The sequence below is a fragment of the Agelaius tricolor genome, unplaced genomic scaffold (assembly GCF_023055355.1).
Source record: "Agelaius tricolor isolate 1412-34295 unplaced genomic scaffold, bAgeTri1.0.p SCAF_9, whole genome shotgun sequence".
Taxonomy (NCBI): domain Eukaryota; kingdom Metazoa; phylum Chordata; class Aves; order Passeriformes; family Icteridae; genus Agelaius; species Agelaius tricolor.
In genome coordinates, this window is record NW_027269269.1 from 5,808,906 (window position 1) to 5,953,084 (window position 144,179).

The 144,179-nt window shown below is 40.7% G+C and overlaps 2 protein-coding genes across 8 annotated transcripts; one reads left to right on the forward strand and one right to left on the reverse strand.

Moving 5' to 3' along the window:
- The first annotated feature begins 5,820 nt into the window (after positions 1–5,820).
- On the forward strand, positions 5,821–50,642 carry RDX (radixin). 4 transcript variants are annotated; one of them, XR_011680254.1, is made up of 16 exons: positions 5,821–6,078; positions 14,212–14,282; positions 23,007–23,090; positions 28,000–28,095; positions 29,403–29,677; positions 30,918–31,001; positions 31,454–31,600; positions 33,060–33,156; positions 33,763–33,926; positions 34,542–34,672; positions 36,773–36,933; positions 37,893–37,985; positions 38,835–39,077; positions 40,055–40,215; positions 44,987–45,968; positions 49,946–50,642. XR_011680254.1 is itself a non-coding variant. In XM_071434123.1 (15 exons), exons 2-15 carry the CDS (start codon positions 14,271–14,273, stop codon positions 49,980–49,982), a joined length of 1,785 nt encoding a protein of 594 aa, XP_071290224.1. In that variant the 5' UTR covers positions 5,821–6,078; positions 14,212–14,270; the 3' UTR covers positions 49,983–50,642. The 4 variants fall into 4 exon arrangements, 2 of the variants coding, with proteins under 2 accessions (XP_071290224.1, XP_071290225.1); XR_011680255.1 differs by having other exon boundaries at positions 44,987–45,146; XM_071434123.1 differs by lacking the exon at positions 44,987–45,968.
- Positions 50,643–58,463: 7,821 nt separating this feature from the next.
- Positions 58,464–102,877, reverse strand: ZC3H12C (zinc finger CCCH-type containing 12C). 4 transcript variants are annotated; one of them, XM_071434125.1, is made up of 6 exons: positions 102,607–102,877; positions 81,705–82,471; positions 70,262–70,401; positions 67,351–67,585; positions 66,335–66,441; positions 58,464–65,610 (listed from the first exon to the last, which is right to left on the reverse strand). In XM_071434125.1, the coding sequence occupies exons 2-6, from the start codon at positions 82,397–82,399 to the stop codon at positions 64,211–64,213; spliced, it is 2,577 nt and encodes an 858-aa protein (XP_071290226.1). In that variant the 5' UTR covers positions 82,400–82,471; positions 102,607–102,877; the 3' UTR covers positions 58,464–64,210. The 4 variants fall into 4 exon arrangements, with proteins under 4 accessions (XP_071290226.1, XP_071290227.1, XP_071290229.1 ...); XM_071434126.1 differs by lacking the exon at positions 102,607–102,877 and adding an exon at positions 101,772–102,165; XM_071434128.1 differs by lacking the exon at positions 81,705–82,471 and having other exon boundaries at positions 102,607–102,875.
- Between the last annotated feature and the right edge of the window lie 41,302 nt (positions 102,878–144,179).

The window sequence follows — 144,179 nt, forward strand, 5'->3', positions numbered from 1 at the left end:
CAAACGAAGTGCCTTGATACATTCCTTGCTTTTTATGCTTGTGAGGTGGAAAAAATTAATCTGGGGGATATCTGCTTCAGCAATAGAGCTGCAGCTGGTTTTAATGACACATGCTTTTGCTAATATCAGCTCAGCCTTCTTGTTCCTGAATTCCCTCAGAAGTGTAGAATGTCTGTGCAGTTAAAACCTTGTACTCAGAACTGGCAGATTAACTCTGAAATAAGCCAGTGATTTCGGTGGAGGCATAGAACATTTAAAATAAGAGAGGAATTGTATTCAGTCTCTTGCTATCTCTTTACATAATGTTAATGCTGAGACTTTTTGGGGTTTTTGCTATTTTTTAAAGCAGTTTCATGATTAAGGTTTAGCTGAAAACAACTTTGGCAAAAATGGTTTGAGGAAACTTGTGGAACATCCCCTTCAAAGAAGCAATGGAGTGTTTCCTCCAGGCATTTTTGCATCTTTTGTGATGCTACTGGAATGCCATCAAAAATGTCCCATATCTGGAAAACACAAACCTATTTAAATTTTCACTATTCCCCCTCCCTCCCCCGTCAATACATACAAGTATTCCAAAAAAATTCCCATACTTAAAAGAGGCTGGATTTGGGGAGAAAAAAAAAGTGCTTCTATTTTGAGGTTTTGACATCTATATTTTTGTAAAACTGGGAGATGACAAAATATTGAGGATATATTTTACCTGAAAAGTTGTAACACTCCTTCTATGGTTTTGCTTATTTCTACTTTTTAATAAAGAAGCAAGCAAATGCAGTAAAATTAGAAGGGACTAGGACCTTAAAATAGTCCACTGATGGATTCCTAGTAAAAAGCTCTACTTTTTATTATGATTTTATTTATTCACAAAGTTTATGGCTGTCTCTCAGAACAGTGTACATCCACGTTAGAAGAAACAAACAAAAAAAAACCCCACAAAACACAAACCCAACAATAACACAACCCCCGAAAGCATTTGCTTTGGCTCGAACAGGTGTATACATTTTTCAAGTTTTCAAACACTTGCATCCAATTCCCTGGTAATCATATTAATTTTTTAGGTTTTTTTGCCTGCAGAAATAGATTCTTCAAAAAAGTTGTCTGGATTGGTGCCTTTAAGTGCTTAATACCTTATATACTATTTTATTTTGTTATAACATTATTTTGCTGAAGTGCATGTGTTTATCAATGACTTTGATTTCCAGTGCAATGGACATGACACAGCTACTGCCACAATCTATCTAAATAAACACCACCACTAAAAAAACAGTGCTGTCACTACAGAACAACTTGTACTTGTCAGAATAATTATAACTATGAATGAAATAAAAATATTAAGTGGACGCAAGCAGGAAGTGCAGCTAAGTGTCAGCTGTTAGATGACAACCTTATGTATCAGTGAAGGCATGTTTGGGTGACATGACACAAGAAATCAGACAGCTTGCCCCAACCTTAACAGCAAGCAGCTTTATTTGTTAACCTGTCTCTTGTGCACCTACCGAGTTGCAAAGAAAAAAAAAAAATTATAACATTATAAAGGTGATTGAAATAATAGATGGAATGTAAGTGCTGCATAACACACACTTTGGAATGAGCAAATTATTGCCAAGTGATATGAATGCTGATTCACTTAGAATGAATTGCTGATTGCTGAGATCCATATTTGGCACTTAAATAAACACAGTATTCTACAAGTGATTCTGCTACTCCCTGTGTATTAAGATTTGACTCTGCAATAGGTGGACACCACTATGGTATCTTTGCTGTAGTACCAGGGACTAAATACCAGGGAAAAGCCAAAAATCTGTTGGTGGAAGAAGTGTGACAGACCATCAGTGATAAAGCCTTTGGGCTTCTTACTCACCCGGGTCTTAGGCTTCTCCTGAGCACAGTCAGCAAGAGAAACAATGTTCTTAAATCTTACACTGGCAGGAATTGATTGGGCTGCTGGACAAAGCTTTTCAAACAACCCTTTGTATTTTCAATGGGAAAGGTGTGTGCTGGCCAGCCAGGCTTCACAGTCAATAATAGAGGCTAAGTCTCCTCAGCCGGGTGATCAAATCAAGGGGTGAAAGACAGAGCCAGCTGCCAACACTGCAGCTCAGCAGATTTCCCTGCCCACTGTTGTCCAGGTGTTTTGTCCAGGCTTTCAGGTGCTGATTTATCCTTTCTGTCCACTGTGTGTCTCTGAAGAGGGAGCATCCACCTTCCATATGGCTTTTGGTACACTAGGTCTGTCCTCCCTCATTCCAACACTCGTGCAGGGGATTACCCTGGACATGGACTCCTGGACTTCTTCACTGGAGCTGAGGATTCTGGAGGTGCTGCCCAAGTGCAGGATCTTGGCCCTGGAGGACACCTAAATAAGCTTCAGACACCCATGGTATTTCAGAAAGGGAAAATCCAAATTCCCCAGGATCATGCCATATTTTGCTTTTTGAACTTGATCAAAGCTAAGACTGTACATATGCATGCAACAAAGGCAACTTGGAATTCTCAGTGTTGCTACTGGAACCCTTTCATTTTTATTGAAATCTGGTATGTTAATACCATGCATGAAAAATATTTTTTGGAATTAGATACATTTAGTTTTAAATGACAGACAAATTTAACAAGAGACATAAAAACTATTACTTCAGACATTTATTGTAATTTCACCAAATATTTGAAGTATCTGTGAACTGGATTAATCTGATGACTACAGAATACTTTGAATTCCGTTTGTTTCTAGCAAGGACTTTAAGGGGTAATCTAACATACTTTTTGGAAAAATAATTACTATTAATGTCCATTATCACAATGTATCCTTTTATTGTTATCCAAAAACTAACAAAAGAAAAAGCAATTTGGTTTTAGACCATGCAATTAGTAAGAGTAAAATTACCCTGCAATAATTTTAGACAATGTCAGGTCTGCTTCTGTAAACATATTAATAGCTGAGTATGTGTGTGTTGAGTCATATGTATAATTATTCCCAGAATGGCTGCCTTCCAGGCATGGAGGCTGAGTCCATGTATAACTCTTCACGTTAGGGGCATGGTATGGGCAGCACTACACTTCTATCCAGGCTGCTGGCATAAATCATAATTGAATTAGGTAAGGTCAAGGTGCTTTGCATACCATTTGAAAATAAAAAAAGAAAATCAGAAATTTCTCATGGTGGTGGTTTTTTTTTTTTAGTTCTCCTTTCCAAAATGCCTTTTCTAGTAAATGCCCCTTGAACTGTACATTTGGCTTTAATAAAAGTAGATTCTAACACACAAATGGGTATTCACTGACTGATGCTTTATGCTTTTGCAGGTGCACTGAAGAAGAGAAACCTTGGCCCAAAAAACATTACTTTCTAAAAGGATTCTAGGATTGATTTCTCAGATCAGGCAATAGAAGTTTAAAATCTGTTTTTTAATGAAGAGCTGGGCTTTGGCATTACTGCTGAAAGACAAACTTTTGTCTTGCACTTAGGGCATTCTTATCATTAGCTTTATCTTTATAACCTACCTCTTAAAGAACTGTGTAATGTGAGTTGATAGGGGTATCTGAAAGCCCTCTTTATTGCCTGTAGTTCTTTCTGTAGATTCAGTTTCATGGCTACAAAGAATATGATCTCTAACTACACTTCTGTTTTTACTGCCCTGTTTTATCAGACAAACTGCAATTTTACACCTTGTTAAGGAAGCAAGGTGAGAAGAAAACCACATTATACTGTTGACAAGGAAGATAAGACTATTATTTACCTTGACATTTCTGAGCAATAATATTCTTCATGTAACAGGATAAGAGATAAAGCATATCCTGCAGTGATAATGCACAAACTGAAAGGAACTGGCTTCCACATGCTATCAACACCAGTAATGAAACTGAGCCCTAGTGCAACAATCCTACATTTGAGCCAGTTCAGAACGGACTATTTGAGAAGAAAGCAAGCCTTTAATTCGGTCAACCAAAGTAAACACATTTTATCTGTGCACTGCAGTGAATCATAGCCAATTTATTTAAGTGGCTGAATGAAACAGGGTTTGTTTTTCTGCATTTTGTTTGTTTGTTTGTTGCATTTCCCTTGCTCTGACCTGCAGGTAAAGGCCATCTGAATGGGGAACAGTACAATGCACACTAATGGTGGCTGATCCGTGAAACTGTGTATCTGCAGACACTGCAAGATGCCTTAGAAATTTAATGTACTGCAAAATACTGTTTGACACGAGGATGTTCTTTACAATGAAGAACAACAGAGACAAGAAGGAATTAGCCACTGTCGTTTCTTCCTTGGAGCAAAACGGCACAGACAAAGCTGGAAGTGAAATTTTAGCCCATGTGAGGAAATTAAACATACCTTTAATAGACTGAGATGTTCAGATTCTGTGATGATGACTTAAGATAAATGCCAGTTTGAAATAGACAACAAAATGAATAAATTAAATAAATGTCTCCCAAAAAAGTAATTATGTTCAAGTTTCTATCAATATTTAATATTATAATAGTTTGTATTATGTGGTCATTTACGTTATCAGAATGTTCTTTAAATTTTGTCAAAAAATTTTAAAATATTTAGTCAGTGAGGCTCCCACAAATTCTCTGGGAGATTATTCCATCTTTGCCAGGCTGCTTTCCTTCTCTTCCACATCTCAACTTCACCACAGAATGTTCTTTTTATTCTTTTTGAATCAGCTTTAAATTGAAAATTCCTCATAGTCCTTCCCCCAATCTCTCTTTATCAGACAGCCAGAGGGTGAGGTGTATTAATAGCAGCTGCATGACTCAGAGTTGGTAGCTCGAGTGGATCTCTTTGCACTGAGCTTTGCTGCTTGGCCTCCCTGCTTGGGTTGCCATTGAGCTCCGGGAGCACCTTCACTTCCTTGCAAAAAAAATAAACTGAGAAAGCACAGTGGGGGCTGGGATTGCCTCAACCTCTCTGTCCTTCAGAAGGATTCTCCTCACTGCTATTTTCTTCTACATTCCCATTGTGACTGTATACAAAAAAAGGAGAAAAATATCAAAAAAAAAAGTGTGATCCCGTCCATCAGCGTGACTGTTTCACACGACTGAGTGATGGAAAAAAGAGAGAACGCCCATCACTGCGATGATACGAAGGAGAAGAGGGTCAGCGCTCTCCACTCAGACTGCATTCCATGCTCTTTCCCTGAAGGCATCCCTGTTCTCATGAGCCATCACAGCTCGACCCTTCCCAGCCCTGGCTCACCGCTCACCCCGGTGCTGCCCGCCGCACCGCGGGGCGGTGGCATCGCCAGCTCCGAGCCACCCTATCTGCCGAGACACCCGGCCTCCCGCCGCACCCGGAGCACACGCCTGCCTAAAAGGCGGCACGATGCCTGGCGGGGCTTTGGACGGAAAAAAAAAAACCAACCAAACAAAAAAAACCCAACCAAACCACGCCGCCAACTCCCCCTCGCTGGCTGAAGCCTTTTTTGAGATTGTCCTTTCCCGCCCGCGCTAACGGGAGAGCTGCTTCTCCTCATCCCCTCCTCACTCAAGCGAGCAGGGGGTTTCTGGCGGGCGGCTCTGCCGCTGCAGCAGCTGCCACAGGCTCTCATGACACCGGCAGGGCTGCGCGGGGTCCCCGAGCACCGGCTCCGCCGAGGCGCGCGGAGGGGCGCGCAACCCGTACGGAGGGGCCTGCGGTCTCAGAAGGAAAGCGCTCGCCCCGCCGTCCCCTCACGGGAGCTCCGTCCCCCACCGCCAGGAGCCGCGCTCCCCGAGCTGTCCCCGTCCCTCACGGGAGCCCCTCGCGGCCGCCGCCCCCGCGCCCCTCCGGGCACCGGCTTCGCGCCGCGCGCCGCGCATGCCCGCCCGCCCGCGCCGCGCGTGCGCAGTGCGAGCGCAGGAGCCACATCTGATAGGGGGGAAAATCCGAACGGCGGCGGCGGCCGCCATATTGCGGAGCTGTCACAGCGCCCGCCGCGCTCCGCGCCGCATCTCCGGCGAGCAGCGCGGGGCCGCCCCGCAGCGCCTCCTGCCCCGCTGCGAGGGGCGGCGGGGGGGACACACCGCCCCGCCAGGAGCGGAGAGCGCCGCGCCCCGAGCACCCTGCCCCGGGGGCTCGGCGCCGCGGAGGGAGCGAAGTCCCAGGTGAGGCGGGGTGCTGAGGCGGGGGGTGCGCGGGCGGCCGCCAGCGGGGCCCCGGGAGGGCAGCGCGGGGGCGGCAACCCGAGGCGTGAGCCCGCCCGTAGCCCTCGGTGGGCGGGGGGCACCGGGCGACTTGTTGCGGCGGCGGGAGCGCGGCACCGCGCCGCTCGTGTGCGGGACACCGCCTCCGCCCGGGAGCGGGACCCGGCTCGCCGAGCCCCCGCTCGCCCCGCTCTGTCGGGGGGCCCCGGGAGCGCGCCCCCGGCGTGCCCGCGCAGCCTCCGCTGCATTATTCATGTCCCCGAGCGGCGCGGCTCGGCAAGTTACACCGTAGTAGACATGTGGCAGTCGGGTCGGGCCAGCTGAGTGCGGCGGTGTGGGAGAATAATAAGGAATTACTTCATAAACAAGTGCTGTGGAGCATCTGTTGCTGTCTATTGTTTTCGACAAATGCGCGTTTTTAAGAGTCCTTAAGTACTGACCGACGTAATGGGCGCAGCGGCCCTGAATGAGCCTTTGTGCATTGTTTTTTTGAATGGATTAATGTTTTGTAGAAGTCGTGGGCATTTGTAATTAACCTTGTCGCTTAAAGTTTAGCGCAGATAAGGGGTTTTAGTTTCAACTTTGTGGAATTCACTTGTCTTTTGTCAGTTTCTTAATCTGAACGCGAAAAAAAAAAAAATCTCTTTGGAGTCCATGCCAGCACAACTAATCACTTTGGTTGTAAGGTGCTGTTAAGCTGTCTTTTCCAGTCTGTCTAACACCCTAGACAAGTATTTCGTGTTCCTCTTTCTAGTACAGGCTTTTAAAAAGATTCAGTTTTTCAAACTGAGTTACGGGAGTGGCATTTTCTGAGTTTTATGTAGTTCAGCCTCTGTGGCCGGTTCGGGTCAGGCTTCAGATGTATCGCTACATGTCTCTCTGGTTTGTTTCCATCGGCGATGCCTGTCGCCGTGTCTGTGCCACGGGAGCGTTTTTGGGGACGCGTGTGCCTGCGCAGCGCCTCGCACATGGAGAAGATTGTGGAGATGCGGTTGTTGCTGTCAGCCCTGGGTGCGTTGGCACAGCGCTGCTGGGCAACGTGTGCTCCCAGGGAAGATGTGGAGTTGTTGTACGGTAACGTTATGGCTGCTGCCATGAAGTTGGTTTTTAATCGTTAAAGATGGCACAAGTAGCAACTGTTTGTTAGATTATAGGACTTGCCTCTATTGATCTATTGATTTAGCATGAGGGGCTGTGAGAAAAATAAACTGCGAGTCAGTGCAGTGTTCCCAGATAAGCAGCCTCCCAGCAAATGGCAATTGCAAGGCAGTGGCGTATTTCCAAGCTTTGTACTCAAGTGACACAGTTGTTCTACTAGCTTGGGAAATTGGGAGAGCAAAAGCGGAACATCTTTAGAAAATGCATGAAATAATGACATGGTGTGACATGTCTGGAGCTGTCCAGAGAGTTTTTGTTGAATGCTGACTCAAAGAAAAGGGGTGAAAGTGTGTGTAGAGATGACAAAAAGAGTTCTGCTCTGTTTCTGCCATTGCAGGGCTATGGTAATAGTCCTGCCAGAAAAAGGTTGTTTCACAGAAAATTGGGTAAAGCTGTAAAGAGAGTGAGGATTTAGATCCACCTACAAGCTGCAAAACCAGGAGGGTAAGACATGTAGATGTTATGACGTGAGAAGGCATTTCCTGGCAGGGTTCCTTTAGCCTTTGCCAGGATAGGTGAACGGCCTTTTTTCTTCAGCAGCCTCGCTCCACTTTTTGAGAAGGGCTGCCTCTGTTGCCAGAGGTGAAGAGGAAAGTTGTTGTAGGCATGATGTCTTTCTCTTGGATGTGTTAAATACATCAAAGCTGTCCTATCGCTTTATATTGCATTATAAGTCTGTGGGAGTAGAGGAGAGGGAGGATTTTCAAGTTTGTAAATGTAAACAAAGCTTTTATACAAACTTCTGGATAAAGAACTGATTGTGGAAAGATACTGATCCATTAAAGCAGCACTCAGTGTATCCTGCATGCTCAGCAAGTTTACTCCAGAGCTGAAGGAGCCTAGGTGAACTCTTTCCTTTCAACACCAAAGAACTGCATTTGTTGGCTAACTGTACCAATAGGCTAATACTTAGCTGTACTTTGAATATAAAAAATGTTTCTTTGCTTTCTTTTGCCTTAGATATTTATTAATCACTCTGTGAAGTGAAACCTTCAAGTCATGTAGTACAAAGAAAAAGAAATATGACATTGGCCCAAAAAGGCAGTTAATCTTTACACGAGTACATTGCAGTTTAAGAACTCTAGCTAGTTCATATGGAGAATGGTGAGTGGCCAGTTCATAGGTTTCCTTTATTCTATGGAACTGGTTGTAAGAGACTTAACAGCATCATTCATAAAATATAGTACTTGACTTTGAGATGAGATATACCCAAAATTCTGGGTACATGTCCTATTTCTTTGCTAACTGTATGTTTAGAGAGAGGATTATTGCACTTGGAAGCTACAGTACTTCTATCAGTTTATATTCATGATTTCCATTTTTGATGGTGCATCCAATGGTAAGATTGGCCTTCCTATCATTGTAGGACTCTTCAGAATCCTTGAATTATTTCCTATAGTACATTTGGGGGTACTTGAAGTTAAGGTTACTAAACTCAATAAATATTAAGTGTATGTAAATCATGTAGCATGTCTAAAACATACCAGTTTATGAACTGGCAAAACTGCAAGTAGTGCAGAAATATTCTTTGACTGGTATGAAGTTGCTTTTAATTGAATACTGTATTGGCAACTGCCAGGTTTTCATTTTACTTCTGAAGTTGACAGGAAGTCCAGTTTAGAAGAAATGCTAACTCTTCAAAATGTATTTTCCTATAGATACATTGAATACATAAGTCGTACTAGTTCTATTGCAGTTATTTTTCAGACACAGCAAGCCTATTTTGGGTGTTTCGGGGAAGGTTGGGGGAAATAGTGGTTTTAAGAAGGGAAAGATACAGTATATAAAAAAAAGCATGTAAAACTCTGTATGTGGTATCTAGCACTGATCAAATCTCAATTTTTGCATATTAGGTGTACAATTCAGGGTTAGATTTTTGGTTGGGGTTTTTTTCTTCTTCTTTTCTTTTCTTTTTCTTTTTTTTTTTTTTCTTTTTTTTTTTTGGTGAGATAAATGTCTTGTTTTAGTTCCCGCCCTGGTTTGCTTATATTGCAGACAACTGTGTAGGCGGTCGCTCTGTCCGTCTGAAAAAGATGTATGCAGAAGTAAAGTCTGTGGCAAATGAACTTCTTTATTGGATTGCAGCAAGTGTGTCATTAGGGAGCTGTTAGTGTGAAAGATGATTGCCCTGCAGACATTCACAGACTGCTTTGGAGTAGAGAGATATTTTTGTAGAAATCTGAGACCAGTTAGTCAGGTCCAATGGCCTGTGAGTTGCCTATTGCTTCCCCCGCAAAGATCTAAAACTTTTAGGTACCACAAAAAATGGAATGGGATAAGACTTTGAAAAGAAGTATATTAATTTTAAATAAGTTTCTGTTAATAAATGAGTGAATCATGTTGCTGTGGGTAAAGCTCTGTGGTCCCTGACATCTATCTGTATTTAGGGAAACAGATGGTAAACCTCTTGCTCAAGCTTAGGAGGGATGCTGCTGGAGGGGCTGCTTCTGAGAGAAGGCCCTAAGCTATCAGACAGGGATCCTGCTTTTGAGTGTTGCTTCTCTACCAGCCAAGCATCCTGCTCAAGCTTTCTGCCTGCAATCCCATCCTCACCTGACCTCAGACCCATGGCTGTGTCTATGAATGTTTCTTTTGAAAACAGCTGCTGCATAAATTATTTGACAGAATTTTGGCATCAGGCATTTTAGGCACCATCATTTTCTGAAGAAAGCTTTCATTGTCATCTTTCAACAATTGCTTTATTTGTTGCTTTCTGTGGCATAACTCAAAACTTGGATGATACTGATTTAAAAATTTCAACTGCCTTGTAGTGAAACTAATTGAAATCACAGCTTTTCATTTCAAGAGAGTTCTTGATGTTCTGGATGACTTTTTTTAGCTGTTTGTGCTGTGGAGCCTGCTGATACTTTTGTTGCTTTGGTCCAGAGTCCACATTACTGCATATACTTCTGAAAGTCCTGAGTGTTATAGCAGTAGGAAGTTGGCAAAGTCACAGCCCTGTTAATCCTGACTTGGAAGAGGGACCTTTAGGATTTTAAATGCTGAAGTGATGAGCCTTTATGCCTTGTAGGTCACAAGCTGGTTTCAGAATGCAGGAATCAAAAGGAATATCATTCCCAATCCCAGCTGGCTGGGGTCTTTTTTGCTAGGGCTTTTTTTTCCCCACTATTTGCAATGCCATTTCCCATGAGTGTTAAGATTAAAGTAAGTGTAAGTAATTAGTTGCTTCAAAGTTAAGAATTTGGCATCTGCTAAATATAAATTTATCTGAACTGGCATTAGTAGCAAAAGTGAACTGCCACTCCAGTAATAACAGTGGAGATACACAATATTTTGCCTGGCTGCAATTTTTGGTTTCTTTTGGCCCAGTGTTTCTCTCATGTTTTGTTTTTAATGTTAGCTGGTGCCAATGATTGGGAAAGATAGGATGATTTTTGGTTTCTATTCAGTGCTTATTTGATGTCAATGTTTGCAGTTTTAAGATCTTCTTGATTTCTATATAAATATAATAGTTACAATGCATTTGTGTGACTGTACTGTTTCAAAATTGCACAGTGAATATGAAAACATATAAAAACTGAATATGAAAACATACTCAGGCTGACACAGGCTGTTTTTTTGTATTATATATTGTAAGACTGACATAGGTTGGTTTTTTGTATTATATATAAAATGAAAACAATGGAAATAAGTTCAGCACAGTTGGCTATAAATTTATACTTGGCTAAATTTAAAAAAAAGAAATAGATTTTTTTTTTACATTTATAAAATATACTGCATGCAGACACTTCAACAAAAAATACATGGGATGCTGTTTGTTTTGCATAGATTTTATTTTTTTTCTGTTTCTTTTATACTGTGATAATTTCTTAGGCCCATGAGGTCTGTGGGACTAACAGTGAGACTTCATTTTTATTGAGTTTTACTTAAGAGGACTCTTGCTTTTTGCTGTTAACTTTGTTCTCTTGCATGTGAAAACATGTCTCCCAATTGTGGTTTGATGACATAGGATTAACCTGTAAAACTTTGTAGTCACATTTCTGATTTTAAAAGTTAACTTAAGGTTTTAAAGTAAGTTTTCAAATAAATACTTTTTGGTTTGTTGGTAGTATTATAGCAAAATGTTTGAGTAAATCCCAAAGCAAAAATTTGGGACATGTTTATGAATGAATTTGTGGTGATAAAATGTATGAGGGTATGACAGTCATTGTAGAAATTGCTAGACACGTTGTCTCTTAGAAAGACCTCAGAAAGGAATAGTTTGATAACACAGATCTTGGTCCTGTGCCATGTGCTGTCACTGCTCTCCTGGAGACTGGATTTCCCTTATCAGTCATCTTACCATACCCCTTCTTTTCAGTGCTCTGTAACTAAAGGCACAGGAAGGTAGCTGTGCTACTTTCTGTTCCTTTTGGCACTGTTGAGTTGGCACGCTCACAAAATGGTGGATGAGAATCTAATTTAGCTTTTGCATCCTTAATTAGCTGAGTGTAACTCTAGGGCTTCAATCTGCCTTCAGTTTTTCAAGCATTGAGCCTCTGCTGTCAGAGGTGAGCACAGGGATTACTACAGCTTGGAATCCTGCTAACTGTTAGCAGATATTGGAGCCAAGCTTGTTTTGGTTTCTGTTATTCTCTTGAATTTTTCCAAGGTGTACATTAGGGAAAGAAGGGAGAAGAGGAGGCAGTCTCTTCTCTGAAAGGGAAACATGCTGTTAAATTTTTAACAAAAGCCCGAGTTTATCAAAAGCCAACTTTTTCTTCCTCCCCGGGAAGCTTTTGTGGTTAAAAGCAGAGGGGGGGAATAGAAGAAAAGTGTATTCATAATGTTCAAGGATATATTTAACAGTATCTTAGAACAGTAGTCTTACTGCTGATGTCCAGGTGTTAGAAAGATAAATGACTTGCCAGTAGAATTGCCTTGTTAAAGTTTGGGGCTTGACACTCTTCAGCCATCTCAGACCCAGGGGAAAGTTAGCAAAGTTTGGAAGAAAGATGTTCCATTGATAGTGGGCACAGGGAATGCAGAATTCACGAGCCACAAGGGCGTTTGGCAGAACTTCCAAGATAAGGGAAAAACAAACAAAGCCAACTCGGCAACTGTGCTGAATCAGCTCCAAGTGGAGAAAAAGTAATTCTGGCAGGGGTGACTGTGACCACAACTCAGGGCCTGCTGGCTCCCTAAGCCCATGACTCCAGAGGGGAATGGCTGAGCATGTGGAGTGATTGGCAGAAATGAGAGAATCATTGAACCAGTAGAAGGTAAAATGTTGTTCAAGAAGAGAGCCATGTGACCTGTAGCCAATAAAGCATGACTTCTTTGCTTGCTAAAATGTATGAAAGGTGTGAAGTTTGGATGATGGGGGTGCCAGCCTTTGGTGGGTTCCTGCCCAGCTCCCTGCTCTGAGTAGATCAGAATAAAGAAATGGAAATGCCTTGGCTCAGTGCGTGAATTGGCACTGCACATCAGGCAGCGAGCCTGCATTTGGGACATGACTGATACTGTCCAGTTCTCTAGAGTATCTTCTGTAATTAAAAAAATCTGCTGGAATGTAATTGTCTTTACGCTAGGCAAACAGAGTATTATTATACCTTTAGAGTTGGGCTGGATTAGTTATAGCATAGTTAATGTAACTTTAGGACAGTGTTTTAATGTTTCCAGGCTGATTTTTTGTTAAACATCAGTTTTGTTCCATATCCGAATTATGCCATTAGATCTCTGTTTCTGTAATCTTTAGTCTTAACATTTGTTTTCTTTACCAGCCAACAACAATTATGCTTCTTAAGTTCTGTTTTCATCCTTTATCTGTTTTTTTAGCCCATTTTCAAACATATCTCTACAGATTAGAAGAAGAAATAAAAAATAAAGTGCTAATGCACCTTAAATTGCTGTGCAAATGTTTCTAATATTTACTGTATTTTTATTGCCAAGAAGCAGAGAAAATTTTGTTCTTTAATTTTTTTTGTAAAAATACTTTATTTTTCATTTTTCCTTATGAATGAAAGATCAGTTATACAAAAGCTTGGTTTTGATAACTGGATCGCTCTCAAGTATTCTGTTTTTCTCTTGCTTTCTTTTAAGCACTTCTAAAGATTTTATTCATCTGTTGTAGCTGTGGAGTTATAATACTGAAATCTCGGATTATTCTGACTAGCATGTCACAGTCATTTTTCTTCGTATAAGAGTAATTCCAGTTAATATTATTTTTGAAAACAGTGCAGTCTGTGATGCTCCTTGCAAACCAGCAACAGTCTGATTTGTGGAAGTCATTACTGTAAATGTGTGCAGGAAGGTGACTAGCTGCTTGCTCTAAGTTAGAAGGAGTTGAAAAGGAGGTAGGATGATATCTCCCAATAACTTTGCAAGCATATTTTTTCAAGGCATAAAAACTTTTTTTGGAACGGAAAATAATAGTGAATACTTTCATCACCACATAGATATAACTTATAGTCTTCTGCTTAAAAAGAAAAAATCAGTGTTATTTTAAGCACAGCAGAATTTCTTCCTCTTTTTTACTGTTGGTGTATTTGCATTTATTTTAATTTGGAAAAAAATACTTTTGTTCTTTTGCTGAGAGAAGCAAATTATTTTATAAGTAGGAAATAAAAGTTTTGATGCTTTAAAATTATTAGAGCGGGTTTTTTGTCTTTATGATGTTTCTTGTAAATAATGTTAGAGGTTTTTAATAGTCAATGGTGTATGATAACAGAACCTTTAAAAGAATTTGTAGCACTTTGGGGAAACTGTTGTCTCTTTATGGTAACATTACTGCATAAATGTTCTACAGAAACTAGGAAGGATGTTACTGCTTAGAGACGTGTAGATTCTGGCTCTGGCTAAATTAGTTGCTGTTTCTAGATGTCACCTACTGAGAAGTGTGTTTTGTACATGTAGAGCTCTTGTATAGGAATTTGTACTATTTACTGTGATTATTGATTCATTTAAAAACAACCCTCTTAATTTTATTTTTGGCAGAAGGGGCAAAGAGTTTTTGGAAGATTTAAGTGAACAGGAGACTACAGAAAACAAGAAAAATGCCGAAACCAGTAAGTAGCAGATTTATATTCATCTAAAATCTAGGAAGGTTTTTATGTTTTAGCGAGATAATCTTAACTGTTCTAATTGTTTTGACTCTGCCCTTTCTAGATTTCGTAAGATTTGATCTTGTACAATTGAAGCTGAGACAGTTTAGTACCAACATGTGGAAAAAAAGATCCAGAAAGCTTGGTACTGTAAATTGCATGGAGGACAATTGGAAATGGGAGCAGTACCTGAAGCCCTCTTGGCTGGCAGGAGGAATGACTTTTCAGGAATTGTTGACTTTGCAATGAGCTACTTACAGTAGTTATTTGAGGTATAATTTGAGCCTGACTCAGTATCTGTGAGAATCAGTGGAAGGGTTTGGTGCAGGATTTGGCAGGGGAAGACAGAGCGTGTGTAAAGTGTCTGCACTAAGTTAATGATTTTACCATGGTAGAGGGTATCACATAGAAAGTAAGTTTGAATGGAGGAAATAAGCAGAGTTTCTGCTCTCCTGTTCTGCTCATTTCAGCTAAGATAAAGATTCATCCACTTTCTACCTGGGGGAAAAAAAGATCTTCATCTTCTGTTTTGATAATAATTCTAGAAGTCTTTGAGGAGATTATTAGTCAGTAGGTTGATTCTTTTTCTGGTAATGTTATATTGCTACCTTAGGGTTTCATCTGCCATGTGTTAAATGACTTTTGCTTGTCTCTTCCACTTGTATCCAGTGAGAAAAGCATTCAGAAAGGGAACTGAATTGTCAGGTTGTTTCTACTCAACTTGGCTGGTTTATGTAATAGCCTTTGGGCTTTCTTTGTTTACTGATGTTTCATTTTGGTAGCAGATTAGGAGCAGGGCAGGTCTGTTGCTAAGAATAAATGTGTCTATGTGCATGTGCATACACGTATATCCCGATATGTAGATGCATAAAAGGTTTTTGCTATTAATAAGAAATTGCCCCTGTAAGTAATCAGTTTTGTGTGCCAGTATTTGGAACTAGTACAGCTCGATGAATAATGTGAGCATGGGACTAAGGGCTCAAAGTTCTGTTCTGAGCTTGGCAGTTGATCTGATGACCAACTGGTCATACCTTGTTTCTGTAATTTCTTCTTTTCCTGCCAGTGGATTAGGGGCAGTTTCTTTGCACTTTTTCGAGCTGGAAGTAGCTGTCTCTATCCTGCTCATTGGTGGGAGAAAGCTGCACTATAAAGGGCAGGAAAATGAATTAGCAGCATACTATTTTCTGACCTGTTTGAATGCTGGCTATGAGAATTGAGTATACTGCCTTTGATGGAGCTTCTCAACTGGAAAACTTTGTTTTAAGAATGAGGCAAAAAGTCATTGTGAGCTCATGCAGTTTGTGAGGCCTTCGGCTCCATGCAGCTGGAGACCCATGGAGCCACAGAGGTCGTGACTAGGGAAAAAAAAAAGCCTGGGTGAGGTAACTTCTTTTTAAATTCTGGGACTGGAACCATGAAATTTAGGCAGGCAGGGTTCTTGCTATTTTAAGGACCAGAGAAAATTGAAGGAAATAAGAATTTTAGGGTTGCTCACGAGGAGAGCAATAGCCTTAGAACTGAGATTGCAGTGGTGTTGAAAGAGTGCACAGTCCACCCTAATAATGGATATTAGCTACCAGATCTTGGCAAAGAAGCTGGCCTTGTGCCAAAGATATATTTTTTTTTATAAGGGACTTTTTATGAAGAGTTCATGTGTCTCTTGATGATGTGGGTGCATGTGAAATCCTAGAAGGAAGCCAAGTGAAAGGAGCCATTATAAATGAAATGAAATTGATTACATTTCTCAGTGTCTTCCTGTAAACTGCAGGTTGCTGTAATTATATTTGGTAATCAGTGAATGAAGAAATAGCACACTTGCCAAAGGTTAAATAGTATTACCTATAAAAATCAAACCTCAGATTTTGTTCTGGTTGCTTCTTAAATGATAAGTGGCGTTGGAGCTCTCTTCCTCCCCCCTCCTCTCTTTTTTTTTCCCCCTTCTTTCTTCTTTGGAGACTGTAAGAGCCTAGCCATGGTTATGTTTAATGAATCTGACGTTGTTCTTTGAAGAGTCTTGCTGTTCTGCTCAGATTTGATAGTACTGGACAGTAGGAGGTCTCTTGCTATGGATATTTACTGGAGCTCTTGGGAGCTGTCTTTATGGACAATCCACAATAACCAAATGCACTTCTAGTCCAGAAACTATTTATGCCCTAACTCCTTGTTGCTTATTTTTGACAGTTGTTGAAATAAGACAGTCAGTGTTCTGTAGCTTTATTGCTGGAAATCATTTAACCTGAAAACTAACGAAATATCATGGGTAAAAGCTAAGAAAACCCAGTTAACATAAGTGGTGAGATTTTTGACAATGTTATTTTATCTCTTCTGTATTACTGTGACCTATTTAGGTTTTCTTTTTTCACACTCTGCTGTGATGATCCAATTGATAGTTTTCAGAAACATCTGGTAGTCTTGTAAATATGTAAACCTGTGCAATACAACTATAAACTCTTCCTGGGTTTCTGGGATTAATTTTTTTGTTGAGAAAATAACAAATAAATAAGCCATAAATCAATTTAAATGAAATCAGTACCCACAGAAAAGGCAATTAAATAGATTTTGGTTTCACTTTTTCTGGTTTCACATCGTAAAGTTATGTATTATTCCAGACAAAATAAAGTAAATGAAGACCAGTAGAAAGTCTTAGAGTATTGGAATTTTATAGCAAACATCTTTCATTTTTCTTGGAAGTCTCAGTCTGAAATAAGTTTCATGCCACTGTGAATGATTCTTATACATGGCAGTAAAAGGGCATGGATTTTGGATTTTCTTTTTTAGAGGATAGTAGGTTAAATAGTTTGGGGGAAAAGGTGGTTTTGAAAGGGTAAAAGCAACTTTAGTACATTGTCCTGGAATACTAAGGTAATATGTGACTGAAAAGTATACATAATTGAAACATTTTCATTTTTGATTGCTTAGTAGAAAGTCTGCTCCTTCCTTTTGCCTGGATTTGTGACAAAGTGGCTTTCCAGTTTTTCAACTGTTACTCAGCATCTACTCTGATTTTACAACCAAATAGTTTGTTTCTAAAAGAGACTTAGTGTTCTCAGTTCTACCTAGCAGTGTGAATTTTAGTTGCATGTAGCATGATGTGATCCATCTGAATAAAACTGATGACTTCTTTGTTTAATTACGTCTTTGTTGCTGTAATCAAAATTTGAGCTATTGCAAGTGCTGTTCTCAGTATGCTTAGTTCTCAGCTTGCTAAAGAACAGAATATTTGTTGACTCTTATTTTCAGTGCTTTCTTCCTAAAAGAATAGATACAAAATGTTTCTCAGCTCTACGGCCTTCTCACAGATCTGCACTGAAAATAGAAACATAGAAGCTAAAATTAGACATCACGGGTTACATAACTGTTAATCATTTCATATGCTAAGAAGATTAGATTTAATTGACTGAAATATTGTATTTATAGGGTGTAGAAAGAGTTAAATTATCATCTGGTTTTGGTGATAATTTGCAGCACTTTTGTTCAAGACTGCAAGGCATGAAAGCAAGCAAGCATTACACTGGGGAATAACACAGATAGATGTCAAAGTTACTAAGACTAAAAAGGATTTTTTTTTGGTTTATTCAACATTTTATGATATTGTGTATTCAGAAGGAATAAATAACAAATTCTGGAATAATGTTGTGGTTTAAAATTCTAATATTTGCAAGCTCAAACTAATTTCTGTAAGGTGGTTGAACCGAAATAGTATATAAATTTTTTTTACTACAGTGCTGTTGTTACACAGGAAAATCTTTGAGTCTGTGTAATGCAGTATTTGAATTATGGCTTGAATTTATGATTTATTTCTGTAGTATAAATAGACAACTGATGTCAGCTTGGAGGACTGCTTTCTTGATTCGTCTATTAGTAAAATCTGTTTGGCATTATTCTGTAGCCTTCTGTTCTTAATGCTGTTTAATCCTTACCTTTTTACCTTACCTTCTTCATAAAGTTTTTTTCTTTCATCTCTTCTTATATCTACTTTGATGTTAGTATTGAGAGAGTGCTGTGCAGTCTGTGAAGCAGTGGGACTAATACACTGCTACTCTTAACACAATTTAATATGCAAACTTGAGATTGTAAATGGCTGAACCGGTGTGAGGGAGCTCTTTGAACAAACTTTTTTTGCCATATGCAATTTTCTTACAAATCAGACTGGTTTTTGTGGCTTTTACAAATGACTAATTTGTATTGCATTCATTAAGCCAAAGCAAAACCTCTGGAAACCATTTCCATGTTATTTGAAATGGCCTTTTTTTCTCAGTATTGGTATTGACTCAGTTTTGGAGTTCATGATGAAGTGCCATAACTAATATTTGCAAAGGATGGCTGAAGTACAGTAAGATAAAGTTTTAGATTATTAAGCTTACAGCCAGGTTTTGTGCGTTTTTCATGGACTGTATCAGTTTGAGGAGAGGTTCAAAGCTTAATGCGGTGACGGTGTAATAGTCCCATAAATTGTGAAGGGTTGAAGTTAGGTACTAAAAGAAAATGTAGACATACTTTTTCAAGTCCTTAAAGGTGAAAGAATGCATGCAATAAAAATATAATTCCCTTATGAAGTGCTGGCTTTTATTAAGCACATCTGTGTTTGTTATTCCAGATATTTTCAATGACTGTACTCTTTATTGGTTTTGATAAATTATTTAATAGATAATTTGCTGTGGAATATTTTCTATAAATGGTATTTTGTGAGCTGTGGCAAATATCCTCATATCCCATTAGCAATATTTGTTATCAAAACATCAGTTGCTCCCTTGGCAAAGAATAATCAACGTGTAATTCTTAAGTGTATGTTTTCCCTTTCCTTTGGCCATGTTTATTCATTCTGAAACAAGTCTGGTAAAATACAGATAAACTCAGTCTGCTGCTGATGCCAAGGACCTGGACAAGCTCGAGAAGTGGGACAGTGTGAACCTCCTGAGGTTCGACAAGGCCAAGTACAAGGTGCTGCATCTGGGTTGGGCATTCCCCCATGTCAACACAGGCTGGGGATGAACAGATGTGGATGAAGTCCTTCCTGCTGAGAAGGACTTGGGGGTGCTGGAGGATGAGAGGCTGGCCATGAGCTGTCAGTGTGCTCCCACAGCCCAGAGAGCCAAACGTGTCCTGGGCTGCATCCAATGGTGGGCAGCAGGGCCAGGGAGGGGATTCTGCCCCTCTGCTCTGCTCAGAGCCCACCTGCAGGGCTGCACCAGCTCTGGGGCACCAGCACAGGGAGGACATGATGCTGATGAAACAGGTCTAGAGGAGGATCACAAAAATAGTTTGCCGAATGGAGCATCCCTCCTTATGAGGAAAGGCTGAGAGAATTTGGGGTTGTTCTGCCTGGGGGAGAGAAAGGTGCAGGGAGACCTTATTGTCACCTTTCAGTACTTAAAGGGAGCTTATAAGAAAGGTGGAGACAAACATTTTATCAGGGCCTGTTGTAATAGGACAAGGCTAATGGTTTCAAGCTAAAAGGATATAAAAGAATCAAACTACATAAAAGTAAGTAAATTTTTATGGTGCAGGAGGTGAAACTCTAAAAATTGCCTAGAGAGGTGGTAGATGTCCCGTCCCATCTTTGGAAAGGTTCAAGGTCAAGTTGGATGGGTCTCTGGGCAACCTGATGTAGGGGAAGGTGTCTGTGCTTGTTGCAGGGGGGTTGAGCTAGATGACCTTTAAAGATGACCTAAATAGTTTCCCTTCCAAGCCAAACTATTCTGTGATTCTATTTAATATGCAAACTTGAGATGGTAATTGGCTGAACTGTGTGAGGAAGGGACCTGTCAGATTCTGTAACAAAGATGTGGGATCCTGGTGAGAGCAAGTTTGAAAAGCAGGCACTGAATGAATCTTGTGGTATGCGTAGTGGTAACCTTCCAATACTTGCTACAGGAAGCCTTCATGCATTTCTCTTGTCACCATTGCAAGAGCTCCTTCCTGTTTCTGTATTTGTGTGGTAAAGTTGGTTCAGATTAGTGACTGTCCTCGTAATTTGTGGTTCAGATAATTTCCCCACGGAAAGAGCATTGTGTCAAAGTAGCCAGAGATGCAGCAGAGGTTGTGTGAGTGGCAGATCATTGCTGAAGCTCCTGGACCTTCTTTCTCTGCCTGTGTTTTCTCAATTCCCTGCCATATTTATGATGTGGAAACTTCCCCAATGACTCTTGTTAATGTAGTTTGCCAGCTTTATTTTACAGACAATGCAACTGGTACCAGAGGTTTGATTTTTGTTGAGAGGGTGCTCTGTTATCAAGGTTTGAATTGGATAAGTAGACCTTCAGGGCTCTTCAGGTTTTGACAAAAGTAACTTTATGTTCCATGCCCAGAAACAATTGAAGGTGTGAAACAATGTTACAAGTTTGTAGAAGCCTGGTATTTGTATGCCAAAAATCAAAGTCAGTTCAAATTCCTTCAGAAAGAAAATGTAGTGTTAACTTTTGTCTCTTCTTCAATAATTCAAACCACAAAAGGTAATTTTTTAACATTACCATCATTTAATTTGCAACTTTTTTATTGGAACTGAATGTGTAAATATTGATTAGCAGCTGAGTGATCTGTTAATTGGAAGTACAAAGATAAACAGAAATGCTGCAGGCTTAAGCAGTTACTGTAATGTGTAGAAGTGGCTAGGTACTCTTAATGCCTCTTTGTACCTGTTGGAGGTGTAGAAGCTCTGTACGCTTAGAGCACTCAGATTTTTTGGGGCAGTAATATCCTGAAGCAAACAGAATTTAGAGCTGTATTGAGTTTGTCTCTGTATTACAGCTATTATTTTACTGTTTGCGTATCCTAGTTCTTGTGAAGGATAAACTCTCAGGTAATATTTCTTGCATTTGTAGATGACATTTGTAGTAAGGATATTTATATAAGAAGTTTTTGCTGCTGCAATTAGTTTTGAACTTGCTGTGCTTTGTAGATCTGTGATGCTTCTTGTTTTGGCAATGGTGCTGTTATATAACAGAGCACTTTGGCATTTAATAAAATTATTTTTTGGCCTTATTCTTTGTACCTTGCTTACTTGTGACTGCCCTAAAGAAGGTTTCATTTTTTTCAGTAAAAAACTGGCTTTAAAAGTTAATTTTTTGTAATTAAGGGGCAATCCCTCATGCTTAAACTAGTGTAACTGGCAGTGAATTAGAACTACCATTTAAAATTAGTTATTTTGTTAGATGAATTATATTCCATAAGGGCTTTTTTTCTTCTCTTGAAATAGAGAGACTGAGAATTTACAGAAAACATCTTTTTCCCTCTTCCTGACACACACCCTCTATTTTTTTGAATTCTTTTTTTTGCAATAAAACTAAACTATCTTTTACTCCAAAGTCTTCAACTCTTGTTCTTTATCAGTGCTTGCACACAGAGTAAAGTTGGCTAAGCCCCCTCTATCATTCTTGTTTGCAAGTCTGTAACCTCGATGTCCTCAGGCTCCTGCTATTCTTGTCTTGTATATCCCCCTCGTGTTTACCTTGACAATGAAGGGAGCAGTGATCAAGCTTCATCTGTTGCATGAAGACAAACTGCTCTGCAGTTTTATTTTCCCTACCTTAGATCTCCCTTCCATGTGTTGTCTTTCCTTCTTTTCCAGACAATCACTTCTCAAAGTATTCCACCTGGTGGCAAAATTAGGGAAATAGTTAATGGAAATGGTTTCCACATGCATAGATCAAGTAGTGTAAGAACCTGTAATACAAGTCCTAATTTATTCCTCTGCCCTTTTTTACAGTAGAGAGAAATTAGAATATATCTGTGTGAGTTTGGTTTTTCTGCATTTATAGGAAGATATATTTGACCTTTTAATACTTATATTCTTATGCACTAAAGATAAATAAAATGTGATTGATACCCTGGCAGTAGGAGTTGGAGGACTGTTCTAACACTGAGCAGACCATGCTGTGCATTTAATACTTTGTTCTGTTTCATGGAAATTCTCACTTCTGTATGTACCAGCTGAAGAGAAATTGGCAAAGACTGTTGTACTTCCAAGTAAGGCTTCCAGTTATCTCCTGCAGTATTTGACTTCTTGTTTTATAACAAATAAACCCAGTGATTGTCAGGAGTCATTTGGAAAATGGTCCTCCCTTTCAGGAGAAGGAGGTTCATTGAATGGTGGAGATTTTTTAGTTTTGTAGTAAGGGAGTTGAAGGAGGTTGGCACTAAGGAGAGCTAACTGCTGTAGTTTTTCTTTCCATTGGTGAAAACCTGCTTCTTATCTGTCCTGAGATGTACAACAAGGTCTAGTCCTAGAGCTTGGTCAAAGTGCCTACTTTGACCACCAAACTGCTTGATTTTAGAAATGGTAAGCAGAAGGCTGCTTGTCTTTTTACATTGCTAGGCATAAATACCTTAAAATGACATATATGTGACCAAGAACTTTTTCTTTTGCATGCTTTTGAGAAGCCCTCTGAAAGATAGTGCACAGTAGCTCAATATCCCAATGTTCTTCAGCTGTTCAGTAGTGATGTCAGCTTTCCCATAAAATTAATTTTGAGCTTTGTTCTCTAATTTAACCTTCCAATCTATGGGTAAGTACTATGCTGATTATGCTTGTAGACTAAATAACGATGAGAAAGTTTTTAGATTGAAATTTTCTGTTTTTCTTACTGCTATGTTCTGTGTGTACACAAGACCATTAAAATGTTGAACTTAAAGGCTATGGAAGCATTACACTGTTACAGTATGATTTAAATGTTTCCTTTTATTCTGTAGATCAATGTCAGAGTAACCACCATGGATGCAGAGTTGGAATTTGCCATCCAGCCCAATACAACAGGCAAGCAGCTCTTTGACCAGGTAACTTACATGTCTCTATGTATGTAAGTGCAAGCACATAAGAGTATTGTGGTTATTAAGGCATAGTCTGAAAAAGTGGTAGTGTTCTCATGTACAGACTGCTTTCCTTATGTTATCTAAGCTAGGCTCTGAGTTAGTGTGAATTTCCTCATTACTTCTCCTGGAACACATTGAATTCAAAGACAACTCTCTAAATACGGTACCAGTGAGCCTTTGGATAAATTGCGTATGGGACTGCTTTGAAGTTAATTGTGGTTTTTATGTCTAATAATATTATAATTGCTACGGCAATATAGTTGTTAGAATTGCGTATTTTAGAAATATGTATGTAACAGTAAGTTCATTAATGAAAGCTAACACAATTGCTTTCCAGCAATAAATACTGTAAGATGGTTTTTCACTTCCCAAATGGTAGAACTAAATACTGTTGTCCTGTGAACCAGTTTGGACTTTATGTTTAAAACAAAAAGAAAAGGAAGAAAGGTTTGCATACCACAAGCACATTAAGGTCATAATTTTCAACTATTCTATCACAGCTACACACTGTCACTTGATGGTGTGTTATACATCAGTCAAATGGACCAAGTGAACAATTTCTTAAACAGGGCTGTTCTTGCACTCATGTGATGTTAGTCTTCAGAATCTTGAAACAAGTTTTTTGAGCTGTGTTGTGAGGTGTTTGAGGAAACCTTAAAAATAGTCACGACCTGTCAATGTGTTATGTTGTTTTCCAACAAGATACCAATAAATATGTTTTATTATCTAGATCCAAAATGTATGCCTTTATTTAGGAAATCTGGAAATATCTGAAATTACCCTTCAAAAATAGTTTAAGTAGATCAACAGTTCTGCCTAGTAGTTGTTTCTGTCCATTCCACTATAGATGCTTGAAATACGCAATGATGAGTACTAAGAGAAAGTAACACATCAAAACAGTTCTTTAAACTTTTAGTTGACCTTTTAGAGTCAATTAAATGTCTTATTATATAAATTGAAAAGAAGAGAATGTTTATTGTTTTAATACTGAACTTTTAGATGAATGAAATCACCTTTGCAGTTTTTGTTTGAAATGACTGACTCTTAACACTTACAGCCTGCCCTTTTCTCTAACATCAGCAGCAGTATATGGGTATACCTATGAAGTAGGTCTTCAGCCCCTACATAAGAATAAACTTCATGACTCTTAAAAACACTTCTTGAAAAAAGAGGCTGTCTTGCTTTTTGTCTAACCAGCATCACCATCATCAAATAAAAGTACGGTATTCTGTGGCATAGAAGGCTCAAGCTGTTACTTGTCTTTTGCCAGTCTTTGCTATCTTATGCCATTCACTGTTGGGTGGGGTGACATTCTGCTGTGTAATGTCTTGTGCCCAGGTAATCAGGCTCATCCAAATTGGAGCATTTGCAAACAGCAAACAAAGATACAGTTTTGAATTTGTTGTCATGCTGTCTTCTTTGTTCCTCAGTTCTCTGTGTGGTGTTTGACATCACACCAATTCTTACCTCTGGAGCTTTAAACTGAAAAAAAAATTTAGGTCAAGAAAAATCAACCAGGGTAGTTGTGTGTGAGAAACACTTTTTTGTCTGATCTTAAATTCATGTGTGAGTTCCACCATGTAACATCAAGAGCTGAACTGTATTGTGAAACCAGCATGAAATTTCCAGACAAAAAGTTACCTTGTTTCTCTATAGAAAGAGAATTGAATAGCACTGTTACTGAAAGGATTGGCCCTCAAGGTTTATGCAGAAGTGGTGAATATGACAAGCAAGTTGGTTATTGTTTGCAGAAAATAACCTCTCCATGGATTCAGCTGTTATTTAGTGCTCCCCTACATTTTTGGTGAATGACCTTTCAATCTTTTACCAGCCAGTGTTCTTTTAGGCTTTTAATTGGCATTTTCTGGAGTTGTTCATTTGTTTCCCATTCCATATGTACGTTCTCATCATCTTCATCTGCTAGCAGGCAACAATGCAGCATTTGAAATCTGTGGCTATCTCTTTTCTCTTCCATTGTCAAACTCAGTAAACTTCTTCTTTATTGCACAAGCTTTTTTTTTTTTCCTAATTACTTGCATTTCAGAAGGTGTACTAACATACTTATCATTGGTCCCTCTGTCTATCCTGTCTCTGGTCAGAACATGCAAGAGGGGATCTGTCCTCCTCTAGTCAACCAGTTAAGCATCTGTAGCTTCCCTGAGAGAGGAAGAACCCTGTGAGGATGTTTCCACACACTGGTGGTAGTTGTGGGGGAGCTGTTTTGTTTTGTTAGCACTGTGCATTAGTAGCTTTTCGTTGACTGTAGCTGCCATTCAGAAGGAATGCGAGGGTTGTCTCCTTTATTTAATGTTGTAATTTTCCTTTATCCTTTTCCCATTGTCCTTTCCAGATGTCTCCAAAGCCTTCTTTACAATCTTGTGGAAGGTGACGATATGAAATCCTTGTTGTCTAATGTGTATGTTGTGATTTGCCCAAACATACATTGTTCAGGTTGCTTTTCTTTTCCGAGAAGTTTTTATTGCCTATTAATAGTCAAGTTGTAGGATGTGATGGTGGATAAATCTGTTTTACAGATGGGATGAACACTTGCCTGAAGCTACTTAATAGCATTTTGGGCCAGAATCAAACTCCTAAGTTTTTCATTCTTTACTTACTTTTCATTAACATGCTACTGCAGTGCAGAAATGCATGTATTATCTCGGTATAAAGTTTCAGAAAGGTTATTTCTTTCCTTTGAGCTGAGAGGCAGTGTAGGCAATGCTTTTTCCTTATTTGTGGGTTCTGCTGGTTTTAGTGTTGATTTTGCAAACTTGTGTAGCTGTGCATTGCTGTACCCAGGTTGTATGTATTTAAATCATGTGCATCTCAGGGCCATAGTTAGTGGGTTGAGAGCAAAATGTTTTGACGTGAGCATAAGCACTTATGCTCATGTCTCCTTATGCCTTATGGGCAGAGCTGTTGAGCATCTGCAGTTCTGTGCAGAGAGCTGATAAGGTACAAGGGCTCAGCTTGGACAGCTGCAGGGTAAAGAGCATTCTCAGTCATCTGATAAAGCCATAAGTAGTTTGATCAGTGTTGTATAGGAGATCTGTGCCAAAAGAAACAGCAGGTCTGAAATTCCTGAGTTGGGGCATCAAATTTAATGCTGCTTGGGACCATACTAGTAATATAGACCTGTTCTAAGCATTTCTTATGATCTAAAGTAAATGATGTGGAAATTCTAGAGGAAATAACCATACTCAGTCAAGGCATCAAACAGGTTGGATCCACAAACATTGTGCGTTTTGTGCTTTGGAGTTTGATGGTGAAATGATAAAGGAGGAAAAAAGGTGCACACTCAAATGGTTGTTAAGTGATTATTCAAATATGCAAGGCAGCAGAAGTAAGTTTGCATAGTTACTTTATGACATTTTCTAATTTTCAAAATCTTAATTTTGCAACCCGATAGTACTACTTTAAAATGGAGGAGGATCTATGTGTAAAATTCTATTTACTTCACATGCATCTGAATGCTTCCATAAAACAGCCTTCAGTAAAGCAGCTTGGCACCATGGTCCAACCTGAGGACATATGTAAGTACTACCATACGTGATCTTTGGAGCCAGAGTTTACAGTCATTTATTAATCTTTGCTGGACCCTTCTGATTAATTGCTTATTAAATCCACATATGCTTTTGCTGTGCAAAAGACTTGTAAACAGTTCCACAGTTTCATTATACTCTGTAGTAAAAGTGCTTCTTTTTGTTTGCTTTGAGCCTGCTATGTCATGATTTCTGTTGATTCTCTTGATTCTTACGTTATAAGAAATAATGAACAATCATTCCCTATTTTCCTTCTACATGCCATGCAAATTTTATAGACCTTTATCATAGCCTTCCTTATTTCTCTGTCAGTAGCCCTAGTTCGTCTTAGCTATGCCAAAAATGTTCCAAGTCACTGGTCATTCTTTTCAACATTTGTGACACATTTCCATTGCTGCAGCATCCTTTTTTATAAGTTGATGCGATCAGTCCTTATGTAGAATTAGAGATTTGTGAATACCATACATGTGCATAGTAATGTAATAGCTTTCTTGCCTTTTTGCTTTACAACTAGAACTTTGTTCACATAATTTAAATTGTTATCTTTTATGTACAGTGTTTTGCTTTTATTGAATATGATCTTTTATTGAGGTTCATCCTTTTACTGTTACTCACAGATCTTTCTGTAAGGTTTTTTACAGCAGATTTTTGTCACATCATTTTCATCCTTTTTTGAAGTCCTGGGAGACGTCCCTTGTGGTTGCACTACAATTCTTGTGAAATTGAAAACAGCTTGTGATTTTTGTCCATCTTTTTAAGTGGTGCATTCCTAAAACAGCCTTTCCTCTAGTCAAGGACAATTTTGTTTTTTAGTAGTTTTTGGTGGTAAACCTGATCTGAAATCTTACATGAAAGTCATGTATGTTAAATTAGGAGATCATCCTTACCCCTTTTATCATTAACTCTTAGAAGATGGCAGAACTATTTGAAGGAAGCAGTTCATCCTCATTACGTCATGCTTGTTCACAAATATTACTCTTTATTATCATTTTACCAGTTGTCTTCTGCTGAAGTTTACTCACTTCCCCATAGGGCTGCAGGTCACTTCCCAGATGTGCTTTATAACCTCAGGGTCCTGTTACTACCTTCTGTTCCTCAGGTGCTGATCTACACATGGGCTGCACGCTCCAGCTGATAGCTTGGAGCGTTTGAGTTTATTTAGAACTCTGGGGTTCTCTGAACTTGATGTTTTGCTACTATTTCATCTTTTTTTGTTCTTGTAAGACTTGATTACATTTCAGTTTGTTCACGTAGCTTTATTAAGCTACTCAATGCCAGTTAAAAAAATGTGTTGTAGTGATGACTGATGATTATGGCTCATTTATCTTTAGGTGGTGAAAACTGTTGGTCTTCGTGAAGTCTGGTTTTTTGGGCTGCAGTACGTGGACAGCAAAGGCTACTCAACTTGGCTGAAGCTAAATAAAAAGGTAACAATTCCCTCATATTTAGCCAAGTGTACAGTTTGAATATGTTGTATAAGCTTTGCTGATTTAATATCTTAAGTGAGGTATGGCTGGCTTCAAATTTAGTTGAAAAATTGCTTTTTGTGTGCTTTAAATGACAAAATAGTGTTAAGTTAGATTAGTTATAAAGAATATGCAAAGCTGCATCATTATTTAATTTGAGGAGATAGTTTCCAGTACTGTGGAATGCATGCATGCATTAAGAAAAGTTGAATTCATATGATTGTCCCATTTTCATGTAGCAGAACATAATAGAATTATTGTTTTACAGTTTGGGCGTGTGTATGAAAGTATTTGAGCTTCAGGAATTTGTATGCATACAGCTATGAATCATTAAATAAGGCAAAATAATCTGCTTCTAAAATTTAGGTATCTGATAGGTAGACTGTAGGATAATATTTTTTTCCCAAATGGCATTGAGTACCTTGTATCTCCCAGTTACTGGGAACTGGTTCATTTTACTTTAAATTGTATTTGTGAATTTGAATAGTCACTTCTTATTTTAATATTGGCTGTCAGATTATTTGTTAATGCCACTGTTTAGAATGGAGATACTTGTTTTTTATTTCAAACTAATCAAGAATACCTTTTTTATCTTCAGTATTAAGAGGCAAATTGGGTGGTTTTTAGGAGCAAGTCCCACTGTCTGCACTTATGTAATCTTTGCTTCTCCTCTGTGGAAAATCCAGTCAGTTAAGCCTGCCAACCACCAAATCTGTCTCCTAGAATTTCATATGTGTCTTGTTTCATGCACAATAAACATTGTAGTGCTACAGATACACAGAGACAGGAACAAAGCAGATATATTTATATCAATAGTTGAAACACTTTTAAAAGAATCCAACTCCATACTCAGGTTGAAGAAATGTGCTGTAGTTCTTGCTGAAGAACTATTGTTAGACCCTAATTTATTCCTTCCTGCAAATCATCCTTGGATATAGTTTTGATCTTTTTAATTTCTTGCAGCTTCTTAGTTTCCAGATCTTTATTGTGATACATAAAAATTCACACAAGCCTACAAAAAAAAAACCAAAAAAAACCCACCCAAAAAACTACTTAATCAGCCTGTAAGTAGTATTTCAGAATTGTCTGGTTTATTCAAATTGACAAACTTGTTTGCCCCATGTGAACCTTTCAGTGAGTTCTGCAGTGGGCTTGCATGGAAACTGTGGGGTTCAGTGTAGAGAAGCTAAAGACTTAAGTACTATTAAATCACATTTAATTTACCATTTAGTGCTCTGTTTATTTTTCTCTTTATTCCTCTCCCTCAGGTAACACAGCAAGATGTACGGAAAGAAAATCCTTTGCAGTTTAAGTTCAGGGCCAAGTTTTTTCCAGAGGATGTATCTGAAGAATTAATTCAGGAAATAACTCAGAGACTTTTCTTCCTGCAAGTCAAAGAGTCAATCTTAAATGATGAAATATATTGCCCACCAGAAACTGCAGTTCTTCTGGCTTCCTATGCTGTCCAGTCCAAGTATGGAGATTACAGTAAGGAGATCCATAAGCTGGGCTACCTAGCCAATGACCGGCTTCTCCCCCAGCGGTGAGTAAGATGGGTTTTGCACCAAATGGTGCACATAAACTTAACTAAAGCACATTTTTTATAAATAAAATATTAAGTGATAACATGCATTTAATAGTGGCTTTCTTAGAGTTCCTCTTTTTGCTAGTAAAATTTAGAGATCCTGATTTAGACTTTAATGAAGAAGCATCACAGCCACATGTTTCTTGACATGTATTTCCTGTCCTGTCCACAAACATCTGCACAGATTTAGTTTTACACATTTCCAAAGTATTCCAAAATAATTTAATGTTAGTGGAGGCCTGCTTCTGCCAAATTAAAATCAAAATACTCCAATTCAGAAGTAACTGAAATTAATTTGATACTCTCTCCTTTTCTTCAGTTTTCGTGTTTCTACACACTTAAATGACAATAATTTCCTGAAAGTAAGTGTACTGCAAATAAAATATATTGCAGTGCTTGAGTACAACACAAATTTGTATACTTAAGGTGCTCCTTTTCAGTAGACAAATGCTCAGATGATCTTTTAATTGTCCTTTAAAACAGCTTCTCCACAAACACCTGAAATGCTGGGTGCATGGAATTTGGAAAGCATAATAAAGTTATCATATGCGTTTGATTTCTTACTGCAGTACTATGCTGAAAGTTCCAGTAGGCCAAAATATAATTCCATCATTGCAGGCTCTTGTAGATTTAACATTACATAGCTTTTTGAAGCTGCTTCCCTATTGATTTTATTCATAAAGGAAAAATAAAAAGAACCCAAAACCACAAAAAAGAAACCCTCAACAAGGTTGTCTGCTGATTTGTTGTAATGTCTTACCTTTTCTTTCAAATGACAGCAGAATGAAAGCTTGGTTGTATCTTTGTACACCTAGAGATTAATTTGCAGCATTGTTGCCAGAAGATTCTATAGGTGTGCATTTTCAGCTGTTGTAAACATTGCATTTTATGACTTAGCTGAGGTATGCAATGGTGTGACTTTTATATTACAAAGAATATAGAATACCAAGAAAAAAGAGGTGACTTTCTCAGTATTTTAGTGTGGGAATTTGGAAATACAAATTCCCTTCTAATTTGGAAATAGAAATTAAAGGGAATTTGTTGAAATACAAAGTCTCTGTTTCTGTGCTGAAAATATGAGCCGTATATAGGAAGTCATCTTTTAAGTTTATTCAGTTAAAGCATATATTGTGCGATGCAACAAAAGAGGTTAAGCTTGTTGTCAGTGTCGTTTAAGAGCAACAATTTCTATTCACAGTGTGTTAGAACAGCACAAACTGACAAAAGAACAGTGGGAAGAAAGAATACAGAACTGGCATGAAGAGCACAGGGGAATGTTAAGGTAATTATGTAAAAAATGTTCACGACACCTTTCATTATTATTAGGGTGTATTTTGGGAGGTATTTGTTTGGCAAATGTTTCTTTTATACTGACCAAGGTAGATAGTTATGAAGGACTTCATGAGAGTTGAGTTTCCAGCTAGGTTGTTGGTTTACCTACATGATTTCTGGTAAGGCTGTCAGCTGGTAAGGCTGCCTTCATCCACAGTTGCCTGCCTCTAAAATACATTTAGTATTTGCTTAACTCATGGGGCAGAAAAACAAAGTGCAATGATTGGACTCTACTTTGATATTGGAATGTAGAGCTCTTAAAGGTAGATGAGTCAAACTATTTTAGAGAGAGATTTAATTCATAACTAATTTTACCCCAGCTGTTTTTTCTGTAGTTCCCTTATTCTTACATTGTACTTATGATTTGTTGTCTAAACTATCCCGATTTTTCTTCTTCATCAGGGAAGATTCTATGATGGAATACCTTAAGATAGCACAAGACTTGGAAATGTATGGAGTCAACTATTTTGAAATAAAGAATAAAAAAGGAACTGAATTGTGGCTAGGAGTTGATGCTTTGGGTCTGAATATTTATGAGCACGATGATAAGTAAGTGGGAAATACTCATTTTGCAGTTCTGTACTGGGAGTTGCTATCTGAGATTGTACAACCCCCACCTTACTGTGTGTTCAGTAAGATCTGGCAAAACAGGTTCTCCTTCTAATCTATGTAAGAGATAGAAAAAAAGAGAGAGAAGTTAACTGCCAGAATGTTTGAATTTTAAAGATTAGGGAAGCAAAAGGAGGGAAAGGAAGAGCAGTTCTATGGAAGTTTAAATTTACATTGCTTTATGTGAATTACTACGCTAGACCATCTGTATATGGTTTCTTCCTGTACTTTTCACTCAAAACATTCCCTTGGGTCAGGATGAAAAGGACATTTTAAAGCTAAGCAATGTATTTAATGAGAAACATTTGTAAGAGCCATAACGGGGAGTATAGATGTTGGAGCATGAAAAACTTAAATATTTAAAAGTGAAACCTTTTAGACACCAAAGAAAATAGGTCATCATGTGTCCTGATAAAGAGATCAAATCATCTCTTCTACTTGAAGAGGGAAGAGCTGAAATGTGGGAAATATGAAGAATTTGGAAATAGAACAACAGACTTGCTCTTTTCTTTCTTTACAAGCACTTGTTATTAGTAGTATCTCATGTCAACAGACCGTTCATAGTGATTTGAAGTTACATATGATAGGTCAAATTCCAGATGGGAGCAGTCAACTTTAGATGTATATACAAACAAAATTCTGTAAGCCTTAATTGCCATTAGATGGCAATATAACTCCTGAAAGCAGGAAATATTCAAAATGTTCTGATCAGATTGAGCTATGAGGCAATTTTTTGGTATTTCCTGTCTCCTGATGTTAGCAATCAAATACTTAAATATTTTCTGATATTTATAATTAAGATAATATGAATAAAAAAAAGTCTGTGCTGACAGAAAAATATTTACTGTTATGCAGTTGATGCATAACATTGTAACAATTTCTGAATTTAATGTGTTTTGCTTAAGATGCAAGGGAAATAAATTTAGCTTGCATTCTGAAAATGTAAGATCACAAATCTGAGCAAAACGGAAGTACAGCATGGCTGAAAGTTACTTTAATTTCAGTATTTGGAATGGCAATTTCTCACATTTCAGTAGTTACTCTTTCAAGTGAAAATACAGTTACCAATGCCATATAAGGAATGAGTACATGATCATGATGTTTAGTATCTAGGTAATAGTAGTAGAATAAGTCACAAATCAAAATTTCTATTGTTACGATGCCATGTAATTTTTTAAAATGTAATTAATTTGATGGAATATTTGTAAAAAGAAAAATCTACCAAAATATGCTTGAACTGTTGTTAATGTTCACATTAAAACATAGTGTTGTAAATGTAATATTCTAAATGTAGCTACGTGTAGTAGTGAGAATGGTACAGACAGAAGCCTTATTGAATTCCTGTGTATATAGAGTGCACATCCTTGCTGCTTCTAATGAGAACTTCTTCTCTCTGAAGGCTAACACCCAAGATTGGTTTTCCTTGGAGCGAAATAAGAAACATCTCATTTAACGACAAAAAATTTGTCATAAAGCCAATTGACAAAAAGGCCCCTGTAAGTAGTGTGTACAATATCATCACTTGCTGTATGAAGAGATTTAAGTCTGCAGGCACTTGCTCTGGCATTAAGGCATGAGTAAATATTGGTGACATTTACTACTTCTACTGATAGAATAGTCAGTAATCAAAAGAAAATGTTCATTTTGAAATATGGTATGTTTATTTTCTCTCTTTTCCTTCTCATTGATACTCCTAAATTGTTGTGGGGTTTTATGTCAACTAATACTCTGTGATGCATTGAAAAGACAGCATAAGATGGTAAATTCTCTACCTTTTCTTTTTGCTTTTTTAAAATTACAACAGCAAATTTCATGAGACTTTCTAGGTCAAATGACTTCAGAATAGAGTAGAGAATAGTATCACTGAAAAAAGAAATTAATATTTTATATAAACCAGCTAATTCCTGGAGTATTCAAGGCGCAATTTTGAATTTAAGTCTCTGACAGTAACTAGGTTTATAGATTATGGTGTTCATTTGCTCAAAATATCAAAATACTTGTAAGTTTTCATTTAACCAATGCAAGAATGCAGTAATGCTTTGAATCCTGTCTAAGTGTGTTTTTTTAGGCTAATGGATACACGGGAATAACTTTTTTCCTAGGATTTTGTTTTTTATGCACCCCGTCTGAGAATTAACAAGCGAATTTTGGCACTGTGTATGGGAAATCATGAATTGTACATGAGGAGGAGGAAACCTGATACAATTGAAGTGCAACAGATGAAGGCCCAAGCTAGAGAAGAGAAACATCAGAAACAATTGGAAAGGTAATTAAAAAACTTCCATGAAACAAAAAAAAAAATTCTACCTTATTAAGAAGTCATAGAATATAGTATATCTTAGAATTCTAGAAAAGAGAACTGCTTTTCTTTCTGCACTATGTAAGCAGGTTTGTGAATTGGCATGGCTCCCCTGTCTTAATATAAAAGCGTATCTTTCTTAAGCTTCCAGCACAGTAATAGTAGTTGTACTGTTGTTCCTGTTATGTATTTTGTGCAATTCTTACCTCTCTGTTGCTTGATTCGTAGGGAATTTTATACTCTATGAGTGAACCCTTTAAGCAAGTTCAGTGAAGAATGTCCTGGCTTACCTTGAATGTATTTAAAAAATACTGTTGCTATTTCTAGCCCAGATGAAACATAATGCCTAAAATGCAGATATAATTCTAGATTTACATGGTGAGCCATAACCAAGGTTGATTACCAGTCCTCTTCATAAATTGTTCTTCTCTACAGTATTTTGGAGCAGAAAAAGGATTAGAAGTATTTAAAATTGTCCTTCCTGCTAGCTGAGTAAACTGAAAAATTGGCTACCTGCACCCAAAGAGTATAATTTAATATGTTGGAGAGTAAAGAAAAAACCTTTTCACTATTTTTTTTCAGAGCACAATTAGAAAATGAGAAGAAAAAAAGGGAGATAGCAGAAAAGGAAAAGGAAAGAATAGAGCGTGAAAAGGAGGAATTAATGGAGCGCTTAAGACAAATTGAGGAGCAAACAATGAAAGCTCAGAAAGGTGAGGTCATAGATTTCTTAAATCTAGTGACAGTGTTTAGTTTAGCTGGGTCCTTCAATTCCACAATTCTTTTTCTATGTCAAAAGTCTGTTTTGGTACTTTGTGGGGGGGCTAAGTTTATTTTACTAATAGTGGCAAGAATTTAGTGGTGTTCTATTTGATATGAGAGATATTCTTTTTCAGTGTTTAAATGACAGTGTGTGTGCTTTTGTCTGTATCTTTCTAATATAAAACCAATTTCTAGTGTAGCAAAAGTTTTGATTTAGTAAAAAGAAAATTAATGCATACACACTTCAACTTGGAATTATGAAATGCTCAAAGTGCTGAACACCTGGAGTTGAAGGGAGCAGGGAAATTAGAGGGGAAGATTCAAAGTACTTTCTCTAGGATTTTGTTGAATTTAGCTTTTAATTTGGAAATTCCTTGTTCCTTCCTCCTTTCCTATTCCCCTGTAAGATTTGAGAAATTGTCAGACATGAGTGACAAAACATGTAGGTTTCACCAATCACAGTTCTTTGTGTTTATTCACCCTGTAGAGTCCCTGCCTCCATGATTTCCCAGTCCCTCCTCTCCATGTTCTTTTTTTTTTTTTTCCCTACTTCAGGTGTGGTTCACATTCATAAAAGTTTTGTTGCTCCTTTCTTTTCTTAACCCTTGGCTTCAAGCATCATAGAGACAATCTCTGATTAACTCTATGCAAATAAATTGCATATGCCTGGCACTGCTCTCCAGCTCTACCCTTGCATTTTTCAGTCTTTCAATGCAGAACAGGTTGGACACATCCAGACAAGTAACACTCTAATTGTGCTGTGGAATTGTTTAGGAAGAGCTATTTTGCCCAGGACAGAACAGTGTCAGAGTAATTCTGAAGGTTTGACAATATGCATTTTCTCATAACTTTGTGAGCAATATAGCATAATTTCTGATGCAATACAAAATGTTAATGTGTTGCTGGTCTTTTTAGCTTTCTTTGCGCATGTGGAAAAGTCTTTATATAAATGGTCTGTGTTAGTTTTGTGTTCTCCATCTTCAACTGAAGATTTGTTTGAGTAGTGTTTTTAAATAATTTTATTTTATTTAATTTCTAGGTACTGGATTTGTAGAACCCCACATACTTGTGATGCTGTTAATTTAATTTTATAACTGTAGTAGTAGGCCTGGGAAACCAACTGAAGAATAATGGTCACATTACTACGTAACACTAGAAGTACAAAGATGAAGCGTGTGTCACATATCTGGGGAGGTGCTTTTATAGTATTAAAGCTTGTGGTGAAGGCAAATGGATTGTTGGAAAAAAAGAATAGTTGTTTAGGTTTTCTATTGGAGGAGTCTATGAAAGCTCTGCCTAGCCAAGATCATAGCAGAAATCTTATCACTAGAACCAGCAAAGAACTTTAGAAAGACTTTTTTTCATAGTCATCTAGTTTTTCTCATTGGGGAGGAGTATAATTTTGTCTGTGTAAACCTAACCTTGCAGTACTTCTAGATTATTACTTCTTCCTATTTCACTTAAGGGTTCTGTCCTTTAGATTTCAATATTTTGCTACACAGGCAGCTGGACAGCTATTATCTCTCCCTTGATTTAAAATTTTCCTCCTCTGATATACAAAGAATTTTTTTGACATTTCCAGTGGGTCTTAAGTCATTTTGCTGGAGGCATGTGGTTAAATTTTCAGCTGCAATTAAGGAATCTGTCAGGCATTTCAATATGAAGAGTTTTTTTGGTTTTTTGCTTTCTTTAAGAGAATGATTAAATGTACATGAAGTATCCTCACAGTAGGAGCACGTGCATGTATATGTACCTGTATTTGGGTTTTTACTTTTATCAGTGGAGTGACACTTTTCTGAAACACTAGGCTGTCAGAAATGTCAGGTGAGATGAAGTATATCCAAAGAATATCTTAAAGTGGGGGAGAAACCAGACATGGAACAGAGCTCTGGGTAACGTGCTCAATAGCTTTTCTTAGCTTGAGGTGGTCTTGTAAATCTTGGTTAGTGTTCTAGGTTACTTTATTTTGGGCATGTTACAGCTGGTATCTGTGATACATTTGAGGAAGAGCTGGGTAGTGATACCTTGTCTGCAAACCTTCCTCTTGGCAGAGCTAGAGGAGCAGACTCGAAGAGCTCTAGAACTGGATCAAGAACGGAAGCGTGCAAAAGAGGAAGCAGAACGCCTGGAAAAAGAGCGTCGAGCAGCTGAAGTAGCCAAAGCTGCTCTAGCCAAGCAGGCAGCTGATCAAATGAAGAACCAGGAGCAGCTAGTAAGAAACTTTATTTTTTTCTTCAAAATAGGATTAAAATTGGAAAAGACAGTTGAAAATTTTGCCTTTACCTTTGATTATGTCAAATGAAGAAGTACATTGAAACACAAAAGTACTTGAGATACTGTTACAGAGTGTTGTGGGAACTGTTTTAGAAAACTGCATTAGACTTGCCACTACTTTGCAAGGCAAAAATAAAACTCTGGATCTCTAGGAGATTAAAAGATGACCACCACCTTTCAGACTGACAACACTTATTACACTCTCTTTCTAATAGTCTCAGGCTTATCCAGCTGAGAACCAGAGTAGCTTCCTTCTGCAGCCCTTTGGGAAGCTTGTTCTGTGAGGCAGGTTTGTTCTGAAGCTTGATGGTGATGGTAGAGAGTTGGTGACACTGGGATTTGTTGGGGTATTTTTGTTGCTTTTCCTCTCCTCTTGCCAGTGTTTGCAGTGTCTTCTCACACTGTGTTAGACTACTTCTAATTCAAGATTTGTGCATAATAATCAAGAAAGGCATGAAAATAGAAGAAATTATTTCTCAACTATAAATGAGCTCTTGATCTTCTGTAAACTTGGCACATAATTCTGATGGCGAGATTTAGCTTAATAGTACTGAGATTATGATCCAGATTCATAGTCTTAATGGTGGGACCATTAAAGTTGTATTAGACTGAAACAGCCTGAAATGCTAGTTTGTAATGACAGCTTGCTGTTTCCCAGCAAGCTTTGGAAGTGCAGAAGAGAAATATTTTTTTTCCTGGACGTATCTCTGTTAGGCAAGAGCACTCTGATTCATTCCCTCTGTCATGTACGCTTAAAATTTCTATTTTTCACAGAGAAGTGGTGGATGATAACTTAACTTTTCAAGCTGGATCATAGCAAAGGCTCTGCTTTCTTCTACTGCAAAGCCAGACTGATACCAAATTAAAACTTCTTCTTTGTTCTTTTGTTTGTTTCAGGCAGCAGAAATTGCTGAATTCACAGCCAAGATTGCACTTCTAGAGGAGGCCAAGAAAAAGAAAGAAGAGGAAGCATCAGAATGGCAGCACAAAGTAATGAACCCATGCTGTGTGAAGTCAGAACTTCAAAAGGGCTAAGGGAAATGAGTGTGGAAATCTCACTAGAAGTCCATGGGGTCAAATCTCTCCCTTTCTGTTAGGCTTCAGAAAAGTCTTTCTTAAAGGTTTTTGTCCTCCAGTCTACTGAAGCCTGCCCATGTTTCTGTTTAACTCATTTCTTGATATTACGTAGTCAAGAAGGGGGGGCAGACTCATCACAAAGGTATGGTCAAAGATTAGAAATTGCTTCCTTTTGTGTGATGGTGAAATAGGTTGGAGCTTTGTGTTAGAGAGGAAAACACCTCAGGAGTAAGGTGTATAAAATCATGAGATTTGATGGAAGGCTGAACTAAATCAGTTAACAAAGGCACATGAAATGCAGCTGGGCAAAAATTTAAAGCAAAATAGTATCTCTTCATAAAATCTATAATTAGCTATGGAATGTGAGTAGTTGCTGTGCGTGGGTTCCAAGAGGGTTTGAACAAATTTTCATAAGTCCTGGTTAAGTATGAAATTTGAAGTCATCACCTTTGATCTAGGAAATTCCTAAGTCTTAAATTTCAGGAGGCTAGGAAAGTTGGAAAACAATTGGTATGATTGCTCTATTCCTTCGCTCTTCTCTTGTCTGCTGCTGGAAATAGCTGGACCCCCTAGTACAGCTTATTTTGAGCCATGTCTGGTTTTTTCTCTGTGTCTCTATTTATTTGAAAGTTTTCAGTGTGTAAGCTAGTCATGTCAGTTATAAAGAACAGTTCCATGTGTCTGAGAACATCTCAAATTTTTATTTTTCTGACTCTTGATAAATCATTTAAAAAGATGCTAAGTACTGTTTACTGTATTTAGGCTTTTGCAGCCCAAGAGGACTTGGAAAAGACCAAAGAAGAACTGAAATCTGTGATGTCCGCTCCTCCTCCACCTCCACCCCCACCAGTTATTCCTCCAACAGAGAATGAACACGATGAACATGATGAGAACAATGCTGAAGCCAGTGCAGAACTGTCTTCTGATGGTGTCATGAATCACAGGAGTGAGGAAGAACGGGTAACAGAAACACAGAAAAATGAACGTGTTAAGAAACAGCTCCAGGTAATGAAGATTCATAGTTGTATCAGCACAGTTCAGGCTTTGGGGTTTCATCCTTCTTTTGTGAGAAATTTCACTGATGTTATGGTCTGCCAAGGAAACAGCTTCTTTATCATTTAATAGGTTTATTACCAGTTTACCAACCAATATCATTCACAGTGTTCTAGAAATGGAGTATATAGCAAGATTGGATGTAAGATTGTGCTTTATAGCTTTAAAGTGTAAGTATGCTGTTGCATTAGCCAGTAAATGTTTCTAATAATTATATCATTTCCAGAAGTCTGCATGTTAAAGCATAATGCTTTCCTTTTTCAATACCAAAACTAATTAAGTGGTATGAACTTGCTTGGTAGTATTTATGTTTGTTTGTAGTCACTCATAGGTGTTGTAGATGCAAAAACTCAAATTACACCCATTTTGGGTTATTCTTATTTCCCTAAAACTGAGCAATTCCTCCCAGGTTAAGTCTTATCCCTTGAAGCATAATAATCTCTAGTACTGGTAGCCCTTTTCCTGGTTACAAGATGTTTATTTGGGAAGAAAACAGAAGAAAAGGAAAGCTGCTACTTTGTCTGGCAGCATTGTCTTAGTAGCATGCATGTGTAGTATTCTTGCTTGGTCAGTCACTGACCAGATGAGGGAGATAAGTCTTTAGTTACAGAAACATTGAAAAATAAGGTGGTTTTCCTGCTTTATCCTGCTGGTCCCTTTCTGCTTGGATTTTATAGTGTATGAGGCTTTTTTTAATATAGTTTGATGTTTACACTCATGTAAGGAAAGAATCCTATGCTCTCCTTATCTGTCCTTCTGCATTCCTTCTGATAGACCTCACAGCTTGAGTTACTGAGGAGCACAACAAGCATTCCATAGGTTGGCATTCAAGAAATTCTTATCCAGATTGCAGAATAGTTATTATCAGAAACTCCAGAACTGTTAAAGGATTAGTCAAAGCACTTAAATTCAAATATTTTATTCAACAGGCTTTAAGTTCAGAGTTGGCTCAAGCCAGAGATGAAACCAAGAAAACACAAAATGATGTCCTTCATGCTGAGAATGTTAAAGCAGGCCGCGATAAGTACAAGACTCTCCGGCAAATCCGACAAGGCAATACAAAGCAGCGTATTGATGAGTTTGAAGCAATGTGAGAGCTGGTATTTTGCATATATGTTCCTCGTAAAGCTGAACCACCAACAGAGAAAAAAAGCAGGCCTTTGCAGATTTGATGGATTGCACCCCACTTTGCCAAAGCACTTAATACCAGGTTGACTACAGTGACTAGAAGACAAATTTAGGGGAAGCTATTCAACAGTAAGGCAGTCTGTTAACTCTAGGTTTTGGGTGGGGGGAGGGTGTGGAGGTTAAGAGCAGGGTTTTCCCCCTTGTGTTTTCAGTTTCATTGTTTGTTTGGGTTTTTCACCCCCCTTTGGAAATAGGTGTGAAGTATTTAATGACTTACAAGTGTATATATTGCTTAAACATTAAAAAAAAGAAGAATGGAACTGTACCTAAACTGGATAGGTACTGTTTCAGTATGAAGTTTGAAATTGGTTTTCAATGTAGCTACTCCATTAAGAGTTTAATACTGCCCACTTTCAGTTTTGGTTGTTTTTTTCTTGTTTTGTTTTGGGGGTTTTTGTGTTTGTTTTTTTTGTTTTTTTTTTTTTTTCCCCAAGTGAAATTCTTTGGTGTTTCATGTCCTGTCATCATTGATGGTTTTCTTTGCCTACCTGTTCACAAAGGTCTGGATGGCAGGTGGTAGTTCCAGGAAATGTTTTTAAATGGAACACTACCTGTGGGCAGCACATGGCTGCTAATAGGCTTGAGTAAGTATTGCTTTTCCTAGCTGATTCTTTTAGATGTGCAAAATGTTCCAATGCAGCAAAGAGGGAAAAAAATAAACAAAGCTTAATTTGCTATTTGCTTGTAATTATTTTATTTGCAGTAGGGAGACCTGGACCTTTCTGGCAAGGGAGCATATGAAAACATCAGTCCCAGGGAGGGGACAGTATCCTACCTCACTACTATGTACATGATGACTGGTCCTTCAAACACCATGAAAATAACTGTTTAAATTGATTGTCACTACACAGTAACATCAAAGATTGCTAGGAGACCTTACTCCTATAATTTTATTTTACTTTATTATGGATTTATAATGCTGAGTACTGTCTAACTGCCTTCTGTTGAGTTGAAATTGTAAAAGCATCTGGTGTATTTTAAAGCTGTAACCTGTCACTGGTATACTATATTCTGGGAGGGGTGTAGAATGTGTGTGTCAGTCAGTTTGGGTTTCAAATACAAAATGAAACTTCCCAGAATTGGAGTAAAAGTGTTTGTAGCTTCAGTTTTCAGTGAAGCTAGTATTGTAATTGTCATATCTGATGTCAGATTATTAAGTCCTTTCCCTCTTGAAAAGGAAACCTGCTCTTTTAAGAAATTTGCTTAGAAATTGAACTTTAGTAATAACTTTACAGTTAATGTGGACTTCAGTTACTCCCTATGTTAGAGTACCCTAGTAAATATTGACGTGGAAGAACCTAGGTTTCTCTGAGGATGGTTCAGCTTTTTTTCTGTTTGATATTATGCACTCATAAATTTACACTCACCTATTAAAATTTGCCATTTTATTAAACTTTTTTTTTTCATGCACAATAGGTCTAAATTTCTCATGAACAGTCCGACTAAGTTTGTTTTTTTATTTTGCGGTAAAAGTTTGGCTATGTGGGGTGACATCATGAAAATTAAATAAAGATACATTAATATATTTTTGGTTTGTGGGGCTAAACATATCTGCTTGACCTTGAAGACTGATGTGCAGATGCTGTGCACATGCTTTAAAATGCTGCTTGGTGGAAGTTGGTGTTTCAACTTGCAGTGCATTGTAAGAACAGTTTTTGTTTCACAGGCTTCATACACCGAAGCTTAAGCAAATTTCTGAAGTATTTAAACAGTTTGGCATGGCAGGTGAAATACTGTGCTTCCAGTGAGTTTTCATTTTTCCCTGAAAAGTGTGCACTAACACTGATCCATCAGTTTCAGTGTTTGGAAAAACACCAGTAAAGATTGTTGTTCATAAATCTACAACATGTAGAGTAGGACTGAATGGATTCGATCCATTTATAAAGCTGTGTGATTTTTTTTTTTTTTTTTAAATTCAAACAACCAGGAACAACCATTTGTAATACAGGTTTTCACAATGAACAAAGTGGTAATAGCAGCTGTCACCAGCAGTTGGGAACACTTACTGGTGCAGAAATACTAAGAATACATCTAATGATTACTCAGTGAAGTAATTTTCCACATGCTTTTTCCTTTAGCATCATGTTTTGTGTTGTACAATTAAGCTACAATTACATCTACTATTTTGGATAACATTCATTGGTTAACAATAAAGAGATACAGTTAATTTCTCTGAGGTCCATTGTTGTTATTTAATGCCCTTTTTTTTCTGACCGCTTTACTGAGCACAGTCCAATAGCCTCTCTTTCCAGAGCAGTGTCGAAATCTTGATCTTTTTGTTTCACACTCTGGTCAGAATGAAATTTAAAAAAATCAAATTGTACCCCTAGAGAATGGTATTTTGCTTAAGAAATTACCACATACACTTAGGAGGAAGCACTGGTGTTTGCAGTTCAAAACAGGATGTGAATCATCACAGCAAATTTGCTCTCTTGAGAACAGAGGGTAATTTGGCCATAGAAGAGCTCTGTGGGTAATGTAAGAACTTTCAATCACTGCCTACATATTGCTTAGCCCCAGGTTAAGTGAAATTTATTTTAATGTGTCAATATCTTAATTATTGTTAAACCTTGATCTCTTTGTTTTTTGTTGTTTTTTTTTCCTTTTGATACTGTACCTTATAGTATACAGTGCTGTCAAACACATGCATGGCCATGTGCTTTAAACAATGGCAAGTTAATGGGCTTTTTCATTTCTCTAATACACTTGATAAAGACAGGAATAGTCCCATCTAAATAGGTGTACAAATAATCTGCTAAAATGTTCTCACATGAATTAGACCTTGTCTCAGGTGCCGTTCCATTCTCTCTTGAATTTGTTTGGCCTTGCACTCAGTACAAGCACATTGACCCTATCTATTGCTCCATAGGGCAGAATTGCCATGAGGAATTAAAACTTGGTGCTTGTAAACATGCACATTTCTAGTTTGATATTTCCCTCTGCTGAAGTCTTAGCTCTGAGGTTTCTCACTTGTTAGCGAGGTTAGAGAGCTTCTGCATAGGTATGTAGCTTCCCAGTAGTGTGGTTGAAAGGGGAGGCAAGTGCTTTGAAAGATTATTTTTTCAAAAATATGCTCTTGAATTGGAGAAAAAAAGATGCAAAATAGAGCCACTATTTACAGACTATTACAATCAAACAGAATGCCTCATTGTGCAAGAAGATGTTCTGTCTTCTTGAGGTAGTGTGTTCTACAAATCCAAACCTACATTTTCTGTCACTTGTACCAGTTTGGAAAGCATTATAGTACTTTTGCATTTTTCTTAAAACATGTTCTTTAGGGTTTTTCAAATTACCTACTTCGAGCACCTCTGAGGAAAAAGGAGGTTTGTTCTAAATGAGGTATTTCAAACTTCTGAATAAAAAGTACCGCAATTATTTTCTCTAAATTTTTAAAGAAAATATAGAGATTAAAATAATTAATTAAAACCTTTTGCTTTTGAAGAGGAACTTTTATGCAAACATTTTCCATGTCTGTTTATTTATGGATAATCTAAAAAGTTGTTCTGCCCAAGACATCAGGGGTTTTAACAACGATGACGTATCCAAGTGGGCTGAAGTATTTGATCCTGGTGTTTGTAAATATACTTAGAGTAAAAGTGGCAACATGAAATTGAAAGCTCCCTTACGAAAAAACAAAGTTCACTTATTAATAGGAGTTGTCTCATACACATAATTCAATTTATCTTGGCTGGGAGATACATTTTTCAAGAGAATCTTAATACATGTCAATGTATCAGCATACAAACTGTGGTTATTTCTTTGACCCCCCTGGGGCACATTCTGCTGTTTGTGCTTGTAGGTGGAGAGTACCTGCTTCCCAGTGGGAATGCTCTGCTGCCTGGCTGGCTGAGGAGATGCTTCTGGCTGGTGGCCATGGGCACCTGCCAAGCACTGTGTCCCACTGTTCCATTCCCAAGCAGCACAGTCCAGTGCCTTTCCTCCCCACAAATTGGTCTGCAGGCAGGGGAGTTCTGCCTGGCTGCTCCTTTTCCCACTTTGGGGACCCAGTCAGCAGCAAGGGGCAACTTAAAGCTGAAGGACTGGTGTGATGATAGAGGGCTCAGTGAGGGGAGAAAACCCCAAATGTAAATGTGCACTACATGCCCTTACTGGCTCGTTTATTTACTTGTGTGAGGACTCCTTTTCAGTGTAGTCTGATGGCAGGTGTGTGACCAGTAATCTGTTTAACAATTTTAGTAGCCAATTTCCTGGAGCAAGTTGTAGTTTTCATTTCACTGAGCTGAGTCTTGATCCATAGGCATAGGCCAGTTGCCTGATTTTATTTTGATTCATGGAGTTTGTCACTTGTGTTCGCTTTACTGTCTGAGTTGATGATCTGCCACTTGGAGTGCTATTAAATAAGCTTTGCTTTGCTTTTTTTTTTTTTTTTCCACCCAAGAGATTGCTGCCAAATGTATATGTTTTGTTCAATGTGAATGAAGTGGACTCACCAAGCCCAAAAGACTTTCTCACCAAGCTATCAAATTTCTTCAGAAGAGACCACAACACTTGCAGCAGTGCCTCAAGAAGGGACAGATTATGCCCACATAGCTCACAGTTTAGGGAATGACAAAGTTAGCAGGAGGAAACAGAGCATTTTGAATTGTTGGTATTCCATGAGGTGTTTATATTGGCTTTTGTAAATAATATGTCAAGAGTGTTTCTGTTCACAGCAGTAGGCTTTAGGCAGCAGAAGAAACGAGGGGAGATGGAAATGCACATCAAAGGAGGCGGCCTGCTTGGTTCAAATGTTCCTAATGCACGTGTGCATAAGAGTTAATGTTTCCTGTGCTCTGGATAAGTGGATCAGGTGAAAAGAGATCAAGCTCAGAGGTAGGATAATTGCACTGCTTTTTGTGCTTATTTGTTTTTCTTTTGTGTTTTTTTTTTTGTTTCTTGGTTTGCTTTTAAGGTACCTTATTTACAGAGGAGGAGTTGCCATTATTTGAAGGCTTTTATAAAGCCTGCTGCTCAGCACTAAAAGGTCTTGGAGTTCTTAAGGCCATGTGCTCCCAGCCTGGCCTCTGTGTTATAGTTGTAACTCCCTCTGCAGTGTGGTAATTTTGCCCCAGCACGTTTCTGCAGGGCCAGGAGCTGTGCACATGCAGGGTTCTGCTGCCCCACTGCTTGTCGCAGCAACACGAAACCCATGTGTGCCCCTGTGAAACAGTAATCGCTCCACAGCCCTGCGGCTGCCTACACTCAGCTCAGTGGGATCTTATATCCACAGCTCCCTACAGCCTCAGCTTTCACACCTCTTATTCACCCTCCATTTCTTCTTTAAACTTGATACAGTATTTAACTTCTTCATCTGTGGCTTCAGTAACGTTCTGCTGAACTAAGCTTATGGTGAATGGTTAAATACTGTGTCAAATACTTTCTTAAAATATATCAATGAGCCGCACTTTTATTCAAATAGCGCTTCTGATTAATTAATAATCTCTGTGAATATGGTAATTGCAGTTGTGTTGCCAGAAAGAGATTCATTTGCATTGAGACCGAGGCACAGAACTCTTCTGCTGAGTGCGTTTCAGTCTTCAGCAAAGTCGAGAAATAGCATCCAGAATACACAGATGAGTGGATCCTGATCCCGACTGCCTTTATTGCTGGGAACAAATTCATTTATATCCAAGTGATTCAGTGTTTGAGATTCAGGTAACCTTGTTCACACATCAGAAAAAACTCTAAAAAATTTAAGAAATCTTCACACCATTAATCAGCACTCCACTGTTTTGTTTCATGTCCTTGATAGTGTTTCTTCAGTTTAATTCACCTTTTGAATTCTTGGATCTCTTCTCTTGCGAACAGTGTTTTGGACATCTGTCTCACTGCTCAGTGCCAGTTGTACTTTTCCATACCATTTGGAAATGCAGCTCTTTCTTCTTTTGCATTTGGGATCTTAGTGTTGTTTTCAGCAAAGCCAGTGAACTCATCATCTTCAAATTTAGAACTATTACTGCTGCTTCTCAAAATAGTATTTGGATTAATTTTGTGTGCATGTTCTCTTACCAGATATGCATGGCATATGCCACCTTATAGCATAAATAATTGTATTGACTAGTTAATAATTGCTGGTAGCTTTCTGGAGAAAATGTCAGAAAACAAATATGTTAATGTAGAATCTGAATCATGTGTTTATACCCATGAGGTTCAGCTTTGAGCCTAGCTCTGCTCACATGCACAAGGGAGTGTGTGGGAGAGAGAAATTCTGTGCTTTCACTGTGTAGCTCATCTGGCTGTCTGGACTAGGCAGGAGAAGGCATTGGAGCAGGATGGTTATTCCTGCTCAAACAGCAGAGCTGTCAGGCACAACTGCATGGTGCTGCAGCTTTGCTTTTCTGCACAGCAGTTGTCCTGGATGTAAAAATTAAAAAAAAAAAAAAAAGAAGCGGCCATGAAATAGTTGGCTTTTCCTGTGGAGTCCTAAATAAGGCTTATTTATTATTATATTCCTGTCTGGCTTGAACCTTCTCTACAGGTCACTCTTGTAAAAGCTGAACTCCTCTATAGCATAAGCACAGATACCTGAGAGCAGGAGTCAGGGATCCCATGGTTCTTCAGCCTGCCCTGTTGTCCTGATTTAGGGCAAGTTTGGGAGAAAACCTCCAAAGGGGTTCCTCTAGAAAGCAAATTCAAGTGGCCCCTCCCCCAGCTGGTTTGGGGAAATATTTCCTTGGAAAAAAGTGGAAAAAACTGTTTATTTAACAGGCGAAGCACTGACCAGCACAAAAAAAAAAAAAAAACAAAAAAAACCAGTATTAAACAATAAAACCTCTTGCCACTCCAAAGAGATGACAAACTCAGAAAGTCCCCTTTGTGGGCTGTAGCTCACTAGCTAAAACTAACTAAAAAGCAGAAGGAGAGCTCTGTCTTGCTGTCTGTCCATCAGTCTGCAGACAACCCAGTCCAGGAGCAGGAATGTGGAGTGAGTGCAGCTTCAGCAAACAAACTGCACACTTCTTCTCTCCCCCCGCTTCACTCTCAGAACAGTCTTAAAGGTGCACAACTTATTTCTGGGCTAAACAGACAAGTGGGAATACGAGCATCATAAAGTCACCCCAGGACACCTCTCTGTAAAAAACAGTGACAGGAGTGGGGGAAAAATACCTGTCTCTATTCCTTGTAATAGAGGGCCATGAAGAAAGAAATTCTGGAATTCTACTTCTTTCTAGCAGTGGCTTCTGTATGCTTTGGGATGGTCCTTTCATATGTGCTTCTCCCTGTCTTCTTTGAACTGGTTCTTGCATCTCACTTCTCTTTGCTGCTTTACTGCTTGGTTTTGGTTTTGGTTTGGGCTTGTCTTTGTTATGTTGTTTTCTTTTTCTTCTTGCTAACGTGTCATGTCTTTTATTTCATCTGAAGAACAGATTTCAGTTTACATCACTGACAGTTTCAATGCAATTAAAGAACTTTGTTTCAATATGAGAATGCAAATTAAGATAGGGAAGGAAGATGTTGCATAATTATTAGTTCAAAAACATTGTGAGGGTAAGTTTAAGCTTGCAGTCCCAGCAAAAAAATAGGGTGCACTTAGCTAACTAATTAGACCTAAGGTGAAAAATGGAGGCAGACAGCTAGGTATGACAAGGTAGACTTCTCAAACTAAATTCACAATAGAAAAGTACTTTGGTAAAACTCATGTGGCTTTTTATTTATTTGCACTTGCTGGATTATTTTGAGAGCACTGGAGAAGAAAATATTGAGTCATTCTTCAGTTATATTTTCCTTAATTACTTCTGTTGTGTCTTATTCCACCAATTTAAGAGTAAAAATGCTTTTTTTTCTTCTCCAGCAATTTTGTAAAATTATCTTTCACCTATGACACTGAAATTATCTTTGCAATCTGGAGGTTAATGGTAGAAACTATTTTCTGAGGGAGAGGTATCATGATTTGTTTTATGTTTAACTGAGCTTGATAATTTATATGTATGTATATATATGCACATATATATTAAAAATGTATAGATAGCATTAAACTGGAGATTTCTAATAGAGCATGTGGCATCAGGCCTTGTAATGGCTGTATTAAAGTGAAATGTACAAGTTGCTACTTATAGGAACTTTGGTCTTGAATAGTTTGGTCTTGAATAGCTTTAAAAATGAGACTTTTTAAAACTGTGTTTAAAGTACAATTTAAAAAATATCACAGCAGACAGAGTGAATATGGTTCAGTTTTGTTCTTGATCTCAGAATCAAATCTACTTATCTGCATGTTTGATTTTAGCCACCTGTGAAGGCCAGCTGTTCCTGGGGATCTCTTGGTACCAGGAAACATTTCACTGGTTTCATTGGTGCCTTCCCAGCCTACGGTTTCACTCACTGACAGAAACCTGTTTCTTCTCCCCACTCATGTCCAGGAATTGCTCTCAGACTTTTAAAGCACCACTCTTAACCACATGCCTTATTTGCTTATGGTCAAGCCCTGGAAGTTCTTGCTGACTTTCTGTGCCAGAAAAGGATTTATGAGGGAAACAGGCTGTGGTATAGAATTTAGATGTTCCTACATGTTACATGCTGTACCTGCACTTATAAATGAAAAAAAAAATCCTATTGAAGGCTTCTTTGTTTTGAATAGATGCTTATTCCCCATGCTTACTAATATCAAAGAAAATTTGGTTATTTTCTGTTTTTCCTGATTAATTTTGAAAAGTATTATGATATATTGCTACTTACAGCTGAAGTGTTTCTTGCTCTAAAACAATCAGAATGAGATGTTCACAACGAAGGTTCACATAGGAAGGTTGAATATAAAATACTGGTTATTCTTTGCCTAGTCATAATATATTTAAGGGAATCATTCTCTGAAAGGAAAACAATTTTCAAGCCACTTTAACAATGTTTTTCTCTACATGGAAAATATAAATTTTTGAAATGTGTCTCCACTCAAGTAAGTTTTGACTCATTGTGAAGATTTCCAGCAGAAAACTTTAAACTTTAGGAGAGAAATAAATTTGAGAGAGATTCTTTATGCTGTCCTCCTTACCTTTTTCTCCAAAAGGCTCATGCAAAGGAGCAAACCGAATAAACTAAATGCCAGAGCTTACGCAGCAAACAGCACGTGTGCTGTGCTAAAACAAAAATATGTCTGAAATCATACTGGCTGTGATTGAATGTTCTACAAATATGTCCTATATTTGGTGTATTTGTGCACAAGGCATTTCATTTCAGCCATCTTTGGGAGCAGTTTTAACAGAATCAGTGTTGCACTCACATGGGGTTTGTGTTACCTGCAAGAGCGGATTGGTCCTTTAAAACTACCCTCTGGGTGGATTTTCAGTTAGGTTCTTTGTAATGCTAAAATTTGATAGCAAAACTGAACTGCCATGTGCAAAAATTTGGCGTAGAAGAGTACGTGGAGAGTTGGACCTGCTCTTCAAGCTGAAAGCCTGTGAAGTTGGGTTCTGGGTGTCCCTGGGTGCCTTGGCCACAAGAATTGTGTGTTTCTGAAATCACTGTGTTTCTGATGCTCCCTTGTTGTGCTGACACCTTAGGAAAAAGCTTCAGTCAGAAGTTATATATGGAATAGCTGCAGGAAGTGAAGTATGGCTCATATGATGTTGCTGCATATTTCTGTCTATTGTTTAGTATCCTTTTGCTAAATCTATTTGATCTCTCTGTGTCTTTCTGTGCAGGTTACAAAAGTGCGATCTCTTGCAACCCTTAGGATAGGAGCAAGGTAAAGATCTGCAGAGGACCTGGGGTCTGCCAAGGCCTGCTATTGCACTTCTGTAAATCTGGACAGTGTACAGTGCTTTAACTTAGGTACCTGGTCTGTGAAGAGTTTTTGGAAGGACCAGGAAATGCTGTTACAACATTTCATTAGTGTTTGATTCTCTCATGGTCTCTTAATCTTTCCTTTGTTGTCTTTTCCCAGGAGAAAATTAGCTATTTGAAATATTTAAGCTGTTGTTATTTCCAGGAAAACAGGAAATAAGACCAATGTGTTAATCTTTAACTTGTAATGGGATGTGCTAGAGTAATGTGACCCTCCAGAGTGCTTGGGGCATCCTGTAGGCTTTGTCCACAAGTGATGTAGTGTGGGAAGCCTGACTTATATCCAGCCTGGGTAAAGTGAAATGACAGTAGATACTTTCCAAGTTTTATTGGTTTTCTACACAGTTTCTAATAGCCTTGATGATACCTGAACAGTGTCAGATAATTTTCTAATGTAAAAATCCCAGTTTAATATGTCTGTATATACATTCCCCGTGTAAGCACCCCGTTGCTCCTTGCCTTTTTGTATGCTGTCAGGATGTGCATACTGTGTATACATATCTGCTGGACTGTGCACCCTGCACAAGAGCCTGAATAAATGGGTTTTAACATTCATCCAAAGAATCACTATTCATTTGATGATCAGTGGTGCTAGTGGATTTTCTTTCACTTCTTGGAGAAGGTTTAGTTCATTTTGTAGCACCAATCCAAAGTGGAGTTTCCAGGTAAATATCTGGTGCTATGACCAGGTAAGCCAATGGGAGGCTTTATTTACAAAGATTACTCTTGATGAAGGAAAAGACAGCTGGTAATTAAGGAGCTGTTAAATGAGTAGATGGACACCCAAATTATTCTCAAATCCAGGTAGCAGCCCCGGGAATATACCAAACCTTGGTATATTCCTCAGAGTGAACTTCATGTTCCTTGCAGTGCCCTCTTGCACAGTGGCCTCCTGTATTGGGAACTGTGCCAGTAGATCCCTCAGAGGACGTGGATTGGAAGCAGCAGCTGCCAAAGCCTCTGGCATGTGCCCAAAATCATTGGATGATAACTGCCCAAGGAAGAAGCTGCCCTGGGGCTCTGCAAGCATCCCATGGAGCTGGGACCTGCCTTGGAGCTGCTGCTGTGCCTCCTGTAGGCAGCACCTCTGGCAGAGCCCTCCAGCTTGGCTGAGGGAGGAGGGGCTGTGTGTCCTGGGCCCTCCATCCTGCCAGCGTTGGGAGCCACATCCCCCACACCTCAGGGCTGCAGGTGGGTAGGGGGGGCAGTGGGTTGTGGCCAGGCTCCTGCTGAAACCCTTGCAGAGACAGGGGCTGTCGAGAAGGAAGCCTCCCCTGCCTCTCACTGGGACACCAGCACACCACCAGCTGAAACAAGCCCCTGGCTCAGCCCTTGGAAGACAAAGTTTGGGTTTAAGAGGAACATAAAATCCAAAGCTGTGGAGTTTTCAGGGTCTGATTTGCACACATAGGCCAGCACTGTGGTCTTGGGACTGGCTTGCTCAGCCTATGAGTGATTATTTAAAATTGTTTCTGCAGCCTCCCTCTCCCTGCATGACCCATGTAGGGGCTTAGAGATGTTCCTGCTGCTCAGGGGACCAAGGCACAGTGGCCTCCATGAGTTTCATGTCTAGCTAGTGTTTCTGCAACACCTGCTGCTTAGAGGAGCCTTTGTTAGGACTGTGCTTGCTTCAGGTATCAACAGTTAAAACAGTAAAACCCTTTTGTGCAAATATTTCTTTAGTACCATCACAAAATGTTCCTGAGGATTTTGTCTAGTGCTGCCCTGGCTGCCTAGGATGCTTTTTAGCTTCTCTGGTCAGTGCTGAAGTTCTCTGGTGGATGCCCTGCAGAGGGGGAATTGGGCAAGATGAAGTGTACCTTAGCAGCAGCAGGTTTAAAACCAGAGGCATGAAAATAGAGTTTCTGATACAAGGAAAGCTCTGGGCTCCTCTCACTGTTGATTGTAGCGTTGCTCAAGCTGGCCTGGTCTGGCTCTGACAGGTGGGATTGGCAGCTCATTAGCTGGAGCGTACAGGTTCACATCTGCTGCTAGCAGCCAGCAGGAGCTGCTCTGGGAAGGGATGGCAGCTCCCCCCAGCAGCTGCAGGAGGAGCCAGCCCGGGAACAGTGCCTGCCCTGCTGCAGCAGCCGCTTCGGATGAGCCTGAATGGCCGGGAATGGCCGCAGTCTGCCCTGCGAGGGCAGGGGACCGGGGCGCGGTCCTGCCTCTGGGCAGGAGCTTTCTCAGTCACCTCCGCGGCAGTCGGGATTTTGCCCCGGTGAGGATGTTGTTGGAATTGCAGATTGGTATTTACCTGTAGGTAAAGGTCTGTCTGAAATGTTGTAGCAGAGTTGTACGATGAAAAATGCTATCCAGCAGAGCAGGAGAGAGTGAATTCAATCGTGCCTGTGAATGTCTGGCATCAAAGAGCGGTGCCTGGTCTGTAAGGCAGGAAGCAACTTGATTGCCACTTGAAACGGTGGTGTCCTTCCTTGTCCCTCTCTCCTCCATGCTATTTCCACACTTGATGGCTGGCCAACAGCTTTGCTTCTCCTTGTAGTTCATCCTGGGTCTTTCCTCTAAATTCACCAGTGATCTTTGCATCTGTGCCTGCAGCAGGGTGTGGATTTGGAAGCAGCCGGGCTGCAGGTGGCCCTGGCCAGGTGGGCAAGCAGTCGATGGAGTGCAGGTACCCTGAGTCTCACAGCTGAGCCACCTCACTCCCCTGACTGCAGAGGGCAACGTTGTAAACCTGCAACCATTTGAGGGTTTCTTCCCAGTTTTTGTCGTGGTCTGACTGAAGTTCTGCTGCCGCCTGGCTTTCCGTGGTTGACGTGCACTGAGGAGAGTGGTAGCCTGCCTGCCTCCTATGGCAGCACTTGCTGGCCCTCAGCTGGGGGCGGGTGTTCCATTCAATTCGTTTTAAATGGTAAAAGCTGGGGTGAACAAGTTAACTTTCATTAGAAGTCTGATCCAGGTTTAGAATAGGGTAGCAGCCCCATTTCCAGGCAGCACACAGCACACTAACACTTTCCATTTTTATCATGCTGACGTTTTCCTTTTTCCCAAATCATTCTATAGATGTAGCCCGTGCCAACCGTGAGCAGCTTTGCTGCATCCCATGTGCGCAGTTTCAGCATTAATTAAATCGCTTTGTCGCAGAGGAACCGAGGGGAGCTCATTTAATCGGGTATTAAATAAATGAACAAACAAACATAACATCATCCCTCTCTGCAGTTCCTGGAGTGCTCCTTGCCATCATGACCATGATGAGACCAGGGCAGAACATTGGGGGCAGCTCAGTACTGAGGATTACCATGGTCTGCACCTCCCAAAAAGCCCAAAATGTTTAACTGGGTTTGAGTCCCAGCAGCTCTGTGCTTACAGGCACTCTGCAAACATGTGACTGATGCCAGAGTCCCCAACAACTGCTGGAGGTGGCTGCAGTGGGAGAGCAGCTAGCAAAACACTGCCTGAGACAGGCAGTTCTGTCACTGAATTCAGTTCACTTTCTTTTTCCCCCACCAGGGAAAATACACTTTCTATTCCTGAAACTGGTAAAACATAATCCAGGTTTGTGCATGCCTGAAAGTTTTGTAGAGCTACATGAAACCCAAAAATTCCTTCTCCCAGGCACCCTGGCCAGACCCCAAAGCAATTTTCCCCCTTTCAGGCCACTTCCCAAGGGCTGGAATGTTGGGTCACCCAAAGCACTGCTGCAGTTCTTGTTCCAGGGTGCAGTTGGGGATCTCTGTAAGGTGAGCCTGGCTGGCGTAAGGAACCTGCCTGGAGAACATTGCCAGCTCCTTATCCCCCACACTCCTCTTGCTTACGCTTCACCCAGCTCATGTAAATTAATAGCAGCGTTGAATTTCTGTCATATCTACCTGCTGCTCCTGGCAGATCAGCTGGGAAAGAAAAAGCCTGACTGTTGCTATAGAGACCATCAGATGGAGTGGCACCAGAACATCTTCTGCACCACTGCCACCGAGTGCTCACCTGTGTCCCAGCACCCGGCTGGTGACCATGCTGGGAGTGGGACACCCCTGCTCCTCAAGCCACCCCTGTCCTGCCCTGCAGAACCCCAGAGAGGACTGATCTCTGGGTCTTCTACAAGCTGGATTTATGCAGGTCTTCCTCAGCATGAAGCTTCTCCCAAGCTCTCCTTGAACAGGCTTTTGGGTTGGACATGTCCTCAGGGATGTGCAGGGAAATGCACAGCAGCAGCTCCTTCCTGGTGCTGGTTGTAGGACTGTGGGAGCCTGCTGGGAAGGCTGAGTGAGACAGGGTGTGTGACAAAGCTGGTTGGTGGAGGCAGCTTCAAGCCTTTCCAACACTTGTGCTGCTGGCTCTGCCAGGCCAGGTGTCCCAGGAGTGGGTGCTGAGGTTACTGAGCACAGGTGCTCTGCTGTGACACTGAGGAGCAGGGTGATGCTGGTGTTTAATGCATGTGCTCGGAATGGGCCCGGTTCTGTGCCAGCTTTTTCTTCACAGTTACAGCAAAGGGGGCACTTTATGCAGCGGGACACCAAATCTCTAAATGTCCTTTCCATTTCTTTCCATTTCTTCAGCACAGAATGAGCTCAAAGGTCCTGTGAGGCTGGAGGATGCTGCCCAGAGCAGCTCAGTGACATTTTGTCCTGCTTGGAAATGGTCTTTCAGGGAGCATCCCCGTGTGTTTGTGCAGCAGCCTCTCCCTAGCTTCTCCAGGCAAGGTCATGCAGGTTGCCAAGTTCAGGTTTCAGCTCCAGGATGAGTGACAGAGCCCTTTCATCTCCAGTGTCACAACACTTCAACCTGCATCAGGGGCTGCTGTGATGCCTGCCAGGCTCACGGGGCATTTTGTTACAGCTTTTGCAAGAGAAATTTGTAAACTGGTGACAGAGTCTCTAGGCCTGCCCTGCAGGTGATGTGGGCAGATCTCAGGGGATTTAGAGAATTGACTGAATTGGGGAAACTCACGGTCCTTGATCAGCCCAAGGGAGAAAGCAGATCTACAGAGGAGAAGCCTCAGGTGGTGGTAGAAGCACCATCCAAAGAGACCATACCAGATTATACAAACACCAGCAGCTTGATGTTTTGAGGAAAAAAAAAAAAAAGACTAGTTTAGCTGGTATTCTTGAAACAATCTGAAAAACTGAAATCTATCCTGTGCCAGCAAATCACCTATGAAGACACCAGCAAGTTTAGGGACATGGCAAATCACAATTGTGGCTTTGTAACTCCTAATTATCCAGTTTCTTCCCAAATGAGGAATGAGTGTAAGTGTGGTAGTGGCTGTGAGGTCTCACTGAAGACAAGAGTTACAGCTGGAATATGGATGTTTAAAGCAGTTCATTGGTCAAGATCAGCCACAGCACTTCTACTGCCCTTCCCTCAGGGTTTAACACTGCTGCTGCTGCTGCTGCTGAACACCCTGTGTGGAACAGAGTGGGTGATCTTTACAACCACTTGTGGCTGGAAGCTGGGCTCTGGGGGTGCTTGGCCCCCTTGCAGGAGAGAGAAGCATGATGGTCAGCCAGCATCCCACAGCTCAAGAACTGGAGCCTCCTACAGCTGAGAGTCAGGAAAGTGAGCAGCTATTTTTTAGGAAATAGCTTCAGTGTGCCAAAAAACTTAGTAACAGAGAATATAATATCAGGTGATAATCTGTCCATTCCATTTTATACTGGTCTTACAGTCCAAACTCTGGACATGCCCCAGGCCCTGCTACCTCTCACTCTTTGCAGGAACCATGAGCTGATGGCTGTTTTTGGTTATCCACCCAACCCCACCATCTGCTCCTCAGCTCTCAGGAGTTACAGCTCTGAGCTTTGGAACAGCACAGTGTCAGCAGCACTGTCAGTTTCTTCTGCATCTGAAACTGATGATGTGGCTTTTCCTTTTCTTTTGCCCTAAGCAATGCCTTTGAGAGAATAGGGACTTGCAGGGAAAGTAACACATCTTCTTAACTTGCTGGAGTGGAGGCTGCAGAGCAAGTGAAGCAGGACAGAGCATCATGAGACATTGGGAGACAGGGCCTTGGGACAGCTCTGCTTAGCCTGGAAATGCAGAAGAAGCAATTCATAGCTCTGAGCCCATAAAGTGAACCCATCCTTTACTTGTGCTTTGAGGGATTTTTGCCCTCTGAAATTGCGTTTTCTTGCCAGGTGAATAATATGACTTTTAAAAGTAATAAGGAATTAAAGGAGACGTTATTTGATTTTATCATCTACTGCAAATAGAAGGTTTCTGGATCCATCCTGTGGAGGCACAACAAAAATACTTTAGAGACTTTAAGCACCTGGCCAAAGGAACCAGCAGCTCTGGGCTGTGCAGATCAGCAGCCAAGGAAACCTACCTCAGACCATCAATCCATCTCTTTCCACCAGAGGTGTGATCATCCACTCAGATTCCTGTCTGCTGAAGCTCCAAGCACTGATTTAATGAAAAGTAGCTGTGACAATTCAAACTGTGTAATTCAGAAAAAATTATGTGTTTCCATGTGGAGACTATAAGGGCTCACCTGAGCTGGAGGCAATGGGAGCACCAGGCCCAGCACTGGCCCAGCCTGAGTTCTGACAAGAAGGCAACAGAGGTACTCAGTGTCCAGCAGCAGGTCAGAAAAATGCAATCTTTGCACTCACTAGAATGGATCTTAACCATTCTATTCTAAATTCTATTCTGCTCTATTTACCCCTGCACTATCCAGAGTTAGGCCACACTAACAATTATGCAATGGAAGACAAATAAATATGGAGGAGTACCTAAGACGAGAGTAGGTCCACTGGTGTCGTGAACGGCGGGAGAGATGCGACACACCATATGCGTGAATAGCAAATCCCGAAGTTTATTGAAACCTCACACATATTTATATTGGTGTTAATGAAGCTTATACATATTGCAAAAGCTGAGCTCATTATTGGTTAAAGCACACTTAGATCAACCACACCTACTTCTATCTTCTAACAATTATTTTGCTTCTATGTTTGCATTCTTCTAACTTCTCTACCTAAGATATCTACATTTTCTGGCAAGCGATTTTCTCCCCCGTCTTCCCGTTTCAGGGAAGGTCACTGTGACCTTTGTCAGTGATTGGACACTGGTTGCTCAGTTCCCAGCTTGTTTCCCCTATCCTTATCCATTGGTATCACATCGAAATGTCCTTTCTCAGCTAACCAATTATCCAAAAAACTCTCTACACACTGGCACAATGTCTAAGTCCAAAATTTGCCACTATAAATGAGTGATGTGTCTTCTTAACGCCAGAGCCTTTTTTCTTGGTAAGCAGAATGAAGGGAAAGAGCCTAGTAAGTACAAATTACTACATTAAAAGTGAACTGATAATCTATAATCATACATGTTTATGTATGGTCCCATGTGACACCCTTCTCTCTCAATTAGAGAGATGTGTATTTGATGGCTGGTCTGTTCAGAGGATAAGGAACTGGCTGGATTGGTGGAGCCGGAGGTTTGTGGTCAATGTCCAGGTGGAGGCTGGTGATGGGTGGTGTCCCTCATGGCTCTTTAAGATCTTGACAGCACCCTCAGCAAGTTTGCATGTGGCACCACACCGGCTGGTACAGCTGATATACCTGGAAGATAGGAGGCCATCCAGAGGGAAGTTCAACAAGTCCAGGTGCAAGGTAAGTCAGAGCAACCTTAGACACGAGTACAGACCAGGAGAACTTATTGAAAGAAGCCCTGTGGAGATCTGGGGTTGCTTGTGGATGAAAAGCTGGACACAAGTCAACAACGTGGCCTCATAGGCCAGAAAGCCACTTGTATCCTGCCTGTGGGCAGCAGGGCAAGGGAGAGGATCCTGCCCTTGTGAGAGCCCACCTGCAGTGCTGCTGCATCCAGCTCTGGGTCCTCTGCTCACCTGTATGAGCAGGTGCAGAGGGGCACAGAGATGATCAGAGGGCTGGAGCACCTCCCCTGTGAAGACAGCCCAGAGAGCTGGGTTTGTTCAGCCTGGAGAAGAGAGGCTCCCAGGAGGCCTTACAGCACCTTCTAGGATCTGAAGTAGGATTACAGAAAGGAGGGAGTTGGTCTCTTTGTATGGGCAGACAGGACAAAGGGCAACAGTTTTGAACTTAAATAAAATAGGTTTAGATTAGATGTTAGGAAGGAATTCTTCACTGTGACAGTGGTGAGGCACTAGAACAGGTTGCCCAGGGAAGCTCTGGATGCCCCATCCCTGGTGATGTCCAAGGCCAGGCTGACCATGTCCAGTGAAAGGCGTCTCTGCCCATGGCAAGGGGGTTGGGACTGGCTGATCTCTGAGGTCCCTTCTAAACCAAACCTTTCTATGATTCTATTTCTGAAACTGTTCCAGTTTACTCAAAGTGAGCAGTTTTGTTGCAGGTTTTGTGCACGTAGGAACACAAAGCTGTCTATAACTCACTGCTAACTGCTCTAGAGATTTCTTATGAAACAAAACCAGCCCATCAATGAGGAAAATGAATCTTTATTTTTTTCTCTAAAAGCAGAATCCATGTACATGGTTATTTGTATGGTTTAGAGGTGGTTTTAAGATGTGAACAGTCACATCACAGAAACAATACAGAAAAACCAGTGAGGGAATGAAGAGCCAGTTTGACAATTGCTTTATCAAGTAGCCCAAACATTATTTTTAGCTAATGGTTTTGCCACAGTGGACTTCAGGACAATATTAAAATCTCACCTACTCAACACAAATACAGAGATAACGACCTGGAAAAGAGCTAAAAAATACAATTATTGCTGCTGTACCTGCATTGCTTCCTCACAGGATACTCTACTGTATGCTGGGAAAGCAGTTCTTAAATTTCAGTTTCATTAAGAATGTCATTTAGATAAATAAAAAGTAATGAACCAGCCAATCTCACATGGTTAATTTATCCGAGAGAAAATCTCACATGGTTAATTTATCTTAGAAAAACCCAAAAGAAAATGGGTTGTTCTACAAAAAAAAGCAGAGAGGTTTTGTTTTATAAGGCAAAGAGTAGATTGTTATACTTTGAAAAAGAGAGGATGGATGTGCTTAAACATCTAAGTAAATGTGGTTTGTAGGTGTTCCCAAAGCCTGCAAAGGGCAATCCTGGCTGAATGACCTGTCAGCACCAGTGAGGTCTCCCCTGCGCTTGGGAGGAGGTGGCTCTCCAGCTCAAGGTCCAGCCCACATGCACTTACACACACGGGTCTGACTCAGGTTCTCTCACACCACTGAACCAGCCCACACCTCTGCTTCTGCTGAAGTCAGGTGTAGGTGTTGGTGTTTGGGAGACTGGGCCCTCCCATGTGTGTGAGGCAATGAGAACTATTGCAATCATTTAGCTTAAAGGGTAGACAGAGCGATGAACACTCCAAGCACAAGTTATGACAACCCTTTAAGACCTGAAAATGGAAGGTGGAAAATTATTTCAAGCACACTGATAACTATGAACCACACATGGTATTTGGTAGTGCCTCTATAAACATCTGTGAGACTTGATATGCACCAGCACATCTCCCTGTACTGCACGGCAAGGAAAACCCAGCACTCTGCAGGATGCTTCCCATGCAAGTGTGCATTTCCTAGGTGATTGGGTGCCTAGGTCAGCAGCTTCTGATGAAGCCTTAAGAAATGTATTCTAGAAAATCTGAAGATGAAATTTGAACATCTCTCATGTTACCGAGCAAAAGGTTAGCTGGAAAAACCATTTAATACAAGTGATTCTAGGTTCAGTTACATGATTAGCCTAAACAATGTGCCCAAACATATTTAATTTGAACAATATTCTTAAACTATGCCTCTCTAAAATTTACAAAGTATATAAAACATGTGATTTGACATTTATAAAACCTCAGCCCTTTTACAGAAAACAAAACAAGGCCATAGAATTTTAAGTTTAAATCTATTGGTTTTTCTTCTCAGCAGTTTTAGTTCCTATGATAAAAAAACTTCAACAAACAGCATTCCACCATGGCCTTATAATGCAAGGAATAAATTAGCGAGTCACACTGTAAATAAAAATAAATAATTTCTAAGGTTTTTTTTTTTTTAACGGTCTTTTTAATTGCACAGTATTTTAAATTTTCAGTAGCGATGAAAAGTCAGTTGGGTATTTTTCTAAATGCCCCAGAGAGTAGGAAAGCATTGTGTCTCATTTTTCAAGCTCTCACATTGAAAATACCTTGGTCAAACCATCAACTGATAAAGCTGGTAAATGTTTTGGTAGTCTCTTACTGTGGCAAGATGCTGCAGTATCTCTCCCCCAAGGCACTCAGTCCTCCGTGCTCTCCCTGCTGGGGCAAACGCCCCCCGGGCCCCCTTCCAAGTGAGGTACTCTGGTTTACACTGGCAGCTTGGATATTTTTGGGAAGGTGCTCCCCATTAGCTACAACTTTCACAGCAGAAGTTCATCAACATCTCAGCTACATCCGCACCCGCCGAGGCTGCAGGAGTCTCCTTCGAGGGCTTCCCCAGCCCCCCTTGCCGTCTCTTTTCGGTGTCACATGGACACATCAGGCTTTTGGCTCTCCCCAGAGCTACTCCGCAATGCAGGACCAAGCTACAATTCAGACATACCAAAGAAAATGGGACACCTGGAAAGGTATGATCTTACCTCAGACCATTAGCAGTATCTTAAACCCACCTGCCAAATATATGTGTGTATATATACAAATATATATATATATTACACATATTTGAAAAAATAAAAAACAACAAAGTGATTAATACTGTCATAGCCTGGGTATATTTAGCTCCAAGTTAGTTACCTACAGGACATACTTAAAAACTCTTAAGTATTTGCAACATGTTGTTGTATTGAAAACAGTTGTGAGGAGATGCCTAATGTATGTGCATTAAAAATACTGTATATCAACATACTATTACTGATGCAGTTGTAACAGCTTGGGATTTTATCTAAAAATACAGAGTTTCTGCTAAGTATCAAAACAACTCTCAAGTACTGAAGACAAAGGGAACTTTTGCCCTCTTCTTAGCTGAGGGACAGCTCTAACTTGAAGGTACTAAATCCTTCATTGCATCTCTGGCACTCAGCTGCGGCCAAGACAGCATCACTGAATTACCTCTGCTATTTAAGGATCATGGGAGGTTACAGCTCAGTTATTTGCATCAATGCAATTACATAGACAAAGGTAGTATTTGACCAGTATCAATCACTGCATCCATGTTTGTTACTGGTGTACTTTTCAGAAGTTGTTACATATACAGACTGATCTCATTAAGGAGATGTTCACACGCAATTCCTCCATCTGTTACCACAGCAAAACAAAAGGAAGTATCAAGGCAAACATTTTGTCCACAGTAAATTTTCTTTACCCAACATAAGCGAGTCTAAGGGGAACTAGCACATCATTGCACAACATTAAAATCCACCAAATTACTCCTGCTCTTGTATTTTTAAAGCATTTTCAGTGCTTGGGTGCAAAGCACAGAATATATCACAAGAATTCCCTAGGGATCACCACCCTTTGGGTGGTGTGTGCCCTGGCTGTGTGCAGAGGCAATGGACACTGGTAACTCAGGCCTGGGCAGCTCCTCACATGGATATCCCAGTGGCTAAGCCTGCTGAGCCCCTGCTCTAGGCCAGACTGTGACATGTGCATGGCAGGAGCAGTCTGTGCCCACACCACAGGAAAAGCCACAAAACACTTCTATTTCATATGCACCTTTCAGTTCATGCTTAAAGGAATTGAACTTTTGGCAGAAGTAAATACCTACATAAAAAATAAACGTAGAAATCCATTAAAACCACAAACACAATAACTGCATTATTAAAACAGCTGCATCTACACTATGGTGTAGTACTTCAGTGTAATTCAGTTTAACCAAATCTTAGCATACAACTAAGATGAGACCCATTTCCCAGTCCAAACCTCAGCGTCAGCGCTGCATCAATCTCTACATTAAAACATGCTCTACAGATGGTGACCAACCAAATCCAGGGAAAAACTGTTGCCACAGGTGAAGAGGTCTTCTCCCTGAACAGACAACGCAGGACAGATGGTGTAGAGCCCCTCTGGCCATGCCATGAGGACAGGCAATGGCAGAACCTGCAGCACTCCAGCAGTGGAAGCTGCAGGAGCACCACGTCCTGAATTGGTTTGCTGAACATGGTTCAGATTATTGGATATGTCTATAGCACAATGCTCTTTAGAAGCATTTACTGTATACCCAAACCCTACTTGCTGCAACACATGGTGTCACACAAGTAGTGAAAATGTCTTCGTATTCAAAGGTGCTTGGACATCATTTTCAGGCAGCATTTTACCTTTATTTTAGTGAGTTCCCACTACAAAGATTTTAGAAGGAAGAAGATGCCAATAGTCTATTTTTTTTTTGTTTTAGTATGTGAAATTGAGACAGACACCTAAATAAATACCTACTTTTACTTGCCTAAATCTATTCTATGTCTGAAATCTCTAATTTTTAAATAAGGGATAAAATGTTGCCCAAAAGACTAGTTATAATTTTACATTTGTGTTTCTAATCTACAAATCAAAATAGTTCTCAGTTAAAAAGATACAATTTGTATCAACAGTAAAAGGTACTTTCTGGTTCTTCAGGGCCTTACTTAAAACTCCAGCAAATGTACCAAAATTATCAGCTGTAATAGTGTAAACGAGTGACGTTTTTTTAACACTGAACATCATTGCAATGGATGGAAACCTAAAACTGTTGGCAACTGATCGTGTCATGGAAGTACATCTGACATCAATTGCAAAAACTATTTCTATTTTTCATATATATATATATATAAAAGCTTAAGAGGTGCTAGTAAAACCCATGACTTTAAACCAGAAATATCCCTTACTAATGCTAAAACAGACTTGGCTCGTCTGTTTCTAAAACTACACTATTTGTGGCAAGAATCAGGCCTACACAATGCAAAAGCGAAAAACTAACTCCAGGAACACATATGGTATCTTCTCTCCCCACAACCCTCCCCTCCCCAGCCAAAAAAAAAAAAAAAAAAAGTTTAAGTTATTATTTTGAGCTACAATATCATTACCATAGTGCAGATAATAAATGTTGCATATCCTGAACACACAAAACCTTTTCAGGCCGGCCTTGATAAATAGCAAGAAAAATCAAACAGTATCTTAAATACAAAACTTGCATTGAGATAATTAAATTCATTTAAAAACAGGTAAATACTTTATGAAAAGCATATTTTATCCAGTACAGTTGTGCAGCAATACAAAAGAAAAACATATAAAACAACTAAACAGGGCCCTACGATTTCAGGTCCCCATCTATTGACCAGAGATACACAGAGCTGGGTAACAACACACAGGAACTGAAACAGGGCAGCCTGGCTTGGGATGGTTCTGAGCATTTGCAGTTTCTCTTAGCTTCCAAGGGGCTGCAAATTCTCAGTACCTCTGAAAATCAGGCAATAAGGCTTTTAGCATATCCATAAATAATTAAAAAAAAATCTTTTCCCACTCTGTTTGCATCTGATCTTACTAATTGACTGCATCAACAAAAACATGTAACTATTTAGGCAAAACAAAGAAAGCAACGAAAAGTGCCATACTATAAATTACCAATATATTGTTACCCATTTCACTGTTAACTGGTAACTTAGTTATTTTTTTCAAAAAATGAAGTCAGTGCTGTAGGAAATCTTTGTTTTCTACAAACAGGTGATTACAGCACAAAAAAGCTCACAAAAACAAACAAACATACATCAGACATACACGTGGTGGTTTAAAAACTTCAGAAACTTGGCTTGAAAATTGGCTTGAAAATTCCCTGCCAGAAGTAGCAAAATCCTCATTCTGCAGGTTAATATCTCACAGCCCAAGGATAAGCATCCAGCAAGTTAAAAAACGAAACTAAAAATCCCAACAAAATGTAACAATGATAACAAAGTGCTGCATATAAACCCCTGATGCACCAAAGATTATAACCAGAGACCACAGATTTTTTTTTTATATATATATATATATATTAATTTAAACTGGAACATCCTCCAGATGTGAAAATAGCCATTTAAAAAATTTCAAACTAGAACACAAAACTTATCTGGTACTTCCAATGCATGGGGCTATACATACAGACTCCATGATACAGTATTTCACATAAACGGATTACTATATAACCTCCTTGCTGAGAAGGAGATCCCAAATGCTATTGTAGCAAACCTCCCTCAGCCTTAGAGCTGAGCTGAAAACTACGAGACACCACAAAGATGCGCCATCTCTCAATAACCTAGCTGAGATTTCTCCACTAAGATGGCAGCAGCGAGCTGCTGAGCGTCCGTCACGTGAGGGTTCTTCTTCATCACCATCCGCACGAGATCGGGGGGGAAGATGTTGCAGAGGTTAATGTAAACCTTCTCCCGGGTGTCTTGGAGCCTCGGGGGGTCTTGCGGGGGGATTCCACAGTAAGGGATGCGCCAGGGCTGCTCCTGCTGCTCGGGAAGGCTTTGGAAGGCGAACTGCTCGTAGCACGGCTGCGTGGGGTTGCTGGGCAAGGAGTACGTCTGGCGGTAGCTGTAGGCATCCATGCCGTAACTCTGCCTATCCCAACCTCCCAGCCCTTCCTGGCCAGAGTAAGGCTTCCTGTGTCTTAAGGGGGAGCTTTCGTACAAGCGCAAGTCTGAGATGCTGTCTATCCTCGTGGACACCAGGGCTCTCCCCAGGTGCAGCGCCTTCGAATGAGACGAGCCCTGAGGCGCGGAGTACTCGCTGGGACAGCTGGAACGAGCACCGACTGCTGGGTGCTGCAGATGCACAGCCATGTACGGAATGGGAGATTTGTGGTGGTGCTTTGGTTCTTCGTGACTGTAGCTCTGCACTCGAGCCAGGGGCTCGTGGTAGCTCTGCAGGAAGGGCTGAGCGTTAAGGCGGCCGTGGGCGTGCATGTGCTGGCACTTCAAGTTCTCCTCCAGCTGTGGGTCAGGAGAACTCATGTAGGAGCGGTCGCTGTAACCCACGTAGGAATCGCTGCTGCCACAGCTGACGCTCCCCTCGCTGCTGCAGTCAGAAGCTACAGAGCTAATCCGATAATCTGTGTCCAGGGAGAAGCGCCTCTCGGGACTACGCGGTCCCGATATGCCGAGATTTGAATACGCACTCAGCATAGAGTAATACCCTACGTCCACCGGAGACTCACATTTTGGATACTGGTCATAAGGCATTGGTGTTCCATGATTTTTGGTTGCCATCATCACTGTAGGATACTGTCCCTGTGGTCTTTGATCCTGAGGTGGGAAGTGAACTCCAGATGGAAGGCCGTTAGTTAAAGGTGCAGTACTTTGGGGTTTTCCAGCAGAGGAACTTGGTATGCTAACTAAAGAAGGTACAGACCTGGTTTCCAATTTGTTTTTGGTGGGAAGCTTTTCCTCCAAGTCCTGATAGACTTGAGTCCTTATACTAGGATCCGATTGCCTCTTTGGAGCAGCGCGCTTCAGCTCTGAAGTGCCCTCGCTTTTAGTGCTACAGGGAACGCTATTGCTTTTCACCAGTCCTCCTTCACTCGTGGTTTTGACTGCTGTGCTTCTAGACATGGCACGAAGTTCATCAGCTACGGATCGCTGAGGCTGATTTCCTCTTTCTGGATGATAGTATTTGCATTTGTGTCCATAAGTACATTTCTTCCCTATTAATACAAACATAATCAGATTTTAAAAACTTCAAACAAAATCTGTTAGCTGTCCAGTAACAGAAATGCCCCTCATTTGAAGTTTTACTGTTGATTTGAAAGATCTTGCAAACAAGATTGGCTTTGTGCAACACAGGGTGTGCTCTAAGAGCTTATCTCTCCTGTTTTGTGGGGAAAAAAGAGGTGATGGTAATGCCCTGCAGCTGCTACTCTGGGAATGCAGACCAACACTACCAGCCACGTTTTGAGCTGGATGTGGCACTGCCAGGGAGGCTGTACCTGCTGTGTCGAGCCAAGGCAATATACAGAGAGAAAACTTAATTGAGAAGTCCCACAGCCATAAGGCCAGCAGGTTTCCGCTCAGTCTAGATGCCTGTAGGAATGCTCAGTAGCTAAACTTCAGATAGCTCAATTAATTCTCTGGAAGAAAACCTCAATATCTCATAACATTAGAAAAGTGCTGATATGGATTTATTCTAATGAATGATTAATTAAGTTGCTCCTTTAGTTCAACTAGTAGACAGAAATGTTTTTTAAGTAGCACATGAAAAAATTGCTTCAGTTTCCACCATCAGCCCAGCATTTCAACCCATCTCAGGCTAAGACAACAACATTAAAACCAATGTCAAAGAGTTTTAAACAGTTTTGGCAGTGTTAAAATAAAGCAGGATCTTGGTCCCCAGTCCCAGTCCATAAAAATTTATGGATTAAATCAAATTACCATATGGACATGGTTGCTTCTTATGCTCCGGCACAATAGGCTTCTTCCTAAGAAAATTGTCCAGACTTGGACCGTGGCGGCCAAGAGGATCATCAGGAGGCATAAATCTACAAAGAAAGAACAAAGTATTATGGAAGCAAACAAGCCTTTTCATATTTCTTATGCAATGACCAAGAACCTTATAACTGTGCTACACCATAACCTGCCATCCTGATGTTTTTAAATCTGGGAACCTCAAGAGCAGTTTTGGAAAGTGACCTTTCTGCTGCAGGTACTGCCTTAGAGGTGGGTCACAGGAACAGACTGTGTGGACACCTCTAGACTGCTACAGACACCTTTGGTCCACATCAGCTGATGCTTTGTGGCAGAGCAGGGCTGCAAATAACCCATCCCGAATTCAAAAGTAAGGGTGCAATACAGGCAGCCATTTCTTAAAACACCACTACTAGCTTTGCAAAACTGTGCTCATGGCCTAGGATTCTTGCATCAGCATTCAGGCACCTCAACACAAGTGCCTGCTTAGGGGAGCACTGAGTGCCTCCCACTACACAAAGACACCAGCAGTAACTGCAGTGGATCTGTAGGCTGGGGTAGAGTTACTATAGATGGATCTAATCAGACAGTTGAACTACAGATCCCCTGAAGTTCATTCCAATTTGGGTTCTTCTATGACTCTAGGACTTAGGAGTCTAACCACAGGCACTCAGAAATGTTGGTTCAGTATATCAACAGAGCTGGAATATTATACCATAGCATACATCAAATATACATTGACATACACCAAAGAGGAAAAAATAGCATAAAAATACATAAATGTAAATAAATGTAAATAAAATGTTGCTACAAAAACAGTTTCAAGTACTTCTAATCAGAAGACCAAATTTATGATTGACTAGTCCTCCTGTTTTCCTACATATACCTAATGATCTGGGTGTAAGATAAAAAATTTGTATAAATCTTCAAACTGTCCTTTCCTCAATTATTTCAGTGGCACATATAAAGACAGAATGACTTACTTGTCATTAACAAAAGAATACATCAACAAGCGTTCATCTATGAACTTCTTCCATTCTGGCTTTTCATTAGCTAGATCCCTGTAGTTGTCATTGGAGACAATGATGCCATCTGACTCGAAGGCCAACTTCACTATGAATCGGTCATCGTAGCACACCACCCTTCTCCCCTGCACGCGCCGGGACGGAGTGAACACGAGAATCTTCTCCTTCTCCAATTTACGCAAGATTTCTTGATCTACAAGGAATAAGAATCAAAAGCCAAACAAGAAAGAAAAAAAAAGTTTGTTTAGCCTCTAAAGATATTAGACTTGAGGAAGAAAATCCAAGCATGTAGGACTAAAAATGTTTTATATGTTATAGTCCATATATGATATCTGAACTTATAGTCAGAAGTCAGCTGCCAATACTTTCAAAAACAAATCAAAGCCTCCTGCTCCACACCATTTCTCTAAGACCAACACAGGGCACCTTGTTCATGTTCCTGTGGCTCAAAAGAAGAGCCATTTTATCAAAATATCTGTGCAAAACTCCTCTGGCTAAAGGGGTAATTTTAAACACCACTGAATACAAAGGCTATACCCAAGTACAGCCACAGTTTTCCCGTAACTAAGATCCTTGGTAGAACCCAGCTAGAAACATCTTTTGAAAGAATTCCAGTAGCTCATATTAATGGGACAGTCTCATGAAAGTCTCTGCCCATCAACAGAAGGGGGTACCCACAAGGACTAGAAAACCCATATTCTGTACAAGCAGGTTCTCCACAAATATTAACAGCATTCCCCAGAAAGGCAGCTGATGTAATTTTGTAACCAACAGCAAAAATTGTGGTGGTTTGTTTTGGTTTGGTTTTTTTTGTTAACACCAGTAATAGTTTAGATTGTATCTTTGCTTGGATGGTTTACACATGTACATTTAAGTACTTATCAAAGCCAGACAGATTTCTCTTCAACCTTCTAAATAAGCATATTTAGCATTTTATGTAGTTCCTTCTTGTTCTACACAATCTGTCACTCACATATCCCAAAAATATTTTATTTTCCCTTTTTTTCTGTATAGAACCTGGAGTTCCCAAGGAGCTTTGAAAGACAGACCTCGGGCTACGAAGGAAGTTGTACCCAGTACTGGTGCACTACCCCTTATGTTGATTCTCCTACCTATCACTCTTCTTGGAACAGACAAACTATGAAGGAAATATACACGAATAAACTAGGCAACATCTAAAACAGCAGATGCTTGCATAGTGAATATGAGTCATGGCTATTAGCAATGGTTAAGATCTCAACTCAACTGTTTTGTAGCATAAGAAACTTGACAAGGGAACATGTTCCATCTGGGAAAAAAAAATTCCAACAGGGAGAAATACAGCATTAATATTACATATAAGCAATATATTTGATACAAGTATTTATTTGCTTAGTAGAAAAAGCACACATTTTAAATGAAATACAACCTTTTCGTATTCAACCCCCCCCCCCCCCCCCAATGAGTGATAGTGAGATGGAAGGTGATTTTTTTCTTCCTTGCTAAGAAAGAATAAAAAAAATCTGCCATGTGATTACTGGTGGGCACTGGTAAGAAAGACGAGGCTGTTGTTCAGTCCAAGAGGCTTCTCATGAATGCTGACAGTCTAGAACCATCCCCATGTTAGTCATCTAGGGCTTTTTCAGAACTCCAGCTGGCTGCGTATTTTAGGTGTGTATCTCTGGAAACAGAGTGTCAGCAGCAGATATTTTACATGCCTGGTAGCACACAGGTTTCCTGCATCCTTAGAGGAAAACAGAAGATGCAATATTTTTACAGAAGATACAATAACCTGCTCTGATCTTCCTCCCATTTTCAGGGTCCATGATGACACATGAAAAACTGATTTCTAGGTCAATTCTAGCCTTGCTGCTTTCTTGAAACACCTTTTGGGGCCCTTAGCCCTACACGAACTTCAAGCAGATGTCACAATTAGAAGTGGTCAAATTTTTATTTCTTAGCCAATGCTCTTCTCACACCCCAAACACCAGTACAGCAAAAGAGAAGGGCTTCAAGAGGAAGGCTCCACACTGCCAGTGGTGACAGGGTAACAGCAGCTTTCCAGATGTTTCCTTGTGTTAACATGCTGTATTCTAGTAGCAATCAAGCAAATGGAATGAAGTGTTAAGAGGATCTTTCCAGATATTTGAAAATGCACATGGCAGTCAAAACATGCTTCTGTATTCTTTTAGAAGCTATGGCTATTAGTCTCAAAAACTTCCCCTCCTTTAATGGTAGCTGTGTTGCCTCCTCCTGCTAAAATAAACAAATCCTTCCTCCTTTCTAACTTCTAGGGTTTTTTTAACCCCTAATTCCTTTCTATTTCAACTTTAGGGCAGTTGGAGGATGTCTCTCCAGCCTTCACAAAGAACTTGTTAATTTGATGAAGGAATAAATACTTCTACATCAGATTTTTTTTTCTAGGATAAACATATTCAAAATTAAAATTTTCAAAAGTTGTTTATTTGCTAATAGTAATGACAAAGAGGGGAACCATTCCCTTTCTGTCTGGATAATTCCCATAACCCAAAGCATGGGCAGTGACAGGCCAGCCTGGCAGAATCTGCCTCTCCACAAGAAATAATACTCAACAAATTACTAACTTCAAACCTCTTTGCTACTAATGCTGCACAGACATAGCAGATTTTAGAAAAGGCAATTACATTCTTCAAGAAGTAAGTAGCAATGGTATGGAAACTTAAGCAGATGATCAGAACAGGAGGACTTGTGAGGGCATTGCTTTGTCTTTTTCCTGTCTATAGATCACAATGAAATTACTGCACCAAAGATGCTTTCTGTTACAGCCTTTCATTGCTGAAGGTTTGTTCATTTGAGCAGTAGCCCTCCTGCCAGGCAAAGCACTGAACAAACAAGCAAAGATGGAGCTTACCTGTTATAAGAGCATCTGGTCTCGACTGCTCTTTCCTCCACGCTGGCACAAACACAGTCACATCCTTGTGGCCTCTTTCCAAAAACCAATCTACTGCCAATTTGATTCCTCGACAAGAAAATACTTCTTTGTTCCCATGGCTGAAACACACACATGGAAATTCTTTGTTAGATGACTTTTTCTATGACCATAAATGGAGCTCAGTAAAATGCAGATGTCATAGCCATGCTCTTCACTTGCTCCATGGTTTCTAAAGGCAGCTGAGAGTCTGTCTGAGCCTTGCCCAAACACAGCCATCATTTCCAAAATGGTGTGGGAGAGAGTTTCCAAACATATTTATTATCTGTACACAGATTTGACAAGCAAAGAAAAATATAAGTAGGGGTTTTTAAAAATCCTCATAGCCCAACCAAAAGTATGGGATGTAACAGGCAGCTCAAAGGCTTGGTGAGGGAAAGTAGGAGGTCCAAAATATCAACATGAGAGTGCACTGTGCTTAGGAAATGGTAGCAGAGGAGCATAGGTGTGCACAGCAGCAGGGGAAGGGAAGCAAAGCCAGCTGCTGCAGGAGCTCCACAAGGTCCTGTGTGAACAGGGAATGAGAGAGGAGAAGGCCTCCAAGCCCAAGGGGATGGCAGGCACTCAATGGGACAAATTAGACAAACTGGATAGACTGTCCAAAATCAACATTGGCAAAACTAAGAATGTGCTTAGTATGTACTTCAGAAGGAGAAATTAACGTGTATTTAAAACACTGTGCAGAGACAATTAATTGTGATCAGACAAAAGCACAACAAACTATGTGTCTGTTGTGCAATAACTGTCTGCGGTAAAGCAAGAGACGCAATGATGTCATTTTCCCAAGACAAGTCCTTGCCCTACTTCTACATCCAGTTTCAGGCATGACATTATAAAGACATAGATGAAATGGAAAGGATTCAAAAGAAAGTAAAAGGAGACCTATGGGGAAAGGCTGAAGGAAGCATATTTAGCTAATCTGGAGAAAAAAGCAGCTTGTGGAAGAACAAACCAATCTTTCATGTATAGGAAGTAACTATAATGGAGGACAGCAATCAACCAATGGGTGTCCATAGAAAGGTTCTGGGAGCAGGGAGCTGCAGGGTGGTTGCTGTGAGAACAATCTGAGATTGCCCCATGATGGGCACACCCAGATCTAGCCAGCTCCACAGTGCAGGAGATGGGAATGAGAGAAAACCATGGCATGAAGATGAGGAGCTGCTTCATGAGGAGCAGGTACACTCCCAGAGGGATTTGCACACTAAAGAACAGGAAAAGTGCAAGAAGGAAGGAGCAGCAGAGAAAAACTGTGACATTCTGACCCCAGTCCCCTGCACTGCTCACAGCTGCTCCAAAAGGACTGACTGCCACCTGCAGCTGTGACAAGGTTGTAAGAGTGATGCTGTGGTGAGGTAGTGAGAAGGACACATGCTTGGAGTGAAGCAAGCCTGGAAAAGAGGAGACAGTCTTTCCCCTAAATATTTGAATGTTTCTCTTTTTCGTCTCCCAATACCTGATTTAGAATTAAATATTTATATTAACTGGCTATAAATTAAATTGAATTCCCCAAGCTGAGTCTGCTTGACATAAAAAATTACATGATGAGTGATCTCCCTGTCATTATTTTGAGCCATGGGTTTTCTTGCTTCTGCTCCTCCTGTTTTCTCTCCCATTCTGCTGGCATGCGAGCCACAGCCAACCCACTACAGTCCCACTGGATAAGGACAGAAAAGTCCTTCACTAGAGCTAGGAACAGTTAAGCACTATGTTAGTAAAAGCTTTCTCCCTGATCTGTGGAACAGTGTGGCTATGGATTTTGGGATGTCTTCATGGGACACTTTGCAGAACAAGGTAGACAGCTCCTTTGAGGCCTGTCTAGGTTGTCTCTGCACAGGAGACAAACAACTGTTGTGACATCCCTCCCAACCCTGCAGCTCTGTGTAGCAGAAGAAACACAGGGGCATGGAAAGAAGCCATCACCTTTCACTTGGCTGGCTTGTCATGAATAGCAGGTATGCCACAATCTGCTTTTCAGAAGGGTAAAAGACAATGCTTTGTCTGTGATTAGTGAAGGGGACAATATCATGACAGATAGCAACAGGAATTTTAGAAGTCCCTTTCTCCTTGCATGTCTTTGGTAAATAAAATACCAGAAAGTTATTTTAAAACTTTTTCCCCCTCAGTAGGAAAGTAAGTACCTACTTTTTCTACCTTTCTAAAACATAGCACTGCTGTGTCTTTCTTGACATTATGAGAACTTGAGTAATTGTGCAATAGACAAAGTGCCAAAGAAAAAGTGAGAACACTTCTGCAAAAATGTTCTGATTTCAGAAGCCTGTGAAGGAGGTGGCGTACACTTGCCCCTGAGTCAAGAGAGAATGAGTCATGGCTAACACTTCTTACAAAGCATCATTCTCAGTAAAGGCTAGGTGGAACGTCACAGATCCCAAACAAAAGGAGAAAAAAAAAAGGAAAAAGGAAAATAAGAGCCCACTACCATTAACTGGATTTAAGTGAGGAAGTGTCCTACTTCCTCTTGTAATGAAACAGGAGACAGTACCTGCAAACATCAGCATATACTTTGATATTGCAATTGCATTATGCCAGGCATAATGATCCAAGCGTGTAGATTTTAGCTGCCATGGGGCACTCAAAGGATAGTTTAAGCCCATCCTCTCTACCTTTAGGGCTACACTAGGAACACTGTCAGGAACAATATATCTATCTACCTCAATATCCTATTCAACTATAGTTATAGGCCTCTGCAGTAACACATTCCCTGTTTTCTATGATCACATCACACAATATTGTATTACATCATAACAACACTGTAATAATAGAACACAGACCAGTATATTTTTCTAGGCATTGTTTTATACTATACAACTATTCTTGTGCTTGTTTGGCTGCAAGAGTGGCATCTCTCTGTATTTCAAAACTTACCAGGAGTAGGAAACCAAACCACACACAGATGTGACACACTTAAAGTGCACATGCACACAATACATAGCAAAAATGGCCAATAGTATTTCATCCATGGTCTAATTCCATCTTCCCTTGACAACACAAGATTGGGGCATTTGGTGCATATTCAATGCCCAGGGGGCAGCCATAAGGCCTCCTTTGCAAAGCCTGAGACAAGAGGTTACTGCTATGCTAGCAGGCTGGGTGCTATCATAAACATACTGTAATCCATTTTAAAACAGTCAGGAAGATGTTGTTCCAGCTACTAAATTCCACTGCAATCACTGTACTGTGATTACTCTAAACAATCTCCATGGTTTCAAGTGGATAAACCCACTTTTCACTCCTGACAATGAAAAAGTGGTGTGTTAGACTACGTTTTAGCAGTGCTATGTTTCTTTCTGCAAATCTGAAAAATAATTTCAGGAAAAAATTCCTGGACTCTTGGAAAAAAAAAAGAAGTTCTTGCTTATTGCTTTTCATCAGGTTGTAGCTCAGGCCACGCTTTTAAAGGCAAAGGGAGAACCAGGCAGTTCAGCTCCTTAGTTTTCTATTGCATAGTAGAGAGTATTAAAATTCTTTCATCCAGAATAGAAGTTTTAAATACACTTAAACTGTATGAAACAGAAGTGGGGAATGCATTACAATGCATATCAGCTATTCTGCACTGCTGAGCAAGTGAATTTATAACTTGTATAAGTCTTCACTTTTTTCTGCTCTTTTTAGACACGTGCCTAAGCTCGGATCTGAGCGGATACAAATTCCAAGGAATTGAAATAATTAGTGAGAAAGTCCATGAAAGAGATGTGCAATTAAAATTTGTTCTTTTGTTTTGTTGTTAGGCAGATTTGATGCTCTTCATTTTGTGATCTTTGTGCTTCATCAGCTTTATGATACGTCATATGGTGAAAAGACTGAAATCATGCTGCTGCTTCTGACTTTTTTTCCTTCTTATTAGTTGTGAAAAAGATGAGAAATGTTTGTACTTCTTTGTCAAGAAACTTCCTTTAAAAAAATCTCCTTCCAGTCATTAGGAATATGAGAAAGCTCACATCAGTCAGCTGTAGCCCTGGGTGAGATACTGGTTTACAGTATTTTGGTTCTGTTTGATGACTATCTAGCACTCTCAGTTGCAATATAAAGTTTAATTCTTTAGAAGTACCTATTTCTTTTTCATATCATGAATGAATGATTCCTTTTACCATCATGTTCATATTTGGTCTGTTGATAGTTGTGATTTTATTTTTAAATTAAAGAAAATAAAGTAGCATGTCTCCTGAGCAAAAAATCAATCAAGCATTTTTTAGGCTAGAAGAATTAGTAAAAAGTGTAAAACTTCTGATGAGAACACTTCACTTTCATTTTCTCTGTTACCTTCCTAGACCCCAAATTAGATTTCCTACTGACTCTCTTTGGAAAGACTTGTGGTATACACACTTAAAAGACTATTTAGAATACTTGCAAGACTTCTAGTGTCCTCCAATACAATATCCAAACCAACACTCAGATTCTGAAAGCTACAGAAAATATGCCATTGATGACAAGAAGCAAGGTCTATAATAACGTCTGCTGCAAACAGCTTTTTATACAACTGAAATCTGGACACATCCACACACCTACCATGTAAAAGCATATTGATTAAAAGCAAGAACAAAACCAAAACACATACCTGCCCATTACAAGTTATTACAGAGTTACCAAACTATTTTCTTCTATGATATCATGGGAGGAAGAGTGTTCAGTCCATAGCACAGACAGAGAGGAATTTCCATCCTGTATCATATTGGTGACTCATAACCCTGCAGCCTGATTTTGTATCTAGCCTCATCCCTTTTTAATTACTTTTTTTTGAGCTCTACTAATTCCCTAATCACATGAATCATTTGTCCCAAACCATTTCTCATTAACCTGAGCCTTCTATCAGTCCTGCATTTGCTCCCTCTATATATGTATATTTTGGTGCTGGCATGAAGCAGATAGAACAGGTGCCAAACGTTTTTTTTTTCCATTAGCCCAAATTACTTCAATTCTTTGAGGTGTTTTAAAGAAAAAAGCCTTGGAAGCTGTTGCATATTACAAGATACCTTTTCCCTGTAGGGCTTCCAGTGCTGGAGCACTCTCCAAGTGCAGCAGATGTGTCTCCAGCCAGAACTGCACGTGGGTCCCTGTCAGAGCACGAGCCACACACTCAGCACTTGAGGTCAAAACAGGCAAAGACAAGCTACACTCAAAGCTGCCAGTGACAAGCTCCTATCCATGTGATTGTTACTTGCTGGAAAAATATTTTTATCTATTCCTTATAGTGACTTCTCAAAATAAACTAAAAAAAAATAGATAGATAGTGGTACTGAAAGATGAATGTCTGAATCAAGGTACCAAGATACAACTACATCTACCAAACTCAGCAACACAATCTGAGGAGAAGCTAATGCAGCTATACCGTTAGTTTGTTAAAATAAATGAGCAATTAAATTGTCACATGAAAACTCCATGTGGCACAGACAAGACAACTGAGCCATCATCCTGACACAAAGGATGCAGTTGTGGAGAACCTTCTGTGTCAGGAGGATATCAGTGAACCTTTTACTACAGCCCAATGACCTGCCTCAGGGTTAACACCCGGGACCAAGGCTCAGTTGTCTGAACAGAGATATCTAGCACTGGTTGGAAACCCCAGTGACACTTTCTCCAGCTGAATGCCACTCCTGAATGGCACTGGGGGCTCTACCCATGACTGTCAGGCCTGGGGGTATGTTTCTGGTGCCACCAAGCACCTACAACATCCACAGCTGGCAGGGCATGAAAGGTGGAAGAAAATTGTTAAATATCTGTCTTAAAACTGGGACTGTATTTAACTAAAAACCAACTCCCCAAATCAGCATCTTCCTCTTCCCAAACAAAAATGAGTACACTGTTTATCTCATGCTGTGTTTTCCCTTGTGCAATGATGCACAATCAAGGACCACTTAAACACACAGGCCAAGGTTTTCCAGAAAGGGAAGCTGAAATGCATCACCTCCATGGCCTGAGAATCCCAAGGGTAAAGTTTTCAGAGGAATCTAATTGACCAAAACAAGATCAATTGATTTCAATCTGCAAATCAAACCAACACGATCAAAATACTTTGATTTCTTTTCCCATAAACTTCTGAAAATTGTTGTCTAAAACTAATAATAAAGCAAGTAAAGTAATCAAATAATTTTACATCAGCGTTATTCATGTTGCACTCTCTGTAGGCAAAGCAAACTTATTTTCTGCCAGTAAGTTTTCAGCATAAATTTTTATATATATTTGAAACATTCTATTCACAGTCAGCAAAGAAAGTCTGAAGGCAGCCAGGACACCCAGTGAAAACTATCAAGGTCCACAATAGCTCTAGGGGATTATCTAATTTGCTGTTCAGCTCTGATTTTAAGTTTACATACACAGAAAAATCAGTCTCATCTTTAAGAGCATTCTAACAAAAAACCTTGATGTTTAAGGCTTAAACTGTGGGCATCTTTCCTCTTCTGAAAAAAGATTAACTCAACACCAAGAAAGGTAGAATGACAAAACAAGACCAGACTTTAGGTATCCTATAGGAAGCTAAATAGCAATTCTTCAAGTCATAGCTTGCAAAACCTCCTTTCTGCTATTCAGTTGAAAGAGGGTGTTTTCTTTGTTTTTAAAACTTCAGCCAATTCATATTATTTAGACCATATTGTATCTTTAAACTTGATATACACAAGATGCATTTGATGACTCATTTACAGTTTAATGCACAAATGACAAGCAGTGTCATATGAAAGTTTAAGGAAAGCTTTCCAAATGTTACCAAAAGGCAGAAAAAAATGACTGTTGGGTTTTTCTGAATCTACAGCTGCTAAAACAGCTTGTCTGTAACAGGAGTAGTCACCAGACAACTGGCATACATGAGGGCTCTGGCTTGCCAGAGTAAGTTGTTCTGACCCAAGCCTTTTTCTGTGCTGCTCAAAAGAAATTAATGAATCCATCAGCTCATTAGATGCAACCAGTTCCACAAATATGAGCACCAAGTCACATAATCAGACATATCCTTCCTCCTTTGTGTTGGATTGAGTTGTTCTCCCAATGACAAAAACATCAGGTTATGTTAACATGTCGAATGGAAAAATAAACCTTTCTGATTCCCCCTGCTCTCTGATTTAGGAAGGTGAATCAACTCATTTTGCAGCCACCCAGTCACTAGATGAGACGCAGATAGGAAAGCATGCCTGGCAGTGGGATAGAGGCAAGCCTAAAAGTAAATCACTCTGTGTCACTCACCGGATGTTTTGTGAAACTACATCCTTAATTAGTCATGGAATGGAGACACAGGGTAGCACAGTGTTTGATCCTTCCAGAAGAGGACAGCTATCTCATTCTACTCGAATTACTGAACATCAGACTCCTTACCTTCTCCATAAAACTTTCCCTCCCCATCAAATACATCCTTTAAATGAAAATTAGTAGCTCTTATCTAGAATAATTCTAATAATAAATGTTATCATCATGTATGTGCATTACAACAACATGGCTGTAAGAATATAGATCACAGTTTAACCATTCCTGTGATAATGTGTGAGAAAGTTTCCAAGAACATCTCTCAAAAGACTATCTACAGTCTTGCTTAGGGCACAGGCCCATTTTCCTTTAGCAATTCCAGAGTGAACTCATTTGCCACAGCTTGGAAGAGTGAAGACAAAACCGTGACAATTTTTAGCTACACATAACAGGACCGTGGACATTTGCATACAGAAATCTGAAGAAGATTGAACTGCAAGTGAACTCCTGTCTCTCCTGCATGTAAAAGCTGAAATCTTTCCAGTATTTGAAGTGCTTAGTTACTAGTACCTATTTTCTTGGAGGGGAAAGGGCAGATCCTGTGGGCAAACAACTGGTTGCACAACTGGTGTCAGCAGCTGAGACTCATCTTTTACATACATGGACTGGCTTTCCTAATCAAGGACTGATTTCTAGAAAAAGGTGGGATGCACTGGACCCATCAGCCAGTTGGCAAAGATGTTTTTGTTCTGACCAACACAGCAAGGCATCAGTAATCCAGGAAGTTTCTGGAATGCTTTTGCGGTAGCTTCTTAACAATGGTGACTGAGTACCTAACAAGTGCACCAGCTGGGCCTCATTCTTAGAAACAAGGGAGAAAGAGACTGAGATGGGAAGGTCAGGGGCAGCCACTGCTGCAGCGACCATGAGAGGCAGATCCTGTGAAGAAAGAGCAAGGCAAAAAGCAGATTACAAGATCGGAATTCTGGAGAGCAGATTTTGGCCTACTGAGGAGAATCCCAGGCAGAAGAGTGCACAGGAGAGAAGATGGATTTTTCAAGGATGAAAGCTTGCTCATGCCAAGCTCAAGACTGGCCCACAGCAATGCACAGAAGTTTGGGCAAAAGTAACAGGACAAGACTTTCCCTCACTGACTTTTGGGAACACTGAAATGGAATATTGCCAGGCTTCTGGGCCCTGATGGGTGTTAAGGGAGCTGGCTAATGACATTGTATGGCCTCTCCTGGCAATTTTTGAAAGGTTGTGGTGATTGGGAATATTCCTAATGTCTAGAAAAGGGCGAATATCCCTTCCATTTTAAAGGGGGTAAAGAAGGGTAATTCAGGGACCTACAAAGCTAGTCAGCCTCACCCTCATCCCTGCAAAGGTGATGGAGCAAATTGTCCTGCAAACCATTTCTGCATGTATATTGGATGAAGATGACTGGGAACAGTCAGCATGGATTTATGAAGAAATATGCTTGAGCAGCCTCACAGCCTTTTATGGTGAGATGACTTCTTCAGTGGATGAGGAGAGCTGTGGACACACTGTTTATTGTGGCTTTAACAAAGCTTCTGACAGCTTTGTTCTTGTAGCAGCCTTCTCTTACCACAGCCTCACTGCTCCTACTTCCCTAGTTTGTCAAAGTTAGAGCAGAGATGGACTGAAATCTGACTGAACTGCTGGACCCAAAGGTGATTAGAGGTAAAAAGTCCAGTTGAAGGTCAACCAGTATCTGTGTACTCCAGGGACTGGCACGGGGGAATGCATTGCTTAACATCTTCATAATGACCTAGATAACAGAATAGAGTCCACCCTCAGCAAGTTTGCAGAGGAAGCTCAGCTGGGAGGAGAACACCAGATGGGTGTACTCTCATTCAGAGGGACCCTGGTCAGGGTAGAGCAATGGGCCAACATGTACCTCAGCAAATCCAACAGAGGGAAATGCCAATCCTCCAGCTGCAGAGGTCTAACAGTAATCATCCCTACAGGCTGGGGGCTGATCACCTGGAAAGCAACTCTGAAGTGAAGGACATTGGGGTTCTGGTGAACACCAAGCTGATCATGAGGCACCAATGCGCGTTTGCAGCACAGAAGGCCAAGAGCCTCCTGGGCTGCATTAGGAAAAGCACTGCCAGCAGGTCAAGGCAGGGGATCCTTCTCTACCCATGCATATGGAGTGCTGGGCTCAGTTCTGGGCTCCCGCATACAAGACAGGCATAGACAACACTGGAGAAAGGCCAGTGAAGCGCAATAAAATTAATCAAGGGACTGGAGCACCTTTTATACAAGGAGGAGGGGATGAGAGATCTAGGACTGTGTAGCCTAGAGAGGAGAAGGCTTGGGAAGATCTTATCCATGTGTCTAAACACCTGATTGGAAAAAATAAAGGGAACAGAAACTGATTTCTCACTGGTGTCCAATGACAGAACAAGAGGCAATGGGCACAAAATAGAATACAAGAAATGTTGCTTTAACATAAAGTAAGGAAACTTTCTTACAATAACAGCATTCAAACACTGGCCCAGAGAATACATTAAGTCTCCATCTCCTTAGAGACATTTAAAACCCAATTGGACATGGCCTTGAAATGACACAGCTCTGTGTATGGATCTCTAAAGGCCCCTTCCAAATGGAATGATTCTGTTATTACATTTGGTAGAAAACAAGTAAAGACTTGATAATTTGATTCTTAGATACAGAACAACCATTCTATGAATAGATTTAATCTATTTATTAAGGTCCTGCAGCATGCATCACATACATTCATAGTTGGTTCATTTGATGCAGGTGGTCAAGAAAGTAAATTGAACATACGAAGGCAGATCCTAAATATTTATGCTAATAGCTGAATAAACATTAAGGAAAAATTACAGATCTGGAGCTAATTCTGGAATGTGTTCAGTACAGTTTGTAGGAGAAGTTGAACCTAAGTCCACTCACCAAGTCTGAGCTGTGCTAACTAGCTAACACACAACCATTTTGGATTCATGTGAAGTACAAAAAAACCCCATTTTAGAAGTCACTGGGTAACTTGGTTGAGTACCACAATTGTGTTTGTTCAACTGGACATGCCTCCTCTACAGTTCAAGTTGAACCAAGAGATAAGGCATGACACATCCAGCAAAAAGAACTCACAGGAATATACCATATTAAATAAGTAATATCCTTGCCTTATGTGCTAATTCCTCTACTTAAAAAACCAAACCCCATCATACTGGCATAAATAAGTGGTATATTTAAATTTCATTTTAAAAAGCTTCATTTAAAGGGTAATGACTTCATTAAAAGCTAAAAAAAAGTCCCATGGAAATGCCAGGGGTTTTCTTTAGCCCAGGAAAGTCTTGCATATTCCTAAGGTAATGAAAATCACATCAAGTCATCAGAAAACTGACCTACTAAATCTTGCTGTTAGTAATCAGACAATCCTTATGACTTACTGAACCAGTTACCAATCAATTTATCATTTAATAATTTATATCTCTATAAAAACCTAATCTCTCAGCATGTCTCTCTGCCATTTCCTTCTCTCTTTAATCACCGATGAAGCATGAACCGCTCGCCTTCACAGGCAAGTTTCTTGTTATGCACCCAGATGACTGGGTCAGGATCAGTGAACACTGCAGGTAAATGTGCTAGCTGTGGGCATGTAAGTGAAAGTCATCTTTCACACACTAATCTCAACAATTAATGGCAATAAAACCTAACTCCAAAACTGGCAACCAAGACCAATCTTATGGGCAGATTAGTTCTCACAGATTAGCCAACTAAGAAGTATCCCTTAAGCTGCTTAATTCTACATCACTATTTTATAATCTTAAGGAATCTTACATTTGCTGTTACTTTCTGTACATAACTCCATCCAGAAATTGCCTGTAGCAATGGTGACTATCAAAAATTAAGGACTAGAGTGGTAGTAAGAAGGAGAGATTTGCTATCTGCCTACAAAGGGACAATGGCATTAACCTCTGGTTGTTCTAACAGTGAGTAGTACACCACTGAAGTCCTACAGACAGTAGCCTGATTGCAATATCAGCACTCTGTGTGGTTGACAAAGACTTTTAAAAGAGACCCTGCATACAGCTTAAGGAAGTCACACCAAACATCAGTGCTTGAACTGGGGGGCAAGAACTTTCTGTTTCCATTTAAATAGAAAAGCAAAACCTTCATGGTCACATACCTCATTGCAACATTGCTGCCATCAATAACTATTGGCCTCAGGTTGTCTCCATCCTCTGTCACATCCTCCTGCAGTGGAGACTCTGACCTCTGAGACTCTATGGAAGACGCTTCACGCATTACACTAGTGTTAGCATTAGTTACAGTCTGATCAGTCTCAGTTTTATTCCCAAGTTTGACAAGTTCTCCCAAAATATCGTTTATTAAAGCATCAGTACCAAGTTTATTTAGTACAAGTTGAACCTGCTCTTCAGAGTAACCCAACTTAAGTGCAAACTCCAGTTTGGTTTGATATTCTTTCACCACATCAGGAGGCTTTTTGACTTCCTTAGGTACTATCTGGGCCTCTTCTATCCTAAAGTCTTGCAAGATCTCATTTCTTTTTAGTATATGAGGCTCTAAGCAAGGAGATCGGCACAGCTGTCGATGAGTCTTAGGCAATAAATGTGACTCCGATGCAGAATTATTCAGTCTCTCTGAATCATTATCAGAATTTGTGCTTTCTTCGGAGTCACAGCTTGAGCTTCCAGAAGTCTCTTCAGAGGTCTCCTTTTCTCTGTCTTCTTTCCTAGAATTAACCTTATCCATCGTTGGCTTCTCCGCCATCGACCAAGGTACAATTGCATTTATTTGTGTGCCAGTGCTCCCCACATAAAGGTGGCCTAAGTCATGACCCAGATGATCCTTCAAGCCCATGAAGCTGCTGCATGCACTTGACTCCACTTTGCTGTTTTTCTTGTATTCCTGAATATAAAGTGTTCCGTATTCCTAAAGAGAAAACAAAAATGTTGCAACTGGTTACACGCATTGCTTGTTTTCTATTTTCTTGCTGCTTCCTCAGAACTGCATTTATTCTCTTGCAGCCGAGAAATAGAACTTCTTTCTTTTTATAAACATGGAAGGCTTTTTGTGGAAAAAACTTGCTAAGGAATATCTCTACTAAGAGGATAAATAACTAACCACCTGTCTTCTGAATGTATCAAATGTTTTACTTATACATTTCTAGAAATGGATTTATGAAAGAATATGAAACCAAAGACTCCAAGTTTACCTACTGTAATGTAGAGACAGGAGTAAGGTAACTATTTAAAAATAATGAGATATTTCTTCTAGCATAAGACTATGTTGTAACGACAACAACAAAAAAGTGACTACAAAATACTCTAGAAAAGGTTTTCAAACTAAATACCTTACAGTATGTTGAACAGAAAGAAATTAGCATAGTGCAAGATCCTCTGGCTTATTAGTAACAGAAAGCATGATTAAATAAAAACTTATTGGCCCTGAAAGACACTATCAGCTCAACTGAATACACTCAAACTATTTCTGAATTCCCTTATAAAGTGATAATTAAGTCAAGAAAGACTAATTGCTCTCAACAGAGTGTTGTACTACTAACACATACAGCATTTAGGGACGTGGATTGATCTAATGGCCAATAAAGCCAATGGAAGTCTTTGCACTAATTCCAACAGACCATTCATCAAGCCAACAAGGCAACAAAATCAAAAGCTGGTTTCAGCTCCTGCATTAGATTTTTGCAAGCCTTTAGATAACTCAACCTATACCTGTATAGATACGAGTTATTTAGGAAGAATGGAAGAAAGAAGTTGCAAATTTCTGGACTTCATATACTCGCCATATCGGATTTTCTTGAGGAATTTTGCATAGCCGTAGCTATACAGAAGTTAGTTACCCATTTCATCACAAACATTACTTAACAACCTACATTTAAAGGCAGATTGCTACCTCTTTCCCTTACTTTGTTCTTGAAACAGCAATCTTTGCTAACTGCTTCAATAAAGAAAATAAAACATAAATTATTTCTCATAAATAAAAATGGACCATATGGACCAATTGTACTGAAAGGTTACCATGAAAAAGAAGAATTTAAATTAAGGAAAGACTATGAAACAAAGAGTTCTTTCACACTTCCATCTTGTAAGGCAGAATATAAAGCAAGATATAGAGACAAAGGACTTCACTTGAACTTAAAATTTCTGTCAGCAAATACATTAACTCTCCCATCCCCCTACAGGTGAGCATTTAAGATTGGTGTGGTATTTTTAATATACAGTGTACTTTCCTCTTCTTGCAATAAGATAATAATAAAGATTTGAGAGTGTGCACCAGAGAAATTAATCCAGGTTTAAGATTAGAGAGAATCAAACAAACAGTCCAATCCATGGCTCAGTAAAAGTAGATTCTATAGGCAGGGAATACCAAGACATCACCATTGTGGTAGAGCGTTCTGGGGCACAAAAATCTTACTTTACCTGAACATTTCTAGTTAACATAAATAAATCTTATCTATCGTCAGTGCTTTCATCTCCAACACCTTAATCACAGCAAGGTCGATAAGGAAGAAAACAAAGTTTTATTTAGATCTTATCTTGTTAGAAGGCAGTAGGGCTGTAATTCTCAGGCAGTGTATTAATGAATATTGCTTTCTCTTAATGTAAAGCTTTAGGATTTCTAGCCACCCGGAGATAAAACACAACAAGAATTTAGGAAATGGACCTTTTCACATGGTGATTTATTAACTAAGATAATACACTTGATAGCACAGAGGTAGTAACAAATCACAATATTCCAATAAAAAGATACAGTTAAAAAACCAACACTGTGGCCTTCACAGGACTGACACACACACACCACACACAAAAATTAAAACAAATCGCAAACAAGCAGCCCCTATTGGAAGCCAGGCTGCCTAGCAACCAGCCTCTAGTTGCTAGGATGCGCTCCTTTAACATACCATCATGAATACTAGCACAGCCAAAGAATAATTTGGTATGAACAAAAGCCCATGAAAGAGAGCGGGACTTAAGTGCGTCTGGTTTCCCCTCGGAGAACAATGCAGCTGCCAAACCAATCTGGAAGCCCCGACATCATTGTTCCACCAACCCCACAATCTGCTCTGACTCGAGGAAGTCTAGTTAATGGGCAATACTTTTAAGCTGGACTGAAAAGTTGAGCTGGCTCATGTACCGCTGCTGTAGAATACAGGGAGATAATGGGTCACTGCCTAAATCCGTGTACTGTGAAATGTCATTTTAGTATTGAACTAAAAGTGAAGGGAGGGTTTTTTTGGAAGGGGGGGAAGAAGAGTTTGCATATTAACAGCATCAAATACCAAAAGCCTGAAGTGCATAGATTAGAAAGAGGATTTTTTTTTTTTTAGTGTTAGTTAAAATAATACTTAAGTCATTCTCCAATCACTTCTTTCTTGAAGTTTAAGTGCTTTACAGCAACTACAATCATAACACCCTCCAGTGAAATTCAAAGAAGTCACTAGCATATGAATGTGTCTGAAGATCAGGCATTATACGAAACGTACTTTAGATGATTTGCACATCAACTGCATATGAAAAATGACCATAGCCTGAGCTTGGTCCATTGTTAGGAATATATACATAATAAGCCTCACATCTATCTGCTTTAATTTTCCTGTCAATCTGCATCATTCTTCAATATATAATTGCTTGTTTTGCAAAGAACTCTACTGTTTTTCAGAAACTATTTAAAGAACAGAATAATAGAAGGAGCAGCTTTACCATCTCCCACAGATAATATATAGTCATTATACTATTGCTTTAAAAGCATAGTTAAAATTGTATTTGTACTGTAAATTCAAAGCTAAATATTTCTGAAATAGTTTTGCATAAGCAGTACACTATTCCTGGCATTTGGCCTAAAATCTGCATGCAAACTGGACTTATTTTCAGAAAAAAATTTTACAGTGCCTGGAAACTTCGTATATTGTATTTGTGGTCAGTAGCACGTCTTAGAAACATTACACTTTGGAGCGCCCATCATGATGTCCTTTATGAGATTCACTGACTAGAACCATGAAAATCAGATGTCACTACTGAATGCTGCTGATTATTTTGTCTTGGTTTGGTTAGTGAAGAGCAACACGCCAGGCAGTCAATTTGAATGAATTTGTATTCCAAATAAACACTAGTGTACCTATATACAGGACAACTACAGGAAGCTCATGAAAACCAGAAAAGGTCAAATTTATCTAAGGAGCAACAGCAGCTAAGAATTCTTTATTCACAAGGAGCTTTTATTACACACATATGGTTTTAAAGTATGCCGACTGATACAACGCAAAATAGCTAAGAAAAGCATCTACTATGAATTCTGATTTAAATGAAAGATAAACAAACAAAAATAATCCCAAAAATTCCAGTCATGAAAGTCTTCCCTTTTTTGTTATGCTCACCACAGCTCAGTAAAACAATTTGTATTTATGAAACAGTTGATAAAATGGGTAACTCCCAATTTAGACATACCTATGATAACATAAGTTTTAAACTGTAGCCCATTTTAAATGACAGTATCTCACACTGTGTTCATTGTTAAAGGCTTAAAGTACTGCACATACATTTATCAGGTATAAATATAACAATCCAGATGAGCACTTCAGTAGTATAATATAGAAGTATAATATTTTACCATTTCTTAGAAGTTGTCACTATTTTCCACTAACCATTAGCAACAATTAGCCCATCGGTTCACCTCCACACAAAACAGAAATATTTCTCAAAGGGACAGGGGCTAGTAGATCACCTAATCTTTTACTGTGTATTCAGATTTTCACTTACAGTTGAACATAAAAAGTCATTTTATGCAAATTTAGTTCACAGAGGAAAATAACAGAGTAAAGTAGTGTCATGTGGCACAGTATAACAGAAAATGTGTATTTGCAAAAGACCATCAACAAGTTTCTGAAGATACAGACTACAAGGAAAGAGTTCAACATGTTTTCACACAGGTAGACTTTTTCTAAGTCTCCTAAACACAAAATGTAAAATATTGAAATAATTTTGTTGAAACACTCACTGCTTGTCACAAACAGAAGTGCAGAGTTGATCAGAAAAGAGAAAAAAAGAACGTATCTGTTATCCAAATGATAAAGATACTGCAACAATGCAAATAAAATAATGAATATGTAATAAATACCTACTGCTGTAGTTTCTATGTATTTAATTACCATTGTATTTGAGCGAGTGCTGTTGTCTGCATCATTCTATCCAACAAAGGAGGGATGTCCCATTGAACAGATTGGTTAATGCTCTGGGGCAACAGATGTCTACTGGAACTGCAGGAGACCAGCAACTGGTGGCCTGCCCATCTTCTGAAAACTTTCAATAGACTCATGCATATGTTCACACAATAGGGCATGTGGTAGAAATGCAAACCTCTTTTTAACCCTTTTATATGCTCTCTTTCCCTCTCAACTGATATATGAAGGTCTTTGTTTTGGACTTTTTTTTTTCTACAGGATCCTTGGAACATAGGCTCATGTGTGAGCACAGAGTGTTTGTTCTTCAGCCTAACATCTGAACTCAAAATATAAAACAAAACAGATTAGAAACTTTATAAAAACAGCCGGACTAGATCTAACATACTGATAACTGGTTTTAAAAACTTAAAACCTTTGACTGTACCTGAGAGCACCCTCATGCTCAATCTTACATGCCAGTCTCTTCAGACAGCCTATAATGGAGCTCTTCCTACTTCCACAAACATGGCAAATTTCACCCATGGTGTGGTATAATGGAAAAGGTGTCTAATTCTGGTTTTCTTTCTAAGAGCTTTTTCTACTACTCACAATTTAAATAACAGCTTATTTGCGAAAAAGGGTAAATACCTGTAACTTAGAAGTTGAAACCTCTCCTCCCCAGTGGGCTAGAGAATTCATTCTGTTGATGGCTACTCCTACCATTTTCAAATTCTGGGAAATGCACCATTACTGATGCTTTCAAAAGTTCCTTAATAGAATGCAGAGTGAGTCAATGCTCTTTAATATACTTAATCTTAGCGCATAACTGTTTTTCTATCCCTCTTTTTCCAAGAGACACCCAAAGTGTGCAAATCTCAGCCGACACGCAGGCTAGCTTGTTGTCCAAATGCAAACTGATAAGGCTGCAACGCCAGAAAGGTGAACCGTCCCGTTTGTGCAGAGAGAAGCCCCCATACTCACGTTGGCTGGAAAACACACAGACATTGGTTTCTCTTAGCTGCTCCAGAAGCAACTCCTTAACACGATTTCAGCTGCAGACTTCAGGCAAGCAAGCAGAACAATGAATGGACGAACAGATGGACCCGCGATGTCTTTGCTTAACCTACTACTGAGCGGCCGCGGAGCCAATCACGGCCGGCAGAGCTCACAATTAGTTGGCTGGGCAGATGCAAGGCAACCTCCCCATCCTGCATCAGGTTCCGAGGTTTCTAAGATAAGCAAGTTGATGTCATTCTCAGGGTCTGCCCCGGGCAGCATGTGTATTAACGAGGGGTGTGCAGCAACAATAGGCCATACAAAAGAGACTAGCAGGCAGCTGCTGTATGAGAGCCAGAGTCATTAGGGAGCAGGCTGCCAACAAGAAACACCTGGCTTGGGCAGACTTCAGCTTCTCCTCATTGTTTCTAATTCATGAAACAAAGAAAAGAATTATTTTTAAGTAGTAAAAATTGTGAGTTTCTATTAAAATGTATCAGTCTGAAGGAATATAACCCCTTCTATTATGGAAACAAAATGTTCTTTGTCAGGAAAAATATTAAAGAAAAATAAATCTATCAGGAGCTATTGTAGTCCCCTTTTCTTGTTAGCAAAATTAATCATAGCAGTATAAAGCACAAGGATGTATGAAAGGAGCCCACACTAAACACTGAAATGCATTCAGAAACTGCTTTCTGAATTTTCTGACACTTTTCTACATTAGTCAATAATTGCAACAAACTTGCATTTACACACAACTCTAAGAGTACTTGTAGGTAATTTCAATGGAGCAGGTGAAAGCCTTTAAACTGAAACCACATAATATTAATATATGGAATAATGGATATTTTTAAGCAGTTGAAACATTAGAGCACTTGACAGAAAGGAACTACAAACCACTCTTTTGTTCTGGACTCCCTTACATTTGTTTGCAACACAACTGCTTTCCCCTATTATTTTTTCACAGATCTGTTCTAGATGCCAAGATCTCTCCATCTCTTCTCGATGACAGAATATTTCAAGAGAAGTCTGGAGCTAGGCTATAGCCAACTCTTTATTGTTTTTATTTTCAATTGAAGTAATCCACACAGAAACACAAACTCCAGTCCACATCTCCCCTCACTGCCCAATATTTCCACTGCCCAACACAGACATTTAGCAACATAATTGTAGCAAGGTTTGATGCTTGATAAAAAAAGGTGACAGACTGTGGACTTTGAAATAAGAATTTGCCATTGCTGATAACTTCAGCTGAAGACAGGTCAACACAGAAGGAAAAGATTCTGCATTTGCAAATGTTCATCTGAATGACTACTAGAAAAGCATATTTCCTGAACTTCAGCATCATTACATGACTAAAAGCAATAATGAGAACCACAGAAGCAGCTGTCTCCTCTGCTTGTGAGGACAGGCAAACTGCTGGGAAACATCTACTGTGATTTAACAGAAGGGAAGAATGAGAGTAGGTTTGTTACAACTGTTTCAAGTAACTTTCCAAGCTTTATGTGGATATTAAGGCAATTCAACACAGTAAATGAAAGTACATACTGTCATGCTATTACACCGATGCACTTATCAGGTTCCCAGATACTAAACTTCAAGGACGAAATCCCAACTATAGTTTGTCCACACTGTCCATTAAACACTCCTAAAAACAACTACTAACACCATAAATTTGGAGCTTTTAAGTCGGAGGCAGGAGGAGACTCCACACTAATTTCTGCCACTGTGAGCACAAAGACTAGAGAAAGCTACCCACAAGCACAGTGGGACGCCTGATCCCCAGCACTGGATTAAGCCTCTTTGCAAACAGCAAATAAAAGCAGTGATCTGAAAAAGCTAATCAGTCCCTGCTGTGGTATTTAGACTACCTCAGTTGCCGGTATTGGATAACGTTAAGCATATTAAAACTTCTGTAGGCAAAATTGGAAGCCAGTCCAGTTCACCTATGTCCAAGAACTGCACTTAAATGCAAGCAGGAACACTTGGCTAGTCATTTGTTACCTCCCTGATTAGAGCCAGGCATTTATTTTGCAATACAGAGATGCTTGCTTTGCAGAGACACATATGATACCCTTCGTATACATCTGTAACAGAGAACTCCATGGCAGAGAAGTGCTGTACTTATGGCTCTACAACCACGACTAGTGCAAGTGTATTACGCAGCTTAGAAAACTGCCTTAAAAATAATGCTGTAAGACATTCACTCGCAAAGACCTGCCCCCTCTATGTCTTCTACAGTAACAATAAAAATACCACCCTGTTTCATGTACCGCCATACTCTCCACACACCAAGTGCGTGTCTTCAGGGAACTAGGGATAAAATTTAGTTGCAGATTAAAGTTCATGCAAACACCATGCTGCAGCACTATGACTAAAATGAGAATGGATGCAGTCTGAATACTTACATTATATTGTTAAATTTACAGAAAATATTCTAGTAAGCTAGAGTTGGGTGAATTAGGATGACTTTTTCTAATTCTATCTTGTGCTCAACATCAGTTACTTAAACCAGACGCCTCTTCTGGAAGCATCTTCTCAGCTCTTCCCTAAAAGAAGGTGGGTTGTTAAAGGTTTACAAGGTATCAGATCATCCTATTAAATCACGCTTGTGATGACAGAAAAGCATTCATACTAAGGCTTATCAAGTACATGAGGCTTCCTTGTGGGAATGATGAGCTCACCTGCATGAAAGACACTGTATGAAACAGTGGGGCTGTGCCATCACATCTGTGAGAGCAGATGTGCCTAAGAGCATCACCAGTAGGTATAAAGCAAGCACAAGGCACAAAGCACAAAGCGACAAAGCAAGTTCTACTTTTTGTGCTAAAACCCCCAAATCCAATAATGAGTTCAACAGCTTCCTATTATTATACTCAAAATACAAAGAGGTAGTAAATTAAATCCAGACACAGCAAATGTAACAGCTCCTTCAAATTTCTGGTCTTGCAAGATGAGTAAGCTATAAAAACCTATATTTGTGGCTGCTAGGTATGGGACATTTTGTACAGTGCTCATCAGGTCCTTAGTGCCACTTGATTAAACAGCAGGCCAGCACAAAATCCTGAATTGCCTGGAGGTGATGGGCTTGGAGACTCCATGGTGGAAGGAAATTTCAGAATGGCACAGCAGAAGGGTATGGGATGCTGTAGAGAGACACAGACCAGGCTGTCTCTTGCTTTGGGTGAGGGGTGGGAAGGAGAGCATCCCCTTTATCCTCCCCCCCACCGCTCAGCGTGGTGTGAAAAGCACACATGGAAGGGCCAGAGAGACCAAAGGGGGGAGAGCTGGAGCAGCTGGGAAATTCAGACAGCAGAGGCTGAAGATATTAGGGAAGCAGTACTATAAGGCAGAAAAAACCCTCTAAAAACCCTACAAAAAAGCTGCTAGCTCCAGCCAAATCTTGTTGTTTCAAACACATTGAAAGCAAAGCCTTATTTAAAGAGAAATTATTTTATGCAAGCATACAAAATGGTCATTCTGTCATTCTGTAACTCCAGTGGTATTATTGCAGCAATTAGAAAGACAATTTGTCCCATTAACTTGTTTAATTATCTTTTATTTTACAACTTTGTGCTAAGCCTCCTGTAATAAATTATGTTCTTTGCAAGAACACACTGCAGAAGTTAAATCAATCATGTACCACTGCATTTATGAAGTAGAAATTAAGGTTATAGGCTACAGACAAAACTCAGCCCAAAAAAGGTGAAAAACTTATGTTTACTATTGAACTTGGGAGCTGCAAGGGAGATACTTATTTTTAAAATTACAAGGTGGCAATGCAAAAAAAATATTCCTTTCAAGTTATACGAAGAGATAGACTATCTTAAATAGAACACTTGAAAGAAGATCACCTAGTTTTGAGGAGTGGTAAGTGGTGCTCTAGACTGGATCTACTCACAGTCAAAACCAGACAAAAACCCACCACTCTACAGCCATACAAAGGACTGAATTAAATGACGCGTAAAGAATGCCAAGAATTCAGAAAAAGAACTGATATTATGATAAAGATGAGTAATGTTTTGCCTAGAGAATGACTAACCTTTCAAAACCACCATATTTTAAAATAAGGTTCAACTGTATTTTCAAATGCAGTGCAATTGCTCTGTAGAAAAATATGCACTTTCAAATGCATTAAAACAAAGTGGTGAAGAGTTCTTTCACTCTGAAAAAATACTCATCTTTCTCTAGTTATCCTTAAAATTAAAAAAGCAGAAATGCATTTTCCAGCAGGGCATCATCTTAGAAGAAGGCCAGAATGACTACAGTTTCTGGTATAATCCCATTAGATCATTGATATATTGGCTGCATGCAAGACCTGAGCAAACCATTGCAACATTTATCAGGATGTCCTCTGAGGTGTTGAAGAGAAGTAGAAAACCCCAAGTGTTATCATACGTAGCAATTACTTTTTTTGCTAAGCACGGGTGAAACAGATCCAGTCTTTATTTTTCTGTTGGTAGACAAAGGCAGTGACCATGAGTTGTTCATCACAACATGACAAAGCACCAGCCTGCAGCTGCACAGTTCGCCTACATAAGGAGCCCAAGAGGCTTGAGCCACACCAGCCAGCTACATAGAAAGCATAAAGCAGCATTCTGTGATGCCAAAAAGCACTGGCATCACCCTCACTACCACACTGAGATGTAGCACCTGAGATGAAATACATTTTCTGAAGCATATTTTAATCTTAAAATTAAATAGTTTCGAATATTTACCAAAAACCCCTCCACTATTTACCTAAGAGGATGATGATTTCCTCAGTACTGTTATTTACAGATATTCACTGTAGGCATGGATTCCTAAGATGCGCTCCTTTCACAGCGTGACAGAATCCCTGAAGTTGGAAGAGACCTCTGTAGGACATCAGGTCCAACTCCCCTCCTCCAGCAGGGCTACCAAGAGCCAGGTGCTAGACCCTCCCCAGAAAGCATCTGAACACCTCCAAGAATGGGCACTCCACAACCTTCCTGGGCAGCTGCCAGTGCTTGGTCATCCTCACAGAAAAAGTGCATTTCCTAATGTTCAGAAGGAATAGTCTGTGCCCACTGCTCCTGGTCCTGTCCATGGGCACCACTGAAAAGAGGCTGGCTCTGTTTGCTTTGCACACATCTTTCAGGTATTTATATGCATTGATAAGAAACCCACAAGTCTCTTCTCCAGGCAGAACAGGCCCAGCTCTCTCAGCCTTCCCTCCTAGAGGAGATGCTCCACTCCCTTCACCATCTTTCTGGCCCTTCATTAGACTTGCTCCATAACTCCATGTCTCTCTTCTGCTGGAGGGCTCAGATTTATCTCACCAGTGCCAAGCAGAGGGGAAGGATCACCTCCCCTGCCCTGCTACACAACCCCTGCTAATACAACCAGGCCACTGCTGGCTGCCTCCAGCACAATGACATACAGCAGACTCAAGGATTTCCCATCTTTAAGTGGATGCTCTGACTCAAATGTGGTTAAACTCCAGCACAAACATACGAGCCACTGTAAGCACACCTGCACAAGCACACCAGGGCATGCACACAGATGGACAATCCCACAAGTCTTGTTTCCAAGGGCAGTAAGTCACATGGTCAGAAATTCTTGGGGGTTTTTTGGGAATAGACACAAAGCTCTGCTGGAAAGTATTCACGGGTTTGCAAGCCTGAAAGCACTGAAACCCCCTTCTACACACTGAGGTGGCTGTTGGGCAACTGCTCTCATCAACACCATCTCATAAACCTCAAGCGTGAAATTCACTGTCTATTTCTGCAACAAATGGGGGAACAGTGCTTACTTAAAGATTGCAACTGCTTATTTTATTTTTTAGTTTTATTATTTATGAATTGAAGGAGACAAAAAGCTACAAAGTGTTCAAGGGAAAAAAAAGCTTCCACCAGTACATACATGTCAGATTTGATCTCCTCCCACTTCCAGAAAGAGTCACGTTGTCTGGATGCTTTCTGAGCATGAAAATTTGAACTGTCTAATTAACTTTCCCTGTGACAATACTGGGTGGCCAGACAATGCCTACAACTGTACAAAGTGTATACCATCATGCTTAGCAAAGTACTTTTATTCAAATTTGTTCTGTCAGAAGAAAATCCTCTTACAAAACTAACATGGTTATGTGAAAAAAAAGTATTCTCTTCATTTAAATACACTTAGCTAGTCAACTTAATATCTTTTATCTGTGCCACAGACTATTGTTAAGAATTTGAAAGGTTTGTCAGAGGAAAATAGGCTTCTCAAACTGTCTAGAGACATGGCCAGGTTGTGTTTCAGGCCATGTTGCTGGCAATAGAGCCCCATAATCTCCAGGGTTCCTGGACACAGTTCAAGGTGTTGGTTGGACTCTGTGTCGCCCTAAATGGCTTCACAGTGTTATGCTTATTTGAGACACAATTCCTATGCCTGTACCACACGGCTGCAGTTGTCTTTTTGGCCTGGAGCCTTCTGCAAGAGAGCTGCCAGCAGCAGATTTTCTGCACGACTTTCAGCCTTGCCATTTACTCTCTACTGGGATGAAAGAAGCAGAGAATATGTTAAGGTTCAAATTTTTACCCAGACTTAGTAAGCTAAGAATCAGAGAAGACAGAGATGATCATGTGGTTTGTAGAGACACACTTGGCACATAACTGTTTCTTACTTTCTGAGGAAGCTTTTAATAGACCTCACAAGTGGCAACAATAGCCACATTTTACAAAAAGTGGGTTACTGTAGCTGCAAATCAAAGTTCCAAATGAACTTGGATTCTTGGAATGAAAGAAAATAGCTGCACAGAGGTCTATCTTATTACCTGTCATTTAAGTATAGCTTTTCTTCAGATTTACTGTATTCCTGAACTCAGGAAAGACCATCAGAAAGTCTCCACACTGAGCTACATACAGGCTTTGAAATCCTAGTATCTTACATGTTAATAAAACAGCTTGCTCCTGTTTAATAACCTAATACATCAGAAAGAGACAAACTGTGTTAGTAATTTCACATAATTTTTCCAGCTATTTGTAGTCTCAGAGTCATTCTGGGCTCAGAAGTTTGCAGCTTTTAAAGTAGTAATTAATATTGCTGACCAAATTTTCTTGTATTTGGTTGAAAAGCCAGCTAGATTTTAGACCTGTGAATTCATGCACACATTTCTTTAACCAGGCTAACATTTTGAGCCCTTCTGAACCGCCAGTGCTCATACTTTGTTTTTCCAAGTCCTTGTCATGAAGTTAGATCTGATAAAGACATGCAAACGGGAATACTTTATTCAGAACTGGTGATGCTTTAACATTTAGTATTAAATAATTTAGTTTGGAAGGAACCTCTGGAGGTCAACTAGTCCAACAAACCCCCACTTAATTCAGGATCAGCTACAGTAGGTTGCTCTGTGTCTTTTTCTTTTGAGCATTTCCAAGGCTGGAGACTCCACAACTTCCTCAAACACCTGCCCCAGTGTGTAAGTATTCTCATGGTGACATTTTTCTTCCTCTTCAGCCAGAATTTCTCACTATACCTTGCCAACTGCTGCCTCTTGTCCTTTCGTTACATGCCTCCACACAGAGTACTCTGTCTTCTCCAAACAAGTTACAGAGCTGAAGATGGCAATAAGATGCCCCTTTGTCTTTTCTTAAATAAGGCTGAACAAACTCAGCTCTCCCGGTGTCTCTCCTTGTTACACAACGTACTCCAGCCCCCAATCAACCTGGTTGCCATCCACTAGACTGGTCCCTGTAAGGCAATGTTTTCTCTTGCCCTTTAGAGATCAAAACTGGGCTCAATGCTCCAAATACAATCACACCAGTGCCAAAAAGGTTAATGATCACTACACTTGGCCTGATGGTGATCTTCTTGCTAATATGCCCTATTTAGCCTTATTATCTATTTCTGCAACATCATCTTACACTCATCAAGGGACAAGGCTTTACAGTCCACAAAAGGATCCCATGTCAGCAGATGAACTAAACCCTATTTACAATGCCCACTGGAGGTGTCTGTTTTCAGTCTGCCCACTGCAAACATTTTCTCATCAGAGATCTCACAGGCATAATGATAAGTGCATTCAAGCTGCAGATGAACAATTCAAACTGCTCACAGAAGTAGCAACAAAGATCAGCTTTAACATGATGATGCTTATTTCACACTAATGAGTTTGCTTATCTGAGGTCTCTCTTGCAACATATGTATATATCAAAACCAAACTGATTTGTAACATACTAATGTCCAAAATTTATCAAGGCATTACATGTGAATTATAGTCCTACCACAGCCTTATAAAACTTTGGAGCAGTCAGTTTTATGAACAAATCAGATGGCAGACTACCACCAAATACTGTACAAAACCTTAGGGAGAGACCTAAGTACCTTTGTACTCTACCAACACCATTAAAACTTATCAAACAACAATTATTCTCACTCCTGAAAAAAACTGGCTACATAATTTCACAATGCAAACACACACTAAATCTCAGTGAGATCTGTAGTTTAGCTTCTCCTAAATGATCAGGCAAGGGTGGTTTACCAAGTTTCACTTATAAGCAATGCTCAATTCAGAGATGACAGCAAAGATCTCACACAAAACTCATGACTTTGAATGAGTCCTGGCAGTAAGGTCAAGCTCCAGGAAGTGAGCACTACCTAAACACATTTAGCCACACAGTCTTTTGCTAGAACCAGATGAAAATCCCATCAATGTATGCATGATACCAGGTGTTATTTTCTTCCACAGAACAGCTAGAGTAAAAAGCCATGAAAAGAGAAGTGAACAAGTGGCTGGGGAAACAGCAGCTGAAGCAAAAAATTCTGATTTTAATCTTTCACCAGAAAGCATGGGCTGTATATGCTCAACAACTTTAAGAAACCCAGACTGTAATCCCAACAGTGACAGTTCCAGTAAGTCTAATGAGTAGTAAGTCTAATGAGTCCAACTCCCAGCTCGGCAAGGATGGCAAAAGCCTAGCTGGCAACCCAGCAAGAAAGGCAGTACAAACCCCAGAAGCAGCTGCTACAGAGACTTGTGAACCCAGCTGCACAGCCCTGGGCACTTGCACATCACAGTCCTTCCCTAGCCAGAACAAACCATTTCCAGAGGTGTATCTGGCATTACAAATAGGATGTATTAGAATTATTGCTGAAGCAAAAATTATATGAGGTTTCCAAAGCAGTTGAATGTTTTAAGGTGGAAAAGCCTTAGGGGATGTTGCTGCAAGCTATGAGGCTCTAAGGCACACCACTAAGATAAAGTTGAGATCTCCATGTAAATGTTTATGGCACTTCTTATAAGAAAACTGTCTCTCATCAATAATGAAGCCATGTATCGAATCTGGAAAGATAGATAACTCATCAATTCAAATATTAGCTTTACAGATAACAAAGGATTGAAGAGACCTGTTGAGAGTCAAGGCACCAGCTATAATGGTAACTATGAGAGCAGAGAGATGAAGAATGAGATACCAGCTACTTACATTAACAGTTTAAAGAACAAAAGTAGACTTAGAAAGTCGCTTCTGCCAAAAGACAGGCAATCTGTCCCTTTTCCAGACAATCTCTGCCAAACCACCAAATTTCATTAATCCTAAGATAAAAGGTCTAAGTCATAGCAACACTGAAATTTTCAGTTCATCACAAAACTTTAAAGCTTCATGGAACTGATTCACTGATTTCACAACTTAGCACATTACTTTTTACAGCTCATAGGAGAGCATGGCTCACACAAATGGTCATTTAGGAATTATCATGTGAGTTTCTGTCAAGCAGTAAAGGGCTCAAGGATTTTACTCTTTAAGATGCTCCCTAGACTCTGAAATTTACCTACTCACAGCAAGCAAAATGCTTTTCAGGTATTTGCAATAACCTGTGTCACATTTACTGAACACCTCCAGCTTCTCTGATTCTCCAATCTCTGGCACTCCTCTGCAACTTTCAACCTCCTCCCAAGACATTCCTTTCATACCAAAAGAAGCTACTCTATTTCTTCCATTGGGAGGATTAATAACATCCATTAAACTTTTCTGCACTCCCATCCACTGAATGTCTTGCCCCTCCCTCCTCTCTACCCACTCTTTTCTCAAAATACCAACCTCTCATAAAGTAAAATCTCTCCTTCTTAACAAAGCTTTAGTTTCCTCATTATCCACCCTGAAGAAAACTGTAATTTTAAGCAAGAATACATTTTAAATACTTAGTATAATACTGCAGAAATTTTATGCAAAGAACACCTTTACCCTGAAAGAATTTAGAACCAAATCACTTTGGTCTAAAACAGAGATATTGGGAGCTACATTTATGAGCACATAGAAAGTTTCTACATTTAAAGGACAGCAGAACCTGGGATGGTCTAACATTCTATTCTGTATCCATCTACATGTACACACACACATGCACATATAAATATATAAATAGACACCCACACTCCCAGGGAGGAGGATGATGATGTATGTCAAATTTTAAAGTGTTACACTGGTATCATAAATCAAGCAAATATTACCTTTAAATGGTCAACTCATCAGGAGAGGTAGTCTGGTGCTCACTATGACATAAGCCTGGAAGAATGATGAATCTCACAGTTGCAGAGGGTGAGCTACGTTACTCCCCAGGGGAAACTTTGAAAACATCTCATCTGGACTTTTTGAGTTGGGAGAGTAGAGGTGCAAGTCTTAAACCTGAGGTATGCTCTCAAATCATTCTCATTCTGCAGCTATAACTCCAGAATGAATGGAGCTTGAGTTTACCAAAGCCCTAGAATAATTCTTTAATGGGCAGTACAATACCCTAGCAGAATGTGAAAAGTCAGTGTCAAATGTTAAGTACAGTACTTCACACTAAGGAAAATGCAATTTGGATTTTTGGCAGTGCAAGTTAAGCTTTTTACATAAGACATGTGATCTAACCTGAAGTAATCAATCCTGATAGGTAAAAGAGAAATGCCTGGTTCATCTAAGCAGAAAGCCCCAAGGTTATGAAAACCTCTGTCAATTTCTACTCACTACTAAACAACTTGGTAAGGAACATGCTTTTTGACAGAGCCTCAAGCTGTTATACAAAAACATTTAAAGATGAAGACCTTTTCAATTAACAGTCTCCTCTAGCTCTGGAGATCTGCCTATTCCACAAGATACACACAGGAAAAAATACATACAGTGAGAAAAAAAGTTTAAAAAAAAGAAGGATGAAGAAAAATGAGTGGGGGAGAGGGGAAGAAGAGAGAGTGAAATGCCTCATAACTCTACCAGGAAGGCAATTATGAGCAGATTACAATTGATTTTCTATCTATTTTCTAACTGAAAATAACTACAGTTTGAGGCCAGGAAGTAAGAAAAATCACTCTGATTCTTATTACACCATCTCACCTCTGGTTTTTTTATAGTCTCCTTTTAACATATAATTTAGCAATTAAAATGAAGTGTCAATTCTTTCAAGCATAAAAATACGGGCTTGTTCAATTAATGGGTTTCTTGATTCAAACATATGGTAGAAGTAGTGCATTTATTATAAATATTTAGCAAGCTTGGAGACATGAGGCATTTTACACATAACTATATATGATAAGAGATTTAAAGCATCACTCTACAACTTCAACCGAGGACAGAAACGGCTCAGTCTCTTCATAGAAAAAACTCACTGCAGTTTTTGTACAACATCTGTTTCTTACAGTAGCTCAGACACAGTTTTCAGTACCCCAAGTGAAAAAGCAAGGTGCAATCACCTCGATCACTAATAAGGCCGCTGGCTAGCTCCCATGGCAACAAACACTATGGAAATGACTGAATGATGAAATATCTCTTGAATAACTTAGAAAAACTCTTATCTATGACTACCTAGCTACATGTGAGACATTGCTTCAGAGAACAGCAAAAGCAGCAGAATAATATTTACAGAAGAGGAAAAGCAGAAGTTTTACATCACACATTTTCTACCCTTCCTCCTAGTTACTATAAATCTCTCTCCCCATTATTTACTACTGTTACTCCCTCTGAAGCATTTCAGTTTTTAAGAATTATTTAAAATACAGATTATGAAGAGATTGATCATTGGATGCTGAGGCTACCAAAATCCAGATTATGATCTGTTTTAATTAAAAAATAAATAAAGGACAATTAGGGGGAAAAAAATAACAGACTCTTTAGTTCTGGGCAGATTTTTTTAATAACTTAAGATAGAAGTTAGGGAGATGATGCAGAAAATACTAAACAAGGTTTTATGACTCCTGTAATGAAAGAAGTCAAACTAAATCACACATCTCTTTTCTACCAAATGGAGTTGCTTAGCTGTAGCCATTTCTGAGTACAAGAAAAACTGACCTGAGCCAAATAAGTTCCTCATTTTACTTCACACAGACTTTGAACTGCTTTTTCTCCAGCTTGCTTAAAGAGTACTTTCAACTGCATGTAGCATGTATAAGACCTCACAAAATAAAATTTCATAAGGTTTTTGATTTACCTATGTAAAACTGAGCAGTAAATAATCTAGTCAATAGGTTTCATCAAACATCTAACTGCATCTCCAATATTTTCAAGTCTCACCAACTGCAAGCCTAGTTTTCCTCAAAAGTATCAACAGCTCTGGAACACCAACAGTGTTTTTAAAGGTTGGTACAACCCAGAGAAGCAGGCAGTGAAATCACTGCAGCAGAGTGCTGTTCAGTACAGCAGTCAGCATGAAATGCACAATCTGCAGATGAGTCAAGTCTGGATAATCCCTTCATGCTCTGTCAGGTTGAGAGTATGAGGTTTGTTTTTAAATTGCATACCTTCAATAAACTCCACTTCTCTGCATTCACATTTTAAGACAATATTTTTCAATGCGTGTTTTGATTTGCAGGTGTGTAAAAATACTGTTAGTGGAGTTCTGTCTATCAGGATCTTATAAATAATAACTGCCTTTTAAGAAGGACTGCAAATGGTAATGGTAATTGCAGCTCCCCTGGGTGACTGCTGCCCAGAAGTCTGGTGTAGTAATAAAGGTGTAATAACTGTGGTAAGATTTGTAGAGAGATGAAATACTTTGAATTGGTTCAACTACATCCATCAGGAAAAAACAAAAAGTAAGTTTTCAAATTTTCAAGAGTAAGTGGTCTAATTAATGAAGAAGAGGGAGCAGGGAGAGAGAAAACATAAAAATCTCCCCCGAATTCCCTAAAATTGTTGCAATTGTGTATTACACTGACATAACAAATTCTCTTTAAAATGCCAACATGCTTGAGTTCAGATTCATTAATGGCAGATTACACTCTGTTGAAGTGTAGTATCAGCCTGGAGCACTACCAGTTAGAAAATTTAGTTCACTAAGATATATCTAATATAATCCTTGAAGTAGTCTTATTGTCAGCTCACTGGCTTGCTATATAGGCAAATGCTACACGGTAAGGAGACAGTGGAAGAGGAAGTACCCTGCCAGTTTGAAAACCCAGACATACTTCAATGGTTTATTTTCCTTCCAGATCAAAAGACCGTGCTACTGCTATCTTAAGTATGTTGTTAATTGCATAACCCTAAGAGCTGCAACTATGAGTTATGTCTCCGCTTTGCAAACACAGATCAAGAGGACAAGACACAGTAAACACGACATTTCAATACATCTGTTCGAGAAATGTAGCCTGCCGTTTAGTGGGATGCATTTACTTAACCCAACTTTTGGCAACACCATCGCCTATTTCGCCCTGTCAGATGCACCTAGCCAGAGCCAGGCACGGGAGTGCGAGATAGGGCCAGGTCCGGCTGCAGAAGGAGCCGCACAAGCACAGCCCGGCGGAGTTTCCTCCCCCGGGGCATTATAAAATAGCGTCACCGCTCCACAAATACAACCCTACACGCCCGGCGCTACTCAGACATGCCTGCAGAATTACGCCCCAAACATATAGGTGATTGAAAATTAATTTTTACGAGAAATTACTGCTTAGAAGCCACAGCCAGATCTGAGAATGGTGAAACCAACAGATATTGCGGTTCGCTTAGAGAAAGCCAAATTATGCAGCCCGTCCTCTCACACAAAGCGGAGGAAATAAATCTACACCCTCCTCACAGAATTATTAAAAACAAAACAGCCACAAAAACAACCTCAAAAGTTAGAAGCAGGAGAACGGCAGGGTAGGTAGAGTACCTGAAACAAGTTTTAAATTCCTTGTCAGGCTCCCGGTGCGGGCGGGTACGCGTGTCCCCGGGCCGGCCGCAGCTCCGGCACGGCCGCGGGCGGGGCGCGGCGCGGCGGGGCGGGCCAGCCCGGCGCTGCCGAGGGGGCACGGCCGCCCCCGCCGCCCCGGCCAGCGGCTCCTGCCGGGGTCGGCAGCGAACAGGTCGGGGAAAACTTTCCGGAGGGACGGGACCTGCCGAGGCGCGGGGCGACCCCGCCGACCCCTCGGGGCAGAGGGCTGAGGCTGTCTCCTCCCTCACCGGGAAGCGCCGCCGCGCCGCGGCCTCCGCCGCCCGGGCGACCTCCACCGGGCGACCTCGGGGAGGCGCCGGGGGCAGGGCCGGCGCGTGTGTCAACACGGGGCCGCGACGGCCGGCCCCGGCAATGGGCGGCGCCGGGGCGGGAGCGCGGCAGCCTCGGCCCGGCGTTCCCCGCCGCCATCACCGGGGCCCGCCCGGTGCCGCCGAGCCCCGCGGCCCCGCAGCCACCCACCGGCGGCCGCCGGCAGCCGCCGCTGCGGGCAGGAGGAGCGGCCGCAAGGTCGCCTTCACCTCGCCCGCCGCGGCGCCGCCGCCCGCATCCCCGCGGGGCCCCGCCGGGCCGCCCCTCGCCGCCTATCGCCGGACACGGCCGGGGTGGACGGACGGGGGGCACCCGGTGCCGGAGCGCCGCGAAACCTGGCGGGGGAACCGCCCGGGCCGGCCTCGGTGGGTGAGAGACACGGCTCACCCCCCGCGCCGTGGGATCCCGCCGTGAATTCCCAGGGTTGCCGCGGTGCCCACCTCCCCAAACGCCGCTACGTTACCGGCTGGGGCCAGCGGGGAGGGCCTGGGCGGCGCGGCCTGGGCAGCTGGTCCTCCGGCCCGGCAAAGGTCCTGCCGCCATCGGAGAAAACCTCCCGGTGCTCACGGGCGCTCGCTGTGCAAGTGTCCCTGTGCCCCACCGCCCCCGCTGTGCAGGTGGAGAGAGGGCGATCGGAAAGCTTTTCGCCAAGGATCACGAACTCCCTTTGTGACAGAGTTGGTAGAGACCTTAATTTCCGTCCCGTGTTCTAATTACGAGATGTTTCCTCCCACCCCGCAGTTACTTTTATGCAGTTGAAGTAATCTACCTCTCACCATCCCACCCAGCCTTCTGTGCTTCTGCCGAGGCGGCTGAGCGCCAGGAGCTGCTTAGAAGATATGAATGAAAGTCTGGTGTTGTGATTACGGCTTGTAGCTGATGGAGCATATCGTATACAAGATAAGACATACAGCCATTGCTACTCACAGGCTGCAAATGTGTCTGTGTGTGTATACATATATATTTATATGTATATATATAATTGTTACCCACTGCTATTCTACTATTGGAATTTATAAAAACCTCTTCTGGTACCCACAAAAAATGGGCTAATTTAAAAAAAAATGCATCCAATTTACACAAATTCTACACAGAAATATGTGCCCAACGTGCCACTTTGAAGGGATTATTTTTTCAAAACAATGTGATAGATTTGCCTCAACAAAAGACTGTGGAGGCACAGGGCTATGTTTCTTTCCTGTATGTTTCCACAAACCCTCCCTCTTAGAGCTGACATAGCCTGTAGAATGACAGCATGATTTTGTTTGTTTGAGTCATTCATTACAAAGTCCGTTGAATTTTTCAGTGGATCTCATCCCCATCCTAGGCACGAGTTTGGAGGGTTCAGTTCATGATGCAAAAGGCCACCTCTCACCCCTGGTTAGTTTACTTAGCTGTACAAAAGGAATTTGAGGCCTCTATTTAAGAAATCAAAATGCTTGTTCCCTCAGTCCCATATACTGATGCTGTTTCAGAGCCAGAGTGGTGTCCAAATGTGACTGTGAATATTAATTTAATAGGGGAAATTGGTGAAAGCAAGATGAAAGAATGATACACTTGTAGTGCGACTTTGCTGCTTATTATGGAAGCCTTTGCCAGTGATTGAGAAGCATATGAGTCAGTTAAAAGCACTGCAGTACTGGAGAAAATGATTCTCAATTATCAGAATAAGAAAGAACAGAGCAATATGGAATTGATTTTGAACCTACTTAAAATCACGAGAATTTCACGTTAACTTCTTTTTCTTAGTATACTATAGCTCCTCCTGAGTTTATCTAAAGGGTCTTTTTGACCTCGTCTTCCGTTTAGAGGATCTTGTGATTCTGTAAGCCTACAGTACATTGTGAGTGATGAAAACATGACACTCATAGCCATGAGTTACGTCTGCTCAAATGGGAGGGCTCATCAAAATGAAGGGAGCTGCTTGATGTCACTGCACTGCTCATTGGTAAAACCTCATTTCCTCCTTATTGCCTTAGGAAACAACTTGCTTCTCAATTAAAATAGAAACAGGATTCTGACTTGGGAGTCAGAAACCAGGATTTTTCTGTTCTGTGACCACACACCCACAATATGGTAATAGTTTTATGAAGGAGGGATTGTAAGTGTTAAAAGGCTTTCTCGGGGTAGGACAGTCAGAGGCTGGGGATTTATATGCCTTCAGAACTTCCCACATCTCTTTCTTCCTTCCCCATTGTATGTCCTCGGTCATTCCTACATCACTGTTCTTCAGTTTTTGCTGAAACTCAGTATTTCCATGGCTTCTTTGGGACTTTCACAACACTTTCCTGGTCAGCTAATGAAATAAAAAGTTGTCAGTAAATGAGAACATACTCGCAGGATTAGTCAGTACTTAAAAGCAAGAAAAGGGAAAGCGGGAGAAACTGCCCTCTTTGGAAACCAGAACCTCCTTTGTTTCCAGAATCTGTATTGGCATAACTACAATGTAATATAGAATAGCAAAAGTTTATGAACGATACTTTTTCTAAAACTGATCTCCTGTATGTGTTAACTCTGGTTTCCCTTGTCTTCCTTGTCAATCTCTGTCAAGTCAAACTTCCATTAACAGCTCTACATCAGTTATCTCTCTTTTTAGTGTAAGAAATTCACATTCATCTTTTCAGAATTTCTTTGCCTTCTCAATTGTTGTGCACTTTAACTATTTTCCATTACTTGAATATTTTCTGCCTCAGACAGCGAATGGCTCTTTAATTCCATTAGTTGTCCAATGCACTGGCCAGCCCTTCTAATTGAACCTACTCCTCATCCTCTCAGGCTGGGAAACCTGTGTTTTGTGCTTCTATCCACAGCAACCTGCTTCTAAGGCAACCCCTCAAACTCTCTTGATCCACCTTGTGCTTGAGATTATCAGATATGCCAGAGCAGATAACTGATTTCAGTATAATGTCATCAGTATCAGTGCCTGTTGCTTTTGTCTTCTTAAATAACTGCTGCTTTACATGAAGATCCTGAACATTAAGAGTATTTTTTGTTGGCTTTCTGCATTGGTTGTTTGAATACCTTTGGTAGGTAGACACTTATCCTTTCCTTCCACTGAACCACCATTATGGTGCCTGATTCCAAAGTGACATCCTTGAAATATCCAGGTGGTTTGTCAGCCCTTTGTTTAGCCTTCACCTGGCATTTTTTTACCTTTTTTAGCCATCACATTTTATGCCGATATTTTTTCATCTGAGAACCTTGTGCTGCTTCTGCCATTATTTGTGTGGAAAAGCTTACGTACTTATATGACAAAGCTGCTACAACAATGTACATTTTGTTAATTTATGTTACCACAGCAACTGAGTCATGCGAAAATGTAGTGTTTCATTGTTTGGTATTGCACTTTGGCATTCTGATAAAAAGCTAGGGAAACATAGTCTGTGTGCAGCTGCTATGGAGCTGGGTCTTAACTAGATAGATAACTGTGCCTATCAACTAGGTATCAATAGCTGTTGTCAAAATGGGCTTACCAGCTAGGGTCCTGTAGGAATCTAAATCCAGTTCTGTTCAGTTTTGTGAGAAATCACAGGCATGCTGGAAAAGGGGATTGGTATTTTGACATGTAGAAAACTGATCTAGAAAACATAAGACACAGGTTGGGGGAACAAAAGCAATGAGTATACATAGGTATAAAAAATTGCACAAATTCAGGAAACGAACAAGGGGTGAAAAAGTAATCTTCCAGAAAGGAATCTGGAGTCTACGGATAAGCCACAAGCTGAGTATATCAGTGATGTGTTTTCCTGGCAAAAATGGTAAACATTCCAGAAAGGTATAGATGTGGAGAGAAATCTGTTGGCTCTATGCAATATTGGTAGGACATCAGTGGAAGGGCTAGTTTTGTGCACCACAGCTCAAGAATTATATGAGCCAACAGGAGTCAGTACAGGGTGGGCAGAGGACTGGGAAGGCTGAGGAAGCTGGAGTTGTTCAGGCTAGAGAAAAGAAGGCAGAAGACAGATATGCTAAGACTCTTCATAGACTTAAAAGGCCCTTGCAAAGAGAAGGGGAATCATCTATTTTTGGTAGGTAGGGTAAGATGTAACGGACTTAAATTGCATCAAGGAGGAAAAGCTTTTCTAATGGTAACATTAGTGAGGCACAGCTTTATATCACAGGGTGTAATGGTGTCTCTGTTACCGGATGTCTTTAAGTACGTACTGGACAAATATTAAGTACTATTGATCTGGCATTGGAGTTGGAGGATGGACTAAGTGACTAATCAAGCTCTGTTACAGACCTGTTTTTCTGTGATTACATATAATCTGAGGCTTCTCATTAATCACTGTTTCTTTATCCAGTCCCATTGTACATTCTGTTTTCTTTTCAAGTCAGATCCCTGGTTGTCTCTCTGTTCTCTGAAGGACAAAAGAATATTTTGTCCCTTTTTTCTTTCTGTGTAGTTAAAGGCCAAAGCTTTTCTCGTTTTTTTGGTAGCCCACAATAGACACGAACTGATGAGTTACATTGCATTTTACTGCTGAGATAACTATTATAATTACACGTGAGTCAAACATGCAATTAAAATTATTTAGATGAATGTTGTCAATCTGTTCAGACATGTTCTACATAAACCGTACAAAATTTGAACATAAATCTAAGATTCTCTAGTCATATTCTAGAAAAAATTACTCATTTCTGTGTTCCAGACCGATCTAATGCACATAATCTCAAATTCGCTGATCTGCGCTGACAGGAACCCATAAAAATGTTTAATGTAAACTGTACTATGTTACTTATTTTTAAGCATGATTTAGTTTTGAAAAATCTTGTAAATTTAAAAATTTCCATTTAGTTCTACATTTCAGTTAAAAATAAATAGCTTATACCAAGAATAATTGGCATTTGTTTACTTGGCAGATCTGTTCAATGGCCAACATTCCTGATAGGTTTTCTGGGTTTTTTTTCCTGATCATGTTTTCTACGTAGGTATTACTTTTTTCTAAAAACTTTGGTGTTTATAGCCTTAAATCAGCATCTCTGTCAGAGTAGACTCGTGTGTTTTGGGCATAAAAAAAGCTATTGCAATAAATGCCAATGCTAAATACTTTATTTGCTGAGCTTGTAAAGTGAATGCCCATCAAAAGTTTAAACCTACTCTTTTTCACCTTAAGGACAGCTTCTCAACTGTACAGTCATTTTATCCTGTCAGAGAATGAGAATTTTCTTTCTGTAATGATTTTTTTCTGAAAGATTAATAGTGTGCTTTTCTACACAGAGCATGTATTGCCCGTGTACCTGTGCTGATGCACATATTCATTGGTGATGGGGAAGAAATAGGTGGGGAAAAAGGTGACAAAATTTCTCTATAAAACTGTATTTCTCAAGGTCATAAAAATGAAATTCTAAAATGAAGAACCTTTGACTTCATGTAAGGCCAAGGATATTTGAATTGTAATGAAAATGTCAATGTGGCTGAAAGAAATACATATTAAGATAAGAATAGGAAACATACAGTATCATTATGCCCTTATTTATGGTGCTCCAGGTTTTAATGCCACAAACTGTTCTTGCCTTCAGATCTCAGAAGAGATACAGTAGAACCAGAAAAAGGTAATATGGATAATCAGGGATTTGGGACATATTTTCCATGAAGTGTGGCTGAACGGACAGATTTAGCCTGGAAAGGACACAGCCAAGAGAGGGTATGAAACAGATCTCTAAACCATGGATGGCACAAACCCTATGAAATGAGTATTTGTCACAACACAAGACTGCCACAACATGGCACCCTCCACACTGTTCTGCTTGACACCACGCTCAGCCCAGGGCTGCTTTTACAGCTCTGCCTAGGGTTAGGGTTCAGAAAACCACAAAACCCAGAGCTCCATGCCCACTTCACCTGCAAAGTCATGCCAAGGAGAGCACAGGACTGCCACAGCATGGCTCCCTCCACACCTTTCTGCTTGGCTCCAGTCTCTGCCCAAGGCTGTTTTTACTGCTCCTCCTAGGGTTAGGCCTTAGGGTTAGGGTTCAACCAACCAAAAACATCAGAGCTCCAAGCACAGTGCAGCTGCAGAGTCGTGCGAAGGGGACCACAGGTCCACCACAATATGGCTCCCTCCACACATTTCTGCTTGGAACCAGCTTCACGCCATGGCTGCTTTTACTGTTCAGCCTAGGTTTAGGATTATGCCTAGGGTTAGGGTTCAGAAAACCACAGAGCCCAGGCCTCCCAGCACACTGCAGCTGCAAAAGGCATGCCAAGGGGAACACAGAACCGCCACAGCATGGCTGCCTCCACACCTCTCTGCCTGGCCCCAGCCTCATCCCATCACTGCTTTTACTGCTCTGCCCAGTGTTAGGGTTACATGTAGGGTTAGAGTTCAGAAAAGCACAAAGCCCAGTGCTCCAGGCACCCTGCAGCTGCAAAAAGTCATGTCAAGTGGAACACAGGTCTTCCACAACATATTTCCTCTGTCTTTATATTGGGACTTTGGAGCAGAAAATAAAATTGTCAGATGCAGTTTTCACCCATAGAAAAGGGGAAATTCCCTGAAACTATCTTATTTTTCAGAATGCAGATGTATATGCCCATGGAATAAAAATCCAGCTAGATCTGTGAAAAGCTAAGGTGTAGGTATCTGTCTTTCAGTATGTCTCCAAGGCAGCCCCAACTTCCAGCCTTGCTTGAGCCTTTATACATTTGTTTAATTCCTGTGTTTGGCAAAAGGCATCTTCATCTGGCCACTGTCAGAGAGAGATTGTGGGCTGGACTTAGACACGTGCCCCAGTGTGAGCATTCTTACTTTGTTGTTAATTTGCCTGCTGACAGAGAAGTGTCTGACACCCTTTGAATTTTGTGGGCCTGTGCTTCTACAGCCTTACAGCACTGCAGGAGACACAGCCTGGGAAGTGATCAAAAGAATAAGCGGGAGGCAGGAATCTGCCTTTGATATGTAATTTTTTTTAAGTAAACTAAAAAAAGAAAAAAAGAAAAAAAAAGAAAAAAAGAGATTGCTTCTCACGTCCTTGGACACAGTCAAGCATGGACAGATGCCTGACTCCATTATCACCTTCTCCTGCATCCTGATAAAGCCAAGCAAACTCTTAAGGCACTTTAAGGCCACAAAAAGGGTTAATAATGCTGGGGAAGGGGGGGGAAGAGTGAAGAAATTCCCTTGCTGTGCCTTCTTAGGCGGATGCAAAACTACTTTCTGCAGCTGGGAGATATCACAGGGCATGCCTGAAGTGGGTCAGGGCAGGGGTCGTGCTCACTGTTACCAAAATTTTCAGAGCATCAGCAAGAAGGAGAAGTATCCATTGTCATCATATCTAGCGGTATGAGTGAAAACTAACATGGGATTCTTCTTCACTGCAGAACACAGGAAAATATGAATTTGATGCTTGAAAAAGTCTGAGTGACAGGAATATTAACCAGGCTTTTAATTAGCAGGATGTGTATGTGTTGGCTTCTGGAGACCAGGCAGGGTGTAAGTCACCTCAAGCAGCAGCTTACTGGGACACTGTGAGACTGTACAGGCAGAGGGAGCATGCCAGTGCTGAGGCTTTCTTCACACCTGTGGAGAACACTGGTAGAGGGTGGTGGAGTAACCCAGCAGTAAAAAAACAGTTTAAGGAGGTCTTTATTTACCCCATATATTTAATCTGTTGTGATTGCCATGCTGTGGTTTAGTGAAAAAGGAGAGAAGGATATGGGAGGGTAAAATGTACATACCATGTAGTTAGTATTGGTTACTTGTATTTTGAAGCAATGACGAAAATTCAAGCAAAAGTAGTTGCTACAGCATTTCAAATTTTGAAACAAAAACCTTAAAACATTCAGCAGTTTAGTATTCCTACGTTTTACAGAATTGTTGTTAACTAAAAAAATCTGTGCTTCCATCTTTAATTGGGGTTTTGACTCCTTGATTAGGAAGAAATTTTCACTGAAATTTCCTTTAGTTTATGTGAAAATATTTTAAATGCTAAAGATTCAAATGAAAGAGCACTTGGGAGATAATTTTCAGATACTCAGATGTTTTATTTTCTTCACAACTGGCAAAAATTGGCAAAGAATTACAGAGGAATTTCTGTTCTTCTGCAACCAATATGGCTCTTAGTCACATTCTGCTGTCTCACCAGATAGTATTTTTATAATTTTTATACCTCAGTATTGTGAGAAGTTAGTGTTTCTTTAAGGTAAAGTGATACCATTTTGTTTCCTTCATTCTGGTGAAATCTGATCTCACTGATGCAAAAAAAACCCTCAAACACCAATGCTTGTGCTTTTTTTTTTTTTTCCTGGAGTGGGGTTAGTGTTATTTCCTATAAGGTTCTGTTTCATAATGGCTCAGAAATGAATATAACAGTTACCACAAATGAACAAAATGGCTTTTGGTTGCAGTGAAAATAAGTTTTTTTTCAGGAATTGTGCAATTTGCTCAAAAGCTGCTAACAACATGCTACCATTTTCTTAGTGGATTTGCATATCATTAATGAGAAAGCAGTAATATCTTCTCTCATAATGATTGCTGTTCTTTAGACCTCATCTCCTTGGAGATGAGAATCTCTACTTTCTTTATTCCCTCCATTTATATAATTTTCTGCCCTTTTGTTTTGAATGAAGACCTGAAAGCAAGCAAATTCAAGACAATTGAATTGTCTCTGTATTTATTAATTCATTATATTTGAGATAGAAATGCTGTGATAGTTGGGACCAAGCATCCATGTTGTCAGACTTTGTTTCACCTTGATTTCTTTAACAATTTTTGAACCAACAGAGGAGTTTCCAGTGTCTGTATTTTAGCTGGGAGGAAATATTGACTTTAGACACTTACCTTCACTCTGCTCCAGTCTTTGAATCTTTGAGTCTCTTTTGGAGCATTTTTCCCCCATTTCTGGCCTCCTTTTTATGTTCTTTACTGTGACGGTGATGAGGCAGTGGCACATGTTGCCCAGAGAAGTTGTGGATGCCCCATCCTTGGAAGTGTTCAAGGTGAGGTTTGATGGAACCTGGTCTGGTGGAAGGTGTCCTTCCCACAGCAGAGGGATTTGAAGTAGATGGTGTTTAAGGTCCCTTCCCACCCAAACCGTTCTATATTTTGTGATTATAAGCAGAATCATAGAAATCATAGAAGGTAGTATGAGAAGAGATATTATTTGGCCCATCATTACAGTCCACAGCAGGATCATCTCCATGCAAATTAGCAATGAAGGTGTTTGTCCTACTCCTAGGTAATGTGTGTTGATGGAGACACCATATACTCTGTAAGAAAAATTCTCTGGTACTGACTGGTCTGCACTGTTTTCACAGTTTCCCTGGGAAATGCCTTTCCAATAATCATCCTGGGATTAATTATCTAATTATACATGTCTATAGGTATATATCTACATATACGTAAGCTTCTAAGTTTCTACTAGAAGAAGTGGAGATATGGATTGTTCTTTGTTTGTCTACGGATGGGCCTATAGACCCATCTGAGATAGAATGTCTCCTAATGTCTCATCAGTATTGAAAACCATTCCACTCTGTCTCATCTGTAGGACAAGGACTGAGCAATTTATTCCTTTCCTCTCTGTTGTGCCCTTTACCCTTATTTTTTCATGTTGCTTCTCATCTTCTAAAGGCTAAACTAGTTGCTATTTCTATAAACACTGTTTATTTCCAGCTCATCCTTTTTGTTCCTCTTTTGATCCTTTCAGCTGGTTCACACAGTTCTCATAATAAGGAACTTGAAACTAAGCACGTGGTGGATGAAAGACTGCATGACATCAAACCTCTGCGAGAACCTCAGCTTATCTTTTAGGAGGGCGAGTGGGGAACTTGATCAGAGGAAAAGCCCTCTCCAATTACATCACCACTGAAGCAAAAGCAGTACAGGCAGCTCTGCATTGCTTACTCCAGGCTGTATTTGCTGTGAAGCTGAGCACTGCATACCAGTGAGCCACAAGGCCTGGTAGGAGAGTATTGAAATCAGCAGGCACCACAGCAGCAAATTCTGATTCTTTCTTGGTGTTTTATGTCTACATTGCTTTAAGAAAGATGCATGCAAAAGCAAGATGCCAGAAGTGCTCTTTTAGTGTCTTTATTGCAGGTTTAAGAAGGTATCACCTTCATTCTTGAAGTTCTGGAGTAAATATTCAAATTAACATGTGAGGGAGGAATACTGAGAGGATTTTTTTCATATATCTGAAAAGCAAGTTCATCTAAAAATATGGTCCATTTAGTTAAGTGTTCAGAAATATTACTCTTTTCAGTTCTATTTTTATAAACAGCTTAAATAATAGTTCCTTAAAAAACATCCTTATTACTATAGTACATCCTATGATGGAGGATAATTGCTTCTGAATCTTCTACTTTTTCATCTGTCAATCAATCTATATGAAACTCAGAACAGTTTAGTGAGAATTACAGAACAAACTTCAAGTAGAGTGGATTGTCTGAAGTCAAATGAAATACAAAGGAAAATGAAATACAAATGACCAGACTGATGTTAGGACTGTGGGAGAATGTATGAGTATCTGCAAAGAGCATTTGGGATAAATCCATGCTACTTTGATCACACCCTAAGTTTAATAGCTATATGATACTAATAATGAACATAAGGCATATGTAACCTGTGATTCTGAATTTCACATGATTATCATTGGTTTAGAGAAATCATCAAAATTTCAAGGATAGAAACTAAAACTGAAGATAGAAAATTTATTTAATGTGCTGTTTCCTGTGTTTATTAATCTAGAAACATATTTAGCTCTTGCTACTTTAATATTCTGGGTTCAAAGTCATCTGAGAGGAAAGATAGGACATACTTGTCTTTGTGAAGGCAGAGATGAAATAATTTTTCCCTAATAAACTGTCCTTGCACCTCCAGATCCCTAGGGCACAGCCTACTGGAATAAGCTTTTTTGATCAGTTGTTTTGATGCAGACCCTGGATGGGTCACAGCTATGGGACCTGACAGATGGAATGAAGGCTCTTATGTAAAAAACCTGAGAATTCTTTGGTTTTGTGATTCTGAAATTGAAGATGAATCAACATCTTGATAGAATACTTTCTGCTTAGTGGTATTATCTAATAATATTTAAGATTTTCTGCTGGCACCATAGTGCTTTGAATTCATATTGCTATTCATTAATAAATCTCTCCTGCAGTGATCTCTTACTATTGTTACTACTTGATATAATTTTAAAATTAAGTTATCAGCAAATCAGAATCAGTTTATTCATAGAAACACAGATTCACGGAATATTCTAAGTTGGAAGGGACCCAAAAGGTTCATTGAGTCCAACTCCTGGCCCTGCACAGCACCATCCTCAAGAGTCACACCATGTGCCTGAGAGCATTGTCCAAATGCTTCTTGAACTCTGTCAGGCTGGTGCTGTGACCACTTCCCTGGTGGGGAAGTGCCCAACCACCTTCTGGATGAAGAACTTTCTTCTGATAGCCAACCTGAACCTCCTCTGACACAGCTTCAGGCCATTCCCTCAGGTCCTGTCACTGGTCCCCACAGAGAAGAGATCAATGTCTTCCCCTCAAGAAGAGGCTGCAGACTTCAAGTCTCTCCTCAGTCTCCTCTTCTCCAGGTTGAACACCAAGTGACCTCAGACCTGAGGGGGGGCTTTCCCTCAAAGGCCCTTTACCCATCATCATTGCCCTCCTTTAGAGACTCTCCCATAGTTTAATGTCTTTTTTATGCTGTGGCACCCAGAACTGCCCCCAGCACTGGAGGTGAGGCTGCCCCAGAGCAGGACAATCCCCTCCCTTGCCCATCTGGCCATGCTGTGCCTGATGCTCCCCAGGACAGGGTTGGCCCTCCTGGCTGCCAGGGCACTGCTGGCTCATTGTGATGCTTCTACAAACTGCTTCTACATTTCTCCCTGGCCTTTGGGGTATGGGTTTTGTCTTTGTAACGCTTTACATTTATCATGACTTGCTGACATAAAGGACAACCTGTTTCTTCCAGTTATTCAGTTATTATTTATTGTTTGTATTATTGCTACACTTGTTAGTAGTAGTACAACAAGGACTTGTTCTAGGTGTTGTACAGGGAATGAAAATAGGGTCTCTGTCCCCTCCATAGCACACCTAACTTAGAACAAGAGAAAGTAGTGCCACAGTCAGAGGCATGTGATCTGAACAACCATTGGTTTTGGACATATGAAATGAGAGATTTCAAGATTTACAAGCAGACAGTTCCATTTTTCTCATTTGAAAGTGACTTTTCTAGTGAAACTGATGATGAAAAAAACCCAAATCATCAAAACTGAACTGAAATCTATTTTAAACTCTGGTGGTTTAGTTGTTTTTTTTTTTTTTTCCCAATGATACAAACACCGCTTATCCTGATTAGGGGTGGAGAATTTTTCTCAGTTCCTGAAAATTATTTTCAGGTGGGAAAATCATTTGCAATTTGCTTCTTCCCCAGAGGACTGTGGGATGAGGGAAGGCTCTTTGGGTCTTGTAGCATAGACTTCTCAAACATAAGCTTGCATACTGTAAACTCTACAGCTTTGGATCAATATGGAGCAATTTGTCAATCTCCTTGATTTTGACTTCTTCTAAGTAATATATAATAGCAATTATCAAGCATGTCACCAGTACTTCTCAGAATTTAAAGTTAACTGTGCTGTAGGTCACCTGTGTTAAAGGACATCTCTTTAGAAGCACCATGAAAAACAAACTGAAACTATAGCTCACCGCCTAGCATTTGAGAGGTAGGATGTGGAAAAGGCCCTGACCCTGGTTCTTTTTTATTTTCTTGTGAAATGTCAGGGTAATTTTAATTTAATTTTACCACTATTGCTTTTACTTGATGTTTGTCCCATCTGTATCTGGTCTGAATTTGTTTGAGCACTGCAGGCTATTGAACTTAAGGCAGAGTGACACTTAGTAGGGTTGATTCTGTGTTAGCAGAAGATTTGTTATTGTTTGGGCACACTGTTGGGGGGGTGAAATCTTGCCATCTATTTAAAAATAGTGGTGTGAAAAGCTGAACACCTTAGAGAGGCATAATCATTTCCAATTCGATGTTTCAGTATGTCCTACTGCAGAATTGGCTGGCTGGCTTGATTGCTCTGTGGGCAATTTGTCAAAATTACTTATGCAAAACATGATTTGAAAGGGTGGCATCTTAGGCAGAGGTGAAAAAATGCTCAGAAATCCTTTCTTAACCCAAATATCCTTGCCCCATGCTAGGCCTGCCCTAAAAAGGGATGATTAATCTTTCAAATGTCTTCAAGTCCCCAAAAGTATTTCTGCATTTGACTGTGTACAGAACACATTAGCTACAATATATTGTGATTGCCTTCATGGTTCATGTAAAAATAATAGTGCAATTGTTTATTAAAACACAACATTGATTTAGCACAGGTCTAGAGGAATGTACATAATGCTAGATGGAAAGCTGCTTCTCTGAAAACCCCCAGCATGTGGGTTTTCAGTAAACGAGAACATTTGGTAAAGTTTCAGTTTTCACAGATGAAAGGTAAGAAAGATTTACATTTATACATAAACATGCGCAGCAGGGGGAAGGTTTGTCTGCTTCACAGCTTGTGGCAACTCTTCAAATGAAAAGGAACACTTCTGAGGAGTTCTATTCTGGGAAGAGCTACGAGTCCATGCTGCTCACTGTGACAATGGCCCCAAGAGCAATACACCTTAGATGTATCGCACAACATGGCCTGGCTATCAAGCATGTCCTCAACTTCAAAGGGTTATGGAGTTCAACAATTGTTTATTGATCATACATGAAAGAGCTCAGCACCTCGTGGTGAAGGTTCCATCATATACCAGAAATAGCCAGACTTTGTCCTAGGGAGTGACACAGGTTGGTAATGAAACACCATTAGTACAATTAATGAAGCAGCAGGAGCTGGGGGAGGCAGGAGGAGTCTGGGCTGTATATCTGCCTTGGCAGATATACCTGAGCACTTGTATTTCTGATTTAAAGAAATGCTGCCCAGTTTGAGACAGGCCTCTGCTGCAATATCCTTGATGGATTTGTCTTACTGGAGGTAAATCTGCCTTGATGTTTTTTGAAGGGATGAGCACAGAGCTGCTCTGTTCCTGGGATAGATGGGAGAAATGTTGTTCCAGATTTATATGATGCTGGAGGATCCTCTTGTTGGGTTTGGGAGGAGTTGCTTGATGGCAACATTAAACAGATTGGATTTTAGCTCATGTTGGTTGGTGGCTTTTGCCACAGCTAACAGTCCTGCTTCAGGAGTGTGCTCAGGGAGCTGCCACCTAGGTGTCCTGCATGAGATTTATGTTCACTTTGAATCCTTGGCTTTTGATTGGGAACCAAACTGTGCCTGTTTATTGAGCAGGAGAATTACTCCCAGCCATGGAGAACACAAATCCCCAGGCTGCTTCTTAGAGCCATAACCTGTTAGAGATAGAGATGTGTGTTCCTGGAACAAACTTGTCATGTGAGAGGGAACCAAGTACTGTAAAGAAATCACAAGATCTTTGCCTCATCCAGGTCTTACTCAAAAAGGGAATCATTTGGTCACATATTTGCTGCTTTTTAGTAGGTAGCAGTGAGACTTTAAAGTAAGAGATAGTTGCCTGACATCAGCCAGGCCTTGAGTTTAGTCTTACCTCCTCCTGCAAGAGGCATTTCTAACCAAAGAGTAGATGCTTTTAGCCCAGGCTCAGCTTAGCCATCTTTATAACAGTTTATAGGTGTCTTGCCAAAAAATTAGCATAATATGTATTAGGACTGGCTCTAGACATATTGCTGCATGAAGGAAGCCTCTTTATAGGCTTCTGCAAATGTCTTGCTGAAGGCTACAGTTGCAGGAGGATGATACTCCAATAATGGTTTGCATAAAGTTAAATTTGTATCCTGTTATCCGAGAAGAGCTTGCAGCAAGCCTGAACAAAACTTGCTGTTCTTGCCTCATTTTCTGTTAAAGCATTTTCATATCACCTTCTAGTATTACTGCATGTGTATTTGCATTGTAATTAATCAGTATCATCCATCTGCCCTTTTTGCACAGGTAACAATCTTCTGTATTAGGAAAATGCCAGGTCCTTGCCTTAGATGTCTCAACAACTCTTCCCATATCAGTTCTTATTTTGAGGATTAATTAAATTTGATTGAAATGATGTCTTACCTTGGGATTAATACTTTTTATTTGAGAGTAGACAAATGTTTCCTTCTCTAGTGTGATTTATTGTTTGCCTGAGTGAGAGTTATGTATTTGGAAGAAGGCTAACATGTGTCTCTCCTCCCACTCCTGAACCATCCATGAGGCTTCCAAGGAGTCTGAAAGGGAATCTGTTGTCTTCAGGATCATTCCTAACTCTGGTGTATTTTAGTCTCTACTTTTCCAGCTACCCTAAAATCATACAGAAATATGTGAGGTTATTTCTTTTTTGTTCACCTACAAAGCTCTCAGGTTGCTCACTGGATCCAGTTTTTCAATGACTCATCCTCACATTTGCTTGTCTTGGTATGGATTCTCATTATTCTGGTTCAAACTTATATCACTCCTTTTCTCCAGAAGCCTTCAAGGAAGAATTCAAGGAAGCCCTCAAGTGAACCTCTGTAAATATATTTGTGGACTTTTGGAGTACAATTTATAACTGTAAAATTATAACTGTAGCCACTGAAAATGAAATTTTGTGTGAGCATATTATTTAAGTATTTAATCGGGGACAGAATGTTTATGTTTATAAAGGGGCGAAAATTGTAAGTGATTACTGGTGCTCTATAGATAATACCTATGAAGATACCAAAATTAATCTGGGAACAATAACATTGGTGGCAAATAACTCTCCTCTTTCCCTGTGGTTCCCCAGGTCTGGTTTTCTAACACTGGGATACCATAATGTATACTAGAAAGTTGATGAAACCTCTGACAGCTCTGTGCTGGCCCTTGAGCATGAAATAACATTTTATACTGAGCAGATGTTGTCAAAAAGTCTTTACTTTGGACGCACCTGGTTCAGCTGAGGGAACAGATTCATAGTGCAGTTTCTCACTGTTCATTGCTGGCCTGATGGCACTCATACTTCACTGCTCTGTTGAGGGGATGTGGAGGAAATGGAGCCTTTTTGGAGTTTTGTCTTTTTTTTATTTCCATTATTGCAAACTGTGATAACTCCATCTGGTGCTTGTGTGTTCTTAAGACTTCCAGCTATTGCTTGCAGGAGGCCTTATATATATATATATATATATATATATATATATATGTATGTATATACACTTACACATATAAAAAACAAGATTAAATGCTTTCCGCATATTCATCTTTAAAATCCTAATTAATTTATTGAATAGTGATCAAATTGGGTATGTTTTAAAATGTTTTTTTTCACTGTGCTCTGGTAGCTATGCAGTATCAGGGAGGGTGGCATTACTAACCCATACCATGTGATGTTCTGCACCTGCACCTGTTGATTTGCTAGTTTTTACCTTTCCTTCTCAAGAAGTGCAGTACTTAACAGGTACCTTGAAAAATTGTTCTATTTTGTCATATTTTTCTTCATATTTGAGGAATGTGGTGTTACCCTGAAAGATTTTGATAGAGAATTATTTTTCCCCTCTGCTTGGTAATTTGTGCCAGGCTTTATGAAATGCTGATGTGTTTTTCTGTCCAGAGAGAGCATTGAATAAATGATATTAACATATAAGGGGAAAATGACTGATCACAGAGGATTCGCACTAGTGGCTATGGGAAGAGCCTTGTTCACTTCAAATGCTAATGGGTATTGCATTAAACTAAAACAAAGTTATCACAGGCTCATTGCAGTTATTTGCAAACCAGCTGGGGTGAGATAGTCAGTTGGTCAGACAAGAGTCCCTGAGCTGTTCTATTTAACTGTACAGGTGTGCTGTAACAGATAGTCACATGAACCTCATTGTCTGTATTTATTCATTGTCTATAATTATTCTCTGTCATGTGAGCTTAGAAAGTATTACAGAAGTGCTTTGAGATAGAGCATATATTGAGAAAAGGCTGTGAGATCCTCAGAAAACCTGGCTCGGGACTGCCTAAGCACTACTGATTAAGTGAAGAACAGTATTTAAATAATCTCGGCCATTTCTTTTTCTACCTTAATGTTCTTCCATGCTCAGAATAAGTAACACTCAGAAAGCATGGAGAAGTAAGTGGATGGTATATAACCCCTCCTTAAAATAAATGATAGGAGAAAAATAGCCTTGTCATCAAAGGCACATATTACTCTATTGCAAAGCATGTGAAAGCTTCAATTCCTGTAGGTGTGAGTTTTTCTCACCTATTGTGACTCTTTTTTACTCTCTTTGACATAAAGAAAAGCATTTTTAAGGCCCTCTTAAAAAATTAGGCAGTGTGCTGCGTGCTGCCATAAAAAAGCAGCTCTTTCTGCATCCAAGGAGTCCTTTTGGTCTCTCCTGCAGTACTTTTCACTCAGAGCCTGACTAGAAGAATACAGCCTGCTGCTCCATCCCTGTTGTCCTGAAGGCTGCCCCTGATCCCAGAGCACAGCCCCAGCTGTGCTGTCCCATACACCAGAGCTCTTACATGGGTCTCAGGAAGCTTAAAGACAGCAACACTTGATTGTGCTAAGTGACAGTGTGTTTGCTTTGTGACTGTGCTCTATCCTGTATTGTCTGCCCTCCCAGTACAGTGCCTGGCCCATGGACAACATCCCCTGAAAGCCCCTTACACCCCTAGCATGAGCCTCCTGGGCATCTGCTCCTGCTGTTCTGGGGTGGTGTGTGATGGAAAATGATGTTCTCTTCTGGGGGGCATTCTGGACTTGTCCCATAGCCAGGCATACTCCAGCTTCCTCAAGGTTAAAGGCCGTGCCATGCTCTGAGGGAGGTGTATTTAAAGCCCTGAGTGTGCTGGAGCTTGTTTAATGTCAGAGGAATTCATACATACTTGCAGCTAAATAAATACCAAACTAACTGCAGATTCACAAATATGGAAACCCCTTTCAAGATGAGCTTTTAATTAGGAATCACCATTCCCAAGATATCCATCTAGCTTGTCCCATGGGTCACCCCAGCTATATACTGTACTAATGAGACCAGCAATCACTCTGTCTTCCCAGTGAAAATACGTAGCAGGTGTCAGCATCTTTTCCAAGGTAGGAGGCCAGGCTGGATGTTACCTTTCCAAGTTAAAGGTCAGATGTGCCAGCAGAGAATTGCGGGAGCCAGAACAAGATGCCACTAATCAGATCTTTGAAGTAGCTTGTCCCAAGATGAAGCATGGGATGGCAGAGCAGGGATCTGAAGTCCTTATCTCTCCTGTCCTACAAGATACCACGGCTCTTGGTATCTGCAGCTCTCTGCATTCCTTGTGGACACTGCCCATGAGATTCCTTGGTCTCTGAGCAGCAGGTGGTCCATCCCTCATACTCAGCAGGGAGTAGCTGCTTGTAGCCCTTGTAAAGTAATTATTTTGAAGGGCAGCAACCCAAGGGAGGCAGGGTAGGGTTAAGGATTGGAAAGATGTTCACAAAATTACTAACATCAGTTTTTGAAAAGCTGTGACTTAGATTCCTACATCCCCCTCCCCGTCCCTCTTCCCAACTCAAATTGCTGCTTTTTTCTTTAAAACACTTACTTATTTTTTCTTCTGGCCCTTCTTTCCCACTGCCTGCTGGTGTCTCTATATTTTATTCCTGCTCAGTAAGAGTTAGAAATTGGATTAATTTGTCCTAAAGGCCAAGGTCCTCATCTGACTGCCAGCACCAGGCTTTGAGTTGGAAATGGGCAGGAGTTCAGATAACAGCCTGGCAGCTGAAACCATAGCATTCAGCCACAGCTGAGAATGGACACCCCACTCCCAGACCTTAGGCAAATTCAAAGGGTGGAGGGTAAAGGAAAAAAAATGCAGGAAAATGTATTTTAACAGGGTCAGAGGAGCAGGGCTGAGAATGAGGGACTCAAGGAGCAGTTTTGTAGTTCTGTGCAAAAAAAAGGGCATTAAGGAGCAGCATCAAGGTATTTGTGAGAACTCTGCCTTCCCGATTCACTAGTGGGATTGCCTATGGCAAGTGCTTACCTTACTTTAAAATTGGTCCAGAACTGGGATTTTCTTTCCTGAGAGCAATTAAAATGCATAGAAAAAGATGGTTTTCCTTGTGTCTTTAGTGATGACTGCTGTTAGCCTGTTGCAGACATTTTGGCCTGGATATGTCAGGATTAGAAGTGCTGTTAGTTGGTGTCCTGCATGGCCTTGCTCTGGATCCATTTTATACTTCATCCTGCTATCTAGACCTGAAAGACCATTAGGATAAACTCAAAAATAATTTAGGAGAGTGCTGTGCTTTGAAGGGGACACTGATGGTTGGAGCCAAAGATGTCAGGATGTGTCTTTTCCACTAACTATTAGTGCATAAAAACAGTGCTCATCACACATCTTCTGCAAAATATATCCCTCAAATATGCCAAAAATTAGTATATAAAATAAAATTTTTAAAAATCAGACTATCATTCATTGTGCATTTAGGCTTTTTTGGTTAAGAGGATTGTAAAAAAGAAATGTAAAATGGGTGAGCCCTAAAAACAGAATACAAATAATTTTTGCCCCCGTTATGAAACATAACTTCTCATTAGCTGAACTCCTCTTCTGGTGGGTCAGTTCCAGCAGCAGGGCTGAACTCTCCTTGCATTTAACACCTCTGAATGCTCCTGTGGTCATTACTTGGGGTGATACCCAGAAGTAATTTGTAGAAACATTAGGCAAGAGAGGGGAACTGAACATTTCATCCTTGAAATTACTGGAAAAAGTTAATAACATAGCTAAAACCTTGATTAATATTATTTTTAATCTTCTTTCTGAAGCAGAACTACTGACATTTCTGGTGTAACCTCCTGGACACAAACCCAAAACAGCCTTCAGCCACATATTGTAGGAACCAGAGATGTGAACATATCCTTGCTTGTTGTCCTGTTCAATCAACCTTATCTACCAGCAGCTTTGCCTCACTGGCAATGCCTTGGGCATGATTCCCATGCTCTGTGCCCTGACTCAGTACCTTGCCCTGAATGTAACCTTCCTTTTCTTTCTTCAGAGAAATTGAGGGCAAAAACCAATTTTCTGGTAATAGTTCTGCTTTTATACAGATGGAGAAAATATTCAACCTATTTATGGAAATGTACATTTGCCTTTAATGTGCTTATCCTGTAAGCTAAAAAGATATTGCAAGGGTTTCTTTTTCCCTCAGTGGGTTTTTCCACATAATTAGTGAGAAATGGCAATTGCAGTGTTCACCATGTACTTGTGCTGTAAGCAAATGAAAAACGTAGTGTCATTTCCCACCAAACTTAGTGAACAATACTGTTTCACCTACTGAGTGGCAATCCCTGAAGCACTGTCTGCTCAGGAGTTGATGCAGAATCATAATTTAGTGGCTGATATTTTCTGTTTACTTACAAAGCCTGAATAATATGAATTTATAGTCCAAAAGATTATGCATAGCACAGAAGTTTTATTTCACAGAGTCCCTTCTTGAGAGGCTGTCATGGTTTTGGTTTGCCTGAAAAAGTGCCTATCTAGCAGCCTCAGGTTTAAGGGCCATACAGGGCTAAATATGGGCTAGCTTTAGGCTGCTCTCTCAGGTACTGGTAACAGGATAGCAGTATTGCTTGGCTTGTGCTGCCCATTTGCCCTTTGTCCCAGCCTTCTGACTGAAGCTAGAAGCTTTGGGGGTGCAGATAAATTCCCATTGAAGTAGAATGGGGATCAGAAACTTAGTAATTACTTCAGCCTGAGAGGACTGAGATAAATGGGCTGTCTTGGAGGATAAAAAGTCCTCAACCCCTTCATTAAAGCCTTCCAGTGAATCCACCTAGGTTATGTTGAGATGAAGCAAACCACTCACTGCCCTGCTCACTTGCCAAGCCAATCAGGGAAATCTGAGGACTTAAAGTAAAGCAAGGTCATTAAGTACAAGACACTATCCTGATCCCTCCAGGGAGTATTGTGTCCCCTTTAACAAACAACACTTCACTGCTCCTACACCATGCAACCATTCCTCATTCAGTGGGTATGCAAGGGCACAGGCTGCATAGCTGGAATGAAATAGGATGCAAAGCCGAAAAATCCCAGTTCTCAGTCATTTTCTGTTACCTGTTTGACAGGTAACCCTAATAACAACAATTTAACAAATGATTAATTATTTTTTGTACAGGTGGCAGTAAAAGGTCAGTTTTTCACTGTTAAGAGAACAAGATTTGTATTCCAGGTGTCTGGGGTGCTGTACACATACTGTGTGCAACATCCTGAGCATAAAATCTGAGTTTAACTCTCCTGGCCAGTTCCTGACTCTGGAAGAGTACAAAGGCCTGATCCCATGGTCCTTCAAAAACAAGGAAATTACTGAAGTGGACTTCCATCCATTACAGAAAATGCTCTATCATGGATTATTTAGGTTAACTTCAACCTCTCTTGAACTCAGTGCAATTGCTAAATATTTGCCTGGGTATACCAGAACAGAAAATCCAGCAGGTTATTTCTGCAGTGAACCTTAGTTCTCAAGGCTGCAAACTCTCAGCCTGGTCATAGGACACAAGCCTCACTACGTGCTTAGAAATCAGTGCAACAGAACTTGCTTTCTACTCTTGCCTTTCATTGTAAATCAACTGCAGTATTTAACAGCTTTCAGGCAGAGCAGTCTTTCACACTGTATTGAAGAAGCCACTTTAACAATTACTTGTTAGATTAAATGGAAAAGCACAGGAAACCTATGTGCTGTTTGCTTTAAGTGGAATCAGAATCAGTACCCTTTTAAACAGATGTTTCTCTAGCAGTGTCAAAGTTGAGGGTGCTGTGGGACATGGTATACTCCTAATCACCATATGGGAACCCAGGTGTGATATTGGACACCCTGGCCCCTTTTCTTGTGCCAGTTTCCTATGTGACTGAGAATTATAGCTGGAAAAAAACTAGGGCTGGATGGCTCCTTACAGGTCACCTACTTGTCCTCTTACCTAAGGGAAAATAAACTATGCCATCCCTGAAACATGTTTATCCAGTAAGTTCTTAGGGATGATGGGGATGAGCAGCCAAGACCTCACCTGCTCTGAGCTGGTTAAGAGCATCTTCCCCAGGTTTCCTGCTGGCTCATCTTCAGTGTATTCACCCATGAGGTGATTTATGTCTCTTTGAAATAATTTAACTTTTTTTTTTTTTATCCCATGCTTCTCTCTAGGTTTAGCCTTTCCTGAGCTTTCCTTTGTCTTTCTGCCTGTATATAGAATCTGTAAATGGGAACTATGGAAGTATAAATATTATGCTAAGGAAAAAGAGAAATACTATTTTTTCTCTTGTTTTTCAGCACAGGAGATTGGGAAAAAAGGCAGCACTTCTTATCTTGGTTTGGTTAATTCATAGAAAAGTTCCCAGCTGTACTAGGTCAACACCATTACCACGCCTCTTGGTTGCCTGGATAATACAAATCAGCTGGATGCATTCTGGATGCATCAACTATCATGTTCCCCAAGGCAGGAGGAATGTAGAAAGTGACTTAGCTTTTAAGTCAGGTATGAGCCTGGTCCAGACACCCTAAATTTGAAATAATAATAGAAAGTGGCACTTGGGGCTGGTTCAATAGATGAATAAAGAATTTTAACTTTTGTAGCTAAAACTTGACATGGTCAGCTTGCACCAGATTTATGAAGACATCTACACCAAGAGAGAACAGTATTATTTATAGGAGAGTGTCACAGATGGAACAGACTAACCGAGATAATGGCCACATCTTTTTAAAATTCAGTAGCAGACCTACATTTCAAGAGGTAGTTCCTTTCTGTTTCCTCTCAGCTTAATTTCAGCAGGACTGAATTCTTGTTTTAAGGCTGGTTTGCACAGACAGATTATCTGGCAAAACATAATAGAGACACTTGAAGAATTAGATTTCTGTAGCTGGTTGTCATAATTCACAGCATATTTTTGCTGCTGTAAAATTTTGCAGCAGAAGTAAAATAGAGAAGAAAAGATGAGAAGCAGAAGAAATTATGCCAAGGTCATTTGAAGATCATTAAAGTCGTGGAGAGGAGATTAATTCTTTTCTATAGCCTTTGGTTTGGGCCCATAGAAGACAATTTATGAGAGCCCAAGGGCTTTGGAGTGAGTTTGTCTCTGCAGTTTATTACAGGTTGTGGGATTACAGCGAGAGTGAATTTAGTGGAGTCATCAATCTCTTGAACAACTCCTCAACATGCCTCCTCTTTCTCGCCTTCTATTTTGCTGTTCCTCCTTGGCAGCTCAGTTTTGCAGCATGTGGAGTAAGAGGCAGATGCCTTCCAGGTCAAACTGGGTTGGGGTACTGAAGACTCACCTGATTAATATGCTATGGGAAAGGAGATAGGTCAGGGGAGAAGAGCTGATGTGAGGGAAAGTTTACCTAAGAGTCTCCTGCTTGAGGGCTGCAGGCACTATCTACTTTGAGAGTTCCCTGCACCTGAAAAGAATGGAAAAGAGAATTTCTCCAGGCCTTTTGGACCCATGAGTATTACTAAAGCCCTGATAATTAAGTCTCTAGAGGCCACCCCAGCTTCTTTGGCAAGAGAGTTAAAGACAAGACACAATTGTCCAACATTCAGGGCAGGACTCAGTTTGAGATTACAAAACCTCAGTGTAGAGGACTGAGAGCTGTAGTGCCAAGGAACACATCACAGGTCATGGCACCCAAGCTGAGGTATCCCTGGGGTGGAGGGAGCTGCTCAGTGGCCAACCACTAGAGACCTGCACGCCTGGTTGGGTGGCAGCACACAGTGTCATTTCGGTTGCCTTGCCTCCAGCAGGACATGATCCTTTGTAGGTTATGAGTGGTGTCTGCCAGCCCCATCTTGGGTGTCTTATGGCACCCCAAAGAGCACTAAATCCTTGTGTATGCAGAACTTAGTATAGGCAAATATACCAGGGTGAACTGAAATGTTCTCTGAGGTCTCCCGGCTATATTTCCTCAGGATTCAATCCAGTTGTTGGCATATAGGTGCCTATGCTGTTGAGATGTGTTTGAGTATCTAAGACATCCATGTGGGCTGGTACACATGGCATAGGCACCCATAGGAGATTAATGCCTTATGTAGCTGCAGGTTGGGGACCACAAGTGTCAGATGGCACTGAACACCTAATCTGAATTGGGCTCTGTATCTCCACTGACCACAGTGGGCCCTTGGTGCCTAATTCACAGATAGACTTTCCTAAGTAAATTCCTAAGAGTACAAGGGCACTCTGCAGCTGCTGGCAACTCTAGGCTAGCTACCCTTATCTCCTTCACTAACCATACCTTGAGACAGGGACATCATCTAATAAACCCAGAAGGCACTTTCACTAAACACAGTTCTGTCTGTAGAGTACAAGTTCCTTACCTTTGAACAAGTGAGGCAAAAATAACTGAATATAGACCAGAACTTTTATTCTTTACTTAGGCAAAACAATGTTCAGGGTTGCTGGCAGTGATGAAGAGCATTCATTCATATTGAATAATTATTTAATACTGTGTAATCATGCTAAGATATTGCAGGAATTTCCCAGGCAGTAATCTCTAACCACAGAGAACGATAAATTGACTAACATCCATTGATTTGTTTGTGACAGTATTTAAAAAGTAGAAGTTATCAAAGCACTGTTTTGAGCAAAATTATTTCACTACTATATATCTCATCTACCTTGCTAGGTTGATTGCGCTCTATATTATTAAGAGTGAAACTTGGTTTCTTCCAACAAAGAGTTGGTCTAAACCCAGTTTTTTCATTACACTGTTATTTTTGTCTGTTTTTTGCACATGTACTGCTAACAGCTGAAAAGTCAGTGTTGGCAACATGCTGTTATGTGAAGTGCCAAATACAGGAGATGAGGTACCCCAAAATGCTGACTGATTAGTGACAGACACCCTCCATATACTGCTAACATGCTTGAGAAATCAATGTCACAAGGAGACCATATCACCTGGAACATTTTCTTCACACTGCAAAGACCCTCTGTGTGGGGTCTGTACCAGCAGGGCCCTGAAGCCATGGCAGACTAGCTCCAGTCATCCAAAAGTAAGGTCCAGGCTAAGCATTTGAATAGCCTCCATCTATGGCCAGAGAGGCAGAGGAAGACATTTCAAAGGGTGATTCACTTCCTCCTTGGCTAGAGGAAACTTAATCTCTACCTGAGGCTGGATACCTCACTTTTAGAGAGCTGAAGTTATGTGACATGAATACCTCCAAAGTCCAAAATCTGTCGGAGTATTACTCTGAAACCTTTTGCTCTGTACTTAGAAAATTGCTGTGTCTGCTATGATTTCAAGTAAAGGTCTTTTGTCAGTAAAATTGAGGCTTGAGTAATAAGCTTGACATTTAAAATTGTCTTAATGAATGGAGAGACCTGGAAAGACCATTTCAAGTTCTATGTCTTTCTATCAGTGCACTGAGTAACTAATGCTGGTTGGTTTACTAATTTCTGCATGGTATAGCAGGTTACTCAGCCTATTATATTACTCATTTCATCTAGACCAGAATTTGAGACTGACAAGTACCACTGTGCATAATATTATCAATCACTGCCACTCATTTCTGCGGTTGCCTTAATTGTGCTTCATTACTTGTACCTGTCTCTTGCATTCCAGGACTTCAAATAAAATTATCTTAGTGTTAAAGGTGCTAGTGGAGAGGTTGGATTGGACTTTGGTAGCTCTGAAGACTGTTTGACAGTGAAAAATTTGCCAAAAGGCAGAAAGCTTACAATTCTTTACCTGATATTAGCTTTTCTCTAAGTGTGACTTATTTTCCATTTCAGTGAATCATATGTAATGGACTGTATTTTGATCATCAGCTTTGATTTTAGAGTGAGATTTGAATCTCCTAAAAGGACCTTGATTTTCAATCATATGAGCCTTTGGCTTTTTTATGATAGCACCAAGAACCTTGATTTTCCACTGTGAGCTGCCTTTTACAAATCCAGGGTTACTGTTTTAAATAGGAAAACATAACAGAAATACAAAAAAATGGATGATTGTTACCAACTGGGCAATAAGTTTCATTATGGTTACAAAGCATTTTAGGGGCCATTGAAATGATGAAATTTTAAAATCCAGTTCTTGGCCAGTACCCTTCAGAGCTGACGAATCACTTAAGACACCTTATTTCCTAAGTAAACACCTTGACACCTTGACAAAAATTGCTGGATTTGACAAATGTGCCAACTCTCAACCTCTGAAAAATCAATTCTTTTCATTCAGTCAAACTAAAACTCCAGAAACATTGACTGCTAAATGTACTGATCTTAAGTTTAGGAGCAAAAGGCACACTTCTCCCTTCCCAAGCTATTTTTTCAATCAATCAGATTAATGAGCTATTTTGGCTTAGAAAGTATTTTCTGTACAAGTTTTCTTTTGACCTTGAATATTAAGTTTGGCTCTGACAAGCAACACCAGTCAGAGTTTAAATATATATAGACTTGGAATTTCAAGGTTTGTTTTTAAATATGTCCCCTTTATCTTGTGCCAAAAAGTCTTTTATTACAGAATTATTTCTTTGCTCCTTTTCAATGAATATGTAAAATTCAACCTATGGCAGAAAATTATCTCCCTTTTGATGGGTATGTTTGCAATATTTTTTGCGCACTTCCTCTTCTCATCCCAGTTCTACTGAATTTGAACTGCATAAATTTGCAGTTATGATCAACAAAAATAATTCAGTTTTCCAAATGCCTCACTGAGAAATCTGATTATCTCAAAACAAAAGAAGCAGGGGGCTTGTATTTACAAAATGTGTCTTATCAAGATCAGAGAATAGAGTTCTGATATTAAGGTGATAAAGGCTGCTTATGCTACACTCTCATATTCAAGGCTTAAGATTTTCTTTAATGAGATGAGGAAGTGTTATGGTATAACCCCAGCCAGCAGCCAAGCCACATGCAGCCTCTCGCTCACGCCCCTACTGGTGAGATTGTGGAGAAAATTGGAAAGGTAAAAGATAAAAAACTTGTGAGTTGAGGTTAAGACAGTTTAAACATCGTTGGGAGAGCAACGACCCACCACGTGTAGCAGTGACTTGGGAAGACAAGAGCCATCACTCCAAACATCCCTTCCTTCTTGCCCCCCGTTGATACACACAGCATGATGTCAGATGGTCTGGAATGTCCCTTTGGTCAGTTGGGGTCACCTGTCCTGGCTGTGTCCCCTCTCAACCTGACAAATACCTCCAGCTCCCTCCTCAGCATGGCAGTACAAAAGCAGAAAAGGCCTTGGCTCTGTGTGAGCCCTGCTCAGCAATAAAAAGATTATCTTGACATTATCAGCACTCTGTTCAGCACAAATTCAAAACAGATCCACTGTCAAGGAAATTAACTTACCCCATCTGAAACCAGCACAGGAAGAAACTCACCACCTATGACTCCAAAAAGTATCTTACACAGAAAGATGTATAGCCTATAATTTAGCCTTCATATTTTGATGTGTAAGTCTGAGAGCTCCATCAGACACTGATTCTTTTAAACACATCTTTTTCTCTCCTTGTTGCTGCTAGTAGCTGATGGGAACATCACCTTTTCAATGCCAGTGTCAGTTTTTGTGGGAGAGCTTTGTTCTCCTTTGATGATGGGTCCTCCTCAGAGAGCTGCCTGCCTCAAAGCCTGTAGACAGGCACTACTTCTACAACACTGAGAGCTGAGCACTCCCATTAGATGACATTCCCTTGCACACCTGAGGTCATGTCATGATGGGTCTATTTGGCACAGAACATCTTGGAGATATGGCACTGTCCTTGCCCTAAGGTATGAAGAGACTCTGCTGTCTCCTGAGTGAACAGAAATTGAAAGGTTTGATGTGATTTGGAAGATTTTGAGAGACTTTATGGGCTGGTAGGTAAAAGCAGGATGCTCTCTTCTCTTAAGCTTTCCTTTTCCCACCGCCTGTAACCCATCCAGCAATAAAAGTGGCAATGCAGAACAATCAATCAGAAAAAACTACTCGAGGACTAGACTTGGATCAGAAAAGTCAAGATGAATTTGTCTGATTTTTGGAGTCAGAGGCTCTGTGCCATGTGCAAATCAGATCCTCTATCCAGCTTCATGTCAAATTTCTCAACCTCATCCTCAGATACCAAGGTCACCAGAATCAGCATCTGCTTTTTAAAATGTGGGCATTAATCCCACATTAATTTTAAAATGTGGACATTGATCCCAATGTTTCACATTGAGATCAGAGTATGCAATTGAGATTTGGTGGAAGAGACATTAATATTAAGAGATTCAGAGATGATTTAGTGGATTTGTCTGCTGTTACTCAGAGTGCACCACTTAACCGAACCTAAAGTTTCGGCTTACTTGTGGAATTTTCATCGTGATGTGAATGAAGAGGTCACAGAAATGTTTTGCCAGGCATTTCAATGAGCATATCCCTTGGAAGCACACGGAAGCACAAGGAATTGATTCATTGACTCAGTGAATTAAATCATGTTTTAAGCGTTAAACTGGCAGCTGCTAAGCAATTAAAGGATATGCCTATTTCCAAGTGCTGCTATAAAGAATATAGCCAACATCTTTAAAAAAGTGTACCATTACAGCATACTTTATGACAGGTTTCAGTCTCTTACACTTCATGAATTATTTGCAAGTTTGACAGTGTAGGCAGGCTTTGATCAAACCAGTCCAGATCTTCACCGTTTCCCCAGAATTGCAGACATGAACTCCTGAAGAAAAATGAAATAACTTTCCTCCCTGCTTTGGGCTATGGTGAGGGGAGTGTAATTGCTGTTCCCATATAATTTTGTAGTTGCAACACTGGAGCATTTTTTTTTAATCACCAAGGAGCCAGTATCACACAGAGAGACTAAGCTGTTTGTAGGCATCCCCTTTGTAGAGGCTGATTAGGAGCCAGACACTGTCTGCCAAAGTCAGAGCGAAGCCTCCCTCTGGGTCTCATGTCTTGCCCGGGCACATGAGCACGAGCCCCAGCATGGCATGGGGGTGACAAGTGCTCCACCAGCCTGCACCCACCAGGGACATTCCTGCATCTATTTTCTTATCAGAGACTTTGTTTGTGGGGATGAACTTCCCAAACTCAACACATCCTAACACTATCTTGACAAAATACTGCATCTCTCTGCCTGTTAGGTTCAAAATATGTTTTTGCTATTAATTTTCAAAATGTTCTTCAGTAATTGTGCCTCTTGTCTTCTTTCCCTTGACATTTCTTTGATGAAATAAAAGGGTCTGTAGCTGTCTGTTTGAAGAAAACCCCTTCCCTGCTTCTGAAGACAAGCAGACTGTACTTTCGGTATAACTTTCTTGTGTTAAACCCTACTTTGAAGAAGCTTATGATTCACAAGGCATGTATAAATGCTACCTACCTACTGTTCACCACCTCTTGCTATTACACAATCTCTCAAATCTGATAAACACTTCTAGGGCTTTGTCATATTCTCTTTGTTCAGGTATGTGAACAGTCTTCTGTAGGATAACACATAATTGATATAGTTTGACTTTCACTGTATTGCAGATTTATATCCCCCTGAGCATCCTAGTTTATCAGAGGAGAGAAGTCTTCCATTTGGGAAAATGGGCTTAGTTCAGTACAAACTACTCTCTAGTGAGGCTAAGAGGGAAAAAAGAAAACTAAGCTGGAAATAAAAAAAAAAAAACAAAAAACATTCATCGTCAAGACCTTGATGCAAATAATAAAAATATCTTACCTCTAGGCCAGCTACAGAGATTGCTGCAGAGAAAACACTTTAATGGCAGAAAGGCAGCAAGCTGCCAGAGAGGGAAATTATCCCATTGGTAGACTGCTTCTGCCCTGTGAGGACTGCACCAGAGATGTTCCATTTGGGAGTGCCATGGGAAATTTCTCCTCATGGATGGCAAGAGGCAAGTTAAAATGGAAGATGCTTTAGGTGTCCAGCATGTAGATAACTGCGTTTTTGATGCCAGCTAGATGCAACAGTGGGAGATCTTGTAGATCTCTACCTAACTTTCAAGGAGTAGCTGCACAGTGGTCTGCCCTTTCCCATGGCTGTCTTTGCTGAAATGCTCCCAGTGCCACCTGTCAGCACAGAAAGCCTGAAAATCACTCGCAGGTTGTGATTTAGGAAATGAGGAAATCATGCAGAGTTGACACACACGGGAAGCTTTTGAAAATGTGGGTTCTACATTAAGAAATGCTAGAAATGGAATGTGGTATTCAAAGTGGAAAAGGTTTTATGGGAAATAAATAAACAACTGTGAGAAAGCCAAGAGCTATAGCATCTGAAAAGCATGTCTGAAAAGCATGTCCTCTGGTAGAAAGGCATGAAAAGCAACATCTTCAGATGAGTGGCAGTGTTGAGGCTGATAGCTCAGGAGAGAAACAGTGAAGGTTATTCTGAGGAAAAAAATCCTGTTAGAACAAGGTGCATGTGCATGTGACCACACACAAACACACACACATGCATGCACACACACACACACAGACACACATGGAGACACAGAGATAACTGTATCAAGTACCTGAAATACTAGAAGTCTAAAAGCTGAAATTATGGAACAGTTATGTTTGCTTTTACATTTGAAAGTTGACATAGCAGACACCTCAGAACCAGAAAGGAAAGCAATAATTGTTGGGAGATTGAAGCAATTAGGAAAAAAATTATTATTATAAAAAAAAAAAGGAAAGAGTGGCTGCCCAGCTCTAACAGTGCTTCTGTATATTTAGGAAGACACACAGTCTAATCAGGTAATTAGTTTAAATGACTGACTCAAAATGCAGTTGCCATGCACAAAAGCTCCAGATCTAAACATCAAAAATGCAGTTTTATGACTATACTTTAGCCTGGGATGGATAGATAGAATGAGTACAATGATGACAATGCAGGAAGACAAACCCAATAAGAATGAGATACATGAGCTTCTTTATATAAACGAAGTATGTGCAGTATGATTTTATATTGTATATATATATATATATATATATATATATATATATACACACTAATAATAATATAGTGGTATATATTATAATATATTGGTATATCTTGTATATATATACCACAGAGGAGCAAGTCAGAGAAAAGGCAGGTGGAACAGAAGCTCCCGACTGAAAATGGAGCTATGCACATGCCTGGGGTTAAAATCCTACTGTCAAAGCCACAATGGTCAATTAAAAAAACCCCTAAAGCAACAAACAACAATATAAATATTAGATTTCAAAGGAAACAAATGAAAGGGTGAAGTGTTCACAGGTGACATAAGAATTGTCTGACAATACCACAGATTTGAACAAGTGCATGATCACTCAATAGCAGGAAGACCAACAAAAAACCCACCATCAAACTGCTGTGGTTCAAGATTGAGGTAAGGCCATCCTTAAAAAATTATCATGGTGTCTAAGGCAATCTGGTTCATATACTTGGGTTTTCAGAAGTCTTTCAGGAACAACAAAGCAACACTAAAGACTCTTCAAAGTCTTCATAACTTGCCAAGGATCAAAGAACTCATTTGCTCATGGATTAATAACTCATTTAAAACTAGGGAAAAATGAAGACATGGATCCAGAGGTATTCAAAGACTTTTGAATCTTTGTGGGAGTTATTAAATCTCTTACTGGAGGTGGGATGGTATCAGACAAGTATTTTGAGGAAGTTCATAGCTGTACTTTTATGTAATAGCGTTTCCTTCTAGAGTGACATGTGATAAATGAAACAAATGACTCTTAGTTGCATAAAAGCAGCAGCATGTCAGGACCTCACAGGATTTCATTCAGTTTCTTCTTTTCCTGTCAAGTCTTTCAGCAAAAGTGATTCTGCACTGTGAAGACTGGTGTTTCTATTTTTTTCTTCTAATGTATTTGGCTAAAAAAAGAATCTTTCCATAGAATCCACAAAATCATAGAATTATTTAGGTTGGAAAAGACTTTAATATCATCAAGTCCAACCATAAAACTAACACTGCCAAGTCCAGCATGTCCCTAAGTGCCACGTCTATGTATCTTTTAAATACCTCCAGGGATGGTGATACCACTGCTTCCCTGGACAGCCTGTTCCAGAGCTCAACAACCCTTTTCATGAAGGAATTTTCCCTACTCTCCAATCTAAACCTCCCCTTGTGCAACCTGAGGCCATTTCCTCTCATCCTATCACTTGTTGCCTGGCAGAAGAGGCTGACCCCACCTGGCTGCACCCTCCTGTCAGGCAGCTGCAGAGAGTGATGAGGTCCCCCTGAGCCTCCTTTTCTCCAGGCTGAACACCCCCAGCTCCCTCAGCTGCTCCTCACAGCACTTGTGCTCCAGAGCCTTCCCCAGCTCCGTTGCCCTTCCCTGGACACGCTCCAGCCCCTCAATGTCTCTCTTGCACTGAGGGGCCCAGAACTGAGCACAGCATTGGAGCTGTGGCCTCAGCAGTGCTGGGTACAGGGGGACGGTCACTGCCCTGCTCCTGCTGGCCACACCTGGCTGATCCAGGCCAGGATGCCATCGGCCTTCTTGGCCACCTGGGCACACTCTGGATCGTGTTCAGCTGCTGTTGACCAGCACCCCCGGGTCCTTTTCCACCAGGCAGCTTCCCAGCCACTGCCCCCAGCCTGCAGCACTGCCTGGGGTTGTTGTGACTGAAGTGTGGGACCCAGCATTTGTCTTTGCTGAACCTCATTCCCTGTGCTGAGCCTTCCTGCCTTCCAGCAAATCAACACTCCTGCCAAATGTGGTGACATCTGCAAACTGACAGAGGGAGCTCTTGATTCAGGTCATCAATGACGAAGTTTAACAGAGCTGTCTGTAAATCTGATCCCTGGGCAATGCCACTAGTGATCAGCCCCCAGCTGGACATAACTCCATTCAGCACCACTCTCTGCATTTGGCCATCCAGGTAGTTGTTTTACCCGATGAACAGTGCATGCATCTAAGCCACAAGCAGGCAGCTTCTCCAGGAGAATGCTGATGGAAACAGTTTTAAAGGCTTTACTAAAGTCGAGGTAGACAACAGCCATAGATTTTCCCTTATCTACTAAGCAGTAGAAGTCACTTTGCAGTAGAAGTTCGCTAAGGGAGGACTTGCCTTTCACAAACCCATGCTGTCTGGTACTGATCCTCTTGTTGTCCTGAATGTGGCACGTGATGGCACTGAGGAAAATCTGTTCCTTGACCTTCCACAGCATATCTCATGACAGAGAAGAACCCTGTAGGGGTGCCTCTGGAACTGTAGGACTCCATCACCTCTGCAGCTCCTCTCAAGATGGAGCTTTGTGCTGCAAACTGCTCTGGTGGCCTGTACCCCTCTGAATGAAGGGTTACAATGCCTCTCAAGGTTCACATTAACCTTGCAGAGTGTGTCCAATGTGTTGGTGCACCTGGAGTGTAGAGGTGGCTGTGATGAGCATCCTGCTGTGAAGGCTCCTCTCAGGTGGGTGCTGTCCTGGGCAGGGCCAGCCATGCCCCAGGCACTATGGGAGCCTGGTGCAGAGGCCCCCAGTACTGAGGGCTGACTGAACATTTCCTGATGCTGCAGGGCTCACAGGACAAGCTCTCATGCATGAGCCTAGGCTGTCTTCAGCTGCAGGAGGGAAGCCACTGATTTGGATATTTGAGATCCACTGGGCTCAAAATGACCTTCCATGGTTTGCAACAGGGGTTTCAAACTCTGCTTTGGGTCCAGAAGCGTGAGGGTAGGTGACCAAATTTATCTCCTCAGTGAGAAGGATGCCACGGGAGGCAGAAAAGCCAAGGCTTCATTGACTCCCTCACTGAGCTACAGTGTAAACCAATCATCTGCCCTTGCAAATTTTAAGAATGATTTGAAAAACCCCAGATACATGTTTTGTTATTAATATAGATCCCTGAAAAACTACAGTAGGTTGTGATGAAAACTTTCAAAATGTGTTCTCTTATTTTGTGCAGCCTACATCATGGAGCTAAAAATGATACTTGCGTTTCAGTGTTGCTGTGGTTACTGATACTATTCTTCTGAGTCTTCAGAGGAAATGAATTGATTGTGTTAAGAAGGGGGCTGTATACAGGAGCAAACCTTGGACCTTCACAATGGTTTCATTTATATTGGTTTGATTTCAAACTTCCATGGCCTAATCTACACTTAGCCAAAGCAGCTGTTTTTTAATTTTCCTGGTTTTGTACTGACAAGTTGAAACTCTTACAGACAAGGCTGAAAGTTTTGGCCTGAACTCCCAGACAACAGAATTTATTTTTCATTTACTATTGCTTCCCAAAGCACTCCATGAGATAAATACTTTGTTGAATATTCAGGTAGACTTTCCCTTTTAATTTGATGAATTCCATATATTTAAGAACAGAGAAAATACTTTTTTCTCTTGTAGCAGGGATGATGTGACAACCAAAAAGATTTGTTCTTTGAAGCATTTTCCATACTGTTTCTCCCAAACTCACACTGATTCTATGTGCTGTTTGCTGTGAATCACAGCACCACAGGATGGCTCACGCTGGGAGGGAGCTGGGGAGGTCTCTGCTCCAACCTCCTTCTCACAGCAGGCTGGCTCTAAGATCAGACCAGGCTGCTCAGGGCTTCATCCTGTTGAGCTTTGAAAATCTCTTAGGATGAAGTGTTGGCTCCTGCCCCAAAACATTTGTGACTTTCACATACAGGAGAGAGAGGCAGAAGAGGAGCCAAGTCACAGAAAGGGTTAGGACCCTATGGAGGGCTGGTGACAGAGCCAGGAGCAAAGGCCTGATCTCTGGTACTCAAGTTATGTCAAGAGAAGCCAACAAACTGTTTCACCAACACTGCTTTTATGTAGTTCCCAGTTTCTCCAGAAGCAACACAGCTATGCAGCCCTTCACTGTAGGCAGGTCTCTCCCTGGGAATTGCAGTCATGTGATGGTTAAGAAGACAATCTCATAGCTCTGGTGCCAAAACCACTCAGGCACATTTAGCTTGTGGCTGTGCTGGAAGAAGATGAGAACATTAAAGCAGACAAGATTCTGCACTAATCTTGCTACCTGGTTGTGCTGGATGAAAAGTGGATTATGGCTATTAGCATGTGATGGTGGAGCAATGCCCCAGAGGAGGGAAGATAAGAGGTGCTGCTGCTTGATGATAATGCCTCTCAGCAACGAACTGCAAGTGGTTTGAGTATGAGGATGATTTAAAATCAGAAGCCATGCAGGACTGGCCGTGTTCTCAGTACATTTGTGCTGTGAGCACGCTGTGCTGATGACAGTCATCTTCAGCTAACACATCAGCTGCATTCAGAGCCTGCTCATGGCAGCTCAGAGCACGTCTTGTCCTACAGTCTCACTTACTAATGAGACCATTTGTTTCTCCTCTGGAGAAGATGAAAGCATATGCAGTGGTTTACAACCAACACAATATCGTAGGGACAGCTTAACTTTATCGAAACTCAGTTTATCTTAAATCAATTGGGTAGTTGTTTGAATTCACACACACAATGCTTGTATTGTTTTCACTAACTCTGTTTGGAAATCACTTGGGCTAAATCAGGGCATCCCCTGGTGTGATATAATGAGGTCTCTCCACAGATGAGTTACACTGATATAAAGAAGCTATACAGGAATGGTCAATGCAGCACAAAACTGTTTGTAAATAAGCCTTAAGGCACAGCAGATTTAGATAGCCTGCTCAGGCATTTGCACTAGTTTAATTAATTTGCTTTGTTAATTGAATTCCATTAAATTACAGAAAGCTTTGATTTTAGACAAAGCCTCAGGCCCTGATCTTCTGTTTGGACCTGTCAGTAGCACTGGGTGAACTGCTTTTGGTGAATGCTTCATTTGCAGCAGCACAGTGTTGGTCATCACGGGCTATTAGTGAGTATGACCCAATTGCAAAATAGTTTCCCTGAAAAAGAGTTTTGGGGCTGATGATGAGGTGGTTTCCTATTTACAGTCTCTGAACTCCTCTGGGTAAGACCCAAGTTCACTTTGAATCATCTGCCCAAGGGGATGTGAACTGATAGCTCCTCAGCTAAACAAAAAGGTTTTCTTCTTCCTCTGCCTTGAAAGCTGTGTGTCCTGCTATGCCATTTCTTGTAGGGTTGGTTCACAGAGAAGCTTGGAGTATCTTGGTTGTGGCTGCTCCCAGACTAAGGAAAATTAGAAAGAAAGAATGGGAAAGCAAGAGGAACATTTTGGCTGAAGTAAGGAAACACAGCCTTATTGGTGCCCCATCTGGGAACCTGTTAGGTGACTGTGCCTTGTCTGAGGAAAAGCTGTGGGCTGTGCTGGCTCCTCCTTAGACATGATGTGACATTTTAATCTGGAGTGGAAGAGACTTAAAAGGAGTTTTCTCTTGAAACTACTGTGAAGATCTGATGCTGAGATTGAACCCCATGTTCTAATTCATTGTGTTTGCATCTCTGTTTGCTTGTGCCACGTTAAAAACAAACAAGCAAACTTTGGAGTTTTGGACAAGAGAGTAAGTCACTCCAACTGGGATAGTGGTATAGAGCATAACAGTTGTTTCTGTGAATTGCATGGTTGTAGAAATGTGAGACAGGACCTTCACATTACATAAAAGCATACAAATGTAATGTAACTTGATGAAGTTTTCTGTGAATGGTAAGTATTTTCTCAGAGCGACATGAGAATATGAGCAAAAAGAGATAATCCAATGAGTAAACTGCAGCGTTTTCATGGAAATGACTCCCTAATTCCTGCTTCAGATTTCACTGGCAGTGATGCTGGTGCCTCTTCTGAGGGTCTAGAAATTACTTGTGCCTCATGAGAGTAGCAATTTGGGTGACCAACCCTTGTGTTTTCCTCCTCGGGTGTGCTCTCTGCCTCGGTGATGCTTTCCTGGGGCAGCACATCCCTAGGGATGCCTTGTGGCAGTGGCACAGCCACTTGCCATTGAAAAGGAGATGTGGTAAATCCCAGAAAACACAGCCCCTCCAAACAGTCAGGTTCAGGGAGAAGGGAGCCAAGGGCCTTCATTTGGGCAGGGCTGTGGTACCTCTCAATTTGCTCATTTGGTGCTAAGTGGGAAATACCTGACATGAAGTGATAATCACTTTGATAACCAAGTTTCATGTGCTTGCAGCTCTGAGATGCTGTCAGGATGATGTGAAACCCTTTCCTTACCCAGGAGCCTGGTGCTCTGTGAGGAAGAAGAGCCCTTCATTTCACCAGCCAAGGGGAGATGGGCCGCATCCATTCGGGACTGAACGGGGCACCCCGGCATCCCCGGGCCCGCTGGGGCATTCCTGCAGTGCTGCCTGTGACCGGCAGGTCTCACGGGTGGCATTCGGGATTCGGGCATCTCCGGGATGAGGAGGAGGGATGCAGATCCCCCGCAAAGGGGTCCTCCTGCTCCCTCAGCACAGCGCTGGTCCCCTGGGCACAGGCGGGGCATCCTCCCCGAAAATGCTGAGCTGCATCCCAACAGTGAGGGCTTTAGTCCTGTAGGACGGCACCGTCTAGCGGGCCGTGGGAGTACTGCTGAGAGCAGCTTGAGACTCTGCTTCGCTCCGGTTATTGAGAGGAGGGGAGGAGAGGAGAAATTGTGCGCCTGTGTCTGCAGAAGTGTTAAGCAGGATGTGGGACAGCAGTTTCAGGGCCAGAGGATAGAAGAGACCAAAGTTACTCACTGAAAATACCCCAAACTTGGAAAGCCCTGAATCACCTAATGTTATTTTGAAGTTGTCTTTGCTTTGAGTAGACACTGGACTACATGACCAGTAGAGGTGCACTGCAGTGTAAATTGTTTTGTGATTCTAATTTTGCTCTATGTCTGCATTTTAAAACAGAATTCTCCTTTGCTGATGTATGGTACTTTGGGAATCATATTACTGGCGTTAGCCTCATAAAACTGATAACTGACCAGCTACTTCTCTAAAGTACTGATGCATCTGTCTGCAGCATGGCACATTTCAAGTGTTACTGAGGTCATCTCCCTTCCTTGGAATTACAGACATTTTCTGACAGCTTTGGAAAAGAAAGACTATACTGCAGGGTACAGCCGTCAAATTAGGGCTTTGAACATTGACTGCATTCTTGAAACTATGTTTTAAGAAGTAGAAAAACATATTTGCTGACCATAAAACTGGCCCCACACGGGACAGAAATGAAACAGTTTTAGTTTGAGGGAGAAGGACACACTGGATATTTCCTGGCTCTGCAGAGTTTGTAGCGGTAATATTACTCTATACAAGCAAGAAGATGTGCAGATTTCTGGAAAGACAGCAAGTGCATGTTCCAGGAACACGTACAGTGAGTAATAGTTGAATTTCTGAAAAAAAAAGCTTCAAGGTCAGTTAGTGCCTTCTGTTAACACAAGCAATAGTTAGAGGAAAGGCTTAGTTAATTTTTGAGATCGGTGAACTTGAAAGATGAAAGTGCAGGTGGCATTGTTTGTTTCCTCTGCCCTGAAACTGAAAAAGTGGTCCTGCCAGAGATTTTGTTTGGGGTTACCCCTGGGGTTTGGGGTTACCCATGACTAATTGAGGGTGCAGTGACTGAGCAGTGACCAGTGCAGGCACACGAGAGTGAGTTGCAGCAGGGCTGGGCTGTGCTGCACAGGCCACTGTGCCCTGCTCAGTGCCACTCTCCTCCCTGTGCACACAGTGGGTATGAGATTTACTACTTCCCCCACATTTCACAGCAGAATAGAATTTAGAATAGCTGCCTATGCTTAAGTTCATAGAGGCATCAGGAAAAGAAACTGTTGTGATTATTCTGCATAACCAAGGCATTAGAGGCTGGGAGAGGGAAAGGACCCACATCTAGAGCTGCCTGCAGTGTTACACAGCCATGGCACTCCCCACTCATTTGCCCTTCAGTAGTTTCCACATGATTAATGCTTAGGAAGAAAGGGGTGAGCTCTGCAGAGATCTGTGTGATGTGGGGCGTGGCAGATGCCCAGATCTGAAGCTGCACCAAGTATCAAGGCAGAACCACACCAGACTTCTAGCCCTGCTGGCTCTATTTGATCTCCAGTGGCTGGATTTTCTCTGGGGTGTCATACACCTCTGTGTGCCCCCCAGGGCAGAGCAGCCCCTGCGAAGTGTGTCGGGGAAGGAGCTGGTGTGAGACTGGTGCCTGGTTCCCAGTGCCAGTGGCAGAGCTGGACCTGTTGGACACATGGGCCATGGTCCTGCATCCCCTGTGAGCTGCCAGATTGAAAACTGGAGAAGAAACAAAATAACTGAATTTTAAAAAAGAAATTCCCTCAGAAGCAATATAAAAAAAAGGATTTCTGCTTGCTTGTGCCTTCTAATATGACCATAAAATTGAGCAATTTTGTGTATGTATACTTCTATTCTATGGACGCCTGCTGAATATTTATTATAGTAATGTCTCTTGTGCCTTTCTGTCTGTTCATAAACAGCTCAATACCAGTGTTTTGAACATTCATTGCTTTAAACTGAAACAAATAGTTTCTGAAAGTGTTTATTGCACACAAATTCCCCATATCTTCAGCAGAAAAGGTGATTAAGGGACAACTCCAACTCTAGAATATGATAATGATTCCCTGCCTTTGGGAATGAGCTATAATTAACTACCTGCCTTAGAGTGATTTGATTCTTGCTGGTGGGTTTCAGACAAGCCAGCTCCCAGGTGCACTTCTCATTTTCCTTGTAGGAGGAATAGCATCTGTGTAGTTGAACTCAGTATTCCACAGCTGGAAGTCCTGGATCTCTAATGGTCTGTAAGTGCCTGTGAGTTAAGAGCAAGGACTTAGCATGTTTGCATGTAGGCAAGGCAAGAAACCAAAGGAGTGACGGTGAGTTGGTAGTGATGTGGTGCCCAGAACTGCCCCCAGCACTGGAGGGGAGGCCACCCCAGAGCAGAGCAGAGCAGGACAATCCCCTCCCTTGCCCAGCTGGCCCTGCTGTGCCTGGACAACCCTCCCCAGGACAGGGCTGGCCCTCCTGGCTGCCAGGGCACTGCTGGTTCAGGTTCAATTTGCCATCATCTGTGACCCCCAGGTCCCTTTCCACAGTGCTTCTCTGCAGCCTCTCATTCCCCAGTCTATACCCACAACCAGAGTTCCCCTATCCCAGGTGCAGAATTCAGCACCTGGCCTTGTTAAATGTAATATGGCTGGTGATTGCCCATCTGTCTTTTTTTTTTTTTGGAAGTAAGAACTTTGCAAAAAGGTCAATTCCCCCCCCCCCCCCCCCCCCCCCCCCCCTTAAAAGAAGCACTTGTCCTTGGTGGAAAAAGAACTGTCTGCTTACTACTTTGTTTGAGCTTCACAGTTTTGTGAACATGCCTCAGTAAGTCCTTCTCAGTCAGATCTGTGGGATGGAGGATGCTGAGGAAGACACCCAGGCCATGGAGCATGTGCTTAGAGCTGGATACCTGCCCTGAGTTCCCCTGATTCCCAGAGAGGAAGCACCTGAATTCTGGGGCTGATCTGGCCATGGGAGCACACTCTGCTCTGGTTCTCGCTGGCAGAGCTCCCTCAGGATGCTTGTCCTGATCACTCTGAGTGGTGACCTGCATTATCATGGGGTCGGTAGTTAGAAAAAAATCACCATCTATCTTGGCCAAATTTCTGTCTTCTCAGAATGCATTTCCTTTGGGATTGTACTGGTTTTGCCCATCCTTTCTTTTTAGCATGGGAAGGTGAGAGGAAGATTGGTGTAAAAAATAAGGCCAGTGACTATGACTAGTTTTGGCTGTCTGTTCAGACAGCCTATCTGCTGTTTCTTGGCTGAATTTTCTCAGGATGTGAGGTTTATGTGATCAGGCCATTGTGCTCTCCCTCTGTGCTTCTCCCACTAGTAATTTTGGATCCAGTTGCAACCCCACCGGACAGGAAAGTAGATATATCAGATAACCAAATAATCCAAAATGTCAGCACATATTTAGTGAAGTTAGTTAGAGAAGCCTGGTTTCTCATGGAGGCAAAAAAGGAGGTCCTGTCTTACAAGACACCAGATAACCCGGCCCAGGTGGCTGGGATTGAAAGGGAAATGCTGGATGCTGGGACATCCTGGTTCTGCTGCTCACACAGCTGTGAGAGTCAGTGTGAGTCAGCTCAGCAGTGGGAAGACACAACCCAGACCACCTCCAGTCCCTTGGTAGCAGGGCACTGCCATGAGCAGCAAGTCCTGGTCTCTGCTGCCATTTGTGAATGGCTGCTTTGGGCAGCAGGGGTTTAGAGGAAGGTCTGGCCCCACTGCTTGAATAGGGGTGGGCAATGGGATGCCTTAGGTTTTAGCTTTTCTGTTTTTCAGATTCTGTACTGCTTTAGTGTGTAGTTCTGAGCTTCATATTAAGGGATGGTGAGCTCTCTTCACAGAGGAGCTAGACAAAACAATTTCTTCTCAAGCTGGGGACCAAGGACAACTGATCCAAATCTCAGGTCTAAGAGCACAAACAATGGTGGAAGGAAGAAAAAAAAAAACAAAAATGGGACTTCACAACCTAAAGCTATAACTGGACAATTAACTCCAATATGCTAATGGACCACAACTTAAAGTGTGAGACCCCATGACCAGTCATCCATTTTTGTGACCATTTTGGGTTCATCTTGGGCGTAGCCGTGTGTGGGCTCTTGTACTGCCCAAAGTGTATCCATTGAGGCCTTTTAATAAATACCTACTTTATACTTTATTCTTTATCTCTGTTCTAGGTCAGCCTTCTCAAGGCATCAAATGACTGGGCCAACAATTCCCTCAGCATCTTGTGGAAGAGACTGCTGGACCCTAGCTGGGGGACTGGATGGTGCAGCCTCAGCCCAGACACTCCTTTGCAGGTATGGTTTGTGGTAATACTTGGGCACATGTGTTGGCTGTACCCAGTTTTTTCAGAAGAGGGAGGGAGGCAAGTGGGGACAGAGTGTCTTTCTGTGCACCAGAATCATCATCCAGCAGGACTCAGAATGTGCCATTGCAGAAAGGCAAAGAGAGCACCAAGCTGTTAATCCAATCACTCAGCTAAAAAAATGCAATAGTGTTTAAATATGGTGTTCACCTTCTTTTTCCCCAAGCTGGGTGCAGAACTGAGAGAGAAGGGTGCAGTCTGTACTGACAAGGGCAGTCCTCTGCAAGAAAGAGTTTTGTTCATCCATCCATCCATCTGCTTAGTATCCATGCAACAGTGAAATGGAGCAGCTCCTGCATATTTATACCTTGTCCAGCCTGCAGCGTTATGAGAGCCAAATGACATGATCACAGGGACGTTTGCCCATTTAGAAACACTTCAGCAACCACAGCAGGATAAATGCACACTGAATGTCA

Coding starts and splice junctions, on each gene's coding strand:
- RDX (XM_071434123.1), top strand. Junction 28,096..29,402: donor GGCTGAAGCTAAATAAAAAG/GTAACAATTCCC, acceptor CCTCTCCCTCAG/GTAACACAGCAAGATGTACG. Junction 36,934..37,892: donor TGAAGAACCAGGAGCAGCTA/GTAAGAAACTTT, acceptor TGTTTGTTTCAG/GCAGCAGAAATTGCTGAATT.
- ZC3H12C (XM_071434125.1), bottom strand. CDS start 82,399: ATGGGCTTGAAGGATCATCTGGGTCATGACTTAGGCCACCTTTATGTG. Junction 70,402..81,704: donor GGCAGCAATGTTGCAATGAG/GTATGTGACCAT, acceptor TGTGTGTTTCAG/CCATGGGAACAAAGAAGTAT. Junction 67,586..70,261: donor ACCAGATGCTCTTATAACAG/GTAAGCTCCATC, acceptor TATTCCTTGTAG/ATCAAGAAATCTTGCGTAAA.